The sequence below is a fragment of the Tenrec ecaudatus genome, chromosome 7 (genome assembly GCF_050624435.1).
Source record: "Tenrec ecaudatus isolate mTenEca1 chromosome 7, mTenEca1.hap1, whole genome shotgun sequence".
NCBI lineage: Eukaryota > Metazoa > Chordata > Mammalia > Afrosoricida > Tenrecidae > Tenrec > Tenrec ecaudatus.
In genome coordinates this window covers 160,655,968-160,789,177 of record NC_134536.1, presented here as the reverse complement: position 1 = coordinate 160,789,177, position 133,210 = coordinate 160,655,968, and the positions used below count along the sequence as shown (strand labels likewise).

Sequence of the window (133,210 nt, the reverse complement as noted above, 5' to 3'; positions counted from 1 at the left end):
TTAATTACTATCCCTATCGATGTACACATCCTGAATTTCACCCAAAGACTTTTTAAAAAAAATAATGACAATAGCAAAGTAAAACAGAAAAACCTCAAATGAAAACAGAAAATACAAAAAAACCTGGAAAAAATAAACATTTTAAATGGGTCCAAGGGGAGATCAAATGATAAGGTGTTAATTTTTAATCCGTGTCTGCAACCATCCACTCCCCAATGCGTTCTGCATGATTGCAAGGCTGTGCACACCCCTGGTCTGGCCTGAAAGGGTACCCACCGGAGCCTTCATCCACAGGCCTTCCCCCCCTCCTTTTTAAACAGAAATAACTAAAAAAAATGGGGGGGTGTCAAAAGGCCGATCAAACGATATGCCATTACATTTTAAGCTAGCTCCATCTGCCATAATCAATTTCACAATGTCCTCTGTCTGATAACAAGTTATTCACACCCCTCCACGTGGTCAGAGGAGATTCACCAGAAGCTTCATCCATGTGGGGACCCTGCAAATGGATCTTGGCTCCCGCTGTCATCCACAGCCTTCTGCACCCCCAGGCGTTCACAAATTATGCTCTGGTCACATTCCCTCCTTCTGATTCGGAGTTTATTCTTTACCACCCGTGGATCACACGGGACCATCCGTCAGGGCCTTGGGAATGCTCACAAAAAGGCTCCGGGGTATAGAGACAGTCTCTTGCAGTGACTGCTTCTGGCACACAAAGCTGCATCCCTGGCCCTGGGGCCACAGCATCCAGCAAGGGGCAAAATGCCATTCCAGGTGAGGTGGGCACCAGCCTCCTCCCTCACCCACGCGGCCTCAGACCCTCCTGGGAGACGTTGGGATCGATCCAGGGACGACCGCCCCTCGGTCCCTCTCATACTGCATGGGAGCACACGCCCACAAAGACATGAACGCCAACCACACATCTCCCTCGATACCGGACAACAAAGGTTCCAACCGCCCACTCAGATGCTCCACCAAAGCTGAGGGTGCTGCGCAATAGAGCGCATCCACCTCAGGCGGTGTTTCTCGGCTCACCGCCGCACCCTGCGAGCTGTCAGGTGTGTTCTTTGGCCTGAGGAGGTAGAACTTAGGGACACAAACTGGTAAAACTGCTTGAAGCCCTCAACGGTGCCTTCAGCTTCTGCGTGTGTTGCGAGCTAGGCACAGCAAAGTGGAGCGTGTCTAGCCCTGTGGGGACCCCCTACGTAGCCACCTGGTGTCATTGGTGTTATTGGTGGAATACATTCGATTTGCCAGCTATGGGAAGGGCCGTCTTCTGGATAATCTGTACTACGGGCATCTGCCCCCTCTGATTTACCTGTTGGCAGACACAGCCCTTGTTGTCATTTTAGGCCTCAGAGGCTGCAGGAGGGCTGCATCTGTACCCAGCCCGGCTCTGCACTACGGCAGCACCCCCATATCTGCTCATCTTGTGCACCCAATTGGCCATCTCAGGAGAGAAGCCCTGCATGTCCCCTTGCTGGCCCCAATCATCTGCTAATCCAGAAAGGGGGTTCTTCAGATGGGCCTCAACATGTTCTATTCTAATGGGCTCTCTAAATTCCTGGCTCCACACAGGTGCTCCTTCAACAGTTCAGCTTTCCATTGCCCATTTGCCTGACCATATAGCCAGACCACTGGCCCCTGCCCACGAAGCAGCAGAAGATGCCAACAGCTGGGACCCACTATTGCCCAATCCTTCCTTCACAGCTGGAAAACGGAATTCAATTCAGCCCATTGCCGCCTTTGCCCATGTTGGTCCTTCTGCAGCTGCGTTCCACGTCCGAGGTTGTGCGTGTCCCCTAAGACTGTCATCTGGTCAGCAGAAAGCTGTCCATAGGGCACTGTCCGTGTGTGGCAATAGCCTCCCACGTGGCTCCAAGGTACGACCTTTGAGTATGTGGATATGGTGGGCGCCGCCCCGCAGGCCCCCAGCAGCCTGCTCTTGTCCACACCATGTCCGCTTTCCTTGCGGAACTGCCCCATGATTTATTTCTCCAACATCACCCGAGACCGTGCGGGGAGCTCAGGTCTCGCGATGCGTCTGTGTCCTGCCACCGAGGCGCTCTCCAGCAATGCCCGGGGGGTTGGCTTTCAAATGGTGTGTATTGTGTCGCAACTTCTGGGAAGGTCCTCGTCCAGAGTCCCAGTGGCCGTTGTACTGTTCTCGAGGTTTCGCCACAAGCTCCATTCCGCTAAGGACGCGCGGCGGACACCTGCAGGAACACGCGCACGTGGCTTGGAAGGGCTTCCAGGCCAGGAGAGCGAGCTTGCTCTCTGTAATGCAGACACAGCCTCGGTTGCTCCAGCTCCCTTTCAAATGCCGTCTTCTTCCAAGTTATTTCACGGGGAAGCGAGCTATAGCCCCAGTTGTGGGATAGGAATCCTCCACCATCCAAAGAGACCGACTCCACTGCGGGCCTCCTGCTTAGTCATGGAGGTAGGTAGGGGCAGGACTCGTTCTCGGTTGCCTATGAAATGCCACCAATGGTTCCTGCCCAAGTTATTCCCAATAACGTCACCATTTGGGCAAGGCCCTGGGGTTTAGCTAGATTTATTGAGCAGCTTTTATTGATCATGCGGGCCACCACTGTTTTCCAATCTGCCCTAGCCTATGGTTCCATGTTTGATAGTAACATGGCATAACCAACGTCATCATTGATCACTGCCCTTGGGGACTGCACCACACCCAACTCTCTTCTAACCAAACTATGGCAGAAGGCTGAAGAATTTAAGTGACCCCGGGGCCAAGGTGGTGAAAGTAAATGGTGACCTTTCCCAGGTGAAAGCAAGCTGTGGCCGATCTTTGCTGAGCTTGGGGTGGAGGAAAAGGGAGTTGCAAGATCAATCACCGAGGACTGGTCTCCTTTAGCCTGCTGGATTTTCTGCACCGTCAATACCACGTCTGCAACAACTGCAGCCACGGATGGATGGCACAGCTTAGTTTAGGCCTCCATCATCTACCACAACCATTCCGCAGGCCCGAAGAATTGCTGTACAGAGAATTGTACAGAGAATGTGTTGGCACCAACACTCCAGCCTTTAGCAAGTCTTTGAGCGAAGCAGAAATCACATACTGGCAACCTGAAGGGATTCAGACAATTGTTGTTTTTGTTGTTGTTGTTGTTTTGCTGTTAATGTTGTTGCTGTTTCAGTTCATTTTTTAAATCGTTTTATTTGGGAGGCTCAGGCAATTGCAACGGCTCTCGTTTGGCACAGGTGATCAATATCAGTCTAAGGGCGGACTTCTAACCTTAAGGCCCCCATCAGTATTTTATTGGCAGGTTTGGGGATCACAGTGCCTGGGGCTCCTGGGCCCTGTGTGGTATGGCTGCTGCTCCCAGATGCTCTGGTCTTTACGCAGCCGCAGCCCCACTGCTACGTCTCCCTCCTGAGGCACTTTCCAGGTCCAGATCCCGCACCGGCGCACAGAGAGAGCCCCGCCATCCCCCAGCACCCAGGCCATTTTACCCAGGTGTCTGCATACGGCCTCAGGTTCCCTGATGGGGACTAGGCCAGAAGACCCCTCATCCATCCTCATCTTCCTCAGCTAGCTGGGTCTCTGCTTCACAGGGTCCCGGGTGGGAATTTTCATCGTTAAATCACCTCCCGGCTGGAGTGAACAAGTAGACGTGTGCAGACCTCCTCAACACTGGGGGAAGCAGCAGAAGTTTCCCTCGGCCCACCCCACTTCCTGTCGTGCTGTGTCACAACGTTGGTATCAGTTCCGCCCACGGCTGCTGGCGTCCTCCCATCCTAGCAGCCGTCTGCAAATCTCTTTCCGACGGGGATGACGTCGCTCCCATGCCCATTCTCTCATCTATTATTATCTATGTTTCTTGCATCTGTGAAACCCATCGGGGGGGGGGGGGGGAGGTTTTTGCCAACAAATCTGACACCGTTCTTGGGGAGTCCCTTCTACAGGGGCCTATGTGTGGCATGATCTGTGTAAGGGGCATACTCACTGGGCGAGTAGCCCAAGCACCACAAAGACAGTCTTAACATCGCTTCCATAAGCAACACGCTGGCTGCTGCGTCTGGAGTGTGCCGGTATTTGAGGAGACGGGGGGCCAGTTTCCCTTCTTGGGGTAAACAGGTCTCCCTGCAAATTTTATCCAGTCCTCCAGGCTCGCTGTCCCCTCAAGAGTAACCTTCTGTGCCTGTCTGGGTTGACTAAGAGATACAAATTCATTCACCCTTATATGTGCGTAACAGAGAAGTTGATATCAAAGAGGAATTGTATCTTAAGAAAACATCCCAACCCAGTCCAGATCAAATCCCTAAGTCTGATATTAGCCCATCTAGCCGATACCAATTTATAAATTCCTCTTCAGACTCATGCAACACATGCAGTGACGCTGAGCTGTGGGAAGATCACAGGCCAGTGGGTGGAAGTCTTGTGGATCCAGTGGCAGGGGAAGCATCTCAGCGCTGGCCGGGGTCTCCACGTGGCTCCTCCAGCTCCAGGGCTCTGGTGTAGCTCCATGTGTCTTGTCAGCAGGAAGACAAAGCAGAGTCTGTACATATCTGGACTTGAATGAGCTATTTATCTCCCTGGTGCCTCCAAATGAGGTCATCAAGCTGCGGCCTGATTGGCAGGCTAGACTCCACCATTTTCCAAGTTGATATCAGATTAGATAGCTGCTACACCTTCCTCGTGACTGAGTCTAGTATTAGCATTCGTGAAGCTTCCGTTCCTTGCCTGAGCATTCAAAACCCGACGCTGGCCCTAGATCCATGCTCATCATGGTTCCGAGAGCCGCTGATGAGACCGGTCTACAAAATTTACGTTAGCCCCCCACCCCCACCCCCACGCTCAATATTTTCTTGATTTTCCCTGTTCCTCTCCCGGACTACCTTCTTGGTGACTAGGGGTTGTAGGGGGCTGTCTTGTTGTTCTAATACAATTTTTTTCTTTTCGGAGTTGCTGAGACTAGAAGTCGGCGTTCCGACCAAACCGGCTCTGGATTTCGGCAGCCCTACTGCAGCTACTGCTGCCGACCCGCACCAAGGGAGGGGCCGGCCGGCTTCCCAAGTCCTATTACTGCCGAGTTCCTCAGGCATCCACGAGGCAGTGCCTCAGGAGTGAGACCGACACCCACCCATACTGAACCCCGAGAACAGCTGCTGTTGTGGGCAGTGAGTGGGTAGCAAGGTGGCAGCTGCGTTCATCCATGGGTGTTCTCCAGCCCGGTCGGAATTCAAAGGTTTCTCCTTCCCCCTTTTATACCTCTTTTCCCCCAAACTGCCTTCCACGGTGAGCTAGGGCTGTCGCAGTGAACTCCGCCAAGCAGGTACCACCTATGGTAATAAATGCTTTGTTAAGAGCTACTGCCAGGCTAGTTCTAAGGAGTTGGACATTGAAGAAGTCCCAGATGTCCAACTCTTCCAAGATAGTACCCGCTCCATTCCCCGCCGACCCCTCCCTTGCGTATATTCCCGAAAGGCCCTGGGTTCTGAGGCTCGCTGCGACATCCCATAGAAACGCATAGCACTCTGAGGAAAGGGCTTGAGGGGGTGGGGTGCTGTTCAGCCCCTAATCCCAGGGTCAGGCAGCGGTGAGCCAAACGCAGGGCCCTGAGCCAGAGCCCCAAATGTCCAATCCCCACAGCAGGTCTTCTTGCTTCCGCCAGAGCTCAGTCAGGGAAAAGACGTCTGGCTTTGCTGGAGAGTCCGTGAATGTGTACACTTGAATGATGATGTCGTTACACAGCCAAGGAAGACAGAGCGCGGGCCCTGGTCGACACCCCGTGTTAAAGTGGGGTCTTCACATGCTCTCAAGGAAACAAAGGCTCGGGCTCGCCCCACATCTTCCTCCCAGATCAGGGCTTGGCCCTCCCCCCTCCTGTCCACCAGCACATTTCCGAATGCCCTCCGAAATGGGGTCCCGGTCACAGGCTCCTCAGGTCCAGAACCGGAGCAAATCATACCAGGAACCACGGCGAGAAGGGCCGTGTCAACAGATCGTAACTCAAGGCCTTTGCTTGTTGCGGGTTCTAATGGAACTGCTGTGGTTTAGGAGATCGAGCCCAGAGAGAGCCAACCTGTACATCGGAGTTAACCTTTCTCCTTTCTGCACAATGAAGCAAAGCTCAGGCCTGAACTTGGCTTTACTTCTATCCCAAGTGAGGCCCCGGGACACATGCATCAGACAAAGATATTCCGAAAACCTCGTAGGCAGAGGGGCTTTATTTGCAAGTTTCAACACCAAGGCCAGGAAGCAAACTTTGCCTTCCTTCACCCGTTTACCCAGAAGGCTCATCTTCTTCCTTCACAGGAAGCGCAGGAGCCACGGCCTGGGTGCTGTTTCCGGCCCCACAGCGTGGAAGCACAGAGAAGCGTGGTCCAGATCACCCCCTGGGTCAGAGCCCCTGTAAACAAATGGCAGCAGCCGGGGCTGACCCCCTTCACCGATGCAAGCCTAATGCTCAGCCAGCTCCCACGCCTTCCCAAGGTGGCCCAGTCTAAGGCACCGGGGCTGCAGTCCTGGCCCCCTGCCCAGTTGGAGGAGGTGTGCAGCGATGAGCAGGGTCCTCAGGTCTCTGGCAGGCGGAGGAGGGTTCCCGAAGTGGTGGAGATGCTGTGCAGCGGGAGAAAGAGGCTGGAGTCGGGTGTCTAGGCCCAAGGTTAGGGGACAACTCAGAACTTGGCAGAGGCGACAAACGAGAGAGCGGAGCGGGGCTTATCTAGGGGTGTAAGCATGAGCCAGGAGGAAGTCACGCTTTGGATCGTTCTGGGATGTACGGCCAGGGGCTGGGGGGCGAGACTCACCAGTCCACCAGCTGGGCCCCAATGAGGTCATGCACGTGGTAGGAGAGGCCAAGCCGCACGGCGGCAGGGGTCCGCCGACTCAGGGCCTCTGACAGGAGCAGCTCCCGGTACTTGGCTTTCCGGACCATGCCGAGGACAGCCTGGCGTCCTGGAGGAGAGGTTGCGCGGGTGAGGGCGGGGAAGGTGCACAGCGCCTGGAATCTCATGGAGCTGCCACAGGTGCTTGAGCGGTGGGCGGCTTGAGTTGAGCCCAGTGCTACCTTTAACAAAGTATTTGATGAATCTCCCAGCTCCAGGCACGGCCAGCCACCAGCTCCCAGCATCCCGGACAGTGAGGACGCCAGCATTCACTAGCTGCCTGGAAGGGAGTGAGAAGCTGCGGCAGACCGGGTCCTGGCTCTGAGAACCATCGGCCCCCTCCCCGCCCCCCGACCTGAGGCGGCTCCCTCCGTACCATGCCATCTGCCTGGACCTCCCTCCGGCCTCCTTCCCTTTCCTGGCTCTCCGACACATTCACTAAACCGGTTTGCCTCTTGGAAACCCTCCCTGAGGAGTACCCTGACCCCACCCTGCCTCCCACTCCCGGGGGAGCCTTCCTTCTTCTGCGCCCCACCCTGCCATGTCCCCTCGCCGTGGCTCGCGGCACAGCCGACAGGAAGCGCTAGAACTGCACGTCCAGCTCCCCACAACAGCAGTATGGGGTATTAAACGCGTGAATGTCGCGGACTACAAACGAGGAAGCTCGGCCCAGATTCTAGTTCTGTTTCTCCCTCGCCTCGTTCCAGCGTGACCCATGGCAGGCCTGGGTGGTTTCTGACGGGCCTCTGTGCACTGGCTAGCCATCCGGAGCCCCAGGGGCTTCCTAAGGCCCCACCTCAGACGGCCCACCTCTCTCCGGGGCCCAGGAGCACTGACTCGGGCCACTGTACTGCAAGGAAAGGCTAGCTTCTTTGGCAGGCTTACTAGAGGGGAGGGGCAAGGCTGCAGGGGAACAGAGGGGGCAGGAGGGGCCAGATGTTCAAGCCTGTCGGGCCCCCCAGGCCTCACGTGATCTCTGGGTCCCTGAAGCCGAAGGTCTGTATCATCTGGTCCTGCTGGAAGCTAAGGTCCCCACAGGCTGGGAGGACTGCAGTCAGGAACTTCTGCACAGCCCCGGCGTACGGCCGGCCCTCACAGGCCTCGAGGACCTGGAAGCAAAGACAAAAGGCATGATCTGGTCCCGTCTAGGTTTCTGCCACCCTCACCCGCTGACAAGGCCACTTGGCCTGCTTCCCCGCCTCTTACTCATGCCCTTCCCCCACCCTTCTCACACCATTACCTAATCTGGGTCCCCTCCTTTATATTCGCACCCCGATGTCCTTGTCTCCCATGCGCACATGTACCGGCACACATACTTTGGTCCTGTAGTCCTCGGTGAGGATGATCCCATGTGCGTCCAAATCGAAGCCCAGCTGGACCACGCGGACCTCTCCCTGCTCCTGAAGCTCCTTCTACAGCCAGAGAGAGGGAGGTCAAGGGCAGGGATGTCCGAGCACGACGCATCTCCATGCTACACTTCGGGGCACAGAGACAACCTGTGTGGCCCTGAGGGGGCTTCTTCCAACGAGTCGCCTACCTTCTCATCCACACCCCTGTGCTCCGAACTGGGACAGCACAGTGATTAAGGCAGGGGGTCCTGCTCTCAGGGGACCACCAGTTTTGAGATTGGAGGTGGGCACAACTAAGGCACAACTATTGGTCTTTTACCAGCTGGAGGAAAAGTGATGGAAGGAAACCAGACGCAAAAAGAGACTAGTCTCTAGGACTAATCCTAGACGGGATCCCCACCCCCGCTGCTACCACCACCAGGGGCCACACCGATGTTCCCAGAGAAACAATTTAAGTACAACCCCTGGACCAACCTTGTAAGCTCCTCTGTCTACCCAGCCACGGCCCCATCCCCATTCCAATGACTCGACCTGTAACTGAGATACTGACGTGCCACCATGCCCAGGGGACAGCTCTCCTTGACCTCTTGGGTCTTTTCCCAAGTTGTGTATGTCAGCGAACCCTCTAACACCGCCATGGCCCTGCCGGTGGTCTCTTTCATCCGCATAACATGCCTCGTCTTGTCCTTGTTCCATTTAAGACTTAAGAAATGCTCTCTTTTTTTATAAAAAAAGAAAGAAAGATGTAGGGGAAACCTCAGATTCTTTTTAAAACAAGCCTGGCTTATTGGACCAGTGGAGACAAGAAGAATTCCTCAGACTATCGCCTTTAAACTGTGCAATGAAACCACGCTTGGGGGTCATCTTTCAGCCAGTAACACATTGGCTCGGGAAATAAAGTTGTCCCTTCATAAGTACGATACTCTTTAAATATGTATATTTGACACTTATATATATATAATATATATGACACAGGGTACAAAAATAAGGTCCAACATATATTTAATTAGAAAGAAGCTAGAGGAATAAAGGATGAGAGAATAAGGCAGGGGGATGTTCGAAGGGACAAGAACAACTCTATAATCACAGTGAATCTATTAATCTCTAATAAATTCATAGAACAGATCATCAATGGTGTCAATAACTTCAGTCACTAAGAAATGATAACTGCGTACATTCATTTTAAATGTAGACTTTTAGAACTGAGAAGCCACTGGTACAAATAACCAAGAAAAAGGGGAGAAAAAACTAGAAAAAGCACAAATACTCACTATGAGACACAATGTCCCTCACTGACCCATAGCCCTACAGGGGACAACACCAGAGACACAGTGTGGGAATTGCGTCTGATCTGACCCCACCACACCGAGCCAAACACTAAGGGCGGGCAACAGAACAGCAAGGGAACAGGGCAACTAAGTCCCCAGGGAATACCCAAAATAGACTGTGGGGCCAGGGCGTGGCACCCCATCAGACTCACCTAAAGGTCAACAAACAGACCTTGAACTAACTACAGGCTTTTCTCTCTTTTGCCATTGTTTTTGTTTCTTTTTATTGCTTTGTTTTGCTCTGTTTTTGTGCATATTATTATCTCTGCACATCTATCTAGATAAGATAGGTGGGATAAACAACCTGGAAGAGAAAACGAGACGGGTCCCACAGTTCCAGGAGACATAGGAGAGGGGGAAACGGGGAAAGGAAGTGGTGTTAACAAACCCAGGAACCAGGGAACAAGTGATCCAAAGTTGGTAGCGATGGGGGTGTAAGAGGCCTGGTAGGGCTTGATCAAGGGCAATGTAACTGACAGGAATTACTGAAACCTAAATGAAGGCTGAATATGATAGTGGGACAAGAAGAAAGTAAAAGGAAATAGAGGAAAGAACTAGGAGGCAAAGGGCATTTATAGAGGTTGAATTACAGGCATGTAGATATGTAAATATATTTATATATGATGACGGGGAAATAGATCTTTGTGCATCTATTTATAGATTTAATATTATGGTAGCAGATGGACATTGGGCCTCCACTCAAGTACTCCCTCAATGCAAGAACACTTTGTTCTATTAAACTGGCATTCCATGATGCTCACCTTCCCGACACGATCACTGAAGACAAAGTGGGTGCAGAAGCAAATGTGGTGAAGAAAGCTGATGGTGCCTGGCTATCGAAAGATACAGCATTTGGGGTCTTAAGTGCTTGAAGATAAACAAGTAGCCATCTAGCTGTGAAGCAACAAAGCCCACGTGGAAGAAGCACACCAGCCTGTGTGATCATGAGGTGTCTAAGGGATCAGTTATCAGGCATCATAGAACAAAAAAATCATATCATTGTGAATAAGGGGGAGTGCGGAGTGGGGACCCAAAGCTTACCTGTAGACAACTGGACATCCCCTTACAGAAGAGTCGCGGGGAGGAGAAGAGCCAGTCAGGGTGCAGTGTAGCAACGATGAAACATACAACTTTCCTCTAGCTCTTAAATGCTTCCTCCCTCCCACTATCATGATCCCAATTCTACCTTACAAATCCGGGTAGACCAGAGGATGTACACTGGCACAGACAGTAACTTGAAACACAGGGAATCCAGGACAGATGAACCCCTCAGGCCCTGTGGTGAGTGGTCATACCAGGAGGATGGAGGGAAGGTGAGTTAGAAAGAGAGAACCGATTACAAGGATCTACATATAGCCCCTTCCCTGGGGGACGGACAACAGAAAAGTGGGTGAAGGGAGACGTCAGTGTAAGACATGACAAAAAATAATAATTTATAAATTATGAAGGGTTCATGAGGGAGGTGGGGTGGGGAAGGAAGGGAAACAATGAGGAGCTGATACCAAGGGCTCAAGCAGAAAGCAAATGTTTTGAGAAGGATGATGGCAACAAATGTACAAATGTGCTTGACACAATGGATGTATGTATGGACTGTGATAAGAGTTGTATGGGGGGAAAAAAGTGTTGTACGAGCCCCCGATAAAATGATTTTTTAAAAAAAGCACAAATAACTAACATAAAGGATGATAGAAGAGTTTACTACTACAGATCACACAGAATAAAATGAGTCTACTGTGCACTGTATGACATTTAAAAGTCTAGACTGACAAATTCCTAGGAAAATAGTTTCAGCCACGCTGAGGGAGAGAAATGAGTTACAGTCTAACATGGCCCTGCTTGATGCCCACCCTCACGAAGAGCTCTCTGAAGACATGGGTGCTATAGCCAAGGGTGGGGATGAAACCAGAGGGGGCCCGGCTATCAGAAAGCATAGTGTCTGGGGTCATGAAAGGCTTGTTTTTAAACAAGCAGCCAGCTAAGTGAGGAGTCAACTCACTCCCCGTGGACACAGCACACCAGCCTGTTTGATTCAAGGATTACAAATAGTAGAATCCAAATCTAAAGGAAGGAATGGCATCGGAGCTCAGATTGTAAACACCTGGTTTGCAGAAGGATGTGCAGGGCCCTCAGAGGGGTTTTCAGCCTCTGGTGACTTCCCCTGACCATCGCTGAAGGACACAAATAGCCCTGTTACTGGACAGAGAGCGGTGTAAAGTCACTCACAGAAAACATAGGTAGGCCAACATATAACAACATCATTTGATAAGAACTTTTTACCTATTTTAAAGCTGTTTTGGTTAAAAGGGAAAAAAAAGTGAAGGGAAATGCACATGGATTAATTCCCTAGAGCAGCGGTTCTCAACCTGTGGGACGCAACCCCTGTGGGGGCCGAACGACCCTTTCACGGGGGTCGCCCGATTCACAGCAGTAGCAACATTACCGTGATGGAGGAGCAACGACAGTAATTCTAGGGTTTGGGGGGGTCACTGCCACATGAGGAACTGTATGAAAGCGTCAGGGCATCAGGAAGGTTGAAAAGCAGCGAGGAGCCCCCTCTGATCATGGACCAGGGATGTGAGAGCCTTGTCATCATGCAGAATGCCTTAGAGGGCAGATTAGTACAAATGTAGCAAACATCAGGAGTCTGCCATCTGATCTCCCCTCGGATCCATTTAAAGTTGTTCGACTTTTAAACATTTCGTGCTTTCTTTTCTTTTTTAATCGTTTTATTAGGGACTCATACAACTCTTATCACAATCCCTACATCCATCAATTGTATAAAGCACTTTTGTACATTCTTTGCCCTGTGCTTTCTTTTCAATTGGGGTTTTTATCTGCTTTACTTTGTTGCTGTTTTTGTTTGTTTTGAATGTTTCTCTGTATACGAAACCCAGGATGGGTACATTTAGAGAGACAGTAACTGGATTAATGGTTTCTTGGGGTCATGGGAGGGGAGGTTGGGGGGAAATGGGGAGCTAATAATGATGAGTATAAGAATGAAGAAAATGTTCTAAAACTGAGTGTGGCAATGATTGTACAGCTTTTTAAAAAAATCACTTTATTGGGGGCTCGTACAACTCATATCGCAATCCATCCATTCATCCATCCATCATGGCAAGCACATTTGTACAGCTCTTCTTGATGTGATTACACTATTGAATTGTAGGACATGTGAATTACATGCCAATAAAACTGTTAAAAATAAAAATCAGAAATTTAAAAAACTAGAAGAAAATCAGAAAACCGGAAAGGATGCAAAGACCAAAATAAAATAGGCTAGAATAAAGCTAAGCCAATATGGAATTAAAAAATAAAATAAAAGAGGAAGTCTCAGAAACCCACAAGGGCCGTTCCACCTTTTCCTACACTATAGGGAGCTATCGGGTCCCCGAGAGAGAATGGGACTCGATGGCAGTGAGTTTTGTCCTTGTGGGTTTCCCAGACTGTAACGCTACAAGAGCAGAAAGCCTCATCTCTCTCCTGCACAGATATTCACTTTAGTATTACAACAAAACAACAACAAAAGCAGGCAACTACCCTATTAGTTGGGTAAATAGTTACCTCCCTAGGGCAGTGGGCATTTTCATCAGAGAGGGATCCTATGTAGGAGGCTGGTCGTACTCCAGAGCAACACCTATGGGCGGACTAGCAAGAGCCAGTGGTTCAAGCCCAGGATGCCCTAGGCGGAAAGACAGGGCAGCCAGATTCAGATAGAGGTTGGCTGGTTTGGGGGAAATGTTCTCGATTCTGACCCGGGTGGTGGGAAATGGTGTTTCATCAATATTCTTTCAATTGTGTTTATGTGTACATGTTTATGTTTCCTTTTGGAAAGCTTGTTTACAATACAGGCTAACACAAAGCTAGGAAGGCGTGGTTTTTATCACTTCACCATGGGAGTCTGGAGTTGTCTCTCTCTCCTTTCCCTTTGTCTCACCCCCTCTGACTTGATAAGCAAAAAATCAAAGGCCACTCCAGTACAGCCCAAGGTCACTCCCCACACTGCTGACGTCCAAAATGGCTCCGCCCTCCGACCTTCTGCACCAACTCTGACTCCAAACATCCCTCCCACAGCAGCCTCTGATGCTCAGCTGGGTCTGATAATTTACTGCGATGGGCACTCAGAGCTCGGGCAACACGATTTTGAGTTTTATTAAGAAAGCTCACAAGTTACAATGTAGGTGAGAAATGCTCACGATACGGCTATTCGGTCAGGACAGCTTCCTCTCCGCCCTGCTCAGGCAATGTTAAGAAACTCTCTTAGGAGTGGCGGTGCATACTCAAAGGCCGCTACCAACGTGCCATCCCTCTCAGATAAGGCACTTCGCTCTAGCTCTTAGGTCAGCAAACCTGTTGTGATGTTGTTTGGTGCCGCGTTGGTTCCAACCCACAGTGACTTTATGCCCCAAAGGTCTTGCACTGTCCCCACAAGTTGTCCTGTGTCTGAGCTCACTGTAGCTCTGGGGACCAGCAAGCCTAGCTCCCTTCCCAATTAAGTGCCTGGAGACTCACCACTCTGATCTGAAAGTGCTCAGCTTTCGATGCTCCCTGGGCTGCTGTGATAGTCAGAAGCTATGGGTGGGGCTTTCCCTGATAGTCAGAAGCTGGATGACCCTCCTTTGGAGGTGCAACTGAGCGAGATAAATGGCTCTCTGCAGGCCAGCCTTTCTCTGCCTTCACCGTCCTGTTGATGAACCATGCTGAGCCCTGTGATGTGGCCACCGCCATTGGATCCACACAACACTGCACCCACCAGCCTGTTGATACGTGAGTCTGAAGAGGGACTTATGGACTTGAGTGCACTGGGCTGGGTTTTTTTTTTTTAATTAAAAAAAAAATCTTTTTTTTTTTTTTGCGGGGGGACTGCGATGTTTCATTGATGTCCCATTACTCCTTGATATAAAGCCGATCACAGCTGCAAGTCCACAGCTGTCTCACGCTCCGGCTTGCGGTTCTGCTGTTCACTGTGCTGCTCCTAGGGAATCACAGCTATCTCCTGGGCCGAGGAGGATCAGTGTTCAGGGAGCTCCCGGTCCAAAGCACCCATTTCACTCCTGGTTCTTCTCTTTTGCTGCTAATGAGTGCCCCACCTCCTTCCTGCTTCGAAGATGGCTGGGTTTATACCCATCAAGAGGGCAATCACAATTGGCCCTGCTGATAATCACTCACAGCTGGGCCATAATCCTATCACCTTCTCTTACCGGGGGAAAAAGTTGTTTAGTAAGCATTAAGATGCCTCTGGCTAGCTGAGTCATATTGAACAATTCACCATACTGCAACCGGTCAACACGAAGCTCCGACCTCTAAGCCCAAGGGAGACTTGAGTTTGTCTTTTATTCCGTCTGCTCACAGACCACTGTCTTGGAATCACCAGCGCTACCCACCGCTCAATACTTCTCTTAAAAAGATGTTTCCTTTCAAAATCGGTCACTCCCTAGACTCCTCCTAATTCGGATCACTCCTTCTCGGCCTCTTTCAAAGACTCTGCTCTGCATTCTCCTTCCGTCAGTGAGTCTCAAACCGTGAGGCACACGAAGAATCACTTGCAACAATAGTTTTTAACAGGTACACCAACTGAGCCCACTCAAAGAGATTTCCACTCATCGATGTCGAGTGAGTCCCAGGAACCTGTATTTTTAACAAGCAGACAGGTAATTCTAGAACAGGTTGCGTTCAGGCCATACTTTGAGAAACATTGCTGTAAGCGCTGATGTCGCCTAGCATTCTGGGTTTGGCCCTAGTATTGGCCGTACGAAGAAGAACACGGCATAAAGATTAGAGGAAAGCTCATCAATCCCTTGAAATATGCAGGTGACAATAGGCACACAATCTTGCCTGCTGAAAGTGAAGAGGGCTTGAAGCACTTACGGATGAAGATCAAAGACTACAGCCTTGACTATGGATTACAAATCAATGTACAGGAAACAGAAATTCCCACAACTGGACCAACAGACAGCATCATGATAGACAGAGAAAAGATGGACGTTGCCGTGGACGTCGTCTTACTTGAATCCGCAATCGATGCCCGTGACCACAGCAGTCCAGAAATCAGACAACACATGGCACTGGGGGGAGATCTGCAGCAAAAGATCTCTTTAAAACGTTAAAGGAAAGAAGAAAAACGTTAAAGAGCAACGATGTTGCTTTGAGGACTAAGGGGCAGCGCGGTATAGTCAATCACCTCACGCGCACGCGAGAGCCAGGCAATAAATAAAGAAGATGGGAGAATCACTGATGTATCTGAACTACGGTGTTGGCGAAAGCAGAATATCGAAAGATCGTAGACTGCCTAAAGAATGGACAACCCTGGTCCTAACAGATGTCCAGCCAGAAGGCTCCTTCGAAGGGGGTTGGCTAGACTTCCTCTCAGGTACTTTGGACATGTGATCAGATGGGGCCAGTCCCTGCAAAAGCCTATCACGGCTGGTAGAGGACAGGGTCAGTGAAAAAGAGAAAGACCAGAGAGAGGAAACTGATTGGCAAGGCAGCCTCAGTAACAGGCTCAAGCATAACAACAGTTGTGGGGCTGGGCGGTGTTTTGTTCTGTTCTGTTGTGTAGCCAGTCGCTGGGAATTGGAACCGACTCCACGCACCCAACGACACCTCTCACTGCAAACAGAGGATCTTGAATACGGGGCCTCAAACATAGGGTCTTGAACACCCCCCCCCCCTGCCCCGCAACGTGTAGTCTGTATGTACGTGGCATAGGTGCATTTTGTTAAACAGACGTAACTTTCACCACCTCCCAAAGTTTGTAAAATGGCTAGAAAGCACTACTTCACCCACCCACTCTTCCTACCAGACCTCAGTCACATTCTGGTGACCACCTACTCTCTATCAGTGGCCCGGCGTCCTCTGCAAACCTTCGCATTCAGCTGTCTACCACGTATTTGCCTTTGGACGCTCCACAAGTAGCTCCCGCTCAGCTTGCACAAGACGGACTACATCGTCTGCCTCCACCAACTCCATCTGCTCCTGCTCTGCCTGCCTGTCTGTCATAGGGAAACTGGCTAATGTTCCTGGGCTCCACTCTTCCTCATTCTCTCCATCTCTCCTGCTCACTCACCTCCCTCCCACTTTATCCTGCTTTTGGCCTTCCCCGGTTCTCAGCTGCAAGTATCATGAATAATCTCTTTGCCTCATCTCACTACTTCCTGCCTGCCCAATTCCTCTCCTGTCTAACATTCAGGAACCCTGATAGGGCAGTGGTTATGTATTTTGCGGCTAGCCCTGCGGCCCAAGGCTCAAGCCCACAAACGGAGAAGGAAAGATGCAGCAGCCTGTCTTCCTAAAAATTTACCCACCCCTCCTTAGGAGCCCTACGGAACAGTTGATTCGGGGCAGATGCCAGGGCAATGGCTTTGGTTTTGTCTAGGACTTTCTACCAGCTCTTCGACGTCGGTGCAATCCTGACAAGCCAGGCGCTGTCAGGAGCTGACGTGGTCTACATTTCCAGTGCAGAATGCTTGGACTATGCTCGGTGATTCGGTTCCCCCAAAGGCCTCGCTTTCCCACCTCGGTAACTCGTCATGCCCTCAACTGCTTGGAGGGCAGGATTTCTTGCTTTCTCAGCGGCACCGCAGTGCTAAGCATCGATCGAGCTCGCCCCCTTTAATGGCTAACGTTTGCCGAATGGCTGGCAGACCATCTGAATGCCTAAATATCGACGGCACCTCCGGCGTGGCCGTGGGGCGCGGAGGGGCCACCTTCTGTCCATTAGACGCCCCTCACCAGCTGCCTGTCCGCCACCGTGCGGTCGGGCACCAGGCTGTACAGCTGACTTCTCAGAGCGATGGGCGGCAGGGCATCCTCAAACAGGCCTCGCGGGAACAGTCGCACCAGCTCCGCGATGGCCGCGCGCGCCGACCCTGGGCAGAGGGATGAATCCGTGAGGCCGCGTTCTGGGTCCAGCATCAGAGGCCAACTGATCTCCAGTAGCCATGGTTACCGGAGACGAGGCCCCACCCATCTGGGGTCTTCAACCCCGCCCCGAGTTGCCATGATTACCTGTCTCACCCCTCAGAGGATCCGCCTTTCCATCTCCCCGCTCGCGCCGCCTTTTCAGCCCAAAGGGCTCCGAGACCAGGTGATGCCTCTTGCGGCTCATCTCCCGGGATACGTAGCTTTACGGGGCTGCGGAGGGGCCGGGGACTGAGGAACCGACGTGTTCAAGCAGGCTCTTCCGGCGCGGAAAAGTGACGTCAGCGCACGGAGCGTCCCTCCATGGGGCGCGGCAGCCCAACGTAAGGAAGGCAACGGGATGACGTAAGAAGTTGCTGGGAGAGTCCGGACCAATGAGAACGCCGAAACGGAAATTCCGGACCAATGAGGACGCCGCAACGGAGAGCCCGGACCAATGAGGACGCCGCAACCGCACGCCTAGCGCGGATTGGCTCCTCCGAGGACACGCCTGTCCAGGGGACGCACAGACTGGGTGTCGCGGAGCCGCGGAGTGCGAAGTACGGCTTCCCGAGGGTTTACCCCGCGCTGTGGCCGAATGACTGCGTCGCCCGAAGCCGGACTGCCACCTTTGCGACCCACTCCGAGTTCTTACGCGCTGGCCATGGCGTCATAACCTTGCGGCGGTGGAAGCCGAAGCTTTGGGATAACCAGACTCTGGGATCAGAGCCCAAAGCTCTCAAGAGCGTGCATTTGGAGGCGAGTTTCCCGGCAGTGAGGGCAGAGGCCGCCAGGAGAGGTGGGGCGTGTGCCCGGCCTCGGTTCTGTTAGAGATGCTGGCACTTGGATGTCTCAAGGCCGACACCCTGCGATCGGGAAGCCCACCTACTCCTGACCCGGGGTTCCCTCTTCGCACTAAAATGGCAATTGTTCTCCCCTCTCAGAACTGAATGGAGTCCAGAGGGACCAAGAGAGGAGCTGACAAGATCGAAGTGGCTGAACTTCCGAACAAATGCCCCCGCCCAGCACCCTCACTGCGCACGCATCCTGCCTTGTACTCTGGGCCCTTTCCTTCCTACCGGCGCCCCTCTGAACTGGGCTGCTTCTCCCTAGATGCACAGCGCCAGTACCACGGAGACGCCCGGGCCCTGCGCTACTACAGCCCGCCGCCTATCAATGGCCCAGGCCCCAACTTTGACCTCAGAGACGGGTATGTGGATCGGTACCAGCCCCGGGATGAGGAGATTCGAGAAGGGCTGGACCACCTGCTGCGCTGGCTTCTGGAGCACCGAGGGCAGCTGGAAGGGTGAGTGAAACCTACCACCCAGAGAGATCCCAAGGCCAGGGCCCTCCCCCTTAAGTTCAGTGCTTCTAGTGCAGTAGTGCGCACAACCTGTGGGTCGCGACCCCTTGGGGGGGGTGTCAAACGACCCTTTCACAGGGGGACACCCAATTCATAAGAGTAGCAAAATGACAGTGATGAAGTAGCAACAAAAATAAATTTATGGCTGGGGGAGTAACCACAACATGAGAAAAAAGGCTTGTGCTTTAGGAAGGTTGAGAACCACTGCTCAAGTGGATCCTGACCCTAGGTGACAAAGTAGAATTGCCTCTTAACTTCCTGGCTGTAACCTTCAGGGAGGCAGACTGCTCTCACTTTTGGGTGAGCAGCTGCCTGCCTGTTGCACTGATCCCTCCCCTTAAAATGAGACCAACTAGAGTGATCCGACCTTAAAGGGGAGCCAACCCCCGTCGATGCTTGTGTATTTTCCCAACCTCGGACTCCTCTCTCTCAGGGGCCCAGGCTGGCTGGCAGGAGCCACGGTGACATGGCGGGGACACCTTACAAAACTGCTGACAACACCTTATGAACGACAAGAGGGCTGGCAGCTGGCTGCCTCCCGGTTCCAGGGGACGCTGTACCTGAGTGAGGTGGAGACACCAGCTGCCCGGGCCCAGAGGCTTGCTCGGCCACCCCTCCTCCGGGAGCTCATGTACATGGGGTACAAGTTTGAGCATTACATGTGTGCAGGTGAGAGCTGGCCCTGCTCTGGAGCCCTGTCCACCTTCCCCAGAGGTTGCCTCCCCTTCCCTCCCCTCCCACTGCTTCTCTCTTGTGCAGACAAGCCTGGCGGCTCCCCAGACCCCTCCAAGGAAGTCAACACCAACGAGGCTTTCTGTTCTGTGCTGCGCAGCCGCCTGGGGAGCCACCCCCTGCTCTTCTCGGGGGAAGTGGACTGCACAGACCCCCACGCTCCATCCAAACAGCCCCCGGCCTGCTATGTAGAGCTCAAGACCACCAAGGAGATGCACAGCGCTGGGCAGTGGAGGAGCTTCTACAGGTTTGGGGTGGGGGTCGGCTGCGGGGCGAGCCTAGGATGGAACCTGACGCTGAACGGAGGCCGGGGCTGTTTGCTGACTGACCTCTTGCTGTTCCTGACAGACACAAGCTCCTGAAATGGTGGGCTCAGTCATTCCTGCCTGGGGTCCCGAATGTCATCGCTGGCTTCCGGAACCCCGAGGGTTTAGTCTCTTCCCTCAAGACCTTTCCCACCATGAAGATGTTTGAAAATGTCAGGGTAAGGTGGTAACGTTACAGTACCCATCTGGACCCCCTCCCCTCCCCGCCAAGCTCCCAAGACTAGGGGACCGGTGTCCAGGGCTGCCTTCTCCCTGCAACCTCACTGCCCGGCTTCTGCCCACTCTAGAACGACCGTGATGGCTGGAACCCCTCCGTGTGCATGAACTTCTGTGCCGCTTTCCTTAGCTTTGCCCAGAGCACGGTCGTCCAGGATGACCCCAGGTGAGACACCCGCCCCGCCCTGCCCATCTCCCCACCCCTCAGACCTCCAGCCCTCACCCTGCCTCATCTACCCCTAGGCTGGTCCACCTCTTCTCCTGGGAACCCGGCAGCCCAGTCACCGTGTCTGTCCATCGAGATGCACCCTATGCCTTCCTGCCGACGTGGTACGTGGAGGCCATGAGCCAGGACCTCCCGTCACCCCCCAAGACTCCCTCCCCGCGGCCTGAGCCCCGTCTGTGTGCAGATAATAAATAGGTTGTTTCTAGGTGCTGCTCCCTGCCGTGTCTGCTGAGCAGGCCTGCCCACCACCTCAAGCACGCAGGGGCGGTTTGCAGCTTTATTCTACTTAGACAGTGGGAAGTTGCTCCCCGGGCAGCTCACTGGGTGTAGAGGCTGGCCGCAAAGACGATGTCCCTCCGCAGCAGTGTCGCTGCCGACTCCATCTTGGCCCCTAGCACAGGCTCGCCCACCAGGCGGGCCGCCCCCCGCAGCGAGCGGCACATCTCAGCCAGGCGCTGGATGCAGCGCACCACCAGGCCCTCGGGAGTCCCGGAGAGCCCTGCCAGCTCTGAGAAGGGCTGTGGGGAGAGCAGGGTGGGAGAAATGCAGGCTGCCTTCCCTGCGTAGCGCCCCCCCCTCCCCTCCCTCACCACCCCCTCCATGCCACACACTCACCATGCCCCGGGCCCACTCGTACACCACCTCCACCAGCCCAAAGTTCAGCTCCCCCACAAATTCTTCCACCGACTGGTTCAGGCCACAGGCCACCTGGACCTCGCCGATCCGCTTGGCCACAGCCCGAACCCGCTCCACTCCCTGCAGATGGAGAAGGGAATGGTTAAGGCCTGTTTCCTGCCCCAGGACTGGGGGGCCCAGGGCAGGGCCAGACGGGTCCCTCAGGATACTTGGGTGGGAGTAGGACACCGAGCCAGGGTACAGGGTGGGCATTCCCCACCTGCTTGAGGGTACTCGGGAGCTGATCGCCAGCGTCCCCAGAGCTCTGGCAGACCAGGCCGGAGAGCAAGGCCGCAATCTCCTCGGGCCGCAGGGCACTCAGCGCGTTGTCAAACATGAGCTCGGTCAGGAGCAGCTCGTGGCTACTCATGGCACAGGCCACCCGCCCTGCCAGCTTCACAGTGCCAGCCTCGTCCACGTATCCCAGGGTCCGGAGCACCTGAAAGAAAGAGCGTCGGCGTCGGGGAGCCTGTGCCCGCTCCTGGGCTCGCCCCGGCCCCCTCCCTTTGCTCGCCCCACCTCTACTCGCTGGTGGTACTCGGGCAGCAGCAGCAGCGACTGGTCCGACAGCAGGAAGCGTAGCCGCTCTATCTCCCTCTGTATCTGCATTCGCTCCTGCAGCTTCAGGTACTGCAGAGCCCGAGAGCAGAGCCCGTCAGCCTGCCTCTCACCCCTCGGCAGGGCTGAGGCAGGAGACGGCGGGGGGCTGTCATCTGGGGCCCCACCTGGGCAGAGAAGCGGGGACTGTGCACGCACTGAGCCCCCCGGATCAGCTCTTCCAGCTTTCGGGCCCGGAGACCGCCCTCTACCACGGACACATCTTTGAGCTGCAAGTCGTTGACCGGGTCGAGAGTGGGGGGTCCCGCCGGGTAGGCCTGAGCCAGGCGCAGTAGTTCCTGGACCGCAGTGGTCACGCCCGCCAAGGGAGGATCCTTCCTGAGGCAGAAACAGGCCATGAGACCTGTAGCAACAGGATTCCCTCCCCCAGGGGTCCCCTCGACTGTGAGAGCCCCACGGCCACGTGGTCACTCTCAAGCTGGGACAGCTACCGCACCGCCCGCATCCCTGCCCGCCTCAGAGTCCCTCCCAGGCCAGGCATCCCCTTCACCCTCCCAGACAACGGGCTTCCCGGCCTCTCTGACTTGAATTTAGGCTGCTGCCTCTTGTGGAAGTCCTCCAAGATCTTCTCCCCGTTCACCCGGAGCACCTTAGTGGCAATGGCAGCCACGTCTCCTGGCTGGAGCTTGGCCACGACGTGGTCGCAGGGCCCTAGGGAAGCAGGGTCAGGCTCCGCCTCCGAGCGGGCAGCCATCTCCACGTGCACTGCCGTCAGGCCCGGCCTCGGCCTCTCCCTCACCCTCAGGCAGGAACAGCTTAAACCCCACGAGGTCATCGGGAAAGGGCACGTCTGGGGTGGCCGGCGCCCTGTCCTTCGGGGTCTCAGCCGTGGGCTTATCACACAGGACCAGCGTTGTGAATACTCTGCTGTTGGAGTTGGAGGAGACCTGGGGGGCAGGGGGAGAGGGGCAGCAGGACAAAGCATGAGAGCCAACCACCCCACCCCGGGCAGGGACCTCAGAAGCAGCCACGTGGCAACCAGGGACAAAGGGGCAACCAAGTCAGGCCACCAGGGCAAACTGCAGGGATGGAGATGGTCCTTGTGCTCCCGGGCCGCCCCTGCCCACTCACCTGCAGGATCACTCCCAGGGCATTGTGATGCTCATGATTATTCACAACCACGACCCTTCCCACCGAGAGGGCCTTCAGCCCGTTCACAGACTCCATGATGCGCCGCTGTAGGGCAGGGACGGGCGCAGAGGGTGACGGAGGGGCGGTGAGATCGGTTCAGGGCCCCACCTTCCCGCCTTATCCCCTCCAACGCCCACCTGGATCAGGCTCCGGGCCTCTGTCAGCTCCTCCCCCCAGCTGTAATACTCTGGCAGGTCGGCCAGCTGGCCGGTCACATCAGGCTCTTCCAAGGCCTCCAGCCTCTTGTTCAGTTCAGCCAGAGACTGTTCATGGGCCTAAAGACCAAGAGGGGGTCAGCCGTCGAGGTAGTCTCAGGCTCTTTCTGACACACACACACACGCGCCACCCTGTCCCGCCCTGGCTTCCCTCAGCTCCCGACCTTGCTGTCCTTGCGGGACGGGAACTCGGAGAAGCTTCTCTTCATCATGTCCTCCACCCTGAGGGCGTCCACACGCAGCAGGTTGAGGATCATAGTGTACGTGAGGCGGAACTGGGACTGCAGCTGCGAGGGCTTCCCCTGGGGCCGGGTCAGAGCGCTGTCAGCCAGGGCGGGAAGGGACCCGCTCCCACCCAACCCTCGGGGTGCAATGCCAACCCCAGCAGACCGAAGCCCCCCAGTGGCTTCCCTCTACATCATGGACAGACTCTGGCCAACCCCGGAGGGCTACAGGAGGTGTAACCTCTTGTGCTGAGCTGTGGTCCACAGTCAGAAGTTTGAGACCACCAGCCCCGTCTTTCGCCTCGGTTTGTTTCCATGAGCTTGTTTTCAAGGAGCACTCCGAGAGGCTGGCTGTTCAAACCGCAGCTGGCACCATCCCCAGTGCTTCTCCTCCTGCTCCCAGGTAGCAATGCAAAGGAGGGGCAGGCCCGAGAGGGCTGCAGGGTGGCCCGGGGGCCGCTCACCATCATCATGCGGTGCAGGTCGGCCATCTCGGGCACGCGGCCCTTGCAGAGCAAGATGACGGTGCCCGTGGGGTCGAGGCCCCGCCTCCCGGCCCGGCCGGCCATCTGCACGTACTCCCCGGGGAGCAGGTCCCGGAAGGCAGAGCCGTCGTGCTTCCGCATGGAGTCGAACACCACCGTGCGGGCCGGCATGTTGACCCCCATGGCAAAGGTCTCCGTGGCGAACAAGACCTGTGGGGAGACGGGGCAGGCTGGGCGGGGGAGGCTGTGCCCCGGGCAAGCTCCGCCCCCCCTCCCCGACTTTGTAACGCAGGCTCCGGTCAGCAGGTCCAGTGCTCACTAACAGGGTTCCATTGACGCTTCGGGCAGGTCTGCAGTGAACACCTGCGGCCTACTCGTGTTATCTGGGTTCTGGTTACACCCCAGTCCCTTGTTCAGCCCCCGCTGGCCATTCCAAGCTGTCTCCCCACTTGGGTCAGAAAACGGTGCCCCACAGCATCGTCAATCAAAGCAACCTCACTGCCATCCAAGCGACCCTATAGGGCAGGGTAGAACTGCCCCATGGGCTTCTGAGACTGTCACTTTACAGAGCTCAAAAGCTTCGTCTTTCTCCCGTGGAGCAGCGGGAGCTTCGGTGGTCTCGAACCGCAGACCTTAAGGATCGCGGCCCAACTTATAACCACTGCACCGCCAAAAGCGCAGTGGATTTATGCTTTGTTTTTCCTAGAAGACTTCAAGCCTCTCTCAGGTGAATGAAGTGAACTTGAAGCTCCAGTTGGCAGGGGGGAGCCCTCCCTGTTTGCACCCCCCCCGCCCCCGGAGCCTGCCTAACGGCCATCTTCCCAGATGAGTGTGTCCTTGCGGGACGGGTCTTTGTTTTGTGTGCCTGTCAATCCACCCCCACTTGCCACCGGCGCGATGCTGGCTCATGGCGACCCTGTCTCGGGTTTGTCAAGACTGTAAATCGTGACGGGAGCAGCCAGCCTCATCTTTCTCCCTCTGAGCGGCTGGTGGGTTCGAACTGCTGACCATGAAAGGTACTGTCCCCTCTTACCTTGATCTACTTCTACTCCACACAACAATGCCCATCTCTGTTCCTGCCCTTGGCTTCCCAGGGCAGCTGCACACTCTGCTCTGTGACCGTTATCTGCATCTTACCGGATTTCCCAGTGCAGGCAGGAGCCCTGAGACCACCAGGGCCTCCCCCACCCCCAAACAAGATTACACAGAAGCACAGGACAGGTGTGTTCTCTCGTGGGCCATGGTGAGAGTCCTTGTGGGGTACACATACCCAGGAGTAGAGTCAGACTCACGGACCACCCTGGCTTTATTTGCCTACATCATGCCGGAGTGCGGCAGACTGCTCAGTTAGGCTCTGTCCACACTGCCTGGGCCAGCTTTGCCAGGCCGCAAGCCACAAAGCCCCACCTCAATCGAGCATTTCAATTTGCAGAATTTGTTAATGTCTTTTCATAGGGCGGTTGTAAAGCACCCTGCTGGGGAAGTGGGTTCACACCCCACCCCCCGGCTGCTGTGTGAGAGAAATAAGGCCCACTTCCACAAGGACGTGCATGCAGCCTTGGCCCCCGAGCAACTGTGCCACTCTGTCCCAGAGGGTGGCTGGCGTCTGCATCGACTCCTGGTTCCTGAGTTATGCGGACTATCCCCATTTCAGGATGGGAAACCTAAGGCCCAGAGAGGTGAGGTCACTCACTCACCCATGACCGCACAGCTAGTAAATGGACGGTGGGTACTATGAGCGCCCAAGCTCTTAACTAGCCACTGCCCTGCCCTGCCTCCACACCCACCCCTGTCCTTGGAGCAGCCCCTAAGAGGGCACCCCCAGGCCCTGGGTACCTTGACCAGGCCACGGCTGAAGAGCATTTCCACAATCTCCTTGAGGATGGGCAGGATGCCGCTGTGGTGCACGCCCAGGCCGCGGTGCAGGAGCTCCGACATGTGCAGGACCTGCGGGCCGGGTGCCCCGTTAGGGGATGGGGCCGCCCAGCACCCAGCCCTCAGTCTCCCAGGCTCGCCCTCCGCACCTGGGGCAGCTGGCGGTCGGAGCCGCGGAGGCGGGCCAGGCAGCGCTGCAGGAAGAGGTGAATCTCACTCTTCTCCGAGCCCGTGGTGAGGTCAAGGGAGGTGAGGCCCGAGGCCTGCTCGTCGCAGCGGCCTCGCGAGAAGGTGAACACCACCACGGGCAGCTGGGCGCGGGTGCGAAGAGAGGCCAGAAGGGACAGGTACACCCCGCGGTCCTGGGGAAGGATGTGAGGGGGCAGAGGCGGAGGCCCTGAGCCAGCGGGGCTGAAGCCGGGGCATGCAGAGCCGGGTCAGGTCGGGGAGGGTGGACAGTCAGGCTTAAGCTGCTACGGGGTGTGTTCGGGGTGGGGTAGGGTCGTCCTGGCCCTGCCAGGCTTACCTGGGCAGGCCCCCCGTGGTGTGTGGGCTGCTTGGCCCCAAAAGTCTGCGCATGCTTGCTCATCCTCTCCTTCTTGGCCTCCACGGCAGCGTAGTACCTGAGCAGGGGGCGCGGCTGTCAGACCCAGCCGGGACCCGAGCCCGGGCCCTCCCCCCACCGGTGGGCTGACTTGCCCCTTGGTGTGGAAGGCTCCCCGGGAGTCCAGCAGCAGGAAGAGCTCCCCCTGGGTCTTGGGGCTGTTCCCTGTGAAGAGGTGGTGCTCCAGGGGCACGGGGCGGGCGACCGTGCTGATGACGTAGATCTGGCGACGCTTCAGTCGCCTGGGCAGGAGGGGAGAGCACAGTCAGGTGGCAGGTGGGAAGGTAGCCAGGAAGGTAGCCACAGCCCCATATCTTTCCCTCTGACTTCTTCACCTAGTCTTTCCCAGGAGCCGTCCCTGCCCCGCCCCACCTGCCCCATCCCGTCTCTCAACGTGTAAAGTGGTCTGGACTCGGTGGGATCCCCCTACCAGCCAAGAGGCACAGCAGTTACTCTTTGGACTGCTAACCACAAGGTCACCAGTTCAAAACCACCAGATGCTCCTGGAGAGAAAGGCGGGCTTTCTGCTCCATGGAGTTAGTCTCAGAAGCAAACAGGGGCAGTTCTTCCTTGTCCTATGGGGTCACCATGACTGGGCATCCACTCGATGGCAGGGAGTGAGGCCAGCCAAGTCAGACAGTTTCCCCTGCTGCTCTCTCCTCCTCGCCGGGAGGCCTGACCACCCTCCTTGTGGTGGCTTTGATGCCCAGAGATCCTGGACCTGCCCCAGAACTCCCGGGACACACAACTCACCCGATCCAGTCAGCAAACTCCAGGGCGTTGGGGACGGTGGCGCTCAGCAGGATGATGGAGACGTGGTCAGGAAGCATGATAAGCACCTCCTCCCACACGACCCCACGCTGGGGACAGAGGGGAGAAGGGTCACAGGGCACGCGAAGCAGGCTGCCCGTCTGTCCCCAGAGAGGTGTCACGCGTCCCATTCGCGGGGCTAGAAGGCAGTGAGGTCCAGGGATCGGTGGGGCCCGGGAGGGGCCGGCCATTCCCTCAGGAGAGGGCTGCCGGGGTCTGGGAGCCCCTAACCTCGGCGTCATTGATGTAGTGAACCTCGTCAAAGATGACCCACTCCAGGTCCCGGATGACATCCGAGCCGCTGTACAGCATGGAGCTGAGGAGAAGAGGCTGAGGCTGGCACCCCAATGCCCTCCGCCCACATGCCCTCCAGAGCAGCCTTGTCTCCTCCCAAGCCCCCACCTGGGCCCCCCATCCAGGCTTGCTGAGCGCCCGCTCTCACCGAAGGATCTCGGTCGTCATGATGAGGCAGGAGGCCTCGGGGTGCAGCTGCACGTCCCCCGTGAGCAGCCCCACGTCCCCAAACGTGTTCCGGAAGTCTCGGAACTTCTGGTTGCTCAGGGCCTTGATGGGTGAAGTGTAGATGGTGCTGGGGAGAGGTGCAAAGTCAGCCGGTCCCTCCACAAGCCGCCCCCCGCCCCGCCTCCCCTGGTCCCCCAGCCTGCCTGAAAGCATGCTCCGGTGCTCACCCCAGCCGCTCTCCTGTGTTCCTCTATATCATGACCCCGAGTCCTTCTGTCCCCCGACCTCTTGGTCAGTGAACACAAGCCATTCCTCTGACCTCTCCCCACCCACACCTTCTTGTTTCTCCGTCTCCCGTCCCCACCGCCCTGGACCTCTCATCCAGAGCACACAGTGGCGTGATGGGAAATCCTCTCTTAAAAGGGGGGGGGGGAACGCGGCTCGGAGATTCGGGGTGGGGCCGGGCTGGTACCGACCGTGTCATGTGCTTCTGGGCCAGGGCGATGGCGTATTCGGCCACCACTGTCTTGCCCGCTGACGTGTGAGCTGCAACAAAGACAGAGTCGTGCCGTTCCAAGTGCAGGATGGCCTGTTTCTGAAACACATCGGGCTCGAACGGCCACTGTGGGAGGGGAGAGAGAGAAGGGGCTGCAAGGAGGCCAGCTGCCTTCTTGCCTCCCGCTCAAGGGGTGGACGGGAACAGGGAGAAGGGCAGAGGGATGTGACAAAAGTCTGGGCCCGAGGTCCTAGCCTAGCCTGGAAGGTAGAGAAGGGGGGATCGGGATGTGGGGGTGGGAGGGGCGTGTGGTAGGAGAGCCGGTGAGGGCTGGGGCCATACTACCTGGAAAGCCGGCTGGGGAATGAGGCGATAGAAATCCCCAACAGGAGAGGTGACGTCCACAGGAATGGCCCACTGCTCCTGAGCTGGGGGCTTGGGGGCCTCTGGGGAGGGTGTCGCTGTGGACGGCTCCTTGAAAAGCCAGAGTGAGCAAGCATGACAAAGCTGCCACCAGAGAGCTCTGTTCCCACGCCACCCGGAAGATGTTTGCTCTGCCCCAGTGACTCTCCCAAGCCAGCCCTCCGTTCCCACCTCTGCTGCCCAGAACCACCAACCTTCAACACCAAGTCCTCTAAGCTGCTGGCTCGAGCCAGGGGAGCACCAGCGGGAGAGCCGGAACCAGCATCTTCTCCGGCGCTTCCTGGCCGTCCCACGGCCTCACTCTCGTCCTCGTCGCCCCCACCCAGATCGAGGGGCTCCAGGAGACGGCTGAGGCTGAGCAACCCCGGGGCTGGAGCGGGGTGACCTGAAGGAGGAGGACAAAGGGAGGAGGCTCAGTCATGTCCGTCTTTCTTCCGTGGCAGGCGACCACCAGGGCTCCTGGGCACCTGTTCCCCAAACCCAAACTCACCTTTCGGTGCGAAGTCCACGCCTTTCTTAAAGCCAGGTGGGACGGTGAGGAGATCTGGAGGGCAGGGAGGGACGGGGGAGAATCAGGGCCCCAGAACGCTGCTGCGTAGCCTGCGGCCTGCACAAACCCAAGGGATGCCGGTCACAGGGCGGATGCCATTGACCAGGAAGCTGTCCAGCTGGTTTCCCATCAGGCGGCAGGGCAGAGGACTGTAGCAGAGGCATGCAAGATCTAGCAGCAAACCCCTGGACCACTCTGCCTCAGAGCACCGACTCAGAGCCTGGCCTCCTGAGGGGCAAGTTCAGCACCACCTCACCTTTCTCAAAGTCAATCTCCTCCTCGGCCTCCTCCCGAGTGCTCAGGTCTGCTACTGTGGGCTCATCCATCCCACCTGTGGGAGAAGGTGGCTAGAGAGAAATCCACGGGGTGGAGATGATTGGGGTGGGGAGAACCTTCCCAGGAGACTAAGGACCCCTCTCCTACTGTCCCATTCCCACACAAAGTCACCTGGCCAGAACGGGTACTGTGTCGGATTCCCCCAAAGGGCCTGAGAGGGGGGCCCTGGGGGCCGGCGAAGAGACAAGGAGGTTGTGGCCGAGAGGTTTCTGTTCTCCAGCAGGACCTGAGACAACAGACCAGAGCCCCCGTGAGGCTGAGGAGGGGGCTTCTGACACCCTTCCTCCCAGCTCTTTCTCATGGCCCCCCAATCTCGTACCTCTTTGTAGCCCAATATCTGGCCTGTGGTTGAATGTCTTTGGGCTTGCAAGTCAGAGGGTACTGGGGCCCCGGGGGCAGCCAGGAGAGACCAGGGATCGGTCTTCCTCTGCCATTTCCTGAAGAGAAGGTAGTTAGTGTCCTGGTCTTTTTTCCTCAGGGACCCACCTCCCTAGTCCTGGCCCTTGCAGCCCCCTCACCGGGCTGAGTGTTCCACGCCGTGCAGAGGCAGCCAGGCTGGGGATGACAGAAAGAGCTGCTCTGCTTCTTGCTGCAGATCTGGGGCGCAGGGAGGGAGCCCATGAGGAAGCTGGGGCGGGGGGAGGGCGAGATGAAAGGCATGAGCGAAGAAAAGGGTATGGAAGTACGGACAGACACGGAGGCAGAATTCTTTGTGTAGGTCATCAGTCATAGCAGAAGTCCCAGGAAAGTCAGACGGGGGCACTGAAACGACGTTTCCCCAAACTGCCTGCTCCTGGATTCTCTGTATTGGTTGAGACTCTAGGTGTGGGATTCAGAGTCTTGGGGGGAGAAGCTGGAAATGTGCATTTATAAAAAGTCCCCTCTCTCCGGTAATCCTCAGGCACACTCAGAAATCCGAGTCACCGGTCTTAGCCTAAGGCATCCTCCCCCTAAAGATGAAGAGCCCAAGCCTAACACCAGCATCTCAGACAGCAATCAACTGCCCTGATGCTTAGGGACAGAAAAGGGGACTCCAGGGAGAAAAGGCAGGAAACAGGGCAGCTGTCGGCATGACTTTTCCCTGGGATCCCTGCCTGTCCTCACATGGACAGGCCACCCCGCAGGTCCACTGGACTAGGGGACGGGCGGCAGGTGCAGGGACAGGAGAGCCGCGCCGGGTCAGGTGCTACAGCGAGTGGCTGAGGGGGGTTTCTCACTGCAGGTCAAGCCACTCACGGTGCTTTCGGGAGGCCCGGGCCCGTCCAGCAGCTCCCAGCGCCCTGTGCACCCCAGCTCCACGGCCCGCAGGGGCAAGTCCAGAGGACCTGGAGGAGGCAACACTACGGGGGGGAGAAAAAGAGGAACAGAGGTCAAAAGTCCAGGCTCCTTCCTTCTCAATCCTCCGTTCCTCTGCTTCCTCCTCCTCACCTAACCGCTCGCTCTCCAACATCTCGGAGCCGCCACCGCCGCCGCCCCGCAGCCGGAACGTGCTTCCAAGGAGCCACGGCTTCAGACCCGCCCCGGGACGGGCGGAAGTGGCGGACACTTCCGGCACGCCCACCCCCGGGGCGGGGCGAGCGCCGGGGGCGGGGCGGGGCGAGCGTCGCGGCGGGGCCCGCTGGGAGCGCGGCAAGGCCGGGCGGAAGTGTGCGCGCCTCCGGCCGCCTAGGTTACCGCGTGCCCCGCCCCCCTACGTCATCGCCCTGAGCCCGCTCTCCGCGGCCCGCGCGGGCGCCTCCTGAGATCGTGAGCCCCAGTTGCCGCCCCCTCAGGTTAGGCCTCCTCTTCCTCACCCTTCGCCCCCTCTTTTCCCTCTCCCCCCCACAGGCCCGCTGTCTCTCCGTCTCCTTTTCTTTCCTCTTGAGGGCGCCGCGCGGGTTTCTCTGCCTCGTCTGCCGCTCGCCACCCGCGGTTGGCGTACTAACCCCAATGGGGGTCGGGGGGGTCGACTGCCAGCGTCCTAGCGACAGAGGGGGTGCTTCTCCCGCCTGGGGCCACGTGGTGCCCCCCCAGGGCTCTCTGAAGAAAGGAGGGCCTGCCTGTTGATCCTGACCAACGGGGGCTTGGACAGCAGCCGGGTTTAAGCAAGGGGTAGAGAGGCCGAAGGCAGGCATGGGTAGGTCCAGAGGGGTGGGATGGGGTGGGGTGCGGCGCGCTCGGCGTGCGACCCCCCTGGGCGGTGACATTGGGAAAAAGATGTCTTGAGCCTTGCCCCTGAACCAGGAGCCACCATGTTGGTCATCCCCCCCGGACTGAGCGAGGAGGAGGAGGCCCTACAGAAGAAATTCAACAAACTCAAGAAAAAGGTGAGACTGGCCCAGCCTTTCACAGAGGACAGGTAAGGGGGGGGGGGGCGTCTTCTGGATCACACCTGGAGCCGTGGCACGTCCCAGGGACCTCGCTGCCCTTGTCTGCACTCTGCGAAGGAGATGTCTGTCTATCTTGCCCATGGCTTTTAGCAGCCGCTAAGCACCCGTGGCCCCCAAGCTGAGTTTGTCCGGTTCTGCTCTCAACTTCTTTAACCTAAGGTAGTTCCTTTTCATGGGCTTTCCAAAGAAGGTCGGCGACAAGACGCGTAGTTGGCATATGCCGAGTCTTCTTGGTTCTCCTGGTGAAGTACTTTCCATCAGCTAAGTCTTTCCTGTATTTTTCTAGATGTGAGCTTTGCCGGTACCTACCTAGGCGATGGTGGTATATTCTGTCAACAAGTTTCTTAGTCTTTTTCTTTACTTTCAGTTTAACATCCAACCCAAACGATCACTGGAAATATAAAACTCTACCTCTCTCCCCCCACACACCTCAAAATCCCGCATGGCTTCTTGTCTGTAGAACGTAGTCCCAAAGCCTTAGCTGGACATCTCTTTCCAGTGAAACCGCTAGCTCGCCAATCCCAGAACATGCTTCTCTGAAGTTTTATCGCTGTATCTTTTCCATTCTGTGTTCTTGGTCTGAAATGCAGACTCGGCTCGGCTCTCTCTGTTGAGTAGACTCTGCCAAGAACCCAGTGGGCCAGCTGTTCCACAGCCTTATAGAAAACTGCTTGCCCTTCATGACAAGTACCTGTGGTGGACAGTCTGGGCAGTTTGGCTCAGTCATTGTATTTCTCAGTTTGTAAGCTTCTTGAGGGGGAAGGATTGCATCACACATCTGGATCGCCTTCTTGCAGCCATAGTGGATTCCCATGAGCTGTTTGGGGACTGAGCGGCCCCCTAGAGGGCCACATAAGCTAATAGAAGCTTGCAGCTTACTCAGATCCTGGGACTCTGGCCCATGCATACACTCCCCGTCTCCACCTTCAGAAAGCCTCTGGGTTGCATGGTAGATGATCTTGGGGGGTGGGGTGGCATAAGTGAAAGGCAGGACTTGGTCTGGACACTGCTCCAGGGGGCACCCTTTGTATCACTCCTTCTGAGAAGATGGCCCCAGAGGCGAGGTGCCCAGGGCCATTGGGAGAGAACCTGGCCGGGGACGGGCGCCCTCACCAGCGCCTCTCAACCTTGTTCCCAGAAAAAGGCTTTGATGGCTTTGAAGAAGCAAAGCAGCAGCAACACAGCCAGCCAGGGCGGTGTCAAGCGCTGTGAGTGCCGGGGAGGGAGGCGGGACGACCCGGACGCGGGGGTAGCTTGGGGCTGACTGAGACCCAGCCTGGCCAACGCGATGCCCCCTCCCTGCCACTGCCGCAGCCCTGTCCGAGCAGCCGGTGGTCGATACAGCCACGGCAACCGAGCAGGCAAAGCAGCTGGTGAAGTCGGGAGCCATCAGTGCCATCAAGGCAGAGACCAAGAACTCGGGCTTCAAACGTTCGCGGACCCTGGAGGGGAAGCTGAAGGTAGGCACAGGCAGAACCATTGCAGGGCGCCCTGCCCTTCAGAGGGTTACGATCGGGGCCAGTGTCGGGGGAGATACTGCCCACTCAATCATGGGCAGATTGCTTTGTTGCTCCGAGTTCTTTGCTTATAAAACGAAAGACACCTGCGGGCCCCTACATTCCCACTCACTGTCACCCAGGCTATGCCTCCAGCACACCACGACGGCTGGAGCCAGCCTGAGTATGCCACTCGGCTCAGGAAAGATGTAGTTCTGTGCCAAACGCAGGAGCTTGCACGTAATCAATGATGATGTCAGACCATTTAAAACTGAAAAACAGGAAGCCAAGAGGAGAGAGGGGGAGTAGAGGACTACCCTGTCCTGTGGCTGGGTAGTCTGCTCCCACTGAGGTAGGTCTCTTCTGCACCCGCCCCCGCTCGCCCCCCCCCCCCAGGACCCTGAGAAGGGGCCCGCCCCCACCTTCCAGCCGTTCCAGAGGAGTGTATCTGCGGATGACGACCCACAGGAGGTAATGGCTCCCACCCTTTGTCACTGGAAGCTGGGGGTTCCGGAAGAGGAGAGACCCAGGCTAGCAGCTAGGAATTATTTCATCTACTATACTTTGGGGCTCTCTTTCAGTCATCCCGACGTCCTCAGAGGAAATCTCTGTATGAGAGGTTAGTGAGTGCAGCCCCACTTGGCACAAGGGGGGGGTGTCCCTGGGTCCCTGGGGGGTTGCGTGGTGGAGATACAGTCACCCTCTGAGCCTCGCTGCCCGCCTCTCCCCAGCTTTGTGTCGTCCAGTGACCGGCTGTGGGAACTGGCGCCAGATGGGGAGGAGCCCGAGGGTCCAGGGGCTGGTGATGGCCCCCCTCGGAGCTTTGACTGGGGCTATGAAGAACGGGGCGGTGCCCGCTCCTCGACCTCCCCGCCCCGGAGTCGCAGCCGGGACCGCAGTCGAGAGCGGACCCGGGACAGAGACCGAGAACGGGACCGAGACCGAGAGCGCGATCGAGAGCGGGACCGAGACAAAGATCGGGACCGGGAGCGGGACCGAGAGGGCCCTTTCCGCAGTGAGTGAGCTTGACCGAAGCGGGAGGGAACCGCAGCTAGGCTTGAGGTGGGCCCTGGGGGAGTGTCAAGGGAAGGGTGGGGCGGCTTCTACCTCCTGACGGATTCCTGACGCCATAGGGTCGGACTCGTTCCCCGAGTGCCGGGCGCCTCGCAAGGGGAACACCCTGTACGTGTACGGGGAAGACATGACGCCCACCCTTCTCCACGGGGCCTTCTCGCCCTTTGGGAACATCATCGACCTCTCCATGGACCCACCCAGAAAGTAAGGATGGCGCCGGGGTGGGGGCTGGGTCTGGGGGGGGGGGTGCGGGCAGCCCGCTCGCCTGTGTCCAGGGAGCCCTGCGTGCGGTCGGGTCTGAGCCCTCTGCCGACCCTGCTCTCTCTTCTCCCAGCTGTGCCTTCATCACCTATGAAAAGATGGAGTCTGCAGACGAGGCTGTTGCTGAGGTTGGGACTTGCCAGCTCTGTTCTCTGCACCTTTCCTGCCATCCTGGCGTTTGCTCCTTAGACTCCTGAGATCCAGGAGGGATTTAGTGCCTCTTGACACTGAAAGCCCCTGCCTACTCTCCAGGGAAACATCATGTTCTCAGACCCCCCCCTACTCCGCCCGCTCTAGGACAGCAGCTCCTGGGAGCTCGCCTGTGGCTTGTCTGTGACACCCCCTCTATCCCATTGCCCTTCTGCCCTAGCTTAATGGGACCCAGGTGGAGTCCGTCCAGCTCAAAGTCAACATCGCCCGCAAGCAGCCCATGCTGGACGCCGCCACGGGCAAGTCTGTTTGGGGCTCCCTCGGTAAGAGCGGGACCTTCTCTCCTCGTCCTCTCTCTCTCTTCCTCCTGGCTCACACCTCTTTCGTTCCTTTGCCTGGCCCAGAATCCCTAGAGGTGCCAGAGGGAGGTGTGCATTGGCAGAGGCAGTGGGGCTGGGCCAGGCCCTCTTGATCAGTTAGAGGTAGCTGGGGACTCCTGAGGGGATGGCGGGAATGGGCTCCTGAGTCCGGCTGGTGAGGAGCGGGGTCCACGGTGCGGCCTGCAGTGATCTCCCAAGCATTTGAAGCCTCGGATCCGGCGCGCAGCATGAGGCGAGGGATGGCAGTGCCTTGGACAGAGCTCTCTCTGAAAGCATGACCGCAAACCACGTGTGTCAGTGCTCGGCAGGGCAGTGACCTTGAACTGGGGTTGTGGTTGGAATGCGCTAAAGAGTTGTATTCCTCGTGTCCCACGTGTCCCCAGCGGGCCTGACATGTTCAGCTGATGGGTGGGTCCAAGGAGGAATAGGGAGGATCAGAGGGCCGGGCGACTGAAGCGTGTATGGGACATAGCTTTGAGGGGCAGGGCCAAGGTGTGAAGGTCCAAGAATGGCACCTGGGCCCGGGGAGGAGGAGGGGGCAGTGGAGTGGTGGGTGCGGAATCCTTGGAGATGAGAGAAGAGGGGGACACTCCAGGGAGGATGTGGTCCTCCACACTGCACCCCGATGCATCGGCGTGACGGGACTAGGAGCGTTTCTTATGTGGGAAGTACCCTCCTCACCCCACGAGAAGGGGGTTTCCCTCAAGAGGCTCAGGGCGAGAGTGATTCTACAGGTGACGGGAACCAGATCTGACCAAATGGATCAACAAAGGGCCACAAGGTTTTCTGTTTTGTTTTTGTTGTTTTTTTTAATTTTTCACGTGCGGACTGAAATTTAGTGAGTTCGCATGGTCACACGTCTCAACAACGATAACATTTTGGGTTTTTGGTTTTTTTTCTCAAGAAACCACGCATTCTTGACAGTCGCCCCTCCCCCCAGCCCCAGGAACATCTTTGACCCCTTGGCCCCAGGGGCTCGGGGCAGGTGGGGCCGCCCTGGCCACCAGAGGGCAGCAGCATACAAACTCGAGTTGTAAGGGTCATTGAGGTGGTCCTGCTCCGGGCCTCTGGCCTGCCGGTGATCTTCCACTTTTAACTGCCCCTCTCCTCCTCCCTAGCTGTCCATAACAGCCCCAAGGGTTGCCACCGGGACAAGAGGACCCAGATAATCTACAATGATGACGTCTACGAGGGCAGCCTTGACGATGACTTCTAGGGAGGGGCACTGGATTCCGTGTGCCTCAAATGCCCCGATGCTGGTCTCAGTAAACACTGAGGTGGAAACTCCCTCAGCCTCTGGTTTTTCAGCACTTGGGAGGGGGGACACGCCTTTTAAAAAAATGGCTGTCGGGGTTCCTTTCCGTTGTTGCGCACAGCTCATGCGCGCTCCCCACTCCTGCGCCCCCAAAGGATCTGGAACCACAGGTGTTGTCAGAGCGGCTTTAATGACATGCCTCGTCCCCGGAGGGACCCCTTAGAGAAAGCCCAGGTCCTCGTCCTGAAGTTTCTCCTTGAGCCAGGGCAGCACGTGGAAGAGGTTGATGTGGAAGTCCCGAGCGTATGCCGGGATCTGCTTCTGCTGGCGTTTCGGCTTTTGTTGCTGGTCCGCGCACACATCCACTACACCCCAGCTGATCACACCAACCTGGGGAGGGACGGGACGTCCTGCCTCGTTAGGCATGCCCACCCGAGTGCGCCTGAGCTGCCGTTAAAGGGTTAGACTAGGCAAGCAGCTCTGTGCGGCCTTCGCTGACACACGGCCAGCCCAAGGACGGGGCTCCTAAGGCGGGGCAGGCATTTCTCACCCCTACCCCCCCAAAGTCTCATGCATTGGACCTCCTTGTTTGGGGGGGGTAGGGGTGGTTGTGAGGACCACTCCCCCCCCCCCAGAAAGAAGGAAACTCACTTGAATGAAGCGGCTCTTCTGGCGAATGATGAGAGGGCCACCAGAGTCACCTGCAGGGAGAAGAGGCTGTAGGGGAGAGGACTCTTGGGTGCCAGCAGCTCGCAGCGCAAGCAGAGCCGTCTCTCACCTTTGCAGGTGTTGGGGTCGGCGTAGGGTTCTGAACCTCCTGTGCACAGGAATCGGGGGGTGACCACCTCAGAGAAGTCCTTGACTTTGTTGTAACCTTTGGCCTTCAGAGCATCTCTTTCACAAGTGGCTTTCTATAGGGGGGGGGGTTGAAGGATGGCGGGGTGAGGGGAGCCAGGCTGGGCTTAGGAAGGGAGGGGAGTCCAGAGAATCTCTTCAGGATCCCCCGCTGCTCCTTACCGACTCCCCGTTCTTGATGAGGACCTCCTTCCGAGCCAACACGGTCTTCCTCTGGTCTTTGCTGGTCTCCTCAGACACAAACAGAGCTCTGACGTTCTTCCCGGGAAGCAGCACTTCCTCTGGACGAGTGAGCATGGGGTCACCCCCGGCCCTCCCCTGCTGTCCCCACGCTGCTTTTGTCCCGTCTTCCCCGACTGCCACTCTCAGCCCCCCTCTGCCCCCCTTCATCTTGGACACTTCTCATGCCCCTCTCCCTGAGCCAGTCTTACTGTGTTTCTGGCAAGTGGCTGACAGAGGAAGCCTCAGTGCCCGAGTGGTGCCCTCAGTGCAGGGCAGACAGATGGGCCTGTTGAGAGAGCGGGGGAGGCTCAAAGGCTGCCGACCCCAGACCCGCGCTCCCTCAGCTCGACCCTTCTCAGCCTCTTTGGGAATCCAGGTGCTCCCACCTGAGAGTCTGGGTGAACTTGAGCTTCACCTTGAGCTTGACCAAGGCCACGTCATAGTCATAAAACTCTGGAATGCCCTCTGCTTTTTTCCCGTTGATGTTGTAGTTGGGGTGGAAGAGCACTTGCTCTACTTCCAGGTCCTGCTTCCTCCCGGCTGAGGCAGGAAGAGAGTGGGTGTTCCAGGGCCACCCACTCCTCTCTGCCCCCCATCCAGGTCCCCGTTGGAGAACGGGGGGAGTGGGAGGTCTTCAGGGGAGCCCGGAGCCGAGGCCCCCATTGGCTACACCCTTACCTGCATCCTTGGCGATGCTGGCCTTGATGGAGTGGGCCTCGTCCTCCACGGTGAAGCAGTGGGCCGCGGTCAGCACAAAGTACTCCGACACCACGGCCCCCATACAGTTTTCCACACCCTTCCCAGGGCGCTGGGGACGAGAGAGGCAGGGGGTGGGGGGGACCGGGCTGCTGCGCACACCACACTCCAACAGGGAGAGTATGCTCTGTCCCTTCCCCTCCCCGCCATCTCCCCTGACCGCCCCTCCCACAAGTCCTCCTCCCCCCCCAGCCTAGGCGGATGCACTTACGACGACAGAGAGCCTGATGTGCCAGGGCTGCTTGTGGGCATCGGTGGCATCTTTGTGCTCCCAGACCATGCCACAGAGACTCAGTGTCTGACTTTCATCTGGCAGGAAAGCGGGTGGGGGGGGAGGGTCTTGCTCAAAGTGGGGACACTCAATTCCCAAGTGGCAACAGCCTTTTGGGGAGGAACCCAGTTATATCTGTCGGGACTGACGGCAGGCAGATTTGTTTTCTCTGGATCAGGGGGCAAGGGGCCACTGTAAGTACAAAGAGAACTTGGGGCTCTTTCCAGATCCACCTCTCACTAGTTTGCTGTCCTTTGGCCTCTAGGCCATGTGCTGAGGGACCGCTCTGAAGTGGCCCAGAGTGCTGTGATTCTAAGAGGAAGTGGGAGATTGCCAGGAGGCGGGAGTGACTGAAGAAAAGGTCTAGCAGACTGCTGGGGTCTCCAGGGCCAAAATGAGTGAGTGAACGCAGACCTGGAGGGATGGACCCTCCCTGGCCATCATCTGCCCTCTGGCACGGCCTACCGATCATCTTGTAGAAAACATCCTCCAGGTGGTCCATATCTTTGACCTTGAACACGTGTTGCTCCTTATCCTTCTTGGACGCCAACGCGTTGATGTTCGCTTGGTCCACGAGGGGCCCGATCCCAAACACATAGACATCTGGGGAGCGAGGGGGACAGAGATGGAGTCATTCTGTGAGGACAAGGGCCTGGGAAGCAGGGCGCTGGGCTCCAGGTGCATCGCTCACCCAGGTAATCCTCCCGTGGGTTTTTCCGGTCCCTGCCAATGTCCAGCAAGTACCGGATGTCATTGATGATGCTGACTGGGTTCCCGCCCATGTTGTGTAAGCCTGGAGAAGAAAAGGGGGGTGGGGTGGGGGGGGGAGGCAGAGTCAGGGGAAAGTCACTGAACACAGGCAGGGGCGTGACTGGCTGGGTGGGTTGGGCAGAGGATGGAGGCAGGATCACAGGAGCTCAACAGCTCCGTTCAGCATCCGGAGTAAACATGATTCCAGTGTAGGAAGGTAAGCATGGCGACGTGCAGGGCCAAGTGCAGGGGTCAGGAAGTGGGGCGTGGCGGCTAACCGTCGGTCATGAGGATGATGATGTGGCGGGTGCGGTTCCAGCCGTCAGGGCGTGCATTCTCTTTCCAGCTCATCATGTTGTACACCTCCAGGAGGGCCCTCTTGGTGTTGGTCCCTGACTTGACTTTGTGGTCTGTGCAGAGGGACAGAAATCAGCCTCGCATGCTCTTTCACACCTTCCTTGGGGGGGCCTCATCTTTCTGTGCTTGTCCCCACTAGCTGTTAGCCCTTGGTCCCAAAGTGGCCCTCTTAACCCTTAGCTGACTCCCACCAGCTCCTAGTCTCCCCTTGACTACTGAATGGCCCGCCCCAACCCCTCGGGGACACTACCCATCCAATCAAGAGGCTGAGTCTGCTTGGCTCCAGAGTGTACCTCCAGCCGCCCCCCCACCCCTGTGCCCTGATGCCCTGAGCTCTGACCGTCGTAGCTGATTCTCTCGAGCTGCTGCAGGACCCAGTCCGCATCGCTGCTCTTTGGATTGGACACTTTGATCAGCACATTGGTGTCCGTGGCATATGTCAACAGGCCGTAATTTGGCTTCACCCCATAACTTGCCACCTGTGGGGGAGGATAGCAAGAGGTCACGGGCATGGAAATGAGAATCCTATGCTCCAGAGAAACCAGCAGCCTTGTTGGTGCAGGAAGGTCAGAGCAAGAAAGACTCAGGGTCTGGCTGGTCGCCCTGAGGGTCACAGCAGAGTCTTGAGTTCAAAAGGGGAGGCGGGGAATAAACCAAACTCACTGCCGCCGGGTGGATGCCAACTTATAGTGACCCTAGAGGCAGGGTGGAGCTGCCCCTGGGGGGTTCTGAGACTGTCCCTCTCTACAAGGTAGAAAGCCTCGTCTTTCTCCCAAGGAGCGGCTGGTGGTTTGGAATCACTGCCCTTGCAGTGGGCAGCCCAACGGGTAACCGCTGCACCACCAGGGCTCCTAAGTCAGAGGGAAGGAGGACGGACTAGCACCTGCAGATTCAGAAAGGCTGGGGCCCTAGGGAGCTCGCTATGGAAGGAAGGGTAGTAAGGCCTTGGGAGAAAGGCCTGGCTGTCGACTTCCAGAAAGCCGGCCATTGATGCTGCAGAGCCCTGCCTCTGATTCCCACGAGGTAGCGGCCAGCTGCAGTCAGCCTGGTGGCAGATGGCTAGGGATGCCGCGGGGAAGCGGAAGCGCCACCTTCTCAATGAGGCTGCTGAGACATCTCTTGGCCCCCGTGAAGTTGCTGGCCCCAACGCTGTCCGAGCTGTCCAGCACCATATAGATGTTCATTGAGCCAGAGGGGTCCAGGACGATCTTCCGCTTCTGCTGTTCTCCTGGGTGCCCCGAGAGAGAGTCAGGCTCAGCATACCCCAGTTCGGCCCCTTCTCCCCTGGTTCCCAGCCCTGCCTCCCCTCTCTGTCTTCAAACCTGGGGCGTGGCCATCCTCAGCATTCGCTCCTTCTATGGCCTCTGTGAGGGACGATAGGAAGGCTTCGGCCACCTCTTCAGGGGTGTCGTACATGAAAGAGTCTGAGGAGAGGTCAGAAGTCAGACCAGAGCTCTAGGAAGGTCAGGGACACAGTGCCCAGAGAGACGGGGGGGGGGGGGGGGGGTTCCCGCACGAGAATCCCCAGAAGTGAGAAATGGGCCGCAGAGAATGTTGCCAGAAGGGCGGAAGTCACCGATTGGAGGGAGGTGAGGGGATAAGACTGTCCTCAGGTGGACATTCGCACAGGAGAACAGAGCTGGGCCTAGAGAGACAGGTCAAGGGTCACCTTGGCAGGAAGGCTCCGTTCCACTCCAAGAGCCCCCTTCCAGGCACGTGCGCCGCTGGGAGCCACGCAGGTTGAGCCCCCGGTTGCACTGGTAGGTGACGCTGTCCTCGAGGCGGTATTGGGTGCCCACCTTGCGCGTGCCAATGGGGATGCCCGGGTTGGGACAGTACCCCGCTGCAGAAGGAAAGACGGGGAGGTGAGGCCCCACGCCTGCCGCCTGGAGAGCCATCATTTGGGTGTCTGTCAGTGCCTTGGGGTGTCGAGGGGAAGGGGGAAGGAGACCCTTACCTCCATTGTCACAGATGGCGGTGTGTCCACTCCACCGGCCAGTGACTTGGCAGGTGCGGTTCGCAGAGCCCTTGAGAGAGTAGCCGTCATAGCACTGGAAGGTGATCTCATCGCTCAGATTGTAGTAGGGGGCCCGGGGCCAGAACTCCCCATTCTCAAAGGCCTGTGGCCTTGGGCACCGGATTGCTTTGGGGAGGGAGATGGGAAGAAATCAGAGACCGAAGGGGCTGCCCTTTAGCGGGTCCCTTGTGGTTTTGGGATCCCCGTCACTGAAAAGAAGTGCCTTCCTGGACCATCAGGGGTAGCAAGAACCTTCCTCTGACCCTCAACCAAGGTGGGCTCCAGCTGCCCCCCTCCCCTGAGTGGGCCTTTAGGTGCTAGGGGTACCTGGCTCAGGGCAATAAAGACTGTCTCATGACTCCAGTCCACAGTGACCCCATGTAAGGGGTCTGAGGGTGGAAATCTTCCCTAGAACAGACAGCCTCACTTGTCTTCTGAGGAGCAGCTAGTGGATTTGAACCACCAACCTTGTAGTTAGCAGCCACCAGGGGTCCTTGGCATAGGGTACCAAAAAAAACAAGCTCATCGCCATCGAGGCAATTCTGAGTCCCCGTAACCGTATGGGACAGGGTAGAACTGCCCCAAGACTGCGACTTTCTGAGAGGAGAAAGCTTTTGTCTCTGCAGAGGAGCTAGCTGGTAGTTTTGAACTGCTGACCTTGTGGTTAGCAGCCCAATGCATAGCCACTGCATCGCCAGGACCCCTTGGCATGTTTGCCCCTCAAATGCTCCGCACCACCACAGCCCCCATGGCTGCTCAGCCCAGCGTGTCAAGCAGCCTGGTCTCAACAAAGCTCTAAGCCCAGTCAGTCAGCCCCGGCTTTGGCCCGCCCTCCCCCACCCCCCTCCGTCCCTCGGGCCCTCCAACCTCTGCACTCTGCCCTCTGGACAATGTTTTTGTCTTGAGTCTGCAGGGCACTCCAGGACCCCGTGTAGGGCCTGCAGGTACGCGTCTGCACAGGGTATGGGTAGAAGCCAGAGGGACACAGGTACTCCAGTGTGTGGCCCTGCTGCAGGAGTCGAAAGGAGCCTCCTGAAATCTGGATGCTCTCCAGGGAACAGGGACTTTGGTCCTGGGACGCAGGCAGTGGAGTCGTGCTCACACCTGAAGTGAAAGGCGGATCAGATCTGCGTGCCTCACACACACACACACACACACACACACACACACACACACACACACACACCTGAGGAGGGATAGCAGGAGGGGCTAGTGATCATCACTTACCTGCAGACCAGAGGCCCAGGACCAGGGGGATGAGGCAGAGTGGGGCGCTGAGCGTCCGCCCCATGGCGATAGAAGACAGGAGAGAGTTACCTACCGGGCGGGGGGCCCGGGGCCTTTGCTGCGGGTGTTTGCTCAGTGTCCGCACTGAAACTTCAGCCCTAAGCTTGGGTCCTCTCCCTTCCCTGCCCCCAGGAACCCCCAGCCTTTTATGCAAGAGCCGCTGGCACCTGCGGGCCACCCTGCCCGCCCCACCCACATCACTTTCCGGAATGTCCAAAGGGGAGGGCCCTACTGAGTAGTCAGCCAAGGAAATAGAAAGTGCACCGTTCCCACCCTTCACTGGCCAACCTGCAGAATGCCCCAGCCAACCCCACCACCACCCCAACTGCTTTGCAGCAAGCCCACACCACCCCCTGAAGGACCAGAAATAATGCGCACGCACGCACACACACACACACACACACACACGCCTCCAGTCAGCTCCCCCATGGGGTGCAAGGAGAGGGCAGAGTCCAGGGGCTATTTGTCCTGCAGGGTCTCTGACCTGCCTTCCCAAAGTTCCTGGAATTATCCGCTTGCCCAGCCCCCAGGCAGACAACAGATGGATGTGGAAATCCTTGGCTTTTATTAATTTCCTAACTGGGAAATTCCATGTGAAAGTGAAAGGAGCAGGGACTTTCGTGCGGGCAGCAGGGGAGGGGAGGGGAGGTGGGGACCCTGGGCGAAGGCGAAGTCATTGGGGAGAGCCCTGGGAATTCCCCAGCTTGGCAGCTGCTCCTGCTGGAATCCGGGAGGCCAGTTCGCAGAACCAAGAGTGAGGGTGGACTGTGGGGTCGGGGGTGGGGATTCAGAGGTAGGAGACCCTGGCCATGCCAGGCATGATTACAGAGGCAAGAATTTCAGGACCCCCTGCAGGTGCTGGCGCAGCCAAGGCTGCAGGCGGAAGATACTGATGTGGAAGTCTCTGGGAGGTGGCACCTGACGAGGGGGGGCTTTTTGGCGGGAGGATTTGGCAGATTTCCGACAGGGGTTGTAGAGACCCCAGCTCACCAGGCCGACCTGGAAGAAGGCAGAGAGCGGGATGAGCGAACCCCAGCATCAGTCTCCCAGCTGCCCTCAGAGGCCCTCCTCCCCGCACCCCCACCCTCACCCTCACCATGCTCCTGTAACTCTACCCCTGGGGCTCTTCGTCCCCCTCCCTCTTACCTGGAAAACCCTGTACCTCCGATCCAGGAACACCGCTCCCCCAGATTCTCCTGCCGGCAAGGAGGAGGAAGACACAATGTTACTGCTGACTTTTACCCAGCCCTGCTGTCCAGGGGCTCACGGGGGCACGGATGGGACACAGCCGTGGGTGAGGGAGGACTCACCCGGGCATGGATTATCATCACCCCCAGTCCCACTGCACAGGAACTGCTCAGTCACCACCTCTTTGACATCTGTCAGGTTGGGGAACGAGGCTTTGTCTTGGGAGACGACCTGGCCACAGCTTTCCCACTGCAGGAGGGGGTGGAATGAGCAGACCCAAGGACAGCTGCCTGGCAGCCGAGCTAAGCCTGGGGAGAAGGTGCCCGGGCTCAGGCAGAGACCGCGGTGGTCAGATCTGGAGGAGGAAAAGACATGTCCCAGGGGCTGTCCTAGGGGTGGGGGTGAGGGTGGGGCAGTGTTCGTCACGCCCAGGGCACCCCAACCTGAGACGCTCACCTCAGTGCCTGTCTTGAGGTGAAGGTCCAGTCTGTTCCCACTCAAGGAGGTAAAATGGGCAGTAACAGTGTGCGTGTTCAGAAGTTCGCGCTCTGCAGGTGGGGGGGGGGGGAGAGGGGGCTGTGGGTGCTGCTGCCGTTTATCAGAAGCCAGACTCCGGCTCCCCTGGGTGCTCCAGCCCCAGGCCAGCTTTCCCCACGCTGCCCTGCAAGCTCCTCACCATGGTCCCCACAAGTGCTCTGTTGAGGTCTCCGCAGAGCCAGGTTGGCCTCCACCGTGCAGGGAAGGCAGATGGGCCTGGGGAGAGGGATGCGGGTCTCATATAGCGTGACCTTGGTCTCCCCTCCTCTGGGTATCCCCGGGGGCACCCTCCCTTGCAGGGCACCCTCCAGACCCAGGCTCCAGGCACCTGGCGTGGGTGGACATCTTCACTTTCTGGGTCAGCTTCAGCAGGGCAATGTCATCGCCGTAGAACTCCCGGATCCCTTGGCTCTGCTTGGCATAGACATTGAATCCCGGGGGGCTCACTTTCTTCTCAATGGTGAACTCTTTGCCATGCGAGGAGCCGGGGTCCCCTGGGAATAACGGTGGATCGGGCTGGACCTGGACGTCCAGAGGGCGAGCCCGAAGGACCTCAAGCGACCGGGGCGGTACCGCCCAGCCTTACCCACGATGACTCGCCAAAGGTGCAGTTCCTTTTCCTCTAGTTTTTGGAAGCAGTGAGCGGCCGTCAGGACCCACTGGTCTGAGATGAGGGACCCCCGGCAGGTCTCCTTGCTCGTGGGCTGCAGGGGGACAGGCAGTCTTTAGCACCCCCTGTGTCTGACCCCCCTATTGCTCTAGGATCCTCGCTGCCCTCCTCCTTCCGGATACCTTAATGGTGACATGCCAGGGTGCCCTCTCCTGGTCCGAAGCGTTGGTAGACATGTTCCCCACCCCGCAGATGGTGTCTGTGAGCTGGGAAACATCTGTCAGTGCGAGGGGAGGTGGAGGAGGAGGCAGTGAGGGCCCCTGTGCCCAGATTCCCTGCCTGAGCTCCCAGCTGGCTGCTCCCCTCCCGAACGGGCGGCGCTCACTCACCCAACATGTGCTCAAAGACCTGCTGCAGAGCCTTCGGGTCCTGCAGGATGAAGGCATGCCGCTCACCGTCCTTCTTGGACCCCAGATCATTCAACTCTTTCCAGTCCACATCCAGTTTGCCTACCCCAATGGCGTAGATGTCTGACGGGGGTGGAGGGGGAGGGAAACCACAGGCTCTTGTGACTGAGGGGCTGCAGTGACACCGGGGGTGCGGGGGGGGGGCACTGATTTGGAATCCATGAGATGCTATCAGACCATCCCTGGAAGTGCAGTGACTTACAAGGTCAGCAGTTCAAGGTCCATTCACCTTGGGGCAGGTAGCAGAACCTCATCTCTCTCGGGCTCCAGACTGGTCCAGTGTATTCCCAGACGGCTTGTGATGTCTCCTTTCCTCTGTGACGGGCATTTTGCCTGTTCCCACCTTCTCCTACCTTTTTCCCGCCTTAACTCCGAGTCTAATGCTGCGATGCTGGTATCTCTTCTTGATCCCATACTCCAGCTCATGTCGCCATCGAACACACTGTCAACTCTGTGAGCTCCATAACACAATTTTTGTGTCAACTGCTCACTGCCTTGAGTCAATGCCGACTCACCACGAACTGCCCCTGTGAGAGCCTGACACTGCGACTCTCGATGGGACTGGAGAGCCCCATCTTTCTCCCTCAAGGCTGCTCATGATCTTGAACTGCTGACCTTGTAGACTGCAACCCCACTCCTAGCCCCTCTGCCCCCGTGACCTCCATCAGACAGGCAGGTTCTTCACAGCGGTGTCCTCCGTGCTTGGAATGGTGTCAGGCCCGAGAGTTGCTCTGGGTAAAGGCTTTCAGCCACAGAAGGAATAAAAAGACGCCGCAAACCAATCAGAAAACATGGCGTGGAGTGGCCTCCAACTCGTCGTGACCTTGAAGGACAGAGCAAGGCTGCCCCATTGAATTTCCAAGGTCATAGCCCCTGAAGTGGACCTCCTCATTTTCTTCCTCTCCCGTGAACGTGGCTCCAAGACAGAACGTCAGACACGGCCTTCCATTGGGAAATGTGCAATATGATGGAGGAGGACAACTTCATCTCTTCCTGCCGGAGACCCTGCACCTACACTGCCATCCATGCTGGCCCAGGGAGAGTGGCGACACACCTGTCAGGGGGGCCCACAAGGTCCATGGACCTCACGTACAGTAGAAGCTCAACCGTTACCGCGTCCTAGGTTGATTTTTTTTGTTTGCTTAAAGTGGTTCCCCTTCGGCTTCCTCCTCGTGTGTGTGTGTGTGTGTGTGTGTGTGTGAATTTTAATGGCGGCCCCATATACAGGCAATGCATATCACTCGTTTCGACCGTCTTCACTTGTACAGTTCTGGGACGCATCGTTCAGTCGTAACCCGACTTGTCGCTCTCGTGTTCCGTCTCCCTGCTCAGAAACTGTAGCCTGTGGGCCTGGAGGCCTCCTTCCCCTTCCTCCTTCCGGCTCTGCTCGCCCTAATAAGCCTTTGCCTGCAAACTTGCCTGACCGGCTGAGTGCATTAAGATGATGTTTGCAAGGCTCACCCACGGGCTGGCTTGTGGCGGGATTTCATTTCTTTGATACGGAGTACCAGTCCCCTGGCTGTACCTACCACACGGTGTTTAGCCCTACACCTATTGGCCGATGCTCTGATTGCTTCTCCCTCCTGGGGGTGGCGTGCAAGGCCGCAGAAAGCACCCAGCGGCTGGTGTCTCGGCCTTCCTTTCCTAGAATTCCTAGAATCTCTGGATCACCTGGGAATTCTATGAGGGAACTTCAAAACGTCCGTGGGAAAACGGAATTGGAAGCGGATAGACTTTCCCCACAACGTTCTAAAGGGCCCGTGTCTGTGGAGCTCTCTGAGAAACGGTGGACCTTCTGTTAGGCGTCCTCCCCAGCAATGGGTGCAGTCCCCCGTCCCCAAGCCCCCACCAGCACCCACTGCTTCTCGGTTCGCCTTTATTTTAATCGCAGCCGCCTGCCGGGGGGTGTCAAGGGCTAGGGAGCTCGCTGTGGTTTGGCTGTGCCTTTCCCATTACAGTGACACCGGGCACGGTTTCACGGGCTTGTTGCCCATTTGTACTGCTTTGGTGAAATGTCTGTTGCCTTTTTTTTTAGCCTCCCTTCCCCCCAAGTTGTTTAACTTTGTTTAAGTTGTAAGAGTTCTTTACATATTCGTGTTATTAAACCTTTATCCGAGATACGGTTTCTAAAAATGTTTCTCCTGATCCGTCGGTGGTCTCATCACTTTCTTGATAAGCCCCTTTGATGAATAAGATTGTTTGCTGAGGCCCTCTTGATGTGTTTTGTGCTTTGCTGCTTGTAGCCTCCGTCCGGGTCACATCGCAGAACGGCTTGTGAGAAATCAGGTCCTAAAGCATGATTCCAAAGCTGCTTCTACAAGTTTCTAGGTTTCTGTCATTGTGTGTATGTCTTTCATCCACTGTGAGTTCCCGTAGGCGATGCGAGAGGTGGGTCCAAGTTCATTCCTTTGTCTACGGAAGTCCAGTTATCCCAGCACCATTTATGAGACCAGTGTTTTCTCACTGGAGCTCCTACTGGTCTATATGGCTACCATTAGACCAATACCAGACAGTTTTGATTACTGTTGCTTCATAATGTGTTTTGATTTGGAGAAGTGTGGATACGACGACTGGGTTCTTTTTCTTATTCCCCCCCCACCCCGCCATTGCTTTGGCTTGTCAAACGGGAATCTAATTTGCTATAGGAACTTCTACTGAAAGCATGATTAAAAAAAAAACAACTATGTTTTAAAATTGTTTGGGGCTATTTGGCGGGGATCCTGTGATTCTAGATAAACATGAAAAATGACTTTCCCATTTCTGTAAAGAGGTTATTGAAATGTTGATGGGGATTGCGCTGTATCTGCAGATTACTTTAGGTAGTACTAGCACCTGACAATATTGTTTCTTAGTCCATGAGCAGGCGCTGTTCCACCATTTATTTACAAAATAAATCCACTGCCTTTGAGTTGATTCCAACTCATAACAACCCTGCAGGGTGTAATTGGCCCAGTGGGTTTCTGAGACCGTGACTCTTTCCAAGAGTAGAAATCTTCGTCTTCCTCCTGGAGAATGGCTGGTGGTTTCAAACTGCTGACCTTGCAGTCAGCAGGCCCCCACGTAATCACTCCACCACCAAGGGTCTTCTCTAATTTCTCCCGGTAATGTTTCAGAGTGTGTAATGTACAATTATTCCATTCCCTTGGTTAAATTAATTCCTAGGTAGTATCTTCTTCATATGCTATGACAAATGGAATTGCTTCCTTAATTTTCTTTTTTAACCTGCTTCACTACTGATATGTAAAGGGCTAACGGACTTTTGTGGGTTGTCTTTGTATTCTTGACCTTGATTCTTTGCTGAATGCATACGTTTGTTCCAGCAGCTTTCTGGTGGAGTCTTTGATATGCATATGTATATATGTATATGCACACGTATATGCATATGTATATAGGCTTATATCATGAGCTGAAAGGTACAGTTTCATGGTTCCTTTCCAGTGGGGACAACGTTTACCTCTCTTTCTTGTTCAGTTGCTATGGCTAGAATATGCAGTACTCTGTGGAATACCAACGTGGTGTTCGTGCTGGGTGTCTTGTTCCTGATCTTAAAGGGAGACCTTCCAACCATTCTCCGTCCAATCTGATGTTAAAGGTCAGTTTTTCATTAGTGCACTTTATCATTTGGAAAAAATGTCTATTAAAAAAATTTTTTTTGAAAAATGTCTTATGTTTCTGGCTCCCTGAATATTTTTCACCATAAAAGTTTGTTGAGTTTCACCAAATTCCCTTCTCTGGTCACGTGGGTCTTTTCTTTAGTCTACGAACATGATACATTTTTTTTATTGACTTTGTAATGTTGAACTCCCTTGCCTTCTTGGGATAAACTCCCCCTGATTGCCATGTACAATCCTCTTAATGTATTTTTGGATCCAGTTTGTTGCATTTTGTTAAGGATTTTTATAATCCATCTTCAGAGGGGTTATGGGTCTTGGGATGCTTTTACGCAGCTTTGGTATCAGAGTAATTGCCGGTAGCTTCAAACAAGAGGGGGGGTAGGGTGGAGTGTTGTCTCCTCCTCCATCTTCTGGGAAAGCTTAAGAAAGATTGGGCTCATTTCTTCTGTAAGCACTCAGTAGAATTCCTCGGTAACGCTCTCTGGAGAAGAAATTTTCTTTTGGGAGAGGTTTTTGAACACGGATTTCATCTTTTTTCATTGCTATGGGCCTGCTGAGATCTACTGTTTCTTGAGTCGAGGTAGGGAGTTCCCACATTTCTAAGAATTTCTCCATTTCTTCTAAATGATCTAATTTGTTGGCATACGTTTCGTGGTAGCATCCTCTTAGGATCCTTTACAATGTTGTGTGGTTGGCTGTAACTTTCAGATGCCCTGTGGTTGCCTCATCTGTCCAGCCCCCCTACCCCACCCCCTTTAGTCAGTGTAGCTAACAGAGGGCCTGTTTTATTCCTCTTAAACAACAACTTCTGATTTCACGGAGTCTATTGCCTTTCTATGCTCTGTTTTATTCATCTCTGCTCTCTGTCGGCTCCTTTCTCTAACTCCCCGAGTTGCTAGGTTATTGGCCCATGGTCTTTCTTTACTAGCAAGGCACCACCTTCGTTAAGCCCTGCTGACTGTTGACAACCGCGTTTTGAGAACTTCCCTCTGGCTCGGCGATGCTGTGGGAGTTGACATTTTCTTCCTTGGGCCAGTTTTAAAGAGGGGTCCACTTCCCCTAGCGGAGCTGTGGCCTGGGGCAGCGTGAAGGCGTTCTGTGATTAGTGAACATACGAAGATTGGATCCAACGAAGAGTGTTGGTCAACACTAGCTGCCCTCCCCAGCTGAAAAGGAGCCTCTGTCCCAGATGCTTGCCTGTCAGTAGAATTTGTTTTGAGTTTGAACATTTTATTATTCCGTTAGAGGCCTCAGCCGCCAAACCCTCCGTGAGTCATCCCTACTGCTAAAAGCGGAAAGGCCTTGGACAGAACCCCCAAAGGGATCCAGAGGCCCGGCTCTTGGGCCATTCCTGGAAGAGAGGAGGCAGCCGGGACTGCCGACATTTACGGAATGGTTCTCTGTGCCAGGTAATGCCTGTGTGAGCATTTCCCTCACTGGACTGTCCGGTGGGTCCCGGTGCCGTGATCTTACCAGGGCCACATGCCACTAAATAGGGAAACTTCGCTGGATTCGTCTAGAGTTTGGCCCGAGTCTTCCCAAGCTCCGGCATAACACCGTCCTTGCCTCCATACAGGGATATGGCCCGTGGTCTCACGAGAGATAGACCCACCCAGCTGTGGGCTGAGGACCTGGGCTCCCTGCAGGGGGAAGACACATGAGGGGACAGGTGGAAGCTCACCCAGGTAGTCATTTCTCTTCTGGTTGATGTTCAGGATCTCTTTGATGTTGTCGACAGCGGCCTTGGGAGAGCCTCCCATATTGGACTTCCCTAGAACAAGAAGGAAGGAAAACTGTTCACCTGGATAGATTCCCAAGAGCCCTGCAAGAAGGGAGATGTATCCGCCTTGGGACCCTGTCTTGAGTTGACTTATCTTCCCCCTAAAAGAGAGGTTGTACATCCCGGTCTCTAACTATGTGATTACAATCCCATTAGGACATGGGTCATCTTGGTTTGGTTAACACAGCAGATTTCATTGTAGGGACTGTGTTGAGGCCATCTCTTTTGGGAGGCAAAGGGAATCGAGCAGACATGTGGAAGTGGAGATGTGGGGGAAACAGCTGCCAAGATCCTCAGAGATCTCCATGGAAGCCGGAAGCCAATGCTGACAAGGCAGGAACCTTCCTTCAGAGGTGACAGAAAGAGGACATTCCCTCTGGAGCTGGCCCTCCAAATGTGAGCGCCTTGCCTCCTAAACTGCTTGAGAAACTAAACTTCTGGTTATGAAGCCAGCCACCTGTGGGGTCTCTGTTACAGGGGCGCTAAGTAACCAAGACAACGGTTGACCCTGGAAGAGAAGGGTGCTGTTCTAACAGAGCCCCAATAGAGGGACAGGATTTTGGAATCGGGTAATGGATGCGTTTTAAGGCATCTAATAGTAAAAAAAAAAAAAATTAAAAAAAAACTTAGATTACCTTGAAGACACTGTTGGTAGGATTCTGGTCAGGGCTCAGAAGGAAGTAAAGAAAGCTACAGACAACTGTGCTTGCTAGAAATGCTGATCTGTGCTTGGGGGGCGGGGGCGGGGCTTGAAAATACAACAGTGAGCACATGGGGGGAAAGAGATGGGCTGACAATGGAAACAGAACCTGAAATGTTCTGTTGTGCAACTTAAGGGCTCGTATTCTAGAATTTTCCCTAAGGATGAGGCCGCACCGTCTCTTGTTGAAGAGAGTAATCCTGTGACAGATCAATTCAACCAACCACCCCAGCAGAAAACCTACCCGTTTCAACAGAAAGCACAGTGCCTCTTGGAAGCCCACGAGCAGGAAAAGGGGGACAGGAGTTCGGTTTGCTGTCCACCGAGAGAAGAGCCTGGCCCTGGAGCAGCTTGCAGACCCGGAGAACTGCGGGAAGGAGCCCGGGGGAGGCTGTCCAGCTCCAAAGGGTGGGGTCCTGTGTAACCTCCTAGGCTTCACAGAATCAGATTTTCACACATTCTGACCCAGCGTGGGGGGTTGCTACTGAGACACGCCAGGGAGAGTCGATTGCCACCAACGCTGAGGAGACAGGGCCACCATGCCGAGAAGCAGAAGAACGGGGCCTGCGAGTGTTGGTTAGTCAGAGGGGTGTGCCAGGAGACGGGGTGGGTCAGTGTCACGTGGTGTTTTGCAGGTGGTCGGGACAGAAATTCGGGGAGGGGTCCAAAGATAGAATGCTATGGATTGACCAATGTCCTCCCACCACAAAAAAACATATGTTGTAAATCCTAACCCCATGCCTGTGGCTTCCATCTCCTTTGGGCATGGGTTGGCTGTATTGTGTTAAAGAGGCGGAGAAGAGATGGGGGAAGATGGGTCTCAAGACGTGGGAGCGCCAAAGAACCAAGAAGCGGAAGCTGACCAGACAAGGCCCTTCCTCACTCCACGTCCAACAGAGAGAAATCCTCTGCTGCAGCCGGCTGTCTGCATTCAGACAGCTGGTCTCCTAAACTGTGAGGAAACTCATTTCTGCTTGCTCATCCCATCCACCTGTGGTATTTCTGCTACAGTCACACCAGGTAACCCCCACAGACCCCCAAGCACTTCCTGTTTGGGTTTGAAAATAGACGATATACTGAAAACTTGTACCTTCAAGACATTGGGTCAGGAGGCTCATACACTTTGTTTCATTTCCTTTCCGTGCTAACCCTAGGGGGTCTGGGATTCCTTATTTTATAGATGAAAACAGCTAACGGAGCCTTGGGGAGTCGTTTACACCAAATCAAGAGATAAAGGACAGACTGACAAAGCCCAGATTGAGCCTCCAGAAGACTCCTTCCTTTCAGGCCCCTCAACCTCACTGCTCCGCCGGATGTCTCCCTCCCCCGTGGTAGCAAAAAGAACTCTTTCCTAATCACAAAGCGTCTGCATAAAAATTGCGCACGGAGAAGAAAACGGCGGCTCCGCCTTGCCAACACTGTCGCCATCCTCAACACTGTCGCCGCCTTACAAACGGAGCTACGGTCTTACCTGGCAGGAGGATCAGAATGCAGGCCTTCTGCACTCGCTCGCAGAGACCAGGACACTTACCATCCGTCAAAAGAATGATGGCATGCCGGATCTCCTGCCAGGCCAGGGTCTTCATACCAAGGCGTTGCATCTGGTTATTCATCATGATATAGACACTGTGCAGGGCCTCAAAGGTGTTGGTCCCGGTCCCATTTTCATGGTCTGGAAGATGCCAAGCAGGACTCTTTTAGGACTCCATCACCCTGGGGAGGGAGGTCACTCTATCCCCTAGCCATTGGAACGCGTTTTGTTTTCTGCTTTAATTAAACGGAATCAAACTAAACTAAATTAAATAATTTAATTATCCGAGTTTAAGTAAAGATATAGATTTAGCACCTATGGATATATAGATGAAGATATAGACTTGGCGTCCTTGCCAATTCAGACGTCGAAAGCCTTTCCGCCTTGGAGACATTCACTGCATGACACCCAGCTCCTGAATAATGCTGCTCTAAAATCCCCCTAAACTCCCAAATCCCACAAATGGGATTTCCAAAGAACTTGCTTTTTTTTTTTAAAGCCATTTGCTGCCAACCACTTTGCTGTACAGAGTCCAGCTGTAGCCATCTAGAAAGGCTCTATGTTGAGCCCCGAAAACCAGACTTACTTCCCAGGACCCTCGGAAAAAGTCCTAAGTCCTGTGTGGTTGGGCATCACGAAGGAGCAGAAGCCCTGTCTGAGGCGCTTGGACTTGAAGCACTGCAGACCAAGCCACGAGTGGATGGGTTTGGGATCCTCCAGCCCCACCAAGACCCTGATTGGGAAGCCAATTCCCACGTCAGGAACCAAAGCCCCACGTTCAAGAACTGAATGCCACCGAGAGGGCTCCTTCTCTCTACCTTGTCCAGACTCTGTCTGCAAGCCCGGGTGTCAGCCCCTCCTCTCCTATCACCTCACTTGAGGCTTTGGACTGCTAACTGCTAGTGATATGGAAGCCCCCTGCGGGCAGGAAAATAACCAAAGCAACCAGGCTTCCGGGGAGAGTAGAACTGCCCTGAGAATAGAGAGTGTTCTCTTTCTTCCTCGGAATGGCTCCTAGGTTCGAAGCTGACCTTCTGGTTAGCAGTGCACTGCACAACCCAGTCTGCCACCGGGGCTCCTTGCAAACCCCACGTACGGTTGTCTCCCGAAAGCGCATTCTGCACGACGGCCGTGGGCCATACCTTTGTAGCTGGCACTGTCCAGGCTACTGGTCACTTCCATGGGGTCCTGGGAGTTGTCATCTGAGATGGACATGACGATTTTGGGCTTGGACGCAAAAGTGATAATGGCAACGCTGACCTTGATCTCGAAGCTGAAGAGCTGTGAAGGACAACCGAGGGTCAGCGCGAAGGGCCTCACCATCAAGGAAGGGATAGCAAGAGGGCGAGCAAGGCAGTGGAGAACCCAGAGCAGGTCTGACAGAGGTGTGGCCCAAGAGGTAGGGGTGGGGACGCACCCACAAACGGTCCCTGAAAGCATACTCAATATGGGCGCCTGCCCGCTCACAGGCGCTCCCCTCATTTGTTCCTCACGTCAGCTGTGAGGACAGCGCGGCTGTCCCCGGTGCTGTCAATGGAGACATTCACATTGATTATCCCGCCCCAGGTCACACTGCTGATACGAGTCGGAGGTAGGATTTGAACCTGTGGGCCACATCTCTGACGATGGTGCTGTGCAGCCTCACAGCCAAGGGAGCTGCTTGACTTTCAGAGACTCTGCCTCCTCTAGAAGGTGTGTGGTCAGGTGCCTCCTGACGGATTCTGACTCACGGTGACCCCATGTGCTGTCCGATAGAACTGCTCAGTCGGGTTTTATTGGTTGTAAGCTTAACAGAAGCAGAGCACAGGGATTCTGTTTCGTGGTAACAGCTAAGATAGAGCTGAGAAGAAAAGCAAATACGAGGGAGTACCCCAACCTCCCAAACCCAGAATTCCCCCTTCCCCAAAAGCTATGTATTTAAAATTTTTTTTTCACAAAACAACCTTGTCATCTTCAAAGCACTCTCCATTACACTCAATATATTTGTCAAATCTGCAATTCCATTCTTGGCAACATTTTTCAAATTCTTCTGTTTGGACGGCACCTCCCTCGTTTTTGTTTTTTTCTTCTTCTTCACCTCTTCTACGTAGTCAAATTGCTGTCCTTTCACGTCCCGTGGAGCGAGGTCAGGTGAGTAAGGTGCGTGGGGCAAGCGAGGCAAGCTGGTTTTTTGTCCTAAACTGGTGCAGAGAGATGGCCGTGTGAGCAGGTGCATTGTCGTGGAAGTGAAGCCAGTCCTCCGTCGTCCACAAATCAGACCTTTCTTGTCCCACACTGTCCTGCAATCTTTTCAGAACCTCTCAATGGAAAATTCGATTAACAGTCTGACCTGGTGGGACACATTCCAAATTTAGCAGGAGTGGACATTTTCGCCTGTTAGGAGGGGGTGGACATCCAGAACGAGGTTTGTCATCAATCGGCATTTCACGAGGAAACCACTCCCCCACTTGAGTTTTTCCCACAGCGCTGTCTTTGTAAACTGCGTTCTACATCACAACAGTTTCTACGGCATTTTTCGCAAGCAGGCAACACAATCTCATGACCACACGCTGTTCTCTTAAATCGGCCATCATGCACACAATGAGATTTGAGTGAAACTGCTTATATGAAAAAATTCACCGTGACCAGAGAGAACCTTCCCAGGCGACGCCACTGGGTGCACTAACTGAGAGCGAGTTGCTGGATGCTCCCAGGAAAAATACGTACTTCAAAAGTTCCGTGCAGCCCAGTGCAATTCAGTTTTTGTTTTTTGGGGGGGTGTGGGGCAGACCTCCTCGTATATAACTCACTCCATAGAGTCAGTTCCGACTCATAGCAATCTTGTAGGACAATGTAGCACTCCCCTGTCAGTTTCTGAAACTGTAACTCTTCAAGCCGGGTGGTTTCGAACGGCTGACCTTGCATTGCATCAGCCCCATGCGTAACCAGTAGGCCAGCGCGGTTCCTTTACATAAATCACTACAAACAGCTTGAAACCAGCGACCTCCAAACCCTTCTGTTGGCACCTCGCAGGCATGAAAGCATTTTTTGAGCACACACCTGGGTAGGGGTACAGTTACAATATAAAGGATGTAAGTGGGCCACTGTTCAAACAAAGGCATGTTAAAACATACGTGAACTGTTCAAAACCTTTTGATGGAAGAGATGAAATTCCTTACAGACGGATACCATTCTCTTTCTTTCTGTAAGAGCCCCATGAATTATCGAGCCCTCTTTTCTGGACAGAACACTGTCCCAGACAACAAATTTCTGGAAAGTAAGACCTCCGCCCGGTTTATCTTTGGCGATCCCCTGGCACCAAAGCAGCCAACACGCGGCCGTGGAGTCAATTCCGACCCAATTCGACCCGGGTGTGTCAGAGGAGAACCATGCGCCTTAGGGTTTTCCCGTAGTCGGGAACAATCGGAAGTAGACCGTCAAGTCTCTCCAAGCACCTCTGCGCAGGTTGGCGCTACCAGCCTTTCAGGTGAAGCACATCCACATCTGTACTGCTCGGAGGATGCCCCGCCCCCAGCAGCAGCCAGCCAAGTGGCCGACACACGGTAGGCGGCCTGAGGATGCCTGGGCCGGGAAAATGTGATCCTGTCACAATCGTCTGGAAAGGTTTCTTGGAGGAAGGAGCAGGAGGGAGAGGAGACAAAGAGGAGCAGGGAGCCCAGGAAAGCCTCCCCTGCGCGCCGGCCCCTCATTCCTGACCCTGTCCACCATGATGCTAGCGCAGTTCTTGAAGATGTTGAAGTCATCCTCTGACACGCTCTGGGATGCATCCAGGAGCAGGTAGAGGTTCAGGTGACCGGAGCGCTGGATTTGGATTTTACGACCCAGGTTTTCTGAGAGAAAGGTAGGACAGGGAGGCTTCAGCTCCCCACCCATTATCTGCACTTTAGCCAAAGGGGGCAAGGTCTCCCTTCAACTCCGCAGCCACTGAGTCTAGCCTCCCAGGAGGACTTCCCTCCCGCCCCTCCGCCCCCATCCCCACCCCGTGCTCACCGTTCTTTTGCTGGGTGGGATTGGTGGCTCCGAGTATGTGGGAAAATGAGGAGCCCAGGGCGGGGGCCACATCCTCAGGGAAGTCGTAAGAGTAGGGTTCTGTGAGGAGAGACTCAGGGGTGTCAGCTGAAGCGGGGGTAAACGGGATGGGATGTTTGGGAATCTCAGGAAGGGCAGGCTGCTACTCACGGCGGCAAATGGGGTCTGTCCCACTCCAGGTCCCATCGTCCTGGCACTCCCTCTCTGCGGACCCCGTCAGAACCAGGTTTGAGGAACAGCGGTACCTGACCTTGTCGCCGAAGCCAAAGCGGGAGCCAGTCCGCACGGAGCCCACTGGAATTCCGGGGTTAGGGCAATGGCCAGCTGTGAGTGAACGCAGTATGACAGCAATGAGCAGGGCACTGCAGCCTCCTTCTGCCTCTCAGCCCTGCTCACTTACCTCTCCCTCTAGTAGCTCCAGAATTCCTGTGATGCCCCATACCCGAACTCTGCTTCCCGGGAGTCTAAGTGAAAAACTGTGCAGGGTGCAGAGCCTAGAACTTGGTGGCTTGAGTTATTACCTGGAGCACTTCCATTTCAGCCCAAACCCCAGGGTAGCCCAAGACCCAGAGCCCCAGGTAATGGATCAGTCGACAAGGCTGATATTTGCATTTCATAAAGTCACAATGAGACATCACTACAAACCCACCAGAGTGGCGAAAGGATTTGCCGGCCTAAATCTAAGCATATGCTAACCTGTGACTGAACACTTCCACGCCAAGCTAGTCACAAGAAACAAGTACACATGTGCACAAAAAAAACATGTGCAAGAAGGCTCACAGAACTCAATTTATAACATCTCACAACCAGAAACGACTCAAGCGCCCATCCATAGGAGAACAAATAGGTGATTGTAGTATGGCCATAGAAAGGAATACTACACAGCAATGAAAAAGAACAGCACCCATCTACCTGGTGGATGACTATCATCGATCTAGTGCTGAGCGAACGAAGTCAGATGCAAGAGTTGCTCCTGCATTAGTTCATTTACGTGAAGTTCAGGAATAAGTTAGACTCAACCACAGAGTTAGAAGTCAGACTAGTTATGTCTGAGAAGGGGATTTCCTGGGTGGGAGCAATGAGATGTCTCCTGGGGTGTTGGGAAGGTTCGCTGTTTCAGGTCGTAATTAACATAGTCTATGACGTTAGGCATGTAAAAATTCATCAAGCCAAAACAGAAGATGTGCATCCTTCACTGTAGGTAAATTATATCTCGATGTTAAAATAAATCACATTTCTATTTCACCGGAGAGCTATTTGGGAAAAATCCAAATGCCTGAATAGGAAGCAGTCAGCTGGGGCACTGGTGAGGGTGTGGTCCTGCCATTTTGAGGCCTCTGTGTCTTCGTGAATGATGTGCTCAGGACATGCCCATAATCCTGGAAGCACCCCAGCTCCACAAGCAAGTAGGGTTCTGGGGAGTCCTCGGAGCCCCACTTCCATAAAGCAGGGCCACGGGCGGCGATGGCCATGACAAATCGCATGTGGTCCCCCCAGAGTCCCGGAATTGCTCTAGAGCCGGGGAGTCAAACTCAATTAAAACGCGGGCCATTTGGTACAACAGGCAAGATTCACGCGGGCCACCTCACATCGGCAAATTGTTACGTTACATGTTGAAGCGAGGATTCAGGAGGAGATCATGAAAACACTATATAATTGCTTTCATGGAAACATTTATTTCATGTATTTATAAAAGGAAAAGGATTCTTTTTGTACCCGAAACTTGCCAGCGCTTTCCTCCTCCTAGTTTTCACTGACCTCGTAGGTTGTGACCGGAAAACAGAACAAAGCAACTAGCACAAACACAACACAACACGTTGGGCAGCTGGCAAACGTGATGCACAATCATCGTGGCTTCCCTCTGAATACGTGGACTAGCGCTGCCGCCAGGTATGATTCACAACAGCACACCCCAGAGTGCTGTTTCGCCTTTACGTTATTGGGATCTGTTTACATCACGTGACACCGAGAGTGGCAGACAGATGGCTTCCAAACGTCGCCGGAACTCAGTCAGCGCGTTTAGACACGTCCACGGGCCCCCAGGAAAGGCACCGGGCCCCGTGTAGGCTCGTCTTCAGTAGTTAAAGGGTTAACGAGGGAATTGTGTGCACGGTATTGCCTCGACCTCCCCCAAGCGCTATTTTCTTCCTAACAATTTTTTCTATTTTCATTCCCCCCCGCCCCTATTTTCATTTTATTTCAGAGCATCGCGGGCCACAAAATAATGACCGCGGGGGCCGCATTTGGCCCGCGGCCCGCCAGTTCACCAGACCCGCTCTAGATGTTTCCTTCTCTTGACTCATCTCCTCACATCGCGTGGTCCCTCCAGGAGGCCAGCACGTCCGGCCTCTCTGCAGGTGCGAGGACCGAGGCAGAGAGAGGTGAAATCACCCGCCCAGAGGCTGGAAAGGGCCAAGCCAGGCTTTGACTTAGAACCTCACTCCACAGATGGCTCACGGAAGCACAGCGTCGACTCTCTCTCGACCTATGGCCCTCGAACGATGGGTGGGGCCTGGATATCAAGTCCTGCTTTGAGGCGTTTCAAAGAGCTGGACAGAGGGTGGACGTTTTATGTGGAAGTACAGACATGGGGGTGGCTGCCCAGAGACTCCCACGGACGCTCCTGAGCCCCCGGCTCCTCACCCGCCCCCGTGCGGCCCCTGGGTCCCTGTACTCACAGCCGCTGTCACACACGGTCGTCTCCCCGTCCCACATGCCGTTGGGGCGACACTGCCGCACGGAGGAGCCCCGCAATATGAAGCCATCCTCGCATTCAAAGCTGAGGTTGCCGCCCACAGGGTGGGAGCTGAGACGTGGGTTGTACACACCATTCTCGAAGGCGGCGGGCGCTGGGCATCGGACACCTGGCAGGGGAGAGGGGAGGGGTATGTCCCACGGGGTGAGTACCTGGCTGGTGGAGGAGGACTGGGCCCGGTAGGTGAGGGAGGGACCGAGGACGCGTTGGGTGAGGGATGGGTGAGGGAGTAGGTAATGCCCACTAGAGATGCATGGGAATGGCCAGCTGAGGGCCAAACGGTTGAATTGTTAGGCTGAGAAACGTGAAATGGTCATGCTTGGCACTTGGCTGGGTGTGGACAATTTCATGTAGTTCGAGGCTAATTGAACTCCCCTCAGCTCCCTGCGGGCCTCTGCTGCCCCTGCCCTGGGACCCTTACATTCTTCACCACCCAGAGACTGAAGTCGCTGGCGTGAGGGCCTCCAGGAGCCCGCTCGCTGGGCAGTCACTCTGGATGGACAGTGTTGCCCGGTCGATTATTAAAAAGTCATGTTCCATGACTTGGCCTCTGCTTGGGCAACGCCCGGCTGAAAACGTGTGGGGCGACTTTACAAGACGCACGAAAAACATTGCTGGTCCCGTGTCACCAGGGGGAGTGATGATTTCATGCGTCGGGGCGCGTTTCTGAGACGGCTCTTGTGTGCCGACTGTGGATCGGTTGACATCGGCTGTGTGCCTCACCGTTCCAAGTTACGTTCAAGTTGGATTGGACGACTTCGGAGTGGAGCCCCCTCCGCAGCCAGTGCCTGACTCCACGGATCACGTGGTGCTCACGCACGTCCACGGCACAGAGCGCCCTAGTGCACACCACGTATCGGGGATGTTAAGTGATGCGTGACTGTCGTAGGTCTAATTGCCCCTGACTTGAGAATTATCCCACGCTCTCTCTCAGAGCCTGACCCCGTCCGTCTTCCTGCTACACACAATTGGCCATTCTGAAAAGTTTGGGGCGGGCTGGGAGAAGCGTAAAAACCCCATTGCTGTAGCATCCACGCTGCCTGGAGGAGACCCCCTAGTGCTACAGAGTTTTCTCGGCTGGAATCTTCTTGGGAGCAGCTTGCCAGACCTTTATTCCACGACACAATCAACATTTAGGTACGCAGCCTGTCGCCCGCCGCTTAGGACACCCAGGATCGAATATTTTGAAAAGCCCAGATCTGCCCACCCTCCCCTCCCTCCCTCCCGGGCAGATCCCACCCAGCCTGGAGCGGCACATTAGGGCCCTGGGGTAGCCACTAGCGGGGTGCCCCAGACAAGCCCGGGAAGAGCCTCACGTTTGCAGACGGCCTTCGTCAGCCGGGTGCCCTGCGGGATCTGCCACTGTCCGTTGCCCTTGCACAACCGGGATGCAGGGGAGGGGTAGTAGCCCAGGGGGCAGGAGTAGGTGAGGAGGCTCCCGGGGGCCCAGCCGTGGCTGAGGGTGAAAGTGCCTCCGGAGATGTTCACGTTCTGCGGGCAGGAGGGGGTGGCTGCAGCCAGGCCTGTGGGCACGAAGGCACAGACAGAGACGGGGCAGAAGGATGGCCGTCAGGAGCAAGGGGACGTCAAGAAGCTTGTCCCTTCCACACATAGGGACCCGGGCACCGCCCCTCCCCTGCCTCCTACCTGGGTACAGGGGCAGCAGGCAAAGGAGAGCCGCCAGAGGGTCCATGGCGTCCACCTTGGGGCTGGGTGAGGCCGGTGGCTGGGGAGGGAGAGGTCATCTGACTTCCCGAAAACCCGGGGCTGGCTCAGCAGGCACTTCGTTTGCTGCCAGAGAAAATAAATTAAGGAGTGGCTGGGGGAAATTCTGGTTCCGGGAGAAAGCAATCAGGGTGGGGGGGGGGACGAGTAGTGGGGTGGGGGGGCAGGCCTTGTCCTTGTCCCCTTAATCCAGTAGATCCAGAGTCCGTTGATTTCCACCACAGTGTTTGGGAATTGCTCCCAACACAGACACACACACACACACACCGTGAGCGCTTGCATTGATTGTCTAAAGTGCACACACCCACCAAGAGATTGCAAAACCTTTTCTTTAAATCAAGTTTCTGGCCGCCCTTTGGATCCCACCAAGGGGACTGCACTTCCTGAGAGACTGGGTGACAGCGGTGCCTCCTGGGACACCGGGGCTGAAGCTCATTTCCTCCGTGTTGTTCTGGTGATTTTGACAAAAGGGCAGGTGCACGATTCAGCCCTTCCATGCACCCCCTCCAGGGAGGATCTATGGTAAAGTGAGATCAGCACTTACTTCTGGAGATTGGGAAAGTGTTTCGAACATTTTTACGAAAGACCAGAAGATAAAAATTTCCAACTTGCAAAACAAGTCAATGTGGGGTTGGTTGGGCTCCTGACCAACATATTTCAAGACGGAAAATGTGGGAGCAGATAAGGGGGATGGTTGAACAGCAGGATGAACAGACTCCATCACTGAAGTGTCCATGGAAAGACAGACTGGTGAATGGGGCAGATGTCTTGTTCATTACCTGTATGGATAGAGTTCCCCTCATGAAGATGTGATCTCAGTCCTTGGGGGGTCGGGGGGCTGCCTTTACATTCCAACCTACACTTGAAAGAAAGAGATGGCGTGAAGAGACTTGAAGCTCGTGTGTTAGGCTCCCGTGCACGGAAGCCTCTTGAATGTGTTCTGAAACAATGTGGAGTGTGAATAAAGACCAGTCCAAACGGAAGAGGCCACCTTTCTGGCACGATGACTCAAGTTCACGAAGACTTTTTTATTTACAAGTAACTTCTTGGAAACGCGAAACTGAGGCGGGAACTGCGTGTTCTGAAAATGGCGACACCTCGGCTGTTGGGAGTCCCCAAGTTGCTGCTGGGCCCGCAGTGCTAGGGCCGCCCCCGCTCTACTGTCCCTCAGCGAAAGACCCGACGCCCCAGCTTCCCTATCAGCTAGGCAGGGCTTGGCTTGGGCCAACGGGATGTGAGTGGAGCTAATCATTAAACTCCAAAATGATGAACCTGAAATAATCTGAGCACGACCTGCCCCTCCCATGGAGTGCCACGTAAGCCCGACGACTCTCTGGCTTCTGCTATGAGCGGCCCCTAGTGGCATAGTGGGTTATGAGTTGGGCTACTAATCACAAGGTCAGGGGTTTGAAACCACCAGGTGCTCAGAGGGAGAAAAATGAGGCTTTCTCCCCTCAGAAACAGTTACAATCTCAGAAACACACCGCCGTGGCTCCATCCTGTCCCATAGGGTCCCCTATAACCCTAACCCCAACCCCAACCCCAACCCTAACCCTAACCCTAAGTCTAGCCTTAACCTTAACCCTAACCCCAACCCCAACCCTAACCTTAAGTCTAGCCTTAACCATAACCATAACCCTAACCCCAACCCTAACTAAGTCTAGCCTTAACCATAACCCTAACCCTAACCCCAACCCCAACCCTAAGTCTAGCCTTAACCCTAACCCTAACCCTAAGTCTAGCCTTAACCATAACCCTAACCCAAGTCTAACCCCAACACTAACCCTAAGTCTAGCCTTAACCCTAACCCAAGTCTAACCCTAAGTGAAAAAAAAAAAAGACAGCAGTCTTAATGGTTTTCACTCGCCAGGAACTCCCTTTTAAAATTTTTTATTAACGTATCATCTTACTCGGGCTCTTACTACAGCGCAGACATCAGTTGTATCAGGCACATTTGTATGGACGACACCAGCCTTCTTTCCTAGACAGTCACTTTCCACTGAGCCCTTGGGATCAGCTCCTCTTTTTCCCTCCCTCCCCTCCACCCTCGTGACCCCTTGATAGATGATAAATTATTATTATTTTCATATCTCACACCCACTGCTGTCTCCCTTCCCCCATGGTTTCTGTTGTCCTTCCCCCTGGAAGGGGTGTGTGTGTGTGTGTTGTCAATGTGTCAATCATAGCAATCGGCTCCCCCTTACAAACTCCCTTTTTTTTAAAGTGGAGCCAAGATTGAATAAGCAACGTACACTTCAGTCATGAAGCCGATCGCCTCATGGCTTGAGGAAGCTGAGCACTTCTAGAGTAAGACTTTGAACTTCAGAGGGGTGTGTGTGTGGAAGGACTGCATTGGCTCCCCTCAGCCCCTATCCTGACTTCCCATTGGCCCTCGTTCTTGCGTCCTCATTGGTCCTCATTCCAGCAAAAACGGTTGGTTTCATAAGCCATGGCTTGTGCGCCTCATTATCATGTGGAGCAGGGTCAGTTCAAAGCTTATCTGCCGGGGACTCCTTGTACCGAATAGCCAAGCGCGTGTCTGTTTGTGCTGTCCTGGGCCTCCCATCCCAAATGCAGAGCTTAATAACCACATTCTCTTCTTTCTCATGCGTCTGTGAGTTGGCTGGGAGGTTCTTCTGCTGGTCTTTCATGGGCTAGCCCAGGCAGTGTGGTGGCCGGTGGGGGAATAGCAGGACAGCGGGACCTCCCTCTTCTCCCTGGCTTTGCATTGCCTGGCAGCCAGGGCATCCCAAGTGCCCAGCAGGCCCTCGCTTCTGCCGTGCTCTGTTGGTCAACGCAAGTCACGAAGCCACCCCTGTTTGCAGACGGGGAGATGGGCCTGGCCCTCTTCTTGGGAGGAGTAAGTAGCAAAGTCATGTTCATACGGAGCATGCGCACAGCAATAGGTGAAGCACTTGGCCTGATTTTCCAAGCACGGCAGCCACTAAGATTTGGAGGTTGTTTACTACCAAAGCAGAATGAAGCTTAACTTGACTGGATACTGAACCCACTGGATTTTGGCTGCCTTGGTAAAGGGGCAAACTTGTGTTTAACCTTTGCCTTTAAAAGAAAGAGCTCAAAAAAAGAAATAAATAAAATTCAAAAAAAGAAAGGGCTCGCCCCAGTTCTTTCTCTCGTGAGTTGGTCCCAACATGTGTTGAGTGAGATCAATTCAGCAGACTCCCCTTTCCCATCTTCCTTAAGTAATAAACGCTCCAATTTGGAGGGGGCGAGCCCCGAATGTGGTGTGCAGGAGAGGGGTGCGCTCCTCAATATGATTTCCCCCCCTTCCGACGGGCAGCACCTGGAGCGAGCATCCTACAGGTGAGAGTGACAGGTGGGTTGTGACAAAACAAAGGGCCCCGTGCGGGCCCCGCTGTTAAGCACACGGCGGCTGCTCCCAAGGTTAGGGTTTCAACCCACGTGCTGTTCCGTGGGAGAAAGCTATGGCAGTGTGTTCCGTGAAGACTGGCAGCTTGGGATTCCCACAGAGCCGTTCTGCGCTGGCCTCCAGGGATGCTTTGATGACGAGGGATGGAGTTTGGTTCGGTTTGGTTTGGTTTGGTTCGGTTCGGTTTGGTTTAGGGTCTCCGACACTGTGAGGTGCTGGTGGCTGTTCTGGGCTGTTTGTGAGACTATTGAAGCCACTTGTAGTCTAGACTTTCTGGTGGCCGTCAAACCTGTGCCTCAATCATCTGCCTATCCAGAACTCAACAGGACAGCCCAAAGCAAAACCAGGGGCGTGTTTCTGAGGACACAAGCCAAACATCTGCCGTCGGTGAAGAGGCCCCACATAGAGTGACGTACAATGGAAGTTGGCTCTCTCTTGAACAAGCAGGTCGGCACAGGCACACACAAGGAGACCATGGGGAGTGGGTGGGGCTGGCTGACCAGACCGGGCTGCTTCTCAGCGTCCTGCATGTCCCTTCCATCCGTTGACGCCGCTGCCTCACCACTGGGCGGGGTCCTTGAAACAAGGTCTCCGGTCAAGCCTCCTGCTCCAGTCCCAAGGAAGTGGAATAAAAACGGAAATAGGTGGTAAGTCATGGCACGGGATGGTCCTCCCTGGGTGGCATGAGTATTTGCACCCAACGATTAACCTAAATGGTGCAGCAGAAGATCGGCAAGGTGGCTCAAGCGTCCTGTGTGAAGATGACACAGGGCTGGGCAATGGTTTGCTCTGTTACACATGGGGCTGCACTGAGTCCCCTAATAAGTAACTACCCTAAAGGTTGGCTGTTTAAACTCACCCAGCAGCAGCATGGAAGAAAGTCTTGGCTACCAGATTCTGCGAAGAATTTTTTTTTTAAGTGAAAGCAAACTCATTACCAGGAAGTTGATTGCAACTCATAGCGACTCTATAGGGCAGAGTAGAACCGGGTTCTCATCTTTGCAGAAGCACACTGTCACATCACTAGCCCACAGAGCCACTGGAGGATTTGAACTGCCAACCTGTTGGTTCATAGCCAAGCACTCAACTACTGTACCCTACAGGACACATGGGGTAACACAGGGTCAGCCTGAGTCAGGATCTGCTCAATGGCCATTGGGTTGTTGCTTGTTTTAATGATATTTAATTCCAACAGCTCGTCCACTCACATCCCACGGCAACAATGTGATTGCATGGGAGAATGAGAAATGTGGTCGTTAGAATGTTTTATCATGTAGGTAGATAAAACTCTAATACTCTGTGTTAGTCTGGGTGGACTAGAGAAATAAATTCATAGAGACATATGTTTGTAAGAGAGAATTTTATATAAAGGGTACATTAAGAAAGCATCCCAACCCAGTCCAGTCCAAGTCCATAAGTCTGGTATATCAGATACCGATCTATAAAGTCCTCTTCAGACTCACGAAACGCATGCAATCACACCGAATGCAGGACAATCACAGGCCAGTGGGTGCAAAGTCTTTGGATCCAGTGGTGGTGGAAGCATCTCAGAGATGGCAGGGGTCTCCATGTGGCTTCTCCAGCACCCAGGGCTGCACCACGGTAGATCTACGTAGCTTCTCCTCAGGGATGTCTCGCAGGAAGTGATGAGAGAGAGAGAGAGAGAGAGAGAGAGAGAGAGAGAGAGAGAGAGAGAGAGAGAGAGAGAGAGAGAGAGAGAAGTGTCTCCCACCTCCAAGGAGGAAAACGGGAATTCCCAGAATCCTTAGGGGAAGGCCATGTCCACATGAGGCCTCATTCGTTCTATCTTGATTGACAGTCCAGGTTCTACCCATTCACCTGCAATCCTCTCAAATCAACACCAGATGATGTAACTACCGCACTCTATCGGAAGAGAATGGATTGAGCCGGCAACAAGTTATGTGCAACAGGGAAGCAACAGTAGGATGGGAAATTCTGGCCATCGGGCACCATCTTGGATAGTAGCAGATCGAGGGACACAAAGAGAAAGTAGGTCCCCAACGTTGGTCCACTGTTGGAGCTCTGTGAGGCCCATCCTTTGCCAACCCCCTTCTTCCTGCATACTGCCCTGTCCCCTTCACCCACATTATTAAAATCTATTTGACTTCGCCGCTTGAGAGCTCTGTATCGAAGGTGCACTTCTTTTCCCTTGGACCTTGTCTTCATTCCCAAGTACATGTCTGGTTCCCAATTCCCAGTCTTGTCGGTTTTGCTTCGGATCTTTCTATATCTGCGTTGACTTCTGGGTCACCTTGCCACCGATGTTAAACTCAAGGCGCTTGTCGCTATCGGTCTTTTTGTCTGAAGAACTCCCTTTAGTATTTGTCCTTTTTTTCCCCTGCACATCCTTTCATTTCTGGTTATCTGACGAACAGACATGTGTTCAGTTTAGGAAGCTAGAAGTCTGTATATTCAGGGTGCTGGCTTTCGATGACGGCTTTCTTTCACTGCCAGCTGCGGGGAAGGTCCTCGTTTCATGTCAACATCCCTTGAAAATCTCCAAGTGTCTTGATGCCAATCTTTCTCCTCGGTCTGCTCCATGCTCTTTCTAGGGGGTTCTGAGATTCCTCTTATCTCTGGTCCCCGGTTTAGCCTCTTTCAAACCTCAAGAGAAACTGACTCAAGACAGAACTTGGTCCAGTGGATTCCATCCTGCCTCATTAACATACCTGCCTCTAATTCAGCCTCACTAATATCATAAAGGAGAATATTTACAACACACGGGATAATTACCATATATACTCGTGTCTAAGCCGAGTTTTTCAGCACAAAAAATGTGCTGAAAAACTGGGATTCGGCGTATACACGGGTCAGTGGCATGAATGGATGTCATCTGGTCAAGCCTGACTAGCAAAAAGAGGGAATCTCATGAAGCCTGACATAGAGTTAATAGCAAAGTGGGTTTGCGATGCATGGGAAGACATTCCAGAAGACATGGTGTGACGTGCCTTCCAGAAATGTAGTATTAGTAATGCTATGGATGGCAGTGAAGACTGCACTTTGTATGAAAATGACAGCAGTGATGGTGATGACGGCGATCTCAGTGAGGACAGCGTCTATGATGACCTCACACCAGCTGAAGCTCTGCATTGGGATACGGATGATGATGAGGAATCCAGTTTTGAAGGATTTTAACTCTTTACATTTTAGCTTGGTTGCTGATTGAGCTCAGGGAATAGCACTCTTAAGGTATCATTGTTGATACCTTATTGTTTTTGTTGAACCTATTTTCCACTTACTGTGCTGGTTTACTAATGTTAAATGATTTGTCCTTTTATTTATGCTTTTAATTTGAAATAAATATTTAAATACATTACCCCACTGATGTCTCAATTTTTAGTAATTTTATTTTCATTTGTTTTGATTATTGAAACTCACCAATCCCTCCTGCATTTCCCACCCTAGGCTTATACTCTAGCCAATCAGTTTTTCTGGTATCCCAGGTAATAATTAGGTACCTCGGCTTATACTCGGGTCGGCTTACATATAGTATATCAGATCAGCAATGGAGAATACTTGCATAAAACTGAGACTCATGTCCCAGTCACGTTGTCCCATATTTTTTTGCGGGCAACACAACTCAATGGACGACACATTTCAGATCAACACTCAAGGTCACTTCTCCAGACCATTAGGAATAGATGGAAGTTTTGCTCTCCCTGAAGTCAACATTCCTAGCAGGGAGTGCGTTTTCACGTTTGGTCAGTGTGCTTCCCCCCCCCCCCCCAATGTACCTTTGTCAAATGAGTTTCCTCGTGGCTGGTGGGCAGCCTCGTGACCTGCCCATCTCACACCCCAGGTCAGCCTTCATGCTGGGTTTTCAGATGCCGGAGTTCCGGAAAGGACCGGGTTGGGGGGGGCGGGGTTAATGGTTATGCTCTCCTCAAGGTCACTAGTTTGAAACTACCAGGTGTTCAGTGGGAGAAAAGTGAGGCTCTCTGTGCTCATAAAGAGTCACAGCCTCTGAAACCCACAGTGGCCGGTCTGTAGGGTTGCTGCAAGTCGGAACTGACTTGTTGGCAATGAATTTGGTTTTGGCTTTAGTGCACATTCTGAAATTCCTTCCAAATGGAACCTGGTTTTTCATTTCTCGTGAATCCAATTCGTGCTGTGGACTGAGAGCAGATAGCCCTGGAGCAGCAGACAAGTAAAACGAAAACCTTGCAATGCCACTCCCCATTTTTCCTTCTCTGAAAGGTAAAAATGAAACACACACACACACACACACACACACCATTCTGGCCTCTGGGGGTGACTCCATTTATTTTATTTTTTATTATTAATAATTTATTAATAATTGGGTGAAGTTCGCAGAGTAGATCAGCTCTCCCTTCGATCTCTACCGCATGACATCACTTGTCCCACTTCCTCCCTTGTCCTTGGGTAGACGCTGCCCGGTTCCCCTCACTGGTTGATTATTCTGAAACGTGTGTGCCTCTCTAGAGTTATGGCTCTCCTTGGACACCTGTCTGTTGGTTGGCTGAAAACTGTTTCTAACAGATGACTAAGGGCCATGTTCTCAGGGATCCCTCAGGCTATCCAACCAGTAAGCCTGGTCTTTTAAAAATTACTTTGTTTTATGTCACATTTTTCTCCCACTTTATCCAGACCCTTTCCACAGCGGTTCGTAATGATAACCAGGCACCAGGCCGTTCCTCGGGTCTGGGGATCGTGAAGACCCTTATTTGCATGGCCTGCCTTGACCCACCGGACTCATTAATTCCACAAGGCTCTGATTTTCATCACCCTCCTTGCCAACAGAAAGGGAGAGACCTATCATTGCACCTCAGCCAGCTGCTCATGAGCTTTTAAAACACCAGTGACTTCTAACCAAAGAAGGCTGTAGAACATGGTAGCCGATGTTAATTAAGCCACTTCACCTCCGTGTCACATGACCCTGATCCCTCGAGCCCAGCAAGCCCCTCCCTCTTGGGGTGATGTTTAAGAAATGTTTCATAATGTTGCCCCCCCCCTGTATGCGCCTCCATATTCACGGACGTATTTGCACATGGTGAATACCCATCGACGCAGATCCTGTCTCAAACCTGCAGAGACTCGTGAGAGTGTGTCTGCTCTCACGCCCACACCCATCCGTTCACGGGTCAGTTCATGTAGCTCACCAGCACTGCGGGACTGGGTAGACACCAGTGTTTCCCTCTCACACTCCTCCCCATGGCTTCCCGAGACCCTCGTTTCCCCCCTGAACTTCCTCTTGGTGTATAATGCCGTCCGCTCACCCAAGTGAACACGCAGCTGCCCTCCGGCCAATGCCTTCCCTTCCCAACTCCGGTGGGTAGCCATGGATGAATGTTTCTTTCCTGCGGGGAGGAAAGCGTTTCTTGAATTTTTGCTACTGTGGTCTCATACAACACGTGTCCTGTGGGAAGCCGTGTGGACTTCATGCGAATGGCCTCCCTGATCCTGAGGATGTGTCTTTATGTTGCCTCTGTCTCCCTGACGACTTCATAAACGTCCTCCGTACTGTCTCTATTTTGAAATGTGTCCTTTTCTGAGTGCTATGCGGCAGCTGAGTTCCCTTTGCTTGTGGGGTTTCTTATCATTTTCTTTGTGTTCTGTTGTGTTCCTGTTTGCTAAGTCTATGTTTTTTTGACTTATTTTGATGAGAAAGTGGGTTAAATTTCTTTGCAGCTATCCTGTAATCTGTTATTTTCTTTCCAAGTTTAAAAGCTTCTATTATACCTTGAAATCAACCTGACTTCCTCTCCACCTGCAAGTTCTGTGATTAGACTACTTATTTTAATTGTCCAAATTGCTTCCTCTGGCTTCCTACGTTGAGTCTTCTGGATCTGTGTTTTTTAAATTTTTTTTCTGTGTTTGTTTTATGTTCGATACTTGTACATTAGGTCGATGTCTGGGTGACACTATCTTGCATGTTAATCTCAAGCTGTTGGCTCCATTGTTGGGGTGTTTTGTTTGTTTGAAAAATTCCTTTTAGTAATAATTCTTGTATGGTTGGCCTAGTTTTTACAAATTCCTCTGACTGATGTTGGTTGTGTCTATTATTAATCAGATTGGGGAGGAATGCCCCTTTTCTAGTGGGTGGGACTCCAGGGGGGCTGGGGGTGGCTAGGCTACCGGTGCATAGTTGCTAGTGTGCACCCATGGGAGGGGGTGGGCAGGAAACAACAGCCAAAAAAAGAGAGAGAGAATAACAGAAACGAAGGACAAAACCAAATGTTGGGAAAGAAAGGAAAGTAGAAATAATTTAATGATGAAAAAGGAAAATAATATAAAAACAAGGGAAGAGAAAAAGGGGGTTGGGGGAGACATAATAACCCAAACTGGGGGGATGGGTGAAAGGAGAGACAGAGAGAGAGAGAGAGAGAGAGAGAGAGAGAGAGAGAGAGAGAGAGAGAGAGAAAACAGCCAAGATAAATAGAAGGGGAACAAAAAGGAAAATGGAAAGCAAAGAGTGGCTTAGCAAGTGAAGGATGAGGGAAAAATAGAATAAGAAAGGAGAAAATGGGGGTAGGGAAGCAAGGGCCAGGAAGGAGGAAATTGCCAGGTGCTGGCACCTGATCCCAGTCAGAGCTCTGCCACCCAAGCGCCTGGGGAGGTAGCGAAGGAGTGGGACCCTGTGTCCTTGTCTGAGTTCCTGCTGGCCTGGAAGGTAGGTGTCTGAGCACCTGTTCGGGGAAATAGATCCTATCAGCTCAGACTGCTACTGAGGCCAGGGTTCTTGTTCCCGGAAGAACACTTCCCAAGCCCGAGGACAGCTAGGGGCAGAGGGGCCGGTTTTAGAATGTGTTCCTGCCCATCCACTGGTGGCCGGTGTTGGGCCACTTGTCCATCACCGCAGGCTCTGCTGGCTTGATCAGGTAGCGTTCAACACCTGGAGACTCAGACATCGTGAGTCTGCACCCAGTCGGGAAGGGCACTCCTTCACCCTCAGGCGGAGCAGGAGGGTGACTGGTGTGAGGGAACAAGGAAAGGGCACACCCTTCTGAGCTCCAGCCAGCGGTTGCTATCCCAACGGGATGCTGCTTTGAGCGGTTCAAACTGTTTGCACTAAGTCAGGCCAGCTGACAATTCACCTGTTCCATCCGTCTCGTCTGTCCTTGCTTTTGTCCAGCTTCTTCTAGTCTTCGCTGTCCTTTCTTCTTTATCTCAGGGTTCCGGGGTGCTCATCCAGATCCGTTTTATTTGCTCTCTCGTGTCTTGGTTGCGCAGGGCTGGGATCCAATGTCTGCACTTTCCAACCTCTTGCCAGAAGTGTGTAGCAACTTGATTCGTTCAAATCGCTTACAAGGAGTCTTTCCGAGAGAAGCGATTTTGCGATCTTGATGTCTCTTAGAAGCTTCAAGGAAGCGGCCAAATTAGGCATCTCCCTGAGATTATTTCATTCAGGAGCCCTTGTTGCTTTATTTCCTGTGCAGAAAATTGAGGTAAATCACAAGAATGGCGAGGTGAGGACTAGGTGTCCAAACCCTCTCTACTGATGTGATGCCCTCTTGACTGGTGTGACGGGCATGCTATAGAACCAAAAGGCTTGTGCACCTGGCGGAAAAGGCTCGAGTTGCCCCTCCCTATGGCAGCCCCATTTTCCAGAGAGTGGGGATCTTGTTTGCCCTGACAGAACAGGTCCTCCAGGAAGCAGAGCTCCGATTTCAGGGCTTGTTGACCAGGCAACAGTTTCCAAGAAATCATGGAGCCCGAGAACACCCGTGCCTCAGTGAGCACCTGGGCTTTGGAGGCTGCAGCCGATTATGTGCCTCTGATATCCTGATTCTGAGGCTAGAAATGCCACCATGGAAGAGCTGGCAGAACGCTGCCGAGCTCAAGGGAGCAGCTGGAACCAGGAAACACACAACTCTACGCTGTCCTTTTTACTTCTTTTAAATCATTTTATTAGAAACTCATACAACTCTTATCACAATCCATACATACATCAGTTGTGTAAAGCACATTTGTACATTCATTGCCCTCATCATTCTCAACACATTTGCTCTCCACTTAAGCCCCTGGCATCAGCTCCTCATTTTTCCCCTCCCTCCCCGCTTCCCTCTCCCTCATGAACCCTTGATAATTTATAAATTATTATTTTGTCATAACTTGCACTGTCTGACGGCTCCCCTCACTCACTTTTCTGTTGTCCGTCCCCCAGGGAGGAGGTCACATGTAGATCCTTGTAATCGGTTCCCTCTTTCCAACCTACCTCCCTCTACCCTCCCAGTATCGACACTCACACCACTGGTCCTGAAGGAATCATCCGCCCTGGATTCCCTGTGTTTCCAGTTTCTATCTGTACCAGTGTACATCTTCTGGTCTAGCCAGACTTGCAAGGTTATTGGGATCATGATAGTGTGTGGGGGGGAGGCTGGGGGGGTGGAGCCATTTAGGAACTAGAGGAAAGTTGTATTTTTCATCATTACTACATCACACCCTGACTGGCTCATGTCCTCCCCGAGACCCTTCTGTAAGTGGGTGTCCATTGGCCTACAAATGAGCTTTGGGTCTCTACTCCACACTCCCCCCTCATTCACTATGGTAAGAATTTTTGTTCTGATGATTCCTGATACCTGATCCCTTCAACACCTTGTGATCATACTGGCTGGTATGCTTCTTCCATGTGGGCTTTGTTACTTCTGAGCTAGATGGCCACTTGTTTACCTTCAAGCCTTTAAGACCCCAGACGTTATATCTTTTGATTGCCAGGTACCATCAGCTTTCTTCGCCACATTTGCTTATTCACCCATTTGTCTTCAGCAATCATATCAGGAAGGTGAGCACACAATGATATGATTTTTTATTCTTTAATGTCTGATAACTGATCCCTTCTGCATCTCGTGATCGCACAGGCTGGTGTGCTTCTTCCATGTGGGCTTTGTTGCTTCTGAGCTAGATGGCCGCTTGTTTACCTGCAAGCCTTTAAGACCCCAGACGCTCTATCTTTTGATAGCCAGGCACCATCAGCTTTCTTCACCACATTTGCTTATTCACCCGCTTTGTCTTCAGCAGTTGTGTCGGGAAGGTGAGCATCATGGAATGCCAATTTAATAGAAGAAAGTATTCTTGCATTGAGGGAGTGCTTAAGTGGAGGTCAAGTGTCCTTCTGCTACCTTCATAATAAACCTATAAATATATGCACATAGATCTATTTCCCCAGCCTAATATATAAATATATTTACATATGTACATGTCTTTATCTAGACCTCTATAAATGCCCTTTGCCTCCCCTCTCTTTCCTCTGACTTTCCTCCTGTCCCACTATCATGCTCAATCCCCACCAGGGTTTCAGTAATTACTCTTAGTTACATTATCCTTGATCATGCCCTACCAGGCCGCCCACACCCTCCTCACCACCAATTTGGGTCACTTGTTGTTCCCTTGTCCCTGGGTTTGTTAACACCACTACCTTTTCTCCCACCTCCTCCTCTCTCATGTCCCCCCGGAACTGTCTGTCCCATTGTTTTCTCTTCCAGATTGTTCATGCAGACTATCTTATTTAGACAGACCTGCAGAGATAATAACATGCACAAAAACAAGGCAGAGCAAAACCAAGCAACAATATACAACAAACCAATGACAAAAACAAAACAAGAAAGAAAAGCTTGTAGTTAGTTCAAGGATTGTTTGTTGGCCTTTAGGAGTGTTTTCCAGTCCAGTCTGTTGGGACACCATGCCCTGGCCTCAAAGTCCACCTTCAGCATTCCCTGGGGACCTCGCTGCTCCAGTCCTTTGTTGTTCTGTTGCACCCCCCACTCCCCCCTCACCCAGTGCTTTGCCTCAGTGTGGCGGGATCAGATAGGGTGCAATTCCCACACTGTGTCTCCGGTGTTGTCCCCTGTAGGGCCATGGGTCAATGAGGGGCGTCATGTCTCATAGTTTGACCAGCCATGTGGTCCTCTCTGTGGACTGGCTGCTCTAATTGGGAACATCGTCCTCACGGCCTGGTGGGCCAGGATGTGCGCACCTCTCTCCTCCTCCCTCTACTCCTTCCTATAAAGTGACTCTGAGTGAGCCCAAATCCACTCCTGGGCTATGAGGTGTTTTGGGTTTTTGTTTTCCTGGTAACTGTCCTCTCATTTGGGAAACTGTGGCTTTTGTTATGGTAATAAGGCAGGATTAGTGTAGGGTAAATATTGCCTCCGTGCCTTTTGCGATTTAGAAAAGATTCGATTAGCATGTGCAAAGCACAGCTGCCTTTAGAGATGCCAAGGCTTGCTATAGAGATCTCCAAGAAGTCAGGAAGCAGAAACTGCCGAGATAAGGACCTTCCTCCAGAGAGGGGCTGCTGGATCAGGCACTCGGAATTTGACTCTCCAGACCTGGTGGTGTAGAGGCTGCATGTCGGGCTGCTATCCTCATGGTCAACAGTTCAAAACCAGCAGCAGCTCCTCAGGAGAATGATGGGCTTTCTACTCCCATAGAGAGTAGAAAGGACCCCGAGCTGAGGGACTGCACCCGACACTCGACAGAGTCTGCAGGGGCCCCTCAACCCGATAAACCTGCGCTCGTTTTGTTTATTTAACGACGTGCTTACAACATTTGGCGGTCCCACCGAGAGAGACAGACATTTGTGGGGCCATACCGCCTTTCTGTTCCTGAGGAGCGCACTGCCCATGACTGAGCTCAGGTGTGGGACGCAGTGGACGCCGCCAGCCCAGTTCTCCCCGAGACGTTGGGTAGAGCGCCCTAGGGGACACTGTTCAGTTCTGGGGTACCTGTGTCTGTCTGTATACTCTGTGCTCTGTGTTTTAGCGTCTTTCTGGCCCATGGCCATCACTTTTCCTCCAAAAGGCATGGGATCAACCCAATGACAACATCAGTCCACCTGCTCCATCTCATGCTGGCCCACTGGCCTCTATGGAAGAAGGGAGCTGCCTCTTACGGGGAGACAGTCAATCGTGGTGCCTTGTAGACCCTCTGCCCCTATGATTGGCCATTTGGATCTTGAGTGGCCTCCCAAGGGGACTTTTAATCTCTCTGTTACCTGTCCGCACTCTTATTTTACGTCGGATCCTTGGTAAGGCCGGGCATCCAGACCAACTCATCTACATCACCCTGTGGATTGATTGATAATTTCCCCACTCACCAGCCAACGTGGGATGATTGTCATCTACTCCAGACTCTCTTTCAGCCGAGGAGCGTGATTGCATTTGCAGGGAGAGCCAGAAACGGGTCTTGGGAGCAGACGGGTGACCCAAGGCTGACCCCAGCCAGGAGTTGGAATCTGCGCTCCCCTTGCACTGCCCTGATTGGGACCCAACTTGCCCCGGAGGTAGGAGGTAGGGTGAGCCTCCTCCCCTATCACCGGACTCTGAGGAGTGGTCTCTGGTAGGTGGTATGCCGTCCCATTAATTTGTCCAAAGTCCAGTGCTCTTTCTGCAGCACATGTACTGTTTTGTCCAAAGTCCAAAGATGAGCCAGTCAGGGTGCAGTATAGCACCAATGAAACGCACAACTTTCCTCTAGTTCTTTAATGCTTCCTCTCCCCACTATCATGACCCCAATTCTACTTTACAAATCTGGCTAGACCAGAGCATGTACACTGGTACAGATAAGACCTGGAAACACAGGGAATCCAGGACAGATAAACCCCTCAGGACCAATAATGAGAGTAGTGATAACCAGGGGAGAGTAAAGGGGAACCAACTACAATGATCTACAGATAACCTCCTCCTGGGGTGGGGCAGACAACAGAAAAGTGGGTGAAGGGAGACATCAGTCAGTGTAAGATATGAAAAAAATATCTATAAATTATCAAGGATTCATGAGGGGAGAGGGGCGGGGAGAAAAAATGAGCTGATACCAAGGGTTCAAGTAGAAAGAAAATGATGATGGCGACAAATGTAGGAATGTGCTTGACACAATGGATGGATGGATGGATTGTGATAAGAGTTGTAAGAGTCCCCAATAAAATGATTTTTTAATTGTCCCAAGTAACTAGTAATTCAGGGCAAGGATGAGATCCCAGCAGCATATTTAGAGAGGTTATTTGATGCCTACCACCTGTGTACCCCAATAGACCTGGAGGCGCCAGATAACCGAAAAGCCATCAGTGTGACTTTTGTGTCCCGGGCCACACCAGACATCAGGAAAAAGTTACAGAAAGTGGAAGGATTGACAGGGGGAAATATTAGTGAGTTAATTATAGCAGAATAGATTAGCTAAATAATAGCAGAAAATATTCTGCTATTAGAAAGAGCAAAAAAGACTTCTAGCAATAACAATAACCAGGAGAGAAGCAAGCCAACGCAATGGCCAGAATCCTCGCCATGACCTCGGGGAGACCAGAACTCCGTCCAGGGCCAGGCAGGCAAAACAGACAGAATACACACAAACCACTAGGCAGGAACCAATGTGTTTATTACAAAGAGGGACCAACTGCCTAAAACAACCTCAGCGCTGAAATCAGCCCTGCCAGGCAGAGACCCCACCCATTCCAGTACTGGAGCTGCAATGAGGAGGTCAGGGCACCGCTGTCACCCCCCCCCCCCCGCCCAGAGCTCCTGATAACCTTGAAAGTGGGGAACAGGTTGTCACATTCCTTGTAGACACAGGGGCAACCCACTCGGTCCTCGAGGAAGCAGCAGGCCCCATCAGCAAAAAGAAGACCACCATTCACGGAGCACCTGGCAAATAGAAACTGTCTCCTGGACTACAGGGAGGAATGTACACCTGGGGACAGGTGAGGTGGAACACTCTTTCCTCCACATGCCAGACTGTCCCTACCCTCTTCTGGAAGAGACCTACTGCACAAACTTAAAGGGGTGATCAGCTTTCAACCAGACCAGATCCAAATAGCACTGGGCGGGCCAGAAGAAGCTCCTGGCAGGTCTCTGTGACGCTCCCCTTGAATGACAGGTATCTCTTGACCCTCTCTTGAGCCTCTCCAGCATAGGAGGGGAGACCATTGACTGAAGTCCCGGGAGTTTGGGCAGAAGATAACCCCCCCCCCCCCCGCCCGGGCTTACAGCCCACCCGCCTCTAGGTGTGGTTCAGCTAAAACCTGGAGCAAGCCCAGTGGCAATCTGACACAACCCTGACCCCTTTAAAGATAAAGAAAGATGTTTGTTGACCTCAGAAGGGAGGGAAGTTAAAAATGAAGACGAAACTTGGCAGCTGTTAGAGACATCTGGGCGCCCGGTCAAGTGTCTCTTCTGCATTTTCCTGGCCATCAGAAAGGATCCGACCCGGTGGCACTGGGCAACCGACAGGCAGATGAAGCAGCTCGAGCCTCCTTGCTTTAAGAACGGACCTGGAACTGGCGGGGCACCTTCGTTGACTGCCCAATCTAGGACTTACACCCCGGAGGATCGCTGTCTGTCCCAGCAGCATCCCCAAAAAGAACAGCCGGTGTATTCTGCCAGACAGCCACTGTGCATGGCCAGAAAGAGACAGTAAAAGATTCCCAAGGAACAGGGACGTGGTGACTGCCTGCCTGCAGGTGAACGCCCCACCTGCCCGCGCCCGCTCCACACCCTTCCCGAACAGGGAAGAAAATCCTGGGAAGTAGATTTCACTGACATTAAGCTGGGGCGATGGAATGACAGGTTATCTGCTAGTGTTTGTAAATACCTTTTCAGGTGGGGTAGAGGCATTCCACACCAAGAAAGAAACTGCTCAGGTAGGAGGAAGTAAGAAGTTTTTAGATGAAATTGTCGCTAAGCGGGGTGGGGAGGGTGCCTGACACCACTGGGTCAGACAATGGCTAAAACTATACAAACCAATGAAAATTTTAGGCACAAATTGGAAGCCACGCAGTACCTCTCACCCACAGAGCTCAGGGCAAGCTGAAAAGAGGAATCTGACCCTTAAAGAGACTCCAGCTACATTAACTGGAGAGACCGGGCGCTGAGTGGGTGGCTCTCCTGCCCTTAGCATTGGCATGAGTCCGTTGCACCCACTGCAAGCCCGGCTACCACCTGGTTTGCCTGCACCTTTGGACTCACCCCTTGTCTACATGTCCCTGTGTTCCTGAGCCGTGCACCTCAGTTCATGTCATCCCCCAGGTGTGCCTATCTAGTGGGACAGAAGGAAGAGACACCTGGGCATTATCGCTAAAAGAACCCCATCTCACAGAGCCGCTCCGATATTAGTGCCTCTTTAAGTAGATCTAGAAGCGACAGGATCCTCAGTCCCAGGCACCCCTGCCCCTCTTGTTAGGCAGACCCAAGAGGAAGGGTTGGGAACTAATCCCTGTCCACTGACGGAGGGTTAAACAGTACACGTGATACACCAAAACTCATTACCACGGATTTCAATACCTATCGACGCCCTAGGACAAAACAGAACTGCCCTGTGGGCGTCTCTATGGGAGCAGACAGCCTCAGCTTTCTCCCAAGGAGCCGCGAGTGCGTTTGAAACGCTGGCCTTGTGGCCCAAGACGTAGCCTACGACGCCATCAGCATTCCTTCCCCGTGGAAGAGGGCAGTGGAATGCCAAAGAAGCCTCTGAAAGCTAGAAGCTTATGTCTAAAGCTGGGACGTCTCATCTACTACTTACATTATGACACCCTTTTTAACTGAACAGAGATTCAGAACAGGGCATGGGAGGCTACTCTTTAGGCAAAAATAAACGAGGATGTTAGGCACAGGTGCCTTTTTTTAAATCGTTTTATGAGGGGGCTCATACAACTCTTATCACAATCCATATATACAGCAATTGTGTAAAGCCCATCTGTACATTCATTGCCCTCATCATTCTCAAATTTTGCTCTCCACCTAAGCCCCTGGCATCAGCTCCTAATATTCCCCCTCCCTCCCCGCTCCCCTTCCCTCATGAACCCTTGATAATTTATTATTTTGTCATATCTTACCCTGTCTGACGTCTCCCTTCACCCACTTTTCTGTTGTCTGTCCCCCAGGGAGGGGATTGGATTATATGTAGATCCTTATAATCGATTCCCCCTCTCTACCCCCATTCTCTCTCCACCCTCCCGGTATTGCCATGCTCACCACTGGTCCTGAAGGGATCATCCACCCTGGATTTCCTGTGTTTCCAGTCCCTATCTGTACCAGTGTACATCCTCTAGCCAGACATGCAAGGTAGAATTGGGATCATGATAGTGGGGGAGGAGGAGGCATTTAGGAACTAGAGGAACGATGTATGTTTCATCGTTGCTACTTCGCACCCACAGGTGCTTTTTTATGTGTATCATTTATCTGGAAAGGAATATGAATGAGAATTTGTCCTGGGGAACGAGGTGCAGGCAAAGGAAGGAGGCTTACTTTGCACTAAATGGCCTTTGCTACTGTTTGCTTTAGTTTTCTTCTTTGTAAGCTGTATTATCTACTCAAATCGATGGAGGGAAACACAGAGAAGGAGAAAGGGCTAGAACAGGCAGGTAGACTCTCAAAGGTCTTTGGGGTAACCAGCACCTCCTTTGCGCAGAGCAGTGTATTCTTTAGCCATGGCCCTTGGCGGTCCCATCAAAGGACGTTTTTCCTGAGGGATTTGGGTCAGGAGATGGAGAAGATACTGACTGAATTATTATTTAGCTGTGAGTGATGGTTAGCAGGGTTACTTGTGATTTGCCATTTCTTTTCCTCCAAAACCATTTTATTGGGAGCTAATGCAGATATCATATTGTTCCGTCATTCAATCACAGCAAGAAGTGTTGTACAATTGCTACCACAATCAGTTTCAAAACATTCTCTTGCTTCCTGAATTCCTTGACATCAGTTCCCCTTTCCCCTGCCCCGGCCCCCCTAACCCGACTGAATCCCTCGGGTACCCTTAGTCTACTTGCTGTTGTAATAAGTTCATGAATCCTGGGTTTCATACACGGAAAAACAGAAAAACATTTAGCAAACATTCAAGAGGGTTGCCCCCGATGACAAAATCCATCTGAGCTGAACCCCAATACATAAAAACAAACCATACCAGAAAGCGTTGAAAACCACATCAGGCCCAATGTGCACCTGACAAGGTTTTAACCGTTCGAGTCAGGTTTATTTATCATTTTTATCTCCCATCGTCCTCTTGTGATTGCCATTCTGATGGGTATAGAGTCAGCCATCTCCTAAGCAGGACTATAATCCTTTGGACCTCCAGACTCCTGTCTGTGGAAACTTCTGAGCCAGGAAACAGCTGGGACACCAGTGGCGGGACAGAAGAACCACAACAGAACGAGGAACCAGAGCATGAGACAGAGGAGTGAACTGCTCGGCCCACAGAGCAAGCAAAGCTGAGTGCTCTGGGGCAGGAGACTGGCTGTGGAGAGCAGGGAATGCCTCTGGACACTAGTTGGGGGAGCCAGGTTTTGCTGGCCTAGAGCTGAGTGCCCTTGAGTTGAGGCTTACCGGGAGTGGCATGCCCTTTGGACACTGATTGGCAGCCCTAAAAGAGCTTGATAATGGTGCCCAAGCAGGACAGAGGCCAGGCCAAGAGACTGAGGTCCAGAGAGAAGCCGGTTTGTGGGCACAACAGAGAAAAAAGTCTCCTGACTAGACAATTGTCATCTTGAGCACTTTCTGCTTGGCTTGTAACCTATTAACTTGCCTAATAAACACCATAATCATCAGCCTTGTCTTTGAGTCTGTGTGGCCAGTGCAGTGAACGATCAAATCCAGCCACAAAAGGAGAGTGCTATCGGAGGGGACGGTTGGTGTCAGAACTGGTGGGTCATTTTGACTTCAGCCTGTGGCAATCAGCCTTGGGGGCCAAAGGAGGTCAGATGTGGCCCCCACAATGTTTCATTCATTTTGTATCCTCAACCGGTTAGCAGTAGACAAAGACTTTTGCAGAAAAAGTATCTTGGATGTCTCTCAGAATGTCCTACCCTCACCCCATCCTACGCCACAAAGAACACCCCTGGCTGGCATGCTATCAAGAGACTCTAGTGTAACCAGGGGTGTGAGGGGAGGTACTGGGAGAGTAGAGGGTGAGTGGGTTGGAAAGGGGGAACTGATTACAAGGATCTACATGTGGCCTCCTCTCTGGGAGATGGACAGCAGAGAAGGGGGGTAAGGGAGACTCTGGATAGGGCAAGATATGACAAAATAGCAATCTATAAATTATCCAGGGCTCATGAGGGAAGGGGGAGTGGGGAGGGAGGGGGAAAAAGAGGACCTGATGCAAAGGGCTTACGTGGAGAGCAAATGCTTTGAAAATGATTAGGGTAAAGAATATATGGATGTGCTTTATACAATTGATGTATGCATATGTATGGATTGGGATAAGAGTTGTATGAGCCCCTAATAAAATGTAAAAAAAAAAAAAAGAGAGAGAGAGAGAGAGACTCTAGTGGAACCTCTCTACAGACCACACAACAACTCTTATTTTGGAAAATTTCTAACATCTACAAAAGTAGAGCAGACAGTATAATAAGCCTCTGAGCTTATGATATGCTATATACGATTATAGTATAATAATATACTATTGTAGTATAATAAACCCATCACCCATTTTCGACAAGTATCAACACAAGGACAATCTGAGTTCATCTCTGTGCACCCATGTCCTTTCGGGTTATTTGAACAAGAATCCAACAGATCCTATTACATTTCATCTGTAAATCTACGGGAGAAGGACTCATTTTTGGAAACACAATTCATATACAAAAAATCCGCAGTATCAAAGAGAGGTGATGCTTTGCCTCTGAGAGGCCCTGGATGGTGCCAACACTCTGATGCTACCCAACAGGTGAAAAGTTCAAGGCCACCCAGAGATACCTTGGACAAACAGCTTCACACTCTACCTCTCCCACATCAGCCATTGGAATTCTTACAGAGCGCAGGTCTCCTCGGATGCAGGGAGGCGGGGTGTAAGTCATGGAGCTGGGTAAACACCTTGGCGATTGGGCTGAACACTACCTTTCCCCAGCCCACTTGCATTCCCTTGGTAGCTGCTCATTTTCTTTCTTCTTCGTTTAAACTTGACTGAGATAGAACACACATACGGTAAAAGCACACAAACGTATGTGTAGAGTTTAATGATTTTTTACATAGGAAACCATTCAAATCAAAACATGGAACATTCTCAGCCCCAGAAAGCTCTCTCTCTGTCTCTCTCCCCGTCTCTTGTCATCAGATACATTTTATCCCATCAGACCATCACAGACAGGTCTGAGTACTCACCTGGCCTGTAGCAGGACATCTCCTAGACCTTCTCTGAACTACCTTGACGTGATGAATTACAGTGGCTGAATTTGATACAAGCTCTAGATTGTTTCCTTTTTTTTTTTTAACAATTTATTAGGGGCTCATACAATTCTTATCACAGTTCATACATATACATACATCAATTGTATAAAGCACATCTGTACAGTCTTTGCCCTAATCATTTTTTTCTCCTCTCTTCTTTTTTTACATTTTATTAGGGACTCATACAACTCTTACCACAATCCATACATATACATACATCAATTGTATAAAGCACATCCATGCATTCCCTGCCCCAATCATTCTCAAGGCATTTGCTCTCCACTTAAGCCCCTTGCATCAGGTCCTCTTTTTTTCCCCCCTCCCTCCCCCTATATTGTTTCCTTCATGAATTAAGTCATGCCTCTTTCTGGGCTGGAGCCGCAGAATAAGCAACACCTGTCCTCCTCCAAAACCTCCGGATGTATTTTTCACTCAAGACGTTACAGATTTCAACAAGAGACCCATTCTCCTGACTAACCATGTTGGTGGGGAAGTGAGGAGACACGGGCCTCGCCTTGTAAATGCTCTTGGTCCTGTTCTGGACATCACTATAGATCGTGCAGACTGTCTGTCACCACGTCTTTTCTAGTCTCCATTTGTCAACTCAACACGTGGCGGGCCTTTCTCCGTCTCTTTCTTTCCAAAGAGACTGACGGAGGGAATTCTCTCCACAGGGACCCTCCCTTCACAAGAGCTGTGCTCTTTCTGGGAAATGTTGACCTTTTCTGGACTGTCCATGATCTGGTTGCTGAGAATGGTCTTCATTCTTGCAGTATATGTGGCAGATCTCTTTCATGTTTTTAATGTAATTTCACTATCCATTTTTAAATGAATGCTGAAAGACTTCATTTCTCTTAAAATATCGCTCACCTACTTTTTTTTTTTTTAACTTTTCCCAAGTGAAGATCTCGCTTGAATAGCACATTTTCAGACTGTTTATGTATTGGAACTTTAGTGACATTTTTAATGTACAGAACACAGCAGGATGTAAGACCTCACTTCTACAAGTAATTGGCATGAAGAGAAGGAAGAGGAACTGGTATAGATGCATTGAAAGGCTTAAGCGTCTTATTGACCAAATACAATGCGTGGCCCTTGCTTGGATCCTGGTTCTGATGAACCATCTGGAAGGAGAAAAAATCTGAGCTCATTCAGGACATGTGAACACAGACCACGTAGCAAATGATGTGGCTTGTGGTTCATTCTGTTAGAAGAGGTCATGATACTGTGGTCAGGTTCTTTCAAAATCCCGCTGGTGGCCTGGGGGCCCAGCCATTGAAATGAGCTCAGCTGCTAATAAAAAGATTGGTCAGAAAAAGGAAAAATAATGTTTAAAGTTTTTAAATAAAAAAGATTGGCCTTTGCACTCACCGATATCTTCTCCGGAGACAGAGCTGGCCATCTGGACAATTCTACTTGGTCACATGGGGTTGATAGGGGTTAACTAGACAGCACGGCAGCTAATGAGAGCAACAACACACACAACCGTGTTGATGGAAAAGGGGATCCAATGGCTGAGGTCTGTTTAATAATATTCTAGAGACAGTGGAGCGGTCAGAAGAAAGAAGATGGTCCACTGTTGAAGCTGAGTGGCGAGTGCAGGGGGATCCTGTATCCTGTTCTGCCTACTCTTTCTATTTATAAATCATTTTATTGGGGGCTCATATAACTCTTATCAAAATACATACATACATGCATTGTGTCAGGCACATTTGTACATCTGTTGCCATCATCATTCTCAAAACATTTTCTTTCTACTTGAGCCCTTGGTATCAGCTCCTCATTTTCCCCCCTCCTTCCCTCATATCCCTTGATAATTTATAAATTATTATTTTTTCAGGTCTTTCACTGACCAATGTCTCCCTTCACCCACTTTCCTGTTGTCCATCCCCCTAAAAGGGAGTTATATGTATGTAGATCATTGTGTGATCGGTTCTCCCCTTCTGACCCCACCTCCCCCTTACCACCCTCCTGGTCTCGCTACTCTCATTGTTGGTCCTGAGGGGTTTGTCTGTCCTGGATTCCCTGTGTTTCCAAGTCTTATCTGTATCAGTGTACATGCTCTGATCTAGTCAGATTTGCAAGGTAGAATTGGGATCGTGATAGTGGGGGAGGCAGGGAAGCATTAAAGAACTAGAGTAAAGTTATATATGTCATTGGTGTTATACTGCATCCTGACTGGCTTGTCTCTTCCTCGTGACCCTTCTGTAACGAGATGTCCAATTGTCTACAGATGGACTTTGGGTCTCTACCCTGCCCTCCCCCTCATTCACATTGATATGATTTTTTGTTCTGGGTCTTTGATGCCTGATACCTGATCCCATCAAAACCTCGTGATCACACAGGCTGGTGTGCTTCCTCCATGTGGACTTTGTTGCTTCTCAAGTAGATGGCCGCTTGTTTGTCTTCAAGCCTTTAAGACGCCGGACGCTATATCTTTTGATAGCCAGGCACCATCAGCTTTCTTCACATTTGCTTATGCACCCGCTTTGTCTTCAGTGATTGTGTCGGGAAGGGGAGCATCATGCAATGCCAGGTTATTAGAACAGTCCATCTGCTACCTTAATACTAAACCATCTCTGGATCTGGAACTTCTGTCGCCATTCGACCTCCGGGAGTACCCGAGAGACCCGTCACCTTGTTCACACCTAACGAGTCGGCTTTGATCATTTGCCCCGGATTTATGACATTATGGGCTAGTTCTGTCCTCAATTGTGGCTTGATGTAATGTGTACAAATAAATAATCTCTTCTGCTGTCTTAACTCCCTAACAGCCATGATCTCAGCAGCCAGGTCTGAGTAGAGAGTGAGAGTCTATTTCGAATCATGGCACATGCACACTCCCGGGGACGTGCTAACCTACCCCCCCCCCCCCGATTACATCACAACGGGAAGGGCTTGTACAATTGGCATGTCAATCAGAGTGGGCCTGCCTATTCTTGTGTATGTTTAAAACTTCCCAAACAAAAAAGATTAAATATAGACATGATGCCGCATATATATGTTGGTGCCACCTTGTAGGTGTGGCCTCATCAGAAGGGCCCTGGAAACGTCCCCACCATCTCTCTCGGCCCTCACCTTCCTGCTGGTGGACCCTGGTGGCTGCCAGAACCCTGGGATGTGGCTGGTGCTATTGGATCCGCATGACTTGGCACCCACCGGCCTGTGCTCCTCCTGCGTTGCGCATCACTGGTCGTGGCTGCGTGCGTCTGAGGAGGGACTTATGAACTAGTATTGGATTTATGGGCTGGGCTGGGTTGTTTTCCTGATATAGCATGACTTCTTGATCTGAAGCTCTTTTGTACACATATGCGTGTCAATGGATTAGTTTCTCTCGCCAACCTGCCTAACGCAGTAGGGGTGGCTGTGGTGTGTTCACCTGGAAGAGCGTGGCAGAGGAAAGGGGGCTCCAGGGCAAACTCAACTCCCTGGAAGACGAGTGGAATAGGGAGAGTGTATCTTGAGGCTGAAGCTGGGAAGAATTCCCCAGTGCTCCAGAAAAGGCATTAACAGAAAGGACAACTACCTTGTTTCCCCGAAAATAAGACAGTGTCTTATATGAATTTTTGCTCCCAAAGATGCACTAGGTCTTATTTTCAGGGGATGTCTTATTTTCCATGAAGAAGAATACGGAAAACGTTTATTGTCTTATTAAAAGAGACCTCATACTTCCTGTCTGCTCCAGCTGCGCTGCGGCCAACAGTGAGCTGTGTGGTGGCGCCCGGCTACGGTCCAGAGTGCAGAGTTACAGTAGCTTTGGGGGGCCTTATTTTGGGGGGGATGCTTTATATTTCAGCGAGAGGCAAAACTGGAAGTAGGTCTTATTTTCGGGGGTGTCTTACTTTTGGGGAAACAGGGTACCACCCTACCGACACCCAGTACATATGGCTCTTAGCTAGCGTGTAGGACAGAGTAGAATGATTCCTTAGGGTTTTTCAGACTCCAAGTCTTTACAGGAGCAGACAGCCTCATCTTTCTCTAAGCCTGTACTTAACTATTTTGCCACGAAACAACTGGTTTCTCTGGCTTGGCATTAAAAAAAAAATCTAGGTGCTGACTTCCCTCCCCCTTTTCCTATTGGTTGCTCAGGAAATGTCGTTTTTAATTCCAATCTAGGCTAAGTAGAATTGTAATGTAAGCTCACTGCCAACAAGATTCTGGCTGTCTCAGAGATCTGACTTTTCTAACTGTTGCTCCTTGTCTCCATTAGTAAACAAGATTGGTATTCTGGAATAGTCCATCCGGGTCAAAGTCATACTAGTCCCAGACAGACAGACAGACAGACAGACAGACACACACACACACACACACACACACACACACACACACACAAGGTCGAAGTCAGACTAGTCCCAGACAGACAGACAGACACACACACACACACACACACACACACACACACACACCTCTACAGAGGGAGAACCTTGTTTGGGGCTTGAAGATGCCCAAAAGGCACCTGCTGAGTTAAGGACTCCGATTAAGTTAGAAAGAAACTTGCACGTGGATGCTAGCTTAGTCCAAAAGTAGGGAATACAACAGCCAGCTATTGATCTCAGGATCGTTATTTGCAAAACATAATTACAAAGCATAATTCCGACCACGAAGAAGTTTAGTCTTAAAAAAAAGTTAATTTTTAAAAAGCTTACAGTAACAGGGAAACCAATATTGAATGATTATCTAATAAGCAATTTCTTTAGAACGAATGTTTAATACTCTAGTCTCTTGGCAGTTGTTGAAGAAGAGCTTAAATTCTGAGCACCGGGTTTCCAGAAGGTAGATGTTAATGGAAAGCCCCAAAATCTATTTGCGGAGTCCCCCCATGTGGATGAAGCCTCGGTTGAACTCCTTCTGATCAGGTCTGTGAATAGGCTTGCCCTTAATCAAAGTGCATTGGACAGTGGATGAGCTTCACCCCTCTCCTGTCCTTGATGGAGATCCCCTGACTGGGGGGGGGGTCCCTAGAGTCGAGTCGTGCCTTGGTCGGAAAGCCCGGTGGTGTCGTGGTTTGCTAAGTGGAGGATCAGCCACTCAAACCCACTCCTTGGGGGAAAGGCGAGACTTCCTGGAGTTGGAGTATTAGAAATCCACAGTGGAATTCTACCCAGTCCCACAGGTCAGAATCAGCTAGATGGCAGCGAGTTTGGGTTCTGGTTTAGAGCACGCTCCTCTAAGATCAGGTGCCTGTACTACTCACGCTCCTCTCTGCAGTCCACAATGAATGTGGGACAGTTTCCCTTGAGTTCTGTGCCTTAAGTAGCTGTAAACCTGCCGAGCATTCAAAGGCTCCACCAAGGAAGTCTCTCCCGTGAACCCTTTGAAATGATTGGCCCGATATCATTATTAATAATTGTAGCTGCTCTCTGGTTCTTGATCATCTTGATCACTTCCCCTTTTAGGAATCAACTGATGTCAACTAAGGAATATTCCCCAGAACTTGAGCTTACTCCCCTTCCTATGGCTTTGAAAGATGCATGTCCTGACTGTGTGCAAAGTGTATTGTATAATAAAACTAGAAACTGGAAGCCAGAACCCCCCCCCCTTAAGGAATTTGTTAGGTCTAGAACAGGCTGAGCTATTGCAACTGAAACCCACGGAAATCTCAGAGGCTCGTTTGGAAGCTTTTGCACAACTCTAAAAAAGTTTATCATCTTCTTTCCCCACTCCTTATATTGGTTACTGCATAGGGGGTGGAATATGGTATCCCCCTCCCAAAGAGAAATAGAGTTCCTGACCCTGATTTACCTTATATGAGGGCTCATAATAAGAATGGCATAAGAATAGTTAACAAAGAAGGTGTACACGTTCCTTTGAGTAGTTTAAGTTTTATGGGAAGGTTGGCCTCCGTGATGTTTGAAGTCCACTGAAGCAAAGCTACCTATTGGGAGGCAACTCATACCTTGGTACAGAAAGACGTTTGGGAGTTTAAGTTATGTGAACTTAGTGGAAAAGAAAGAACAAGAAATGAAAGCCCTAGAGGAACAGTTTAAGAAGAAACAGAAACAACAGCCAAAGCCTGTCAAGTAATTGTTGTGATTGATAATGAAATGCATTAATGCTCTATTGATTTCATAGTTAGAACAATGCGCCCTAGTTGGATGAAGTGCGCTCAGTTCTTGTTAGAAGGTTTATGTCTATCACCCTTGTAGTTGAGAAAGTTTTAGTTTCAAGATGTACTAAGCAGCAGTGAGATGGACCCAGTCTAATTTCTAACTGAGCAACCCTGTAGATCAAGGACTTTCCAGGACCGGAACGGAGACACTGAGAAAGCCCAGTCTTTTTCCTGCTGAGCGGCCAGCGGTTTAAAACTCTGGATCCCAGTCCAAAGTGTCACTACATGCCACCAGGCTCCTGTCCCGTTGCGAAAGCGCTGCAAGTGCTGGTAGTGAAGCTATGGAGCGGAGCTTGCGCATGACAGAGGAGGCAGGGGAGTAGAGCTGAGATGTTTAATCTGGGGCTCAGAACCCTGCCATTCTGGGAGGTGTCAGAGAGATGGGTGAAGTAGAAAGACTAAATAAAGATCGTGGAAATCGTAATCATGTCATTAGAAGAATTAGCGCTTAGGCTAATTATATACTGGGAAGTGGGGAAGGTTATCAGCAACGCGAGCCGGGGGGTGGGGGTGGGGTGTTTGCCTGGACCGGCAGTTAGGAGCGCTGCTGAGAAGGAACGGGCAGAGGGGTGGGCGTGAGTGTGACCGAGAAGACGGGGAAAGTGGCCGGACGCGGTGGGAAGTGAAGTCCCCGTCCAGGAGAGTTGGCGTGGTCTACTAGCTTCGGAGGAGAAGCGTGGAAGTGCAGTGCAAGCGCCGGGGAGCACGTTCCACGGGGGATGCGAGCGTGGGAAGAGAGTCCAACAGCAGACCCGGAGCGGTTCGGTGCGCGGCCCCGGGAAGGGCGGGGGACCGGGCTGCAACCGGCGGCTCGGCTCTGCACAGCTGCGTCAGGATGGCATCACGTCTGCGAGCAGGTGGCTGCACGCCTGGCAAGAGCCGGGCTAGCGGGGAGCGCAGACGGCCACGGGCGCGCGCGCGGGAGCACGGGGTGAGCAGGGCGCGCGCGCGGAGCGGGCAGCGGCCGCCCGGAGCCGGAGGCGGGCTTTGCGCGCGGGCGGCCGCGAGGGACTGGCGCGCACGCGCAGACGGGCGGCGGGGGCCCGGAGGCACCGGGGAGGGGGAGCCAGCCCGAGAGGGGAGTGGAATGGATTTCCGCTCTGGCGGACAAATAATCCTGGTCAAAGGGGAGGCCAGGCCGCCCGGCCCCTTTAACCGCGTGGAGGTGCCCGAGAAGAAAGGGAGGTCGGCCGGGAGGGATCCTGCCCCTTTAATGCCCCCCCACCTCCCTCCCCTCTTCCTCCTCCCCGAGTCCTCGCCAACGCCGTCGCCGCGCGCGGGGCCTGGGACACACGGCACGAGCCGCCCCCGCTCCTCCCCCTTACGCCCACGCGGAGCCGGCCCCGCGCGCGCGCGCGCCCCCCGTGCACCCCCGCGCCTGCGCTCTGCTCGGGACCTGCCCGTGTGTGGGGGGCGCCGCCAGCCCCGGGGGGGGCGGGGTGGGGGCGATTGGGGGGAAAAAAAAAACAGCGCGCGGAACCGGGCCAGGTGAGAGGCGCGTGCACTCTGGGTCGTGGGGCTGGGAGGGGGAAGAAGCCACGGAGCGGTGAGCACGGGAGGGGGGGCGTGCACAATGCGTGCAGGCAGCTCGGGGTGGGGGGTGGGGCCGGCGAAGGCGCGTGCAAAGGGGAGGCGGAGGAATGAGGAGGCGGCGGCTGCGGGTTACGGGGGGCGGGGTGGGAAGAGCATGCAATCCCGGCAGCCTCAGCCCCGGAGCCCCAGGCCTCGGACCCCCGGCTCTGGTCCCTCTGCCGTAACTAGGGCCTCCTTCCACCGCGCTGCCTGCCTGGCAGGGGTGGGGGGTGTGGACGCCGCTGCCCCGCCCCCGGGAACCACGCCTCCCTCTCCAAGGCAAAGCGCCACCCCTGGTACTGGGGCAACCGAGGGAAACTGAGGAAGAGTCTGCAAGAGTGCCGGGGGAGGCCGGGCAAGCATGGGAGCTAGAGACCTGGAGCTTTGGAGAGCCAGAGACCCTTGTCTCTGACCCGTTTCCTTCCCAACCAGGGTCGCCCACCCCCACCACAATGGCTTCTGGGGTGGAGGTCCTGCGCTTCCAGTTGCCTGGCCACGAGGCCGCCACGCTTCGCAACATGAACCAGCTCCGCGCAGAGGAGCGATTTTGCGATGTGACCATTGTGGCGGACAGCCTCAAGTTCCGTGGCCACAAGGTCATCCTGGCCGCCTGCTCACCATTCCTGCGAGACCAGTTCCTGCTGAACCCCAGCTCCGAGCTGCAGGTCTCGCTGATGCACAGTGCGCGCATAGTGGCCGACCTGCTCCTCTCCTGCTACACGGGCGCCCTGGAATTCGCCGTCCGGGACATCGTGAACTATCTGACGGCCGCCTCCTACCTGCAGATGGAACACGTGGTGGAGAAATGCCGGAATGCCCTCAGCCAATTCATCGAGCCCAAAATTGGCCTCAAAGAAGATGGGGTCAGTGAGGCCAGCCTTGTCAGCGGGGTCAGCGCCACCAAGTCCCTCCTCCCTCCTGCCAGGACCCCCAAGCCGGCCCCCAAGCCCCCTCCCCCACCTCCTCTACCCCCTCCACTTCTTAGGCCTGTGAAGCTAGAGTTTCCTCTGGATGAGGACCTGGAGCTGAAGGCCGAGGAGGAGGATGAGGATGAGGACGAGGATGTGTCTGACATCTGCATCGTCAAGGTGGAGTCGGCCCTGGAGGTGGCCCACCGGCTCAAGCCCCCTGGAGGCCTAGGTGGGGGCTTAGGCATTGGGGCCTCTGTGGGCAGCCACCTCGGAGAACTGGCCCAGAGTAGCGTGCCGCCCAGCCCTGTGGCCCCTCCGCAGGGCGTGGTGAAGGCCTGCTACAGCCTGTCTGAGGACGCAGAAGGAGAGGGCCTGCTCTTGATCCCCGGGGGCCGGGCAAGCGTGGGGGCCACCTCTGGCCTAGTGGAGGCAGCAGCGGTGGCCATGGCTGCCCGGGGGGCGGGGGGCAGCCTGGGGGCAGGGGGCAGCCGCGGCCCCCTGCCTGGGGGCTTCTCAGGGGGGAACCCCCTGAAGAACATCAAGTGTACCAAGTGCCCGGAAGTGTTCCAGGGCGTGGAGAAGCTGGTCTTCCACATGCGGGCGCAGCACTTCATCTTCATGTGCCCGCGCTGCGGCAAGCAGTTCAACCACAGCAGCAACCTCAACCGGCACATGAACGTGCACCGCGGCGTCAAGTCGCACTCCTGCGGCATCTGCGGCAAGTGCTTCACCCAGAAGTCCACGCTGCACGACCACCTCAACCTGCATTCCGGCGCGCGGCCCTACCGCTGCTCCTACTGTGACGTGCGCTTCGCCCACAAGCCGGCCATCCGGAGACACCTCAAGGAACAGCATGGTAAAACCACAGCCGAGAATGTGCTGGAGGCCAGCGTGGCCGAAATCAACGTCCTCATCCGCTAGCTAGCCATTGGCCGGCCGGGCAGGGGCAAAGGCTGCGATTCCTGGGCTGGGTGGGGAGAAGCTTCCCTTTGCCCGGGAGACTAGGGGGGGTGGGGAGCCTAGAGTGGAAAGGTACCTTGGGGAACTCGAGCTGACACATTCTGAGGGACGGGGCCAGGATCCCTTGGTGAGAAGATCCAGTCCCAGCTGAAGGACAAGAGATACAGAGAGGGTTCTTTGGGAAGACCAAGAAAAGATGGGGTCGTGGAGCCAGCTTTTCTTCCCTGAGAGGTGCATGGATTCGTGGAGGGAGGGGAAGGGTGCGATAGAATGAATAGGGATAAAAAAGACTGGCAAAATGCTTTTCTTTTTCCTGGGCTAAGGCTGCCCAGGAGGGAGGTGGTTCTGGCATTTCATGAAGTAGGGTGGGTGGGACTAGGGAGGGGAATTGGTAAAGAGCAGTAGACATGCTCCTTTGTAGAATAGATCCTTGGGTGAGGGAGTGGTAGAGGGAAAGATGGTTGAGTCCTAGACGAAAGGAAGGGAGAGACAGCTCTTGCATGCTGGGGGAAGGGGACTGGGGACAAATTCTAAGATCAAGGTGAGGTCCCAGGGAAGAGAGTGAGCATCCTGGGTAGACATTGGGAAGGGGGTGGGGGAGGGTACCTAGAAGAAAGGCCATCGAAAAGCAGTTGGAGAGCAGTAGAGACTTATACAGTATTTTTTAAGAAAACAAAACGTATTTTTTAGGATTTTTTTCCCTGGAGTTTGGGGTTTTAGTTTTTCTCCTTTTATTTTCCACAAAATAAAAAAAAGCACAAAAAACTTGATTTTTTTTCCTACTCTGGTACCTGCGTGTATGATGGCCTGATGGCCTTTCCCCCGCCGCACAATTCTATAAGCATCCTCCTTCCTAGACAGCCTCCCCTGCTGCTGCCGTTCACTGTCCCCAGATGTCACAATTCGCGCAGGGCCAGTGGCTGCACGGGGCTAATTTTGGGGGAGGGGATGTCGCAGGGTTCCTCTGGCCAAGGACTGACTGTCTTGTAACTGGAACACCTGGCAGAGGATTCCTAGCACACGTGTACAGACGTTTGGCAAGTGTGTGATACACATGAGCACCCAATTGAGGACTTTGGTCCTCGGACAGGCCTTAGTACGCACGGTGAATTCAGTGCCGGAGCCTTTGTGTTTTTTGGACCGGGGAACAGGTCCACCGAGGGGCGAGAGGGCACGTTTAAAAAAAAGCGCTCTATTTGGGATGAAGCGTTCCGGGAAGACTACAAGTCCCAGAAACCTCTGGCAGCGTTTGCAAAGCCAAGCGTACTACAGTTCCCAGAAGGCCCTGGATGGGGCGGTGGGAGGCCCCAGATCCCAGCCACACACCTGCCCACATGGAACAACGCTGCGTGCGAATGAAATCATAGAGCTATTTCCAAACTCTGGTCAGAACGCCATATTTAGACCAGATGGCTGTGCGGACGGCACTGCCAAGGTTGTGCGTTGGGTGACAACACTCATACTTCCGTTGACATTTGGGCTACACGTGACCCAGGTGTCTAGTGCCCAAGATGTCTCACTGCCGTGTAAGCAGAGACTAAGTACTCTCTTTCGGGCGGCTGGGGGCTCACCTGCAGCCCGAGTGCGTAAGAGGCCGCAGCAAGCCCGGCAACAAACAGAAAGACATTTCGTTCCAGGTCCCCCAAAGGGACCCCTGCTCCAGGGGGCATGAAGCAGCATGCTAGACCCCGCCAAGAGTAAAGCTGACGTCCCCGCGGCCGAGGCCGAAAGTAGGGGCTTTGAACCTCCCACCTGGTGGCCCAGAAACTAGGAACCCAGCAAAGCACCAGGCTAGCAGAGGCGCACAGGGCCGCAGGAAAACCCGTGCAGCCGCTGCCCGGGGCCGCTAGCTGCCTGGGACCAGGTAGGGATGGAGAAGCCACACCTGGGCCCGGGCCGGCCTCGCCCTCGGCTCCCCGCAGAGCCCAGGCGTGCAGCGCCCGGCGGCCCCCCAGCGGCGCTCGGCCACCGCCATTTCCAGGGCCGTTCCCCGGGGAAAATGGCCAGCAAGCGCGCCGCGGCTCCTTTAAGGCCCTTGCTCGCCTTCCCTGCCCCCCGCCCACGTGACCCGGGGCGGCCGCGCGCCGGCTCGGCCCCCCGCGCGAGCGGCGATGGCGGCGGCGGCGGGAGCTGCAGCGGCGGCGGCCGCCGAGGTGCGGAAGGGGAGGGGGAGAGGCGGGTGCATGCCCGCGCGCGCGCCCGGGGGAAGCGCGCGCCCGTGCAATGCTCCGGGGGTGCAACGGGGCCGGGGGGCCCGGGCGGGACTTGCAGCAATCCGGGAGGCCAGCACCGGGGGCGGATGAGGGGACCCGGGGGTGGGAGGTGGGGGGAGTGGGCACGGAGGCGCGCATGCAGCCGCCGGCTGGCCCCGAGTGGGCGGCGGGCGCCGCGGCCCCAGCGGCACGCGCGCGGGGCACGAGGGGCCGCCCGCCGGGCTGGGGTGCAGCGGGCGCCGGAGGGGTTGGTGCCAGGGGTCCCCGCGGCCTGGGGGACAAAGGGGGAGCGACGCGTGCAGCCGGGAGGAGGGGGCGGGGCCGGGGCGCAGAGGCCCCGCCCCCTCCCCCTCCTCTCCTCTCGGCCCCAGAGATGCGGGGTCTGCCGAGAGGGAGGGGGCTCATGCGGGCCCGGGGGAGGGGGCGGGCGGCCCCTGCGGGCAGCCGCGGCCGCGGGAGGGGGGGCGGCCAGAGGGGAAGAGGTAGGCCCCGGAGCCTGCTCTCTCTGCCCAGGGCCCCGGCGTCTTGGGCCCCCCAACTCCCTTCTGGACTGACTAGCCCTCCGGCCCCTTGCGTCCCCTCCCAGGGGTCGCCCCCAGCCGAAATGGGGGCGCTGCTACTGGAGACGGAGCCCAGAGGCGCCCCGGAGAGAGGTGAGTGCAGGCCGGATAGGCCCGGTTTGGACCTTCACCTCCCCCAGCACAGGATCTCTCCGGAGTCCTTGGCCCTGAACTTTTTCTTTTCCCTCCTCAGTTCATGGCTCCTTGGGGGACACCTCGCCGAGGGAGGAGCCCCTGCCCAAGGCCAGCCCCGACCCCCTGGAGCCCGCCGGCCCTTCCTCCCCTGCCTCTGTCACTGTCACCGTGGGCGATGAGGGGGCTGACACCCCGGTGGGAGCCACGTCGCTCATTGGGGAAGAGCCCGAGGAGACGCTGGAAGACGGAGAGGGGGACCTGCCTGGGAGCCGCATCCTGCTGGGTGAGAGGCTGGGGAGTGGGGGACGGTAAGGGCGTTCAGGATTGGGGGGGGGGGTTTCAGCCTTCTGACTTCATCCCTCTCCCATCTTACCTTCTCCGCCTGCCCATCCGTTCCCCCCCCCCCACCAGGCCATGCAACAAAGTCGTTCCCCTCTTCCCCCGGCAAAGGGGGCACGTGCCCCAGTCGGGCCAAGATGTCCATGACCGGGGCTGGGAAGTCACCCCCCTCGGTGCAGAGCTTGGCCATGAGGCTGCTGAGTATGCCCGGGGCCCAGGGGCCGGCACCAGCCACAGCATCGTCAGCAGCTGCAGCAGCAGCAGCAGTAGCAGGGCCTGACCCCCCTCCAGCAGCCACCACCAGTCCAGAGGGGCAACCCAAGGTCCACCGAGCCAGGAAAACCATGTCCAAACCCGGAAATGGACAGGTGAGTGGGGGAGGGGAGGGGAGGGGTGGGAAGAGCCAGTTAATCAACCACATGCCCCTGAAGGGCTTTTCTGTAATTTAGCTTCTGGTCTCCTGTAATCTATTCTTGTTTTTGCATATTCCGGAATGTGGCGACAGATCATGGGCTGGGGCTTCCCTGTTCTGTCTTATGGAGTTTGTTTAGCTTGAGCTCCTCCTAGGGGGTGGTTGGGGCCACTGGAGTGAAAGAGTTAATTATATCTTAAAGTCTTAAGGAAGAAGGCAAGAACCGAAAGCAACTTCAACCAACCCTTCCTTTTTTCTTCTAAGCAAGCCCCCTGGGGAATAAATAGTGGGTGGATGGGTGGGAAGACTACCCCAGCTTCATCTTAGGGTTTTATGGCTGATTGTTTTCACAGCTAAGTGAAGGCCACTGAAATGACAAAGGAGGGAGATAAACCACCCCCTGCCCCTCCCACCCTGTACCTGCCCGCTGCTACTTCTCCGTAGAGGTCTTCAATGGGAAGGGTCTGCTTCTAGCCCCTTAGATAAGGGTTAGGTTAGAGTCCTACTCTGCCGGACAGCCTGTGGTACTGCTCTGTTCCGGTTCCTGGTGGATGTATCTCACCACCTGGGGGGGTGGGTTTCCAGGCTAATCAGCAGACCTGTGGGTGCTCCATGATCTGAAATGTTCCCTGCCACCCTCAGCCCCCAGTTCCTGAGAAGCGGCCCCCTGAAGTGCAGCATTTCCGAATGAGCGACGATGTGCACTCAATGGGGAAGGTGACCTCAGGTCAGTGGTGCCTCCTGCCACCTATAGCTACCTACCCGTGGCCTGACCCCTTTCCGGAGGGTCTTACCCCTTCCTCGCTGTCTTTCCAGATGTAGTCAAAAGGAGGAAACTGCACTCAGGAAGTGGCCTGGTGAGCAGGAGAGGCAGGGAGCAAGGCCTACCCCACCCCCAACCTCATGGGGTGGGTCTGAGAGAAACCACTCCAAGGGAGCCTGGGGTCTGGTCCACACTCTGGTGGATCCTCAGAGGAGTCGGGGAGAGGGTGGTCCTGTCTGCAGCAGCTTCTTATTTATTTTTAATTAAATCTTCTCTTAGTCTGAGGAGTTAGGTTCTGCCCGGGGCTCTGGAGAAGTGACTCTGCAGAAAGGGGACGCTGGGTCCCTGGAGGAATGGGAGACGGTGGTGGGGGATGACTTCAGTCTCTACTACGATTCCTACTCCGTGGATGAGCGTGTGGACTCAGACAGCAAGGTGAGGTCCATTGACCAGCACTTCCCCAGTCCAAGTGTCCTCTGCTTTGTTGTTTATTGGTTATTCGCTTGGATGTTAAAAAAGATGTATTCTTTTGCTCTGAAATCGCCATAACCCCCCCCCCCACACACACACACACACACAGTTATTTTAAAGTAAATCTCATCTTGTCTTTCACAAGGATTGCCCTACCTGTCAGTAAGCACAAGGCCTTTCCTATGTTGGCCTTACTGTTAGGTCCTGGTAATTTCTTAAATGTCAGCCCTTGTCCAGTTCCCTTGTTCGCGTTCCCTCTTTAGATTCATAAATGATTTTTGTTCGTACGTTTGTTAAGCTCCCTGTGAGATCCAGGCCTCGACTTGATTGGCGTCTGTTGGCCTCTGGTTTCTTTTGATAGATAGCGTCCATACCCCTCTGCAAATCTGTTTTTGTTTTTCCCTTGTCAAATTACTCGTTGAAGTGAATGGGTTTTCCTCCAGAAACGCTCGGGTTAGAGGTTTGCTCACCGGGGTGGGAGCTGGCACTCCTATAACTGCGACGCCCTTTTGGGAAACCGGTAGATCTGGAAGGATGCTCCGCCTCGGTCCTTTCCTACCCACCGAGATTGTGATTTGAAGGTCGGTCGGTGCCAAGTGCTTCCTGCTGTGTGGCGTCACAGGAAGCACAGAGATGCAGGTCGAGATTGAACACCTGGCTCAGGTGATGCCAGCCTGCTCGGTTGGTTTCTTGAACTTTTCACTTAGTGGCTTTATTAGCAGCCGTCGTGACTCTTGCTTATTTATGGTGTGAATACGTAGAAAAAGCCTGTTAGTATCATATACTGTGAACCTCCTTGGAAGCTCTGGTGGTGTAGTGGGTAACTCAGCGGGCCGCCAACTGAATCGTCAGGAGTTTGAACCCTCTAGCCGCTCATTCTGTGTGTGAGAGAGAGGCTTTGCTGCCTCTCTGTGTAGGATCAGGATAAGTCAGTCAACCCAGTGGCAGTGAGTTTGGGTTTGGGTTTTGGTTCGCAAGACCCCTGCCCATTGCTGCTTATGACGGTAGCTCCTAGGGACTGTTGTGTAGCAGTCCACGCCGTTCCCTGCCGTTAACTGTACTCAGCTTTGCCCTCCCTTGCCCACCTGCTGCCCGACTTCAGAGGGCTGCTATCCCTGGCATTTGTGGAGTCGTTTTTTCTCTCTCTCCTACCTCATTGTTTGAGCCCTGGGGCCGCGATATATCGTGTCCTGCCTTTCTCTCCAGCATCAACCCTTTCCCTAAGAGAGAGCTGTGTCCTGGGAGTCAGTGTCATGCCCCCCCCCCCCCCCGCCTCCAAGCCCCATTTCCTTCTCTCCCAGTCTGAAGTTGAAGCTCTTGCTGAGCAGTTAAGTGAAGAAGAGGAGGAGGAGGAGGAAGAGGAAGAAGAAGAGGAGGAGGAGGAAGAGGAGGAGGAAGAAGACGAGGAATCTGGCAATCAGTCAGACAGGGTAAGGGCTGGAGGTTGGCGCCCCCACAGGAGGTGGGCACTGCGGGCCTGGAAGCTGGGGCCCCCAACTACTCCTCTGCCCCAGAGTGGCTCCAGCGGCCGGCGCAAGGCCAAGAAGAAATGGCGGAAGGACAGCCCGTGGGTGAAGCCGACCCGGAAACGGCGGAAACGAGAGCCGCCAAGGACCAAGGAACCCCGAGGTGAGGGGGCTGCTCTGTTTGGGGGCCCCCCCCCAGAGAGCATGCATGTAGATCAGCACTCTGTCCTGCACGTGCACCCCCATGTCCCCGCACCTGTGCACTCTCACTCTCTCTCTGTCTCCGTGTCAGGAGTGAATGGTGTGAGCTCCTCGGGCCCCAGTGAGTACATGGAGGTCCCTCTCGGGTCCCTGGAGCTGCCCAGCGAGGGGACCCTCTCCCCCAACCATGCTGGTAATTGCCAATCACTGGGACGGGGAGCCACTAGGGGGCGCTCCGGGACTGGAGGGAAGGGGGAGGAGCCCCCCCACCCCATCAGGGCCTAGCATTCCCCAGGTGTAAGGTGGAGAGCAGCAGTTCTCAGCCCGTGGGTCGCGACCCCTTTGGGGGGTCCAACGACCCTTACACAGGGGTCGCCCGATTCCTGACAGTGGCAAAATGACAGTGATGAAGTAGCAACGGAAATAATGTTATGGGTGCGGGGTCACCGTCACGTGGGCACTGTATGAAAGGGTGACGGCATCAGGAAGGTGGAAGTTCTCACTGGTGCATTGGGAGAGGTGGGACAGGGTGAGGCCCTGCTCGGTAGCTCTTCTCCTCCCGGCTAGGGGTGTCCAACGACACGTCCTCACTGGAGACAGAGCGGGGATTTGAGGAGCTGCCCCTCTGCAGCTGCCGCATGGAGGCGCCCAAGATCGACCGAATCAGCGAGAGGGCAGGCCACAAGTGCATGGCCACGGAGAGTGTGGACGGAGAGGTGGGTCCTGGACGCCTAGAAGGGGTGGCAGGAGGGCCAGGCCGTAGCGCAGCCTCACGGCCTCTCCTGTGTGCTCCCTGCCCACAGCTCTCAGGCTGCAATGCTGCCATCCTGAAGCGGGAGACCATGAGGCCCTCGAGCCGCGTGGCCCTGATGGTGCTCTGTGAGACCCACCGCGCCCGCATGGTCAAACATCACTGCTGCCCGGGATGTGGCTACTTCTGCACGGCTGTGAGTGCCCGGCAGGGCGGGACCGGCCCCCAGACCCAACAGGGAAGGGGCTTCCGGGGCCTGACCTCCTTTCCATGTCCCCAGGGCACCTTCCTGGAATGCCACCCTGATTTCCGGGTGGCCCACCGTTTCCACAAGGCCTGCGTTTCCCAGCTGAATGGGATGGTCTTTTGTCCCCACTGTGGGGAGGACGCCTCCGAGGCCCAGGAGGTGACCATTCCACGGGGGGATGGGATGACCCTGCCCGCTGGCACTGCCACCCCCGCCCCCCCGCCCCTGGCCCAGGATGCCCCTGGAAGAGCAGACACCTCCCAACCCAGGTACTGGCCTTCCCGAGCTCTCTTTCTGTCCCTGCCCCTACCCGGCCTTCGTCCCCCCAAGACATCAGCACCTTCTCCCACAGTGCCCGGATGCGAGGGCATGGTGAGCCTCGGCGCACCCCCTGTGACCCATTGGCTGACACCATCGACAGCTCCGGTCCCTCACTCACACTGCCCAGTGGCGGCTGCCTCTCAGCAGTGGGGCTGCCCCCAGGGCCCGGCCGGGAAGCCCTGGAGAAAGCCCTGGTCATCCAGGAGTCAGAGAGGTGGGTGGAGTTGGGCTGGACCAAGCGGGTGGGGGAGCAGCAGCTCTGGAGGGGCGCAGGCTGGTACTCAACTCCCAGGAGCTGACCCCGCTCCCCCCTCACTGGCAGGCGGAAGAAACTCCGTTTCCACCCGAGACAGCTGTACCTGTCGGTGAAGCAGGGCGAGCTGCAGAAAGTGATCCTGATGCTGTGTGAGTGTCCTCCGGGCAGGCCGGAAGGACCAGGATGAAAGATGCCGTCCATCCCTCCCGTACCTCAAAGGACAGGATGTTGTGCGGAACACGCACAGGGGAGGGGCAGCACATCTGTGCTGGGTGCTTTCTCATTGTGGATTAGGTTTAGATTCACAGAGCAAAGCATGAGTCTTAATGTTTCAATCATTCGTTGATGTCCCTGCCAGGGCCCCTCACTTATCCCACTTCCTTCTTGTACTTCCTGTTTCCATCCTTCCTTTCCGAAGTCTCGGGACTGTGCCCTTGAGTATATGCTGCCCTTTTGATCTCTAGTGGTGGGTTAGTATTAACGGAAATTCGGTTCCAGAGACCTGGAGGGGGTTTCTTTCATCGGTTGCTATGCAACCAATAAGCCTGGTCTTGTTTATAATGTGGGGTTCTGACCCCTGTTTGAATGTGATCCTTTTCGGAGCAGTTGGTGGTGGCAGGGCACCATCCCGTTGGTCTGGGTTCACGTTGTGAAGAATGGAGCTTGCTTGGTCTGTTAGTTTATCTGAGCCTTCAGATTTTCGCCACTCTTTCCAGATGGGGAGAGACCGAGTGACTTGTACCTGCTGCCACTTTGTAAGACCCCAGGTGCTACTCACCAAAGTTCAGTGTAGAGCATTGTCTTTGTGGACCCTGTTGTGCCCCTTGACCTTTGACTGTGGCCCTGAGGCCTGGACTGAGTACTGAGCCCCTGTGCTGGCTCTTCAAAGCCTCCTGCCAGCAGAGGCACAGAGAGGTGACATGGCCTTTCCTAATGGCATGGCGGTTACAAAGTGCAGGTCCAGGGTCTGAGCCCTGATACTGCCCAAGCATGTAAAGTCCCCCTCTGGAAAGTGCCGTAGTGGCCGGCGACCCAGAGGATGCCCAGGAGAGGCCCTGTGGAGGTGGCGCCTGCCCCCCTCACTGCCCCCTCTCCCATTGGGATGGGCTCTTCCCACAGTGGACAACCTGGACCCCAACTTCCAGAGCGACCAGCAGAGCAAGCGCACACCCCTGCACGCAGCCGCCCAAAAAGGTTCTGTGGAGATCTGCCACGTGCTGCTGCAGGTCAGCCTTGCCAGCCCTCAGACAGACTCCTCTCCCTGGCCCTCACCCTCCCTGGTGCCAGCCTGAGCCCCCCCCCCCCCATCCTCGCAGGCCGGAGCCAACATTAACGCGGTGGACAAGCAGCAGCGGACACCGCTGATGGAGGCGGTGGTGAACAACCACGTGGACGTGGCCCGTTACATGGTGCAGCGTGGCGGCTGCGTCTACAGCAAGGTGCGGCAGGGCAAGGCCCAAAAGACTGGATCCTCTAGGGCAGGGTGTCCCAAAGCAGGCAGTGCCCGCCCCCCCCCCCAGGTTGGCAGGGGGTTGCTGCAATAATCCAGGGAGGCCCTCAAAGCAGATACCAGCGCTTGCTTCTGGATTGCAGGCTCTGGTACCAAAGCTTCCCATTACCAGGGAGGCAGGCGCTGAGCAATTTTCTCTTGCAAGTTTGTGGACACCTGTGATCTAGAGTCTGGGTCTGCCCGTGTCTCTCTCAGGAAGAAGACGGCTCCACCTGCCTCCATCATGCGGCCAAACTCGGCAATCTGGAGATGGTCAGCCTGCTGCTCGGCACAGGGCAAGTGGACGTCAATGCCCAGGTCAGTTGCCACCGCCTCACCTCTCTCCTCTGGGAGGCTCTGTGTCTGATTCTGGTCCCTGTGACTCCTCCATCCAACTTCTGACCCCACACCACTCTCTCTACATCATCTGTGTTCCTCGTGCCTCCTTACCTCTCCCCCCCTGCTCTCCTCCTATTTCTTCATCCTTCTCAGAACAGTGAGCAGCCGCCCTGCTCTCTGAAAGTGACCTGTGAGGCCCCTTAGTGGCTTTCAGTTTCACGCATGGCAAGGGTGTCTGAGTCCATGCCACCCCCATCGCTGCTAGCTCAGGCTCACATGGCGACAGGAGACTCGTAGAGCTGTGCTCCCAGAGCTCTTCTGGAAATGAATCGCTCGGCCTTTCTTCGGGGGGGACCGGGGCGAACTTGAGCATCCAGAGGTTTGGCTGGCACTTGAGCGTTTAATTGCACCACCTTCAACTAGAAAAACAAACTCACTGCCATCAGAATCTTTAGTGTATATTGGTGACCTTCTTGTTGACCTTGGACTTGTTCCATCTTCATTCCTGGGGGAGCTCTGGGAGTCCATTCCTGTGGCTTTTGCCGTGTCTCTCAGAACCATGTCCTCACAGAGCCTGCCCCAGGCTTGAAGTGTCCCTTTCTCCAAGAAACTGAAGTTCCCTTCAGCAATGCCATCTTGGGGCAGGGTGTTGCCCCCCTCAGTTGTCTCAGCAGCCCTGGGCTGTCGCCAGTGACCCTTTGCCGGCCAGGTTAGGGGACTGCGTGTGAATGGTGATCTGGGATCTGCTCAGCCCGGGCTCAGGGCACGCGCGGGTCTGCCCTGCTGGCCGCGAGGGGCTGGCACCCCATGGTTTCTGCGCACCCACAGGACAGTGGCGGGTGGACGCCCATCATCTGGGCCGCGGAGCACAAGCACATCGAGGTGATTCGCATGCTGCTGACCCGGGGCGCCGACGTCACCCTCACGGACAATGTGAGTGGGGCCTTGCATGGGGTGCATGCGGACGGGGTCCACCGCGGGAGGGGGCTGTGGCCGGCCCCTGCGCCCACACCTCCCGCCCGCAGGAAGAGAACATCTGCCTGCACTGGGCCTCCTTCACGGGCAGCGCCGCCATCGCCGAGGTGCTCCTCAACGCCCGCTGCGACCTGCACGCTGTCAACTACCACGGAGACACGCCGCTGCACATCGCCGCGCGGGAGAGCTACCACGACTGCGTGCTGTGAGCCCCGCCCCCGGCCCCGCGCGCCCCGCCCCTGGCCCTGCATGCTCCGCCCCCAGCCCTGCGCGCCACGCCCTCGAGCCACGCCCCTGCACATCACTGTCCTAGAGCTACCTTGACTGCGTGCTGTGAGCCCGGGCCCCGCACGCCCCGCCCCCGGCCCTGCGTGCCCCGCCCATTAGCCCCGCCCCCAACCCTGCGTGCTCCGCCCCGGCCCCGTGCGCCTCGCCCCCGGCCCTGTGTGCTCCGCCCCGCCCTTGCGTGCCACGCCCCCGAGCCACGCCCCTGCACGTCACTGTCCCAGAGCTACCTTGACTGCGTACTGTGAGCCCCGCCCCGCCCCCCTGCACCACGGCCCCAGTCCTGCGTGCTCCGCCCCTGGCCTTCAGGCCATGCCCAGGCCACGCCTCCGCGCAGCGCATCACGCCCCTCCACCCCACTAGCCAGGGGCCCAGCCTTACAGCCCTGCCTCCCGCCCCGTTTTCCCAGCTTGTTCCTGTCCCGCGGGGCGAACCCTGAACTGCGGAACAAGGAGGGCGACACGGCGTGGGACCTGACCCCGGAACGCTCCGACGTGTGGTTCGCGCTCCAGCTGAACCGCAAGCTGCGGCTCGGCGTGGGCAACCGGGCCATCCGCACCGAGAAGATCATCTGCAGGTGAGCCCGGACCCGCCCGGTTCCGTGGGATTCCCGAGGACAGTGCATGCTGTTCTGAGGGTCGGGGGCCTCGGGGCTGCTGCTGAGAATAATGGGGGACGTGGAGCCAGTGTGGATGGACAAGATAAGGGCTGTGATCTAATCACAGGACTAGCCATGGCAGGTGTGTCTTGCGGCCTCTCCACCTAACGCGATTTTTCCCAGCGTACCATATGATATTTGGGGCGCGCTTCTGCCACACCGTTATTTGGTGTTGATCTGAAATTCACGCTTACCTGGGCGTCTTGTGCTTTGGTCACTCCGCTCCTCTAAAACCACCCCAGAGCCTGAGTCTCCCCAGCCCCTCCTTGTTACCCAGGGGGGCCCTCACCCTTGGGTCAGGTTCCTGGGTCCCATCTTCCCCCCTGCCCTCCAGGGACGTGGCGCGGGGCTACGAGAACGTGCCCATTCCGTGCGTCAATGGTGTGGACGGGGAGCCCTGTCCAGAGGACTTCAAGTACATCTCCGAGAACTGTGAGACGTCTATGATGAACATCGACCGCAACATCACCCACCTGCAGGTGAGCATGCGGCAGAGGGACATGCAGCCCCCCCCCCTTTTGAGGGAAATAGCTGGGTTTTGCCTGCTCAACCTGGGACCCCAACCACCCTTATCCTCCTCCAACGTGGACCCCAGAGAAGGTGGCGGCTGGGGGTCAGGGCACTGAGCTGACCCCCTCCTCCCCGCCCAGCACTGCACATGTGTGGACGACTGCTCCAGCTCCAACTGCCTGTGTGGCCAGCTCAGTATCCGGTGCTGGTATGATAAGGTGCGTGCCTGCTCACGCCATGGGCCCTTTCCCCTTGCCTTCTCCCCCGAGGGCCAAGTGACCCAGGGCAGGGCAGCTCCTGGGGATATCCTGAGATGCTGCTCAGGCCCCAGTGTGTGCAAGTTCAGGGGCCTCTGTGCTTGGTCTCAGCCTGCATGGCCTCCCCCAGCCAGGGTGGGGTCCCCAGTGTGTTTTCCTTTGGCGTATTGAGGGTCCTGGGTGGGCACCACGTAGACCCTTTTTCTGGGCCCCAGGACGGGCGGCTGCTGCAGGAGTTTAACAAGATTGAGCCCCCCCTGATTTTCGAGTGTAACCAGGCCTGCTCATGTTGGAGGAACTGCAAGAACCGCGTGGTGCAGAGCGGCATCAAGTGAGCTCACCCCCTTTGTCCACACAGAGCGAGGGGCCCCTCCACCCTCAGGTGTTTGTAGGCCCCGTCACCCGACATCACCCTCCTTCCTCCCCCCAGGGTGCGCCTGCAGCTCTACAGGACAGCCAAGATGGGCTGGGGCGTCCGCGCCCTGCAGACCATCCCCCAGGGGACCTTCATCTGCGAGTGAGTGTCCTCCGCATCCGGGCATCTGAGGGTGAAGAGCGGGCAGGCCTCCCTTTCTGTCCACTGACTGGCCAGCCTTCCTCGGGCCCCTCTCACAGCCTCACTCGGACCAGACCCGTAGCCTTTGTCACACCGCGCCCACGTCCCCCTTCCTCCCTCCCCTCATGCCGCTCTGAGCCTGACACCCTCACCCCTGCCCCTCCTGGGCTGCAAAATGGAGAGGCACCTTTCTGTCCTCGTTTTCAGGGGCCTCGTCTCTCTCCCCCAGTTCCTCCTCAGCCCAGCTCTTCCGGCTCCTTCCAACTTACCGTAGCTAACCCAGCTCCCCTCGCCAGGAGTCCCTGAGGGCTGCCAACAGCCAGTACACATGGCCGCTAACCCACGTCTACCCAGAAGTACAGTGAAAGAAAGATCTGGTGATCACATCCCGAAAAACCAGCCATTGAAAATTAATCTTAGAACACAGTTTTACCGGGCCAAACCTCAGTCGCCAAGGGTCAAAACCGAGTCAATGGCAAGGCGGGGGTGGGGGGGCAGGCTTCCATTGTTCCCCTCCCTCCAGCTCCACTCCACTCCTCCGCCAAATATCCCCCTTCGTCCTGGGCCTCTGTGCCCATCCGCTCACAGCCCCAATCTGACCCTGCCCTCCCCCTCTAGATGTTCCCTGCCAGCCGCCCTCATTTCTGACCTTCCCCCACTCCCACCCCCCTTCATCTGTGGGACCCCCGGTCCTGGGCCACTCCACTTTCTCCCTTGTTCAGTATGCTCCTTCCTCTCGGCCCGGCTCCTTCCATCTCTTGGGACTAGGAGCAGCCCTGAGCCCTCCTGTCCTCCAGCTCTGCATGGCCCCCCTACCTGCTGGGTACACAAACCATTTTGTGTCTCGGCCCAAGCGAGTTTCCCCACCCAGCAACCGCCAGTGATACGTATCCCCAGAGGCCTGGCTCTCCAGGCGTCCTCTTGCGGGTCTCCACCCCGGCTCTCTAACTTTCCCCATTTGACTTCTCCAAGTCCTCCCTGGGCCCCCTGCCTCTCGCTGCCCCGACACCTGCTCGTCCTGCCTGCCGTTGCAGCAGCTCTGTGGGGAGCCTGGATTGTGGGGTGTTCCAGGCTCCTCCTGGTGATGTCCAACCTCTTCTCTGGGTGCCTCCACCAGCCTGGTCCACGTGGGTCTGTAGGACTTGGCTTGCAGGAGAGGGAGGACCTGGAGCCTTCTCCCCAGGAGCCCGGCCCACCTTCAGAACCTCCACTTCCTGCCCAACAGGTATGTCGGGGAGCTGATCTCTGATGCCGAGGCCGACGTGAGAGAGGACGACTCTTATCTCTTCGACTTAGACAACAAGGTGGGCAGGAAGCTCCGCTGCCCCCATTCTGTCCTTGGAGTAAGGGCTGGCTGGCCACTTGTAGGTGGGACCCCGGCAGGCGGGATAGGGGAGATACGGAGTCATGGCCTTGCCTTCAGGACGGAGAGGTGTACTGCATCGATGCCCGTTACTACGGCAACATCAGCCGCTTCATCAACCACCTGTGCGACCCCAACATCATCCCCGTCCGGGTCTTCATGCTGCACCAAGATCTGCGGTTTCCACGCATCGCCTTCTTCAGCTCCCGAGACATCCGGACCGGGGAGGAGCTGGGGTGAGGCGTCTCAAGGCCCAGCCTCAGTGTGGGGGGGTGGAGTGAGCCCGGGACCAGATGCTGAAGAAGGCTGGGAAGCACTCGGTTCCCCGGGTGGGTTAGGAAGAGATTCTGATTCGGTTCAGGGCTTGAGCCTTCGATGTTTCCTCTTAAGGCATGGAGTGATGCAGGGCACAGGTCCAAAGAAGGAGGTCCACACAAGGAAGGGCATGTCTGTCCCCTGGGGAAGATGGGGTGGGGGCCCAAGGGCCTCCTGGGGTCGGCTCAGACCAGCTGGTTCTGGGTCTCAAGCCCCTGACACGCCTGACAGGTTTGACTACGGTGACCGCTTCTGGGACATCAAAAGCAAGTACTTCACCTGCCAGTGTGGCTCGGACAAGTGCAAGCACTCTGCTGAGGCCATCGCCCTGGAGCAGAGCCGCCTGGCCCGCCTGGACCCCCACCCCGAGCTGCTGCCGGACCTCGGCTCCCTGCCCCCTGTCAACCCTTGAGAACGGACCACACTTGCCCTCCCAGCCCATGGCCCCCCAGCCTCAGCGGCCTCCTCTGCCACCGGCTGCTCACAGCCGGCACTGCTGGCTTCCCCTACCCTAGCCCTTGACACATTCCTGGGCAGAGACCCCAGCCAGGCCCTGGAGGTCTGACAGGCCCCCTCTCCCAGAGCTGGTTCCTCCCTGGGAGCGCCACTTCAGGTCTGGCCATCCCCCTGTCCCCAGCCCTCAGCTGAAATCGGATAAATTGAAATCAGGTTTCTTTGCCAGCTGATTTCTCTGGTTCTCATTAAACGTCAGGTTTGGTAATGAATTGTTGCCTGGGTGACTGTGGGTGGGGCGGCCGGGAAGGTGAGTCCGAGGGGTGAGGAAGCGGGCTGGATGGGCGCGGTTGGTGTGGACACTGCGCAGAGGGACAGCAGGGTGGGAGGGCCGCTGTGGGGCAGGGGCTGACCAAGCCCTGGGAAACAATAGGACACTTAATCTTGGGCCCCAGGGTGTGGCGCAGAAATAACCTCCAGGGTCACTAGGAGGACCTTGGCAAAACCAGGAAGGGTTTCCTCTGAGGACGACAGGCTCCACAGCAGGCAGCCTCCCTCCGTGCCCGCCTCCAGCTGGCTCAGCCCTCTGAGCCCACTGGGCGAGAGGACTGGACCAGGAACTGGAGTGCCAGGGACCACAGGCGGGGGTGGGGCCATGACGTGGCCGGAAGGCGGGGCAGGTGGCAGGTGAGCTGCCAGGTCTCCCTGCTCCAATCACTCCGGAGACAGCCATGGGGCAGCGGGACAAGGAGGAGGCCAATGGTGAGGCTGGCTGGCGTGGAGGCCGAGACCCTGCAGAGGGAGGAGAGCGAGGGGGAGGGGGGCCAGGCCTGGGCCCCTGCAGGACACCAGTGGCTGGGCTGTTCCCAAGGAGAGGAGCTGAAGAGAGCTGTGGGTCCCCCAGGGGAGGGCCCAGGGGAACCCGCTGATGGGAAGCTGCAGGGCTGGGTGGCGGAGCGGGGGAGGGGTTCTGAGCATTTGCAAACTGCCGCCCCCCACCCCCACCCCCCAGCACTGGCCTGGGCCAACTTGGGTGAGGCTTGCATACAGAGATGGGTTTGCGTCCCTGGGAAGAGAGCGGGCAGAGTTTCAGCCTGGACTCTGGGCTCTCAAAGGAGGCAGTTTGGAAGGGTCCTGAGCCTGGGGTGGGGCAGGTGCCCGGGGGGCTGGGTCCCAGGGAGGAGTAAAGGCTGGGTGCCTGTGAGTGGGGAGGAGTGGCAGCCTGGGCAGGAAGGGCTTACTAGGACCCCAAGCCACTGGGGTTTGAAAGGAGTGACAGGGAGCCAAGTGGGGTATATTGCTACTGCTCTGAGGAGTTAGGAGCTGGGGGCTCTTTGCAGATGGGGATCTGGGCACAGGATCTGGGGTACCTGAGGAGTAGGTGCAAGGGTTCTGTAGTTGCTGAAGAATGAGGCCCCGGAGACTGTCTCAGGTGTTCGGAGAAATAGGTGCCGGGCTTCTGGCTGGAAGGGAAGGGGACCTGTCCAGGGGAGCCCTCTGAACAGTCAGGGCTGTGAGATCCGGAGGGGACTGGGGGCCTGGACTTCTGATCTGGAGGAGAGGCAGCCTTGAGGGAGGGCCCTTCCTGAAGGAACGGTGGTGAGAAAGTCCGAGCAGACTTCCTGGATGGGCCTTAGGTCAATCATTGACCTGTAAAATAGAGTCCGGGAGAACCCCAGCCTCTGGCCCAGTCTTCCTTCCACCCTCCGCCCTCCCTACCAGGGGACCTGGCTACCTATCCCACCACCTCCCCTGTGTGCTCAGAGAGGACCAGGAACGGGCCACCATCCCAACTGCCAGACTCAGTGGTCACCATGACTTCCGATGGGAGGCAGGGATGGCGTGGGGACTCCAGCGTCTCCCCCGAGGCATCAGGCCGGAGAGTGAAATGAGGCCCTGAGACAGATGTGTGGGCAGCTGCGTGCTCTCCCAGGATGGGGGGAGGACTCAGATAGAGGTGGTCCTAGGGCAGGGTATGGGGGAGAGGGATGAGGCTGGGGGTGCCAGAGCCGCGGAGATGGCTGGACCCAGAGTCCCACATTCAGTGGGAGGGAGACTGGAGAACCAGGCCAGACTGGAGGCAGGAAACCCACTTGCCCCAGACTGACGGCCTTGAGGTGTGAGCGGAAATGGTTCATAAAGCCCCCTCCTACCTCCTCCACCCCCGACTCCCGCCAAGGCCACCTGAGCAAGCAGAGTTCACGCCTGGCATCCAGCCCGCCCCCTCCCCACTCTCCTTTGCCAGGTAGAAGTGGGGAGGGCCGGGGGATGAATGGGGAGAGAGCGTCCCCTCTGGGTCTCATTCTCCACCCTCCACCTGGTCCCCTTCAGGAAAACCAGTCAAATATGACCCCTCCTTCCGAGGCCCGATCAAGAGCAGGTGAGTCTGGGCCCCAGTAGGGCGGGCCTGGCTTCACGGGGTGTTTGCTGAAACAGTGGTGAGGTGCTGGTGACAAAGAAAAGGGGTGGGCCTGTGTGCGGAAGGCTGGCGGGGCGCTTGGGGGTGGGGGGGCATTCCCGAGTTGTGTACTTTGCTCTGTTAAACGTTTTACAAAAAAGTTTTACATCCCTGTCCCTCCCCCCCAAAAATCTTGAAAAGTGGCCTCTACTCTCTAGTTCTGCAGTCCTCTCCTCCCCCCACGTCCCCTCCCCTCAACGGGGTCCCGAGCCCAGGTTCCCTTCCCTCCCCCAGGGGCTGCACCGACATCATCTGCTGCATCCTCTTCCTGGTCTTCATTCTGGGTTACATCGCGGTGGGCATCGTGGGTGAGTGTCCGGCTGCCCAGAGCTGGGGCAGTAGCCCAGGGAGGACCAGGTCTAGCTGCTCGGGACCCGAGTCCCTACCCCGGGTAATTGCCCTGGTTTCTGTCCCCAGCCTGGGTGTATGGAGACCCTCGGCAAGTACTCTACCCCAGGAATTCCACCGGGGCTTACTGCGGGCTGGGGCAGAACAAGTGAGTGTGATGAAAGGGGGGCGGGGGCAGGGCACCGTTCCCCTTACCCCACACCCCTCCCTGGCTCCTCCACTCCCTGCCTCATACCCACAGTGGGCCTGAAGCCCACGGCCACGCGCCGGGGAGGAAGGTCCCGTGGCCAGAATCGAGAGGCAGTGCGGTCACGAGGTGCCCCTTGGTGGTACAAACCCTTGCCAAGCGGCGCTCAATGACTAGCCTAAGGCTGGCAGTTCAAACACCCCCAGAGGCAACTCGGAAAGCAAGCCTGGCAATCTGCTGCTGGCACGGCCTCACGACGTGGAGCCGGTCCGCCTGGCCCGAGGGAGCTGCCGTTGAGTGAGTCCGGAATGGACGGGCCCGTAGCTGGCTTCGAGGCGTGGTTCGGCGCACCGGTCCACGGTGTGGAGAAGCACATGCCAGTGCTGTGTGCATGGCCTCCCTGATGGTACAAGGCTGAGTGACCTCGGATTCCCGCACCACCATTTCAGCGCGATGGCGGTCTCACCTTCCGTGGGGGAACGTTTTCTTTACTGTTATCCGCTCCCCACCCCCCTCCCCCGCCTCCCCTGCTATAATGGTAAGAAACTAGGCATCTAGCTACTGTCTCTAGTTTTACCTACCCTGGATTTGATATAAAGAAAATCTAACACACACACACACACACACAACAAACAAAAAACACCTAGCAACTATAACAAGCTAAAACCGCCGAAAAGCCTCATTCCCAAAGACAGCAGGAAATGATAGGAACAAAACTTATGAGAAAGGGTCACTAGATGGCCGGGTGTTCAATTTTAACCTCACGATAGCTATCTGTGTTGATCCGCTTTCCAGTGCCCTCTGCCAGAGGGCAAGGCTGTTGGAGAGACTCCAATGGAGGCGTCCTCCCCACTGGAACTCCGGCTTCCTGGCCTGATAGGAGTGACTGAGCATTTTTGGAGCTTCGAGTTCCTTCTCCGAGACACAAGGATGATTCCGGAAGGCACGGTGTCCGTTCTAGGCTGCCGTCAGTCTTCAACGGATAATAAAATCTCTGGACACGGACCGGGTTCCCGGCAGGCACTGTACTTTGCACACCCCAGCTCACGGAAACCTGATGAGGGAGGCACTTTTTTATAGACAGAGCCGCGGCTGTGGGGCCGTGGCCACGAGCTGGTGAGCACCTAATGGCTCCAGAGGGCACGGCGACAATGATGCTGAGAATCCTGGGTGTCGCCCCAACACTCCCACTGGAGGGAACTTCCTGGAGCCCGACGGGTGTAACATGTCCTCTCGCTAGACTCACTGTACCATTGAGACAAAGCGCTGGCTGGCAAGTCCCCCCTCTCCCCCCCCCCCCCATTGCAGCCCTGACCTGGCCCTGACACCACCACACTCCCCCTCCCACAGGGACAAGCCATATCTGCTGTACTTCAACATCTTGAGCTGCGTCGTGGCCACCAACATCATCACTGCCGCCACAAGCAGCCTGCAGTGCCCCACACCCCAGGTCAGAGCCCTTTCGGCCTCCGCCCCAGCCCGCCATGCCCCCTCCCCACAGCCTTGAATGCCAGCCCCTTCACATGCTCTGCGGCGCCCCAGGTGTGTGTGTCCTCCTGCCCGGAATCCTCCTGGACAGTGGACGCTAGCTCGTTCTCCCAGACCGTCGGAGAGGTTTTCTACGCGGCCAACAGGAACTTTTGTGTGCCGGGTGTGCCCCCTGAGATGGTGAGGGCACCCCTGAGAAGGGTCACGAGCACGGGGGTGGGGGTAGGGGGGGCAGAGGGTCGCCAGCGAGGCTCTGCCGTGGAGGACAGGGCCCGCGGAGCGCCAGGAGGTACTTCCTGTCCCTCCGGCCGCTCTGCCATCTTTTTTCTCCCGCTCTGTGTCTGTGTGTTTGTCTGCTCTGCCCCGTCCTCCCTCCCTCGCCCTTTAGCCAGTGCTCACAAGCCTGAAGCAAGAGCTCTGCCCCAGTTTCCTCCTGCCCTCCAGTCCAGGTGAGAATCGCCAGTCCTAGGCCAAGGTGGTATGGCCCAAATGAGAAAGCCAGGCCTTGAGGGTCTCTGCTTCATGACCTTGCACTCAGGTCCCCTGTGTGGATGGGGCACCGTCTGTGTGCCCGTGAGTCCCTGGATGGCACCAATGTCTCGCACCTGGTGAAAGGAGCCCTCTTGGCACAGTTGGTCATTCCAATCCGCCAGCTACTTTGAGGGCGAAAGATGAGGCTGGCTGGCCCCACAAAGGTTTACCGTCTCAGAAGCTCTGTGGAGTCATCCGGTGTGGTCACCATGGTTGGATCTGACTCCTTGCCAGGGGGTGTGCTAATCTCAAGGTTGGTTCCCAGCCCCCCGGGAGGCATCTCAGAAGAAAGGCAAAGTCACAGCCACGAAGGAAAGCCCTGGAAACACATTGCTTACTCTGCAGCCTCGGGGGCTCGGGATGAGTCGGAATTGACTAGCCCCTGCAGGCTTGGTCCTCTAGGGAGGGATGCAGAGAAGGGGACAACTGCTTCCTGCCTGGGGGGGGGGGCATTCTGGAAAGGGAGTGCAGAGATGCTCAGGAAGAGAGCAACACCTCTGAAAACACACATACACCACCACCACCCACACCCCCCCAAAGCCAAGTCCACAGCCATTCAGTTGCCATCTAAGGTTTCCGCAGCTCTGTGAATCTTTACCAGATCAGACAGCCTTGTCTTTCCTCTAAGGAACTTCTTGTTGGTTTAAACTGCAAACTTGGAGGTTAGCGGTTCAATGCTGACCCACCAGTGTCACTGGGTGCTCCTACACACACACACACACACACACACACACACACGCAAGGGGTATAGGTGGCCAAAGGGTGCAACTGAAAGTGGCTTGGTCATAGGGCAATATTTGACTCCCCCATTCACACCCATATACGCTTCTTTCCAACAGTAAATGTTCTTTGTTTGGGTTTTCTTTAAAACATGAACAGAAAACGATCACCAGCCCCTACTGGTGTCCCAAAAGAATGCCCCCGAGTCCACTAGCTCGAGGTCCCAGGGCTAGAACTTTCCAGCGGTTTGACCTTGGGCTTCTCAACTTCTCGGAGCTTTGTTGCCTTGGCTTCGGAATGTTGGAGGCCACAAAAAGCCAAGTGGCCCGACGAAGCCTTTACAGTCGTGGGCTCGTTCTGTAGGCACAGAGCAGGCGCCCCCGGAGCTGGGGGGCTGAGAAGGCTTCCTGGAGGGGGAGGGGAGCCGAGGCTCCTGGCAGGCAAGGAGAAAAATCCGACTGAGGGGCAGGGAATCTTGTGCTGCCAAGGGCCCTGTGGATATTCATGGCATCAGTCACAGGGGCCAGACAAAATCATTGACTGAAAAGCTGGCTACAGTGGGTCAAACTCACCCCTAATGAGATGGCCAGAGGAGCCTGGGTACCATTGTGGTTGCACACTGGACTGCCAACTGCTAGGTCAGCGGTTCGAAACCACAAGTGGCTCCATGGGAGAGAGAGGGGGGGCTTTCTCCATCTGCAGCGAGTGACCGCCTCGGAGACCCAAAGGGGCAGTAGTAAGTGGGCATTGCCTCAATGCCAGTGAGTTTGGGGTTTTGGATTCAGGGCCTGCTTTTCTTGGGGGGGGGGCTGGGGGTGCAATGCTAACTGCTTTTGCTCCTCGCGCTGGCATTGCGTGCCCGTCTGTGGTCTCCTTAAAGGCTGGCTCCGGTTGTCGTTTGTTTCAGAGGCTCTAGTTCAGGTCCCGGAGGCCAAGGCCTGAACTGAGGCCCAGCTGGGGGCAGGAGGGGCGGAAGTCAGGAGGGGCTGCGAGGAGACCCACCACAGTGCCATGGGGTCCATACCCACTCAGAGTTGCCCTCGAGGACAGGGTAGACCTGCCCCTGTGGGCTTCCCAGGCTCTTTACGCAAGTACAGAGTGTCATCTTGCTCCTGCGAGGCAGCCGGGGGGCGGGTTAGCAGCCCACTTCACCACCATAGCCCCCAGTGACTGGGTGACTGGGCACTGTAGGGCAGGAGCTGCCACAGGGTGGTCTGTGACAGTGAGAGCTGTCAGCTCCGCTGACCCTCCAGGGAACCATTAATCCTCCCTGCCCTGGGGGATCTGTGAGCTGGGGGGTTGGGGGTAGGGGTGACAGAGACTTGGAGCTAAGCTCTGGACCGGCCCACCTGGTCACACCACTCTCTGCAGCTCTGGGGCGCTGTTTCCCGTGGCCCAACAGTACGCAGCCGGAGCTCCCAGGAATCACCGGCAACATCTCCCAGGGCATCAGGTGGGTATCCCTGCCCCTCCCGCCACCTGCCTCTACCACACTGCCCTCCTCCTCCCTCCCAAGCCCCTGTGTGACCCCCATCTCCCCGACAGTGGCCTTCTTGACACCCTGAATGCCCGTGACATCAGCATCAAGGTCTTTGAAGATTTTGCCCATTCCTGGTACTGGATCCTTGTGTGAGTCCCCCGTCCTCCTGGCCTCTCCCCTCCCTGCTCCTCTCTCCCGAAGCCCGGTGTTGGAGAGGGACGCCTGAGGTTGGGAACAGGGAAGCAAGAGCCAGAGCCCAGAGTGGGCCGAGGCCCAGCGGGATGGAGGAGGGAGATGTCTAATCCAGACACATTAAGGGTGTGAGGGATCCGAAAGAGGAAAGACTTGGGCAGCCGGAGTGACCCTGGCTGGCTTCACCCTGCCTGCAGTGCCCTCGGCATAGCTCTGGTCCTCAGCCTGCTGTTTATCCTGCTGCTGCGCCTGGTGGCCGGGCCCCTGGTGCTGGTGCTGATCCTGGGGGTGCTGGCTGTGCTGGCATACGGCATCTACCACTGCTGGCAGGAGTACCGGATCCTGCGGGACAAGGGCGCCTCCATCACCCAGCTGGGCTTCACCTTCAACCTCAGCGCCTACCGCAGTGTGCAGGAGACCTGGCTAGCTGCTTGTGAGTGCCCCCCCCGCCCCCGCCCCGGTGAGTCCCAAAGGCTGCCCTGGGCCAGGCCCAGCCCTGACCCCCTGCCCGCCCCGTCTGCCCACAGTGATCCTGCTGGCCATCCTGGAAGGGGTGCTGCTGCTGATGCTCATCTTCCTGCGGCAGCGCATCCGTATCGCCATCGCTCTCCTGAAGGAGGCCAGCCGGTCAGGGCCTGCTCCCAGGGAGGCGGGTCCAGGGGAGGCGGGGGGGGCGGGGGGGGGGAATAAGGACAGGGCAGTGTGAGAGTGACTTGTCCTCCTGTGGGGGCGTTGATGGGCGGACGGAGGCCATCCAGGCCGGGAGGAAAAGCAGCAGTCTCTTTCCAGCCAGGACCTGTCACATCCATCGAGCAGCCTGTGGACTGTTGGAGACCCTACCTGAGGGCCGAGTGGGGCAGGGTTGTCTCTCTGACTTAGGTCTCCCCGTCAGGATCCTGTGAGCCCAATTTGTCCCATTCCATTCATCCAGCAAGCACCTACTGTGTCCTTGGCCCCACCCAGGCACCAGGATGCAGCCAGACTCTGTGCCCGTGGCTGCCCCAGCCTGCGGGTATGGGCCCTGGCCAAGGCCCCGCCGTGCCGTTAAGCAGTCTTGTCTCCCTGTAGGGCTGTGGGGTACATGATGTCTACCATGTTCTACCCACTGGTCACCTTTGTCCTCCTGGTCATCTGCATCGCCTACTGGGCCATGATGGCTCTGTATCCTTTGCCCCCGTGACTGGAGTCCTGGGGCTGGGGGCAGGGCACCGCTTGCTTTCATGCTGTGGGAAGGCTCCCCTGGGTGGGGGTGGGGGAGGGGACTGACAGCATCTGTACAGAGGGGAAGGGGCGGGCACAGGCTGCATTTCAGCTCCCCCCCCTGCAGAGAATGTTGGGGCCCCTCCGTGCCAAAAAAAAAAAAAAGATTGTGCTCAACTCCCAACCTAAGAGGAGTCCTGGTGGCATAGCCGTACCCCATTAGGCTGCTAACTGCAAAGTCAGCAGTTCAAAACCACCAGCCCCTGCTCTGGAGACAGACGGGGCTTTGTACTTCCATCCAGAGTTCTGGTCTTGGAAACCCCGCGGGGCAGTTCACCCCGTCCAGGAAGGTGGTTAGGAGTCGGCCTCGCCTCTATGGCAGGGAGCTTGGTTTGGGATTTTACTAACCTAACCGTTGACAGCCCAAACCGCTCAGTACCTCCGTGGAAGAGAGGCCAGGCAGCCTGCTCTAGTTCTACCCGGGAACATCCGGATGGCAGCGGGTTTGTTTGGGGAGGTGTGCACAGGCACGGGGCGGCCCTGGGAAAGGGTCCCCGACGAGGGACCTGCGGAGGGAGACCCTGTGTGACCGTATTGTCCTTGACTTTCCTTTGGGTACCTGGCCACTTCAGGGCAACCCCAGTATGTCCTGTGGGCACCCAACGCAAGCTTGTCCGGCTGTGAGAAAGCATGGATGAATGAGTCCTGTGACCCTCTGGTGAGGAGGGGCAGGGTGGGCCGGGAGTGGCACCAACTGACTCCAGGGACGGGGAGCCCAGGGGTCACGCCTGTGTTCTTGCGTGCTGTCAGAACAGAAAGACCACACACGGGAGGCTTCCACGAGCACATCCATCTTCTGAATCCAGGGTCACTCCTAATGGGAAAGGCTTTCTCTGTGTCTTTATCTTTTCTTTCCCGAGTGGTCTTCCTGCCACTTGGCACTACACTCCCCCAGCTTGGCTTGCTTGCTCAATCTGCTCTTCCGTATCTCCAAAGAGGCTGATCTAAAACACGTACTTGCTCATTAGCAGAGCAAGGAAAATCCATTCCCAAATAAAATTATAATCACAGGCATAGGGGTTAGTATTTATAACACACACACACACACATATATTTGGAGAGGGGGACATAATTCAATCCGTTAACGGGGATCTGCTGGTCCAAATCCCTCACTGGACTTAGAAGATTGAGGCCCAGAGAGGGCAAGCCACTGACGCAAGGTCATACAGGTGCCCCAGCAAAAGGGACTGCTACTGACTCCTGATCTTGTACTCCGAAACCCACCCATTATGCAGAGAAGGAAACTGAGGTTGAGAAGCAGCAGGATGAGCCTGATGACAGGGACAGGCCCTGGGGCCCTCCCTCCTCAGGGGCATCCCGCCCTTGAGGACCTGGACCGTGTTCTGAGCCCGTCCACTCACTGTACAGTGGAGACCATAACAATGTCTGCCCCACGGGGTGGCTGAGAGAGTAAGGGACACGCTGGGCACACAGGGAGTTTAGTACAATGCCTGGCACCAGATAAGAACTTGATAATGTGTGCTTGGTTTCTCCCTGGGAACGCCTTTCTCCCTGGGAACTCAATATCCAGTGGCCTGGGCAGTAGAAATCTGGGCACTCCTTGTGGGGCATGGCTGCTTCCAGAAACTGCCCAGTGAGGTGCCCAGGGCCTGGCCCGGAGCCCAGCCTGGCTGGGAATTGACTCTTCCCTGAGCCTTACTTGTCTCAGCTTGGCACTGTGGGCCGGGCAGCAGACATCAGACCCACTCTGCTTGAACGAGAAGGGAGGCTCAGTGACATTGGCAGGGAACCTACTATGTGGTCACGGGTATACAAAGCCCCAAACGACCTGATTCTTGCTTCAGCTTGCTTGAGATCTAGTAGCACATAGACAAACCCACTGTCACAGGTGATGTCGAAAGCGGTTTATTTTCTTACGTTAAAAATGTCAGCATACACCAGGCGCAGCCACTACCAAGATTTCTGTCCCATTTGGCAGCAAGGGCTGTGTCCTATCCCTTGGTTTTGACCTTGTCTTGGGGATCTTTTACACCACACACAAGATCAAAGTACGACGAAGCCCAGTACCTGTCCCTCAGATTCCACAACCTGCCGCTTTCTGTATGTCTTGTTTCCGCCCTGTCCTCACTCCCAACCTGTAACTTCTCCCATTCCACTGGGGGTTTCTGAACCAAGTGCTGCACATGGTGCTGTTTCTCCTGAAAGCACATCAGGCGCGAGCTCAGCAGGTCACGCCATTTAAAAAACATCACCACCGTACCAAGGAGCCCTGGTGGCATAGTGGTTATGCATCGGGCCGTTCACTGCAAGGTCAGTAGTTTGAAACCACCAGCCACATCCTCAGGAGAAAGATGGGCTTCCTAGTCCCGTAGAGAGTTACAGTGGCTGAGACTCACGGGCACTGTTCTGCTCAGTCCTGGAGCGTGGCTACGCGTTGACATGGACTCAATGGCAGCGAGTTTAGTGTTTTGAGTTTTAACCACGAGAGCTTTGTGCCAGTAAGTGTTCGGCTACTGACCGAGAGGTGGGTGTTTGCCTAGAAACCCATCCAGAGGTGCCCTGGAAGAAAGGCCTGGCGATCCCCTTCTGAAAGATCATCATCATTGCACACTGCCGGGAGTTGTTCTACTCTGAAACACAGAGGGGCACCTGGAGTTGGGATCCACGAGGGCCCAACTGGTTCAGACCTTTATCACCTCCAGCCAGCTGAACAATAATCCTTTCCTGTCATCTAACTGCCGGTCTGTTTCATTTCGCTGAAGAACGTCTTTGGTGGCCTTAGCGGAGGCTGTGCTGTGAGGCTTCTAGGTCAGACCGGAGATCCCCGGAGACCTGTAGGGAGGGACAGCTGAGCGTGGAGGTCAGAGCCGGGCACTGAGTCCACGCTCCCTCAACATACATCACTACACCTCTCCCCAGGTGGCCTCCGGGCACTTGTGTCCACTGAGACCGAAGGAAGCCAAGTCCACTTCCATAAGTGCTGTTTGAAAGCCGTTTGCGCACAGACATGACGCTCCCGGCTCCCCTGGCTCAGACGGGCTGCCATGTCCCTCCTCTACCTGGGGATGGGCAGAGGCCGTGACTCCACCGAGCTCTCTGACACCTCCTCTGCCCTCGTAGGCGGAGCAGGCAAACTTCACGTGTCCAGGGATGAAGTGTGTCTTCCAGGGCTACTTGTCTACGGGCCTGGTACAGCGTTCCCTCTTCAACCTGCAAATCTACGGCATCCTAGGACTCTTCTGGACTGTCAACTGGGTACTGGCCCTGGGCCAGTGCGTGCTGGCCGGCGCTTTCGCCTCCTTCTACTGGGCCTTCCTCAAGCCCCAGGACATCCCCACCTTCCCCCTGAGTTCGGCCTTCATCCGCACACTCCGGTAAGCCTGGGGCCAGAGCCTGGGAGTTAGCCAAGCGGGCGCATCAGGACATCTGACCACCCCCCTCCCTCCACAGTTACCACACTGGGTCGCTGGCCTTCGGCGCCCTCATCTTGTCCCTCGTGCAGCTGGCCCGGGTCATTCTGGAGTACATTGACCACAAGCTGAGAAGTGAGTTGGCTGTTGGGGCTGGTAACGGGCAGGTGGCGGGGCCGGATCCTCAGGGCAAGTCAGTCAGAGGCTCTGTGGCCAAACTTGGATCTCTCCCGCCCCCAGAAGCCCAGAACCCGGTGGCCCGCTGCATCATGTGTTGCTTCAAATGCTGCCTGTGGTGTCTAGAGAAATTTATCAAGTTCCTGAACTACAATGCGTACATCATGGTGAGCCACCATGCAGAAAAGCCTCCTGCGCCCATGCCCTTGGGCACAGGCCCTGGCTCCAGCCCGGGCAGGCTCACCTCAGGTAACTGACCTCCGCCCTCCCCCAGATCGCCATCTATGGCAAGAATTTCTGCACCTCAGCCAAAAACGCCTTCATGCTGCTCATGAGAAACATCCTCAGGTCAGCCTGTCCCTGAGCCCCTCTTTGGTCACCTCCCTGGCGCTCCCACCCAAACCACACTCATGGGCGCCTGCCTGTGTTCAGAAGGGCCCTGGGCTGGGGCTGTTTGCACCTCAAAACCTGAACCATGCTCACGCGTCGCTGGCCCCTCAAATCATGGGATGGACCCTGTTCCCACCCCTGCCGGGCCTCTCACCCCAACTTCCCCCACTCTCCTGATACAGGGTGGTGGTTCTGGATAACGTCACCGACCTGCTGCTGTTCTTTGGGAAACTGCTGGTGGTGGGAGGCATCGGTGAGGACCAGAGTCGGAGTCCTGGGGACAGAAGGCAGGGGTTACAGGGTGGGGGGTGGGGGCTGGGGTGGGTGTGCTTTAGGAGCAGCACTCACTTCCAGGCCTCTCCCACAGGGGTCTTGTCGTTCTTCTTTTTCTCCGGCCGCATCCAGGGGCTGGGTAAGGACTTTGAGAATCCCAACCTTAACTATTACTGGCTGCCCATCATGGTGAGTATGCCCCGCGCCCTGCCCCTGTCTCCCCGCCTTGTCCCTCAGTTCCCCCAAGGAACCCAGCAGCCCCAACGGGCCCTGTGTCTTGCAGATCTGCGTCCTGGGGGCCTACGTCATTGCCAGCGGCTTCTTCAGCGTTTTTGGCATGTGTGTGGACACGCTCTTCCTCTGCTTCTGTAAGTGGCACCCCGACTGCCGCCTCCCGCCTTCAAGGTGGGGGGCTACACAGGGACGGGACCACGCCTCTAGAAGCTATGATTTCATCAAGAGTCAGAGAGGGCTTCTCTGGACATCCTCTGGCCACACAATGGGGGAAGAAAGGCAAGCGTGAGCCCCAGGAAGGATTAGTTCCAAGGTGACGCCTTAGCCACCTTTCCAGGAAAGCTAGGTGGTGCTAGTGAAGAGGGTGTGCCTTACCAACTGTGTACATTTAGATTGCTGCTTGCATTAGACACTAAGAGCCCCGGTGGTGTAGTGGATAATGTGTTGGGCTAACAACCACAAAGTTGGCGGTTTCAACTTACCAGCCCCCGCCCTTGGGAGAAAGGTGAGGCTCCCCCCCACCCCCCCACCGTATACAGATTGACAATCTTGCAAGCCCACAGGGACAGTGCTAGCCTGCCCTATAGGGTTGCTGTCAGTCAAAATGGAATTGATGACAGTGTTTGGTTTGTGGTGGTGGAGAGGGGGGGTGCCTGTTGTGTTACAAGGTTGGTTGTTTGAACCCGACCACAGTGCCCCAGAAGAAAGCCCTTGTCCATCTGCCTCCATAGATTGTTGTTGCCCCCTTTTTTTTGTTGTTGTTGCCACTTTTAGTGGCCATCAGGTTAATTCCAACCCACAGCAATCCCATGGATTATCCTGTAGGTTTGTCCATGCCCTGACCTCTCAGATTGTCAGGACTGTCTCCCGAGGCGCCCCTGGGTGGGTTTAGAGACTGTTCAATGTTCACCCCAGCCCAGAACTCACTCACCGCCATCGAGCCAATTCTGACTCGATGGGACTCCGCAGGACAGGGTAGAACTGCCCCTGTGGGTCTATGAGGCTGTAACCCTTCACAAGAGTAGAAAAGTCCCACCTTCCTCCCTCAGCCAAAAACTGGTGGGAGAAAAAAAAAATTACAGCACCCTTATGGTGTGCAAATTCTACTCGGCAACGCACGGGGGCGCCTTTAGTCAGAATCCTTGCTCCGCAAAGGGCTTGGTTTGGGGGTTTTGTTCGGTTTGTTTGGGCGCACGGATTTCTGGAGGATTGGCAGGCTCTGGAGCAACTGACGTGCATTGCCCACCTATCACCCACCGCTCTAGGAAGCGTAGTATCCTAGACCTAACTTTACAGAGAAGGAAGTGCGACTAGGAAATGCCTCGAAACCGGAAGGCGGCGGTGAACCCGGGATCCACCCGGGACGCACCGCCCTGCCCCCCAGTCCTGGATTGTCCACGGGGGGTGGGAGGGTGTCCTTGCTGACCAGTCTTTGTTGCGGCTCAGTGGAAGACCTGGAGCGGAACGACGGCTCTCTGGACCGACCGTACTACATGTCCAAGTCCCTGCTGCAGATTCTGGGCAAGAAGAACGAGGCGCCCCCGGGTGACAAGAAGAAGAAGAAAAAGAAGTGAGACGCTCGACCCGGCCCCGGTCGATCGAGGGCCTGCGCGCCGCTGGTACAGCGCCCAGCTCCACTCTGTGACTTCCAGACTGTGATTTTGTAGCACAAACGCCTTATTAAAAGACTGATACTTTGAGACAAAAAATACCAAAACGGATACTTTGTTTTCTCCATCAGCCTGAGACTTGCCTTTTTTTCCCGCCAAGGCTCTTTAAAACACACCCTCCGCTAAGGCGCCCCAGGGACCCCCCGGACGGGTAAAAAGGGCGCCAGCGGAGTCCGGCGTCTCTTTCGCCTCAGCCAATCAGCTTCGTTTCCGGGTCACGTGCAAGAGAGCTGATTGGCAGGCTGTCTCAGGGGCGGTGCCGGATCACGTGGGGGGCCGAGGCTCTCGCGGGCCAATGAGAGGCTCGGGAGCCGGCGGAGGGGCGGTCCCGGGGAGGGGCGCGGGGAACACCTGCGGGTTAAAGGGCCAGCTCAGCACTCTGGCTCCGATCCCGTGCCTGGCTCCGGGGCTTGCGGAGTGGCTGCTTAGCGGAGACGATGACCGCGGGGCCACGGAGCACGGCGCCCCTGGACAGATCCCGAGGATCACTGGTGCTGGGGATCCCGAGGGACGATGGGGCTCGGGTGTCCGCCTCCATCCTCCTGCTGCTGTTGTCGCTGGCTGGATTCGGAGCCGGGGCAAAGGACCAGTTCACGCTGGTGAGTCACCCCTCGCCCGGCCCCTTGCATACTCAACGCGGCGGTCCCGATCCAGGTCCCCGTCCAGGTCCGGTGACTCCCTCTCGGCTCTGAGCCACTCGATCTGCTGCCGGCCCGTGCCCTCCATCCGCTTTCAGCTCCACTCCCAACTGTCACCCTCTGAGCCTCCTGCCACCTCCCTTCCTTCTTCCAAGCAGCCAGCCTCCTGGCCCCCTCCATACCCTGAAACCAAGCTTGGCTCCAAACTTTCCACGAGGTCACTCATCCTTGTTTTAGGAACCCCCCCTCCTCCTCGCCCCCCAACCTCAAGCTCCACTGTCGCCCCTGTCCCAGGGGATCCCGAGTCACCGTCCATCCGTCCGCAGATTCACACGTTTGTCCATGTCCTCCCTTCGCAGGTGCGGCCGTCGGTGGCCGGGGAGCAGCAGTTATGGGTCAGCGGAAAGCACATTGGCTCTGTGGACGCCTTCCGAATCCCACTAATCACCGCCACGCCTCGGGGCACGCTCCTGGCCTTCTCCGAAGCCCGAAAATTATCTGAGTACGATTTGGGGGCCAAGTTCATCGCCCTGCGGAGGTCCACTGACCAGGGTATAAAGACGCCTGCGTGGCAGTAGTGGGTGTAGGTTGCATGGGTCGGGGAGACTGTAGGTTTCGAGGGTGATTCAGATAACTGGGTGCCTGAGGCTGGAAACCTCAGAGGTGATGTAGCTGGTGCTGTTGTTGATAAGTGCGGTCCACTGGGTTCCGACTCCTAGCAACCCTGCAGAGGACAGAAGGAAACACTGCCTTGTCCCGCTATGTCTTGACGGCTGTTCGTTTGAGCCTATTGTTGCAGCCACTGTGTCAGGCCATCGTGCTTTAGCATCTTCCTCCTTTTCGCTGCTCTTCCACGTTATCATGCAGGATGGCTTTTTCCAGACTCCGGAGAACGTGCCTCTAACCACGTGTCTCCTGCTGTATCCAGAATACACGAAACGGAGTCTCTCCATCCCCGTCTGTACAGAGCATTCTTACTGTACTTCCTCTAAGACAGGTGTGCTTGCCCTTCTGGCCGTCTGTGCTATGTTCAATACCCTTGCCCAGCCCCATGAGGCAACAAATGCATTCATTCTTCTTCTGTCTCCCTCGTGCCAATTTCCATCTGCGCAATGGGGTGGTTGAAAATACCCTGGCGTGGGTCAGGCACACATTTTGCTTTAAAATGACAGCCGTGCTCTTGAACTCTTTAAAGAGGTAGAAAGGTGCCCCGGTGAGGGATCTGGAGATGAGGATTGAGCACTACAATGCACCAGGCACTGTTCCAGCCTCTGCAACCAGCGCCAACTCGTGGGGGCCGACCGCACATGTTTCAGAACAGGACTGGGTTCCAGGTGATTTCCAAGGGCTGAGCTTGCAAACATGGTTCGCCAGGCCTTTCTTCGGCAGCACGTTTAACTGGCCATAACCGCCAATATTTTCCCTAGCAGCCAAGCTCCAAATCTTGTATACCACTTACGGCTCCTCTGAGAATGCAGCCGAGAGCAAAGCAGGCCCTCACGGAGCTTTGCCTCTACTGGGGAGAGATGGACAAGATGTATAAGGAAGACGTTCGTGTTTCATGGAAGTTTAAGTTGTGAATTGGTGGTGGGGTGGTGGTGTTGTATTTCAGGCCATCAACTCTGTATTCAACTGTTCAGCACTTATCAGCACCCCACTGAGAGTCTATTCTACCCTTTCTCCCCTGGACACTCTTCGTCCTCCGTATAAAACTCCGTCCAAAGCTACTCCCAGTCCCCCTGCTCGTCTGTTTCTCCGGCTTCCCATCCTTGCCCTCCCTCCCTCTCTCGGGAGCCTCCAACGACTGTTCCCTTTGACGTACAAGACTTTGTCTCGCTTTTGACCCACAGAGTAATGGGCTGATACAATACATGGCCTTGCGTGGTGCATGACTTCTCCCCAGGGCCATCCATGTCATGAGGTGTTTCATGTTCTCATTTGCTTGTGTGTTTTAGCCGTGCGTATTCCAATGTGTGTATGTACCCAAGTTCCTTTCTTTTTGAAACTTTATTATTAATTGGGGGTTAATACAGATCTCCTTCCATGGTTCAACCAAGTTTCTTTATCCCGTCTTCTACCGATGGGCCTTTGGACCATTTCCAACTTCTTGCTATTGTGACCCAAGCTACCCACGGAAGTGCATGTGTCTGTTCGTGCCAGGCCTTGTACTTCCCTAGGGCAATACTCCCACAGAAGTATTGCTGACTTGTGTGGGATTTCTATTCCCACATGCTTGAGGCGGCGCTCTGTCGCTCTCCGCAATGGTTGTACGCATGTATTTTGTGTTGGCAGGTGAGAACCCTGACGGGGAAAAGTAAAGCCTGGCAAGAGCTAGGAGGACACGTGGGTTTGTGGGCTTGAGACTTTAAAGAGGTGACAGTTGAGCAGAGGCTCAAAGGAGGTGCCGGTGAGCCTGGTGGAGGAAGAGTGCACCAGGCAGATGGGACAGCCGGTGCAAAGGCTCCAAGGGACGGTGGCCCTGGGGGTGGCTGGGTGGAGAGCATCAGGGAAGAACAGGAGACAAGGTTAGAGGTAAGGAGGGACAGATCTTGTAGGGCTTTGGGGCCATTAGTAGACCTGGGCGTCCCTTACAGAAAGCAAGACACTGACGGTGAATGGTGGAAAGGGAGGGTCTCCGGATGACGCCATTGGCTCTGTGCTCAGGCACCAACTGACAGATGGGTGGCGGACTCCACCTGGAAGGCCTCACCGGAACGGCCTGGCCCCCTGCTCCCGGAAGTTCACCATCAGAACCGACTCAGCTGCGATGCTTTGTTGGGTGCGCGCACCCTGACCACCCCCCGTTTGTTTCTTCAGGGGACACATGGTCCCCAACAGAGTTCATCATAGATGACGGAGAGACCCCCGACGGGCTGAACCTGGGGGCGGTGGTGAGCGATGCCGAGACGGGCATGGTGTTCCTTTTCTACGCCCTCTGCGCGCACTACACCGGCTGCCAAGTGGCCTCCACCATGCTGGTGTGGACCAAGGATGACGGCCTTACCTGGAGCAAACCCCAGAACCTCTCCCTGGACATCGGCACCGAGGTGTTTGCCCCTGGACCCGGCTCCGGCATTCAGGTATCTATCCTGGGATGGAGGGGTGGGGGAAAGGTACTGCTTTGTGGGGAATCTGGCAGATACCCCAAGATGGGCTTCTTCCTCCCCCATCCACCCCTTGACTCTATCTTAAGGAGAGCTTGTGGAGTCAGGCAGCCCGTCTTAGGTAGATTCAACAGGAGCAAGGACAACCAGAAGAAACGGTCCCCCATGGAAAAGTAGAATATCGTCACTGTCATCTCCAGTGGGATTTGTCACCAGGGCTGTTCTAGTCCGTGTTGTACATAACTAAAGAGAGGCTCCCCTTGGTACCCAGGGTACACAGCTCGGCAAAGAGAATAGCTCCCGCGTGTCCCCTGGGGTGGGTCCTTGCCAACTGTGTCCAGCCGTACACCTGACAGGCTAATTCTAAAAGAGCAGCTTGGTTCAGATGCCGGGTATTTGTGGGTTCCTCCTGGGACCCTCACTGAGCAAGGAAGACTGAAGGGGACCAACCGTGTCTTCATTGAACGTTGGGGCCAGGCAATGGTCCCGCACAATGTGGGTGCTCCTTGTGTGCCTTTGCCCCTGCAGTGCCTCCCTCTGACATCCAACTCCTGGTCCCGCAGAAGCAGTGGGAGCCCAGGAAGGGCAGGCTCATCGTGTGTGGCCATGGATCCCTGGAGCGGGACGGCGTCTACTGCCTGCTCAGTGACGACCACGGCGCCTCCTGGCACTATGGGGACGGGATCACTGGCATCCCCTACGGCCAGCCCAAGAAGGACCAAGACTTCAGTCCAGACGAGTGCCAGGTCAGGCATGCCCACGGCCACTCCACCCCTGCTTTCTCAGGGACAGGGCCTGGCTGTCCTGCGCTGCCCCACGTGTGGCCCTGTTCCCTTCAGGGACCGAGGCGTTTGCCCTGGCCCATCTCCCCCCGGGCTTCCCCCCCTCCCCCTGAGGCCCCGGTCTCTCCCCTCAGCCCTATGAGCTCCCCGATGGCTCCGTCGTCATAAACACCCGGAACCAGAACAATTACCATTGCCACTGCCGGATGATCCTCCGCAGCTACGACGCCTGCGACACACTGCGGCCCCGCGACGTGACCTTCGACACAGAGCTGGTGGACCCCGTGGTGGCTGCCGGAGCCCTGGTCACCAACAGCGGCATCGTCTTCTTCTCCAACCCAGCCCACCAATACTTGCGTGAGTGCTTGAAGGGAGGGGTACGCTGCCGGAGCCCCATGTCCTGAGAGGGGTCCAGGCTGAACCCCTCCCTTCCCTGACTGCTGTCTCCCCAGGGCTGAACCTGACCCTGCGCTGGAGCTTCAGCAATGGTACCTCGTGGCAGAATGAGCGGCTCCAGCTCTGGCCAGGGCCCAGTGGCTACTCCTCACTGGCCGTCCTCGAGGACACCATGCGTGGGACGCAGCAGGCCCCCCAGCTGTACATCCTGTATGAGAAGGGTCAACACAGGTACACAGAGAGCATCTCCCTGATCCGAGTCAACATCTACAGGAAGCCCTGAGTCATATACCTCTGTCACAGGGCCAGGAGGCCCCGGGACACATGAATCGTCAGGACCACGGGTCGACAGAGAGATCTGCTGAGGGTGGCTAAAAGATCACTCCACCTGCCTCAGGCCGCCCTTTTGCAGAATCCACAGGAAATCACAATGAACAGGAAAAGCCTGCCTTCGGGTCGCACATAGGAAACCCAGCCCTCACCCGGAAGCACATCCTTCCCACAGCCCTGCTTGTGGCCTCACTCCTTTCTCTGCCCTCCTCGAGATTGCGTGGGGCCCAGGTGGGCCCGTGGGATTTTACCTCAGCATCGACGAACCAGAGCTTCCTTCCTGTGGGTGAAGGAAGAGACGGCCATCGGAGGAGGTGAAGCCCCGGAAGCTCAGGGGATTTGGTTTTAGGGTGAGGAGCCAAGTGTCCCCCGCCCCGACTCCTCTCACCCCAATCCTATTTATGAATCAATGTTTGTAACTTAAAATTTCCAATGAATAGAGAATGCCCGTTCATCGCGTCTTTTTTTTTAGAGTGAGAGTGAGTGAGTGAGTGAGTGAGTGAGAGTGAGTGAGTGAGTGAGTGAGTGAGAGAGAGTGAGTGAGAGAGAGAGAGAGTGAATTAGTGAGAGAGAGAGAGAGTGAGTGAATTAGTGAGAGAGTGAGAGAGAGTGAGTGAATTAGTAAGTGAGAGAGAGTGAGTGAGATAATGAGTTAGTGAGTGAGACAGTGAGTGAGAGTGAGTCTCATCATGTCTTTATGGTCCTGTCGATGTACATCTTCATGCCTGCTTTTCTTGGGAATGAGTTTGAGGGAGGAGCTGGTGTGCTTATCAGCGGATGAACATCTGACCCAGCAAACCAGCCCTCCTTTCCCTTTGGCATTCCGTCTCAGACGTCCCGATTGACCTTCATGAGCACCTTGAGGGCCGTGGGAGCCAGCCCTCATCCGGATGTTCCTAAGAGACGGTGGTGTGATAGAAGGGAATAAACAGACACCAGACAGAGCGTGTAAGGTCTCGCCTCTTCGATGGCATCCGGAACCGGAGAGAGCGCGAATAGATTCTTTCACAGGCTTAGCTCTTCTGAGGACCTACAGACCTCATTAATTCGTAACAAGGTAGGCAGTCTCTTTACCCTAGAGGTCCCTGAGAGACCTCACAGGGAGAGAAGCCTAGCATCGGGGGCAAGCAGAGGGGAGTCGGCTGCCTCTTCAGCGGAGAGAACAAACGAAACACGCCAAAAATAAAAAAGACTCACGTCTGCTCCTATAGCTAAAGGCCTCAGCCAGAGCGTGATCAGTCATGAGCTTGTAAGAGGTAACATGAAAATGTGGCGAAGAAGGCTGATGGTGCCCGGCTATCAAAAGAGATAGCGTCTGGGGTCTTAAAGGCTTGAAGGAGAACAAGCGGCCATCTAGCTCAGAAGCAACAAAGCCCACATGGAAGAAGCACACCAGCCTGTGCGATCATGAGGTGTCAAAGGGATCAGGTATAAGGCATCTAAGACCCAGAATAAAACCATACCCCAGGTGAATAGGGGAGGGGGGCATGGAGTGGAGACCCAGTGCCCATCTGTAGACAAGTGGACATCCATCCCGCAGAGGGATCACAGGGGAGAGATGAGCCAGTCGATACAGTATAGCACCAATGAAACACACAACTTTCCTCTAGTTCTTTGGTGCTTCCTTCCCCCCACTATCATGACCTCAATTTACCTTACAAATCGGATTAGACCAGAACATGCAAACTGTTACAAATAAGAGCCCCAAACACAGGGAAGGATTGATAAACCCTTCAGGGCCAACAAGGAGAGTAGAGATACCAGGAGGATTAGGGGAGGGTGGGAGAAAGGGAAAATTGATCACAAAGATTAATCTAGAACCCCCTCTCTGGGGGACAAATAATGGAAAAGTGGGTGAGGGTTAAGGAGGACAATGTAAGATATGAAAAAAATAATCTATAACTTATCAAGGGTTCGGGAGGGAGGGTGGGCGGGGGAGGGAAGGGGGAAATTGAGGAGCTGATAGCAGGGGCTCAAGTGGGAAGAGAATGCATTGAAAATGATGATGACGGCAGATGTGCAAATGTGCTTGACACACGGGATGAATGCATGGGTTGTGATAAGAGGTGTAAGAGCCCCCGATAAAAGTATTTCTTTTTTAAAAAGTAACATTAAGGTAGCACTGTTATGGGAGGACATTGTGGGGATGATGTTTATTTAGGAGAATGCCATCGGGACTCCTCTCCAGCTCACACAGGTGAGGCCCCTCCACTCAGCAGCCTGGCTTCCCAGGCGTCCTCAGGTGTGAGTGTAGAGAATTCATCCGCATACACTCTCTTCCCGGCAGCCCTCTGTTTCCCACAGAGGGTGGGAAGGGGGTCCTCCACAAGATGCTTAATATCCGTGAAAATCCCCGGAGGCATCTTGTCAGAAAGGAGCGAGCCAGTCCTCAATTGAATGCGGAACGGCGGCAGCGTAACCCACGTGGCCAGGCCGAGCGGAGCAGCAAGCCCACTGTTGCCTCACCCACACGCCCTCAGGGCCACCCAAAGCAAGCTGGACAAGGAACGAACCTCGAAATGCGACACAACCGGAAACATCACTGCCTGGCCTCAAAACTTACTGCCACGCTTCCGTCAGCATGATGCTGAGGTGCTGGAATAACGAGAGACATCAAGACCGACGGAACAGAATCGAGAGTCCGCAAGGAAACCTGCGGACAGTTCATTTTCGCTGAGTGTACTCAGCCCATCTAATGCAGAAGGAGTCCTGCTCTCCCACAGATGGATCCGAGACCCCTTTATTTCCATAAGCAAACTAAGCCTGGACCTACGGCTCAATACCATAGAGAAAACTAACTCTTTTGTTGTTGTTGTTGTTAAATAATTTTATTGGGGGCTCGTACAACTCATCACCATCCATACAAACATCCATGGTGGCAAGCACATGTGTACACTTGTTGCCATCATCATTCTCAAAACATTTGCTTTCGACTTAAGCCCATGGTATCAGCTCCTCATTTTCCCCCTCCCTCCCCAATGCCCCCTCCCTCATGAACCCTTGATAATTTATCAATTATTATTATTTTGTCACGTCTTACACTGTCCAGCGTCTCCCTTCACCCACTTTCCTGTTGTCCGTCCCCCAGGGAGGAGGTTATATGTAGATTCTTTCTTCCCTTCGGGTATCGCCACTCTCACCACTGGCCCTGAAGGGATCATCTGCCCTGGATTCCCTGTGTTTCCAGTTCCTATCTGTACCAGTGTACATGCTCTGGTCTAGCCGGATTTGTAAGGTAGAATTGGGATCATGATAGTGGGGGGCGGGAGCATTTAAGATCTACAGGAAAGCTGTATGTTTCATCGTTGCTACACTGCATCCTGACTGGCTCGTCTCCTCCCCAGACAACGAACTAGCCCTAAATGAGACCCTAAAATTCCCAGAGGAAAACATGAAGTGTCATGTTTCAGGACCTAGTTTTCAGCAATGGCGTCTTAGGCGTGACCAAAAAATAGGTGCAAGAAAAGGTCAATGAGACCTCATCAAAATGAAAACATTTTAAAACAAACCGAAAACTTCTGAAGAAAAAAAACAAAACACTTTTGTCAAGGGACCTGACCAGACAAGGAGGAAATTTGGGGGAGCCAGAGACTGGTTAAGGTTTACTATCCTGAAGAGATCAAGAAGTTCAACTTAGCAAAAAGACTAACACAGTGTTTAACCGGGCAAAGGACTTGAGTAGACATTTCAATAAAGATACTCTCAGGCCCTCCGTGGGAAAAAGACTGGACCTTCAACTCCTGTAAAGAGTTCACAGGCTCAGAAACCCCGAAGGGCAGGCCTAGAAGTGCTAGTGGGTCCCTGGGAGTCAGAATGGACACAATCACGGGCAATTGGTTCCGTAGCTCCCTTGGCATTCTGTTTCTCATCTGAGCTTACGTGTTACGCAGCCTCTCAGTCACGTGACCTTGGCCCCTGCCTTAGTCGATGGGCTGGGAAACCAGCTGCTCTCCCGCTCAGCCTCCCTGTCTGAGTGCTGCCGTCTGCTCTGCTGGGGGCTCTGCAGCCTCCACCACTCAGGCTCCTGCCCTCCGCTGGAGGCTCTCACCATGGCTGCAGAATTCCTTTGTTCTGCGTCAGAGTGGCTTAGGATTGATTATGCCTAGTGGTGACCACTCCCTGAGAGGGAGTCCTCCACCCTTTCTTTTACTGGATGTTAGTTACAAAGACTTGGGGGTAGAAGAGCCAGACCCAGCCACTTCACGTTACCGCCCCATACGTGCCGTCCAAGCTGATTCCATCTCATGACAGTCCTATGGACCACAAGGTGAGCCACTGCCCGCAGCCTCACAGTGGCCGCTCTGCTTAAGTCAAGGGTTGCAGCCCCCGAGGCCATCTCATTGGGGTCTTCCTCTTTTGGGATGACAACTTACCAGCTGGATTGCACCTCAACGTAAAGAAAGTGAAGACCCCCCAACAAGGGTTGTAGCAGTACATTGACAAGGAGCTGCCAGCCAGATCTACCTGATTCAGAAGAGGACACGCAACCAGAGACACCATCGCTGACGTCAGATGGCTCTTGGCTGAAAGCAGAGCGCACCAGAAAGATGTGTACTTGTGTTTGATCGACTAGGTCAGGGTATACGACTGTGGAGATCGTAACACACTCGGGGTACTCTTTAAAAGAATGGGCATATTTCAGTCTAGCCTGTCAGTCAGATCACAGCCAATGAGGCCTCTGTGTGGGCATGGCCTTCTCCTGAGAATGGTGGGAAATCAGGTACTTCCTCCTTGGAGGCAGGAGACACTCTGTTCACACCCTGGGAGACATAGCAGCCGACAAGACACATGGACCCACCCTGATGCAGAGACCCCTGCCAGCGCTGAGATGTTTCCAGTGACACTGGATCCAAGGACTATCTATCCACTGGCCTGTGACCTTCTACATTCGGCGTCATTGCACGTGTTGTGTGAGTCTGAAGAGGACTTTATAGATTGGTATCGGACATATGGGCTAATATCAGACTTCTGGACTTGATCTGGACTGGGCTGGGATGTTGTCTCCATGTTCAATTGCTCTTGTATGTAAATCTTTCTTATTCACCTATGTGTGTCCATGGATTTGTTTCTGTAGTCTACCCAGACTCACACAACAGGCTGTGTAAACACGGTGAAAAGGTTTCTGCTGGTTTATCTTCCAGCATCAC

At 55.1% G+C, this 133,210-nt stretch overlaps 10 protein-coding genes across 19 annotated transcripts; 6 read left to right on the top strand and 4 right to left on the bottom strand.

Moving 5' to 3' along the window:
- Nucleotides 1–6,158: 6,158 nt before the first annotated feature.
- WHR1 (winged helix repair factor 1) lies at nt 6,159–17,726 on the bottom strand. Its single transcript, XM_075555413.1, has 7 exons — nt 17,531–17,726; nt 17,255–17,391; nt 8,166–8,261; nt 7,819–7,958; nt 7,032–7,129; nt 6,772–6,919; nt 6,159–6,580 (listed from the first exon to the last, which is right to left on the bottom strand). Exons 1-7 carry the CDS (start codon nt 17,628–17,630, stop codon nt 6,535–6,537), a joined length of 765 nt encoding a protein of 254 aa, XP_075411528.1. The 5' UTR covers nt 17,631–17,726; the 3' UTR covers nt 6,159–6,534.
- Nucleotides 17,727–17,936: 210 nt separating this feature from the next.
- DXO (decapping exoribonuclease) lies at nt 17,937–20,490 on the top strand. Of its 2 annotated transcripts, none has more exons than XM_075555412.1 (7): nt 17,937–18,221; nt 18,367–18,728; nt 19,219–19,454; nt 19,545–19,764; nt 19,866–20,001; nt 20,131–20,225; nt 20,303–20,490. In XM_075555412.1, exons 2-7 carry the CDS (start codon nt 18,373–18,375, stop codon nt 20,478–20,480), a joined length of 1,221 nt encoding a protein of 406 aa, XP_075411527.1. In that variant the 5' UTR covers nt 17,937–18,221; nt 18,367–18,372; the 3' UTR covers nt 20,481–20,490. The 2 variants fall into 2 exon arrangements, with proteins under 2 accessions (XP_075411527.1, XP_075411526.1); XM_075555411.1 differs by having other exon boundaries at nt 17,938–18,181.
- A 58-nt stretch (nt 20,491–20,548) lies between these two features.
- SKIC2 (SKI2 subunit of superkiller complex) lies at nt 20,549–30,724 on the bottom strand. The gene is made up of 28 exons (XM_075555410.1): nt 30,618–30,724; nt 30,426–30,529; nt 29,708–29,817; nt 29,509–29,626; nt 29,301–29,415; nt 29,110–29,184; nt 28,794–28,847; nt 28,498–28,688; nt 28,226–28,354; nt 27,861–28,006; nt 27,365–27,511; nt 27,154–27,238; nt 26,866–26,972; nt 26,208–26,354; nt 26,035–26,131; nt 25,658–25,870; nt 25,470–25,580; nt 23,613–23,843; nt 23,089–23,226; nt 22,847–22,984; nt 22,650–22,754; nt 22,318–22,465; nt 22,103–22,229; nt 21,686–21,896; nt 21,480–21,590; nt 21,181–21,399; nt 20,901–21,041; nt 20,549–20,803 (listed from the first exon to the last, which is right to left on the bottom strand). Exons 1-28 carry the CDS (start codon nt 30,637–30,639, stop codon nt 20,603–20,605), a joined length of 3,741 nt encoding a protein of 1,246 aa, XP_075411525.1. The 5' UTR covers nt 30,640–30,724; the 3' UTR covers nt 20,549–20,602.
- A 127-nt stretch (nt 30,725–30,851) lies between these two features.
- Nucleotides 30,852–36,206, top strand: NELFE (negative elongation factor complex member E). Of its 2 annotated transcripts, none has more exons than XM_075555409.1 (11): nt 30,852–30,961; nt 31,413–31,495; nt 32,697–32,766; nt 32,873–33,018; nt 33,451–33,525; nt 33,636–33,673; nt 33,786–34,069; nt 34,188–34,332; nt 34,463–34,517; nt 34,760–34,862; nt 36,038–36,206. In XM_075555409.1, exons 2-11 carry the CDS (start codon nt 31,421–31,423, stop codon nt 36,133–36,135), a joined length of 1,089 nt encoding a protein of 362 aa, XP_075411524.1. In that variant the 5' UTR covers nt 30,852–30,961; nt 31,413–31,420; the 3' UTR covers nt 36,136–36,206. The 2 variants fall into 2 exon arrangements, with proteins under 2 accessions (XP_075411524.1, XP_075411523.1); XM_075555408.1 differs by lacking the exon at nt 30,852–30,961 and adding an exon at nt 30,968–31,305.
- A 139-nt stretch (nt 36,207–36,345) lies between these two features.
- CFB (complement factor B) lies at nt 36,346–42,832 on the bottom strand. Its single transcript, XM_075555405.1, has 18 exons — nt 42,630–42,832; nt 42,270–42,506; nt 41,343–41,528; nt 41,055–41,228; nt 40,708–40,809; nt 40,477–40,613; nt 39,726–39,864; nt 39,307–39,438; nt 38,970–39,071; nt 38,744–38,881; nt 38,219–38,316; nt 37,930–38,059; nt 37,638–37,791; nt 37,461–37,537; nt 37,192–37,310; nt 36,953–37,085; nt 36,826–36,875; nt 36,346–36,564 (listed from the first exon to the last, which is right to left on the bottom strand). The coding sequence occupies exons 1-18, from the start codon at nt 42,691–42,693 to the stop codon at nt 36,394–36,396; spliced, it is 2,343 nt and encodes a 780-aa protein (XP_075411520.1). The 5' UTR covers nt 42,694–42,832; the 3' UTR covers nt 36,346–36,393.
- Nucleotides 42,833–43,242: 410 nt separating this feature from the next.
- On the bottom strand, nt 43,243–61,760 carry C2 (complement C2). The gene is made up of 18 exons (XM_075555406.1): nt 61,548–61,760; nt 61,217–61,423; nt 59,824–60,009; nt 57,296–57,469; nt 57,107–57,205; nt 56,813–56,946; nt 54,259–54,397; nt 53,117–53,257; nt 50,787–50,876; nt 45,414–45,554; nt 45,207–45,301; nt 45,001–45,118; nt 44,743–44,908; nt 44,554–44,630; nt 44,334–44,425; nt 44,000–44,126; nt 43,836–43,885; nt 43,243–43,688 (listed from the first exon to the last, which is right to left on the bottom strand). The coding sequence occupies exons 1-18, from the start codon at nt 61,591–61,593 to the stop codon at nt 43,512–43,514; spliced, it is 2,259 nt and encodes a 752-aa protein (XP_075411521.1). The 5' UTR covers nt 61,594–61,760; the 3' UTR covers nt 43,243–43,511.
- A 28,592-nt stretch (nt 61,761–90,352) lies between these two features.
- Nucleotides 90,353–93,060, top strand: ZBTB12 (zinc finger and BTB domain containing 12). The gene is made up of 2 exons (XM_075555407.1): nt 90,353–90,744; nt 91,261–93,060. Exon 2 carries the CDS (start codon nt 91,281–91,283, stop codon nt 92,658–92,660), a length of 1,380 nt encoding a protein of 459 aa, XP_075411522.1. The 5' UTR covers nt 90,353–90,744; nt 91,261–91,280; the 3' UTR covers nt 92,661–93,060.
- A 1,705-nt stretch (nt 93,061–94,765) lies between these two features.
- On the top strand, nt 94,766–108,306 carry EHMT2 (euchromatic histone lysine methyltransferase 2). 7 transcript variants are annotated; one of them, XM_075555403.1, is made up of 28 exons: nt 94,766–94,852; nt 95,499–95,565; nt 95,666–95,890; nt 96,019–96,314; nt 97,001–97,085; nt 97,175–97,215; nt 97,401–97,556; nt 98,894–99,022; nt 99,107–99,221; nt 99,351–99,452; nt 99,827–99,975; nt 100,063–100,206; nt 100,291–100,526; nt 100,610–100,792; nt 100,901–100,983; nt 101,954–102,060; nt 102,151–102,273; nt 102,540–102,641; nt 103,491–103,595; nt 103,688–103,842; nt 104,332–104,499; nt 104,915–105,059; nt 105,231–105,308; nt 105,563–105,678; nt 105,778–105,864; nt 107,129–107,207; nt 107,327–107,502; nt 107,813–108,306. In XM_075555403.1, the coding sequence occupies exons 1-28, from the start codon at nt 94,811–94,813 to the stop codon at nt 107,991–107,993; spliced, it is 3,675 nt and encodes a 1,224-aa protein (XP_075411518.1). In that variant the 5' UTR covers nt 94,766–94,810; the 3' UTR covers nt 107,994–108,306. The 7 variants fall into 7 exon arrangements, with proteins under 7 accessions (XP_075411518.1, XP_075411516.1, XP_075411519.1 ...); XM_075555401.1 differs by having other exon boundaries at nt 97,175–97,266; XM_075555404.1 differs by lacking the exon at nt 99,351–99,452.
- A 459-nt stretch (nt 108,307–108,765) lies between these two features.
- On the top strand, nt 108,766–122,888 carry SLC44A4 (solute carrier family 44 member 4). Its single transcript, XM_075555394.1, has 21 exons — nt 108,766–108,796; nt 110,366–110,414; nt 110,727–110,800; nt 110,910–110,988; nt 112,378–112,477; nt 112,570–112,695; nt 112,904–112,964; nt 115,138–115,219; nt 115,312–115,395; nt 115,636–115,871; nt 115,966–116,065; nt 116,507–116,599; nt 117,254–117,356; nt 119,780–120,033; nt 120,110–120,204; nt 120,310–120,413; nt 120,521–120,594; nt 120,819–120,889; nt 121,004–121,098; nt 121,193–121,277; nt 122,590–122,888. The coding sequence occupies exons 1-21, from the start codon at nt 108,766–108,768 to the stop codon at nt 122,715–122,717; spliced, it is 2,124 nt and encodes a 707-aa protein (XP_075411509.1). The 3' UTR covers nt 122,718–122,888.
- A 271-nt stretch (nt 122,889–123,159) lies between these two features.
- On the top strand, nt 123,160–128,507 carry NEU1 (neuraminidase 1). Of its 2 annotated transcripts, none has more exons than XM_075555396.1 (6): nt 123,160–123,412; nt 123,811–124,003; nt 126,269–126,531; nt 127,122–127,301; nt 127,472–127,694; nt 127,790–128,507. In XM_075555396.1, exons 1-6 carry the CDS (start codon nt 123,251–123,253, stop codon nt 128,014–128,016), a joined length of 1,248 nt encoding a protein of 415 aa, XP_075411511.1. In that variant the 5' UTR covers nt 123,160–123,250; the 3' UTR covers nt 128,017–128,507. The 2 variants fall into 2 exon arrangements, with proteins under 2 accessions (XP_075411511.1, XP_075411510.1); XM_075555395.1 differs by having other exon boundaries at nt 123,162–123,412; nt 127,119–127,301.
- Nucleotides 128,508–133,210: the final 4,703 nt, after the last annotated feature.

What these genes read in the sequence shown, in the direction of transcription:
- SLC44A4 (XM_075555394.1), top strand. Translation starts at nt 108,766, where the DNA reads ATGGGGCAGCGGGACAAGGAGGAGGCCAATG. An exon ending in CGGGTGTGCCCCCTGAGATG is followed by an intron (nt 112,696 to 112,903) that starts GTGAGGGCACCC and finishes CTCGCCCTTTAG; the next exon opens with CCAGTGCTCACAAGCCTGAA. An exon ending in ACTACAATGCGTACATCATG is followed by an intron (nt 120,414 to 120,520) that starts GTGAGCCACCAT and finishes GCCCTCCCCCAG; the next exon opens with ATCGCCATCTATGGCAAGAA.
- EHMT2 (XM_075555397.1), top strand. Translation starts at nt 95,286, where the DNA reads ATGCGGGGTCTGCCGAGAGGGAGGGGGCTCATGCGGGCCCGGGGGAGG. An exon ending in ACGTCACCCTCACGGACAAT is followed by an intron (nt 103,596 to 103,687) that starts GTGAGTGGGGCC and finishes TCCCGCCCGCAG; the next exon opens with GAAGAGAACATCTGCCTGCA. An exon ending in TCCGGTGCTGGTATGATAAG is followed by an intron (nt 105,309 to 105,562) that starts GTGCGTGCCTGC and finishes TCTGGGCCCCAG; the next exon opens with GACGGGCGGCTGCTGCAGGA.
- CFB (XM_075555405.1), bottom strand. Translation starts at nt 42,693, where the DNA reads ATGGGGCGGACGCTCAGCGCCCCACTCTGCCTCATCCCCCTGGTCCTG. An exon ending in ACATCAGGCTCTCTGTCGTC is followed by an intron (nt 38,060 to 38,218) that starts GTAAGTGCATCC and finishes TCTCGTCCCCAG; the next exon opens with CGCCCTGGGAAGGGTGTGGA. An exon ending in TCATCAAGAACGGGGAGTCG is followed by an intron (nt 37,086 to 37,191) that starts GTAAGGAGCAGC and finishes CCCCCCCTATAG; the next exon opens with AAAGCCACTTGTGAAAGAGA.
- C2 (XM_075555406.1), bottom strand. Translation starts at nt 61,593, where the DNA reads ATGGACCCTCTGGCGGCTCTCCTTTGCCTGCTGCCCCTGTACCCAG. An exon ending in GAGCACTTGTGGGGACCATG is followed by an intron (nt 44,426 to 44,553) that starts GTGAGGAGCTTG and finishes CCCCACCTGCAG; the next exon opens with AGCGCGAACTTCTGAACACG. An exon ending in GGAGGTACAGGGTTTTCCAG is followed by an intron (nt 43,689 to 43,835) that starts GTAAGAGGGAGG and finishes GCCTTCTTCCAG; the next exon opens with GTCGGCCTGGTGAGCTGGGG.
- ZBTB12 (XM_075555407.1), top strand. Translation starts at nt 91,281, where the DNA reads ATGGCTTCTGGGGTGGAGGTCCTGCGCTTCCAGTTGCCTGGCCACGAG.
- SKIC2 (XM_075555410.1), bottom strand. Translation starts at nt 30,639, where the DNA reads ATGTTGGAGAGCGAGCGGTTAG. An exon ending in AGGCCCGGAGCCTGATCCAG is followed by an intron (nt 22,755 to 22,846) that starts GTGGGCGTTGGA and finishes CCTGCCCTACAG; the next exon opens with CGGCGCATCATGGAGTCTGT. An exon ending in TAAGCTGTTCCTGCCTGAGG is followed by an intron (nt 22,230 to 22,317) that starts GTGAGGGAGAGG and finishes CTGCTTCCCTAG; the next exon opens with GGCCCTGCGACCACGTCGTG.
- WHR1 (XM_075555413.1), bottom strand. Translation starts at nt 17,630, where the DNA reads ATGAGCCGCAAGAGGCATCACCTGGTCTCGGAGCCCTTTGGGCTGAAA. An exon ending in TTCAGGGACCCAGAGATCAC is followed by an intron (nt 7,130 to 7,818) that starts GTGAGGCCTGGG and finishes ACTCCCTTCCAG; the next exon opens with GCAGCTAGTGAATGCTGGCG. An exon ending in CATCAAATACTTTGTTAAAG is followed by an intron (nt 6,920 to 7,031) that starts GTAGCACTGGGC and finishes CCTCTCCTCCAG; the next exon opens with GACGCCAGGCTGTCCTCGGC.
- NEU1 (XM_075555395.1), top strand. Translation starts at nt 123,251, where the DNA reads ATGACCGCGGGGCCACGGAGCACGGCGCCCCTGGACAGATCCCGAGGA. An exon ending in TCAGTCCAGACGAGTGCCAG is followed by an intron (nt 127,302 to 127,471) that starts GTCAGGCATGCC and finishes CTCTCCCCTCAG; the next exon opens with CCCTATGAGCTCCCCGATGG. An exon ending in CCCAGCCCACCAATACTTGC is followed by an intron (nt 127,695 to 127,789) that starts GTGAGTGCTTGA and finishes CTGTCTCCCCAG; the next exon opens with GGCTGAACCTGACCCTGCGC.
- DXO (XM_075555412.1), top strand. Translation starts at nt 18,373, where the DNA reads ATGGAGTCCAGAGGGACCAAGAGAGGAGCTGACAAGATCGAAGTGGCT. An exon ending in TGAGCATTACATGTGTGCAG is followed by an intron (nt 19,455 to 19,544) that starts GTGAGAGCTGGC and finishes TCTCTTGTGCAG; the next exon opens with ACAAGCCTGGCGGCTCCCCA. An exon ending in CAGTGGAGGAGCTTCTACAG is followed by an intron (nt 19,765 to 19,865) that starts GTTTGGGGTGGG and finishes TGTTCCTGACAG; the next exon opens with ACACAAGCTCCTGAAATGGT.
- NELFE (XM_075555408.1), top strand. An exon ending in AGGAAATCTCTGTATGAGAG is followed by an intron (nt 33,674 to 33,785) that starts GTTAGTGAGTGC and finishes GCCTCTCCCCAG; the next exon opens with CTTTGTGTCGTCCAGTGACC. An exon ending in CAGACGAGGCTGTTGCTGAG is followed by an intron (nt 34,518 to 34,759) that starts GTTGGGACTTGC and finishes CTTCTGCCCTAG; the next exon opens with CTTAATGGGACCCAGGTGGA.